At 47.9% G+C, this 133,805-nt stretch overlaps 1 protein-coding gene across 2 annotated transcripts; it reads left to right on the top strand.

Annotated features, from left to right (window-relative positions):
* The first annotated feature begins 39,807 nt into the window (after positions 1 to 39,807).
* Positions 39,808 to 120,736, top strand: LOC142063358 (gamma-aminobutyric acid receptor subunit alpha-3-like). Of its 2 annotated transcripts, XM_075107021.1 has the most exons (11): positions 39,808 to 39,887; positions 49,329 to 49,457; positions 53,801 to 53,922; positions 78,834 to 78,901; positions 82,709 to 82,929; positions 92,622 to 92,704; positions 96,734 to 96,877; positions 100,449 to 100,601; positions 103,196 to 103,407; positions 111,155 to 111,367; positions 120,663 to 120,736. In XM_075107021.1, the coding sequence occupies exons 2-11, from the start codon at positions 49,369 to 49,371 to the stop codon at positions 120,663 to 120,665; spliced, it is 1,308 nt and encodes a 435-aa protein (XP_074963122.1). In that variant the 5' UTR covers positions 39,808 to 39,887; positions 49,329 to 49,368; the 3' UTR covers positions 120,666 to 120,736. The 2 variants fall into 2 exon arrangements, with proteins under 2 accessions (XP_074963122.1, XP_074963121.1); XM_075107020.1 differs by lacking the exon at positions 120,663 to 120,736 and having other exon boundaries at positions 111,155 to 111,693.
* Positions 120,737 to 133,805: the final 13,069 nt, after the last annotated feature.

Genomic DNA, 133,805 nt, shown 5'->3' with positions numbered 1-133,805 from the left:
TTATCTTTAAAAAGTAGTATAACTAAGGAGTTCTACATCCCTACATCAGGCATGCAGAAATGTATTTCCATGGAGCATTTTCTCCTAGGAAAAAGAAGAGCTCTAGCAGCACTTTGAATACAGAGCAGAAGCTGTGGCTCCAGGAAGAAATGTGTGAGCTCTCATGCCAGGACTGTCCTGGATGCTGTACCTGCGGCAGCTCAGAGCAAGCCCTCCAAGAAGTCTCCCCTCCCCTGGTGCTGACTGACACCTGTACGTGGATGGTCAGCCCTCTGGGACAAGAGGGCAGAGCACATGTGTCACTGCAGCTTGGCAGAACAAAGTCCAAAATGCCTCTGAAGAAGCACAGGGCACTGCACAGTGGCCACCAGGCAGCACCCTCATCCTGCCCTTCCCTGCAGGGAGAACTGCCCCAGCCCTAGCTGGGCAGATCCTGGGCTCTGGGGTTCATAATGCTCCCTTCCCTCAAGCTTGGCATGGCTCTTCATGGTTTCCTCATCAAAGGCACATCACAGATCATGTACTCTGCATCCTCCTTGCCTTTGGATGAGCTGCCCCTGCTCCTCTTGGGTGCTGGCTGTTGTACAGGTATGGTATTTACCTCATCTTCTGCTGCCAGCACACAAGTCTCCTGGCAGCAGTGTGATTCTGAAGCACTTATTCTGAATTAAGTTGCTGGGTACCAGGGAGGAGCTCTTGGGGAGACGAGAAACATTTGCCTCTGCCAAGACTCAGGGCACCAGGGGCCCATTTACCCCTCCTAGGCCCTGCTGCTCCTCCCTTTTCTGGCCCTTTAGCACTGCTCTTTCCCACCAGCTGTGATTGCATGTTACTGGCAAAAAGGTAAGTTGAAAGCAAATGTCAGAGGCATACATGAAGAGGGAAAATTATGCTCACAAATGGTGACATTTGTGCTTGCAAGTTCACCCAGTCGGGAGCAGAAACCGTGTCACATGAATTATCTGACCACTCAGCCACAACGGGAAACTTTGGAAAGCCAATTGCTTAGCAGTGAATGCATTCAAAGAAGCTGTTGTCTGCTCTTGAATAATCTACCTGAAGCCATGTTCATGAATAAAGGACTGCTTTGGAATTAGTCACTCATCTCTGCTGAGTGTCATTAAAGCTGATGCACACTGATATGTGATGATGCTCACTGAGGTGTTTGTTTCTTGCCCTCCAGAAGATGGGCATCCTTGAGCCCCTCCCAGAATCCCAGATTCTGGGTGTCCCTCCCCTGCTGGGGGCTTTCTGCTTTCCAGAGAGAGCCCAGCAATGGTTTCTTCTGAAGTTCATATTCTGAGTGTGAAAAGAGCTGAGAGAGGCTGCTGGAGTTGAAATGCTGTGGTTGTAATCACCCTGAAGAGGCCATGGAGGATTGTGTTTGTGGCCATTTGCTGTCCTCCACTATTAAATAATTAATTTTCTCTCCCCTCTTACTTGTTGCTCTGCTGCAAGCTCCACCCTGACCTCCCTTCTTATTCTGTGTCTGCCACTGACTTCCAGTCATAATTAGCATGACAGTGTTGTGCCAATAGCCTCTACAGATCATGGCTTATGGTCTACAGCCACCAGACAGTGCAATTTTCTTTTAATTCTTTTTTCTTTTCCCTCTTTTTTTCTTTTTTTTTTTTTTCTCTCTCCATGGTGTCTTACAGTTGAGCACTTGCCTGGTCTTCATCTGTGTGCTATCTCCATCTTTGGGTTCATGGCATGGGAGAGAAGGATCAGTGCTGTCCTGAGGGGTTTGCATGAGTAAAACAGTGAGGCAGTGAATCAGATTGTCCCTATCTTTTAGCAAGAGCAGGGAAAGAGAGGAAGGCTGAGCTTTGCCAACACCAAGGCATGCTTTAAAACTCCTCTCCAAGCATGAAGATGCACTCAGCAAATGAATTCTGGGTAGATATTCAGTAGAAAGTATCCAGCATTAGGAAATACCATAATTAGGACTAGTGCTAGGGAGCATCCAAAATACAGGTCCACCAGTACCACTTAGCTGTGTCACCTCCTGCCCAGAGGAGGTGTCATACGTCCCTCTCGCAGCAGAAGGGAATAAGGAGCTTTTTCCCTTGCCATAACAATTATCACATAAGTTCTGCTTTTCCCACGGGCTTGCTACCAAGGTGGGAAATCTTCCTGGTCCCTTCTCCCCACTGGCAGGATGTAAAGCCAACAACTCACAGCAGAAGATGGTTATTCTTCTAAAGCAGAAAAAGGACAAGAGAAGAGAAAGAAAAACAAACCAGACACTAAACCAGAAGTTTAATAGACGCCCTGCAGGAAGGGAGAATATATTCAGCCCCAGAGCTGGCATTCCTGGGTGGAAGCTGGAAAACACCCTGAAAATACATGAAGTGTACCTCATGAGGCAGAAATAGAGGACAGAGACAAGAGAAGCTTTCCCACCTGATGCAGTGCACAGCCCCTGTTTCCCGCTGCATCCAAGACTGAACTCACCCAGCCAGAGACCCTTTGCACTTGCAGCTCCAGGTTCTGGCAGGAAAGGTCTTTCTTCAAGGTATCCTGCAGGACAAATGTTCCACAATTACAGGGCCACCTAATCACCCTCAGGCATTGGCAATAGAAGACCACAAGTCACTGCTCCCATGTACTAATGGGGCTGACAGCCACCAGCAACTGCTTGGACAGCTGGAACTGTAATTCCGGCAGCTCTGTGCCCTCTAACTCACAAATCGTTCCTAATGTGTTAGCCTAGGAGCCCCTCTGCTTGGACACACCATATGCTAGATGTTATATATTCCTGAGGAAATATCCCAAAGACAGCGTGTATATACAGGGTTCCCCATTTTTGCTGAGTGAAAGATCCTTCATCACTTTGCAAGATAGTACAGACTTCTCCAGAGTAAGTGGAAATATTCACTGTTTTTAGGAACTGTGAAGGGGTGAACTGGCGAGTAGAGCTCTGCATGCAGTCATGTATCTCCTCTGTGCTCAAATCTCTTTAACTAGAAGATGGAAAGTGTAGAGGGAAAGGAGAAAGGATTGTTCATGGAGATGGGTTCATGCACCAAGCTCCCACTCCAGCCTGCCTTTTAGCTTATGAGGCTGAAGACAGAGTCTAGTTTGGAATTTCCTTCACTTGAAAAATGATATGACCAAGTGAAGGTCCTTTGCTTATGAGAGTGCAGAAGTGCTGTGATAGCTGTGGTTGTTGAGGTTTATCTCCCATGCCTACAATGACAGAACAGCTCTGTGCATGCTAGTCTCCCCATGCAGAGGGACAATCTGCTCCAGCCATACCTGAAGACTGGTGATGCTCAGAGGTGGCTGAGTTGGGTCCTCAAGGCAGCCTTAGGGCTGACATGCAGCTGTAGTAGAGCTGTGGTGCCCTGGGATGCGTGCATTCATCCCTGCATGCATGTTGAGGGATGTAGAGCCTCAGTCATCTCGTGAATGCATGTCTGGCTGTATGTCCCCTGGCTACCGACTGCCGCAGAGATGGGGACCAGCTTCTCAGTGGTGTCAGCCTGCCTGGCCCTGCTTACTGCAGCGGTGTGTCATTGACTTATCCCACTTGCATATCTCACCTCAGGGCTGTAAACACAGACTCCTGATCTGTGGCAAAGGTCTGCTCAGGTTTAAGCTTAGCACATAAAAGGCCCCAAGTTTATTTTCTCTTCGCATTTCCATGATGGTGGTTATGAGTGGCAGCGATGTCCCTTGGGACTGGCATTTCTAGTTGTATTATGACTGGCAGTGTGAAGGGCCCAAGGCAAGGAAAAGGGCCTTCATCCCCTGCAGACAGTTAAGAAGTGCCAAAAAATGCCTCCCTGCTCATTATTGTTAACAATGGAGATCTGTTCTGACACAGAGTGTATCTGTTGCACCCATGTCTCCCATGAGGCATCCCCATTTCAGAAGGTGTAGCACCTCTCCCTGCCAGGGATGCTCCTTCCCATTTATGCCAGCAGAGGAGCCCCCTTATGAGTCAAAGCTCCTGATCTGAGTCATGGAGATCCAATAAAAAGTGCTGGAAGTAACAGTGAAATGGATTGCAAGGATCTAGGTAAAAACTCCAGTTCTGACCACCGCATGGAGGTATGGATGGTTTCAGCTCCTTTCTCCTTCTGTCCCCACAGCTCTCCTGCTCTGAGGAGGGCCAGGGCTCAACACAGTCACCGGGGAGGCAGGAGGAGCTGAGAAACCCAGTTGCTGGTCTCTGCTGGCCATGGGGACAATGTGTTCCCAGAGCAGGTGGCACCTGGAGCTGTCTCCTCCCAAAGCCCTGCAGCATCCACCACCTGCACTGAGGGGCCACAGCAGATGTGATAAAAGAGATCGCTCCTGCACACCACAGGGCACCGTGCTCAATTTCCCCTTTCACTTCAGGGAGGTCAAGCCCATGTCTCCTGCATCCCAGGAGCACAGGAGAGAGAGAGAGTCCTCATATTTATTTTATCCCATGACAAAGTTCATGGGGGTGTTTCTCCACAGGCGATGCCCTTGTGGATGGAGACAGCTGGGGCTCTCTCCCATGGCTTTCCTGTTCAGCAGGGACTGGTTGGGCTGCCAGCTCGGGGCTTTCTTACACAGGAGAGGCCATGCATAGGGGCTTGTAGAGGTCACCAAGGCAGAGTTACGCTCTGTGCAACGGCAGGGAAAGATGGCCAGTGATGTCATGGGTAGAGGGCAACATCAAGTAATGATGCCATGAGGAAACATAGAAGGTGCCTAAGTATATTGCTGAAGGCAGCATCCCAAAGACATGTGAGTTGCAGAGAGAGAGGCAAATGCATGAATGCTGTGACATCAGTGAAGGACACACACATCAAGGTGCCCATCTGGGCTTTCTACCCTGAGCAGAGCTGAAAGAGAGAACATAAAACTGCATTCAAATTTTCCAAGACTGAATGCAGAAGGAACAACCCTAGTTCTTTGTTCATCATAAATTCCTGTTTTTATTTTTCAGGTAGGAAACTGAGGCAGATAGTATCTTAATTACCCACCCACAATGCACAATTTCAGTCCTCTAAAACTCCTGCCTCCTTTTTAACTATAAGAGTATTATCTTCGTAGAAGACTTAAAAACCCTGGACCTTTGTAAGATGAGATTTGAGATTAACAGAGAAAAAAAGACAGTAAGAAAGAGAAGTTTTCCCTGAGTTGATGTTTTAAATTGAGATCTAGGAGGTTGTCTGTCCAGGGGCAGCTCTGTGAGGGACCAGGAACCCGGGAAAGCACAGCCAGAGCAATGCCACATTGCAAAAGCATCTCAGCCCCAAACACAATGGACTTGTGCAATCGAAAAGGCAAAGGTTAGTTCTCTGGGTCTTTCAGTCACCGGGAAATTTCAGTTCAGAGAGGTTTTTAATATGTAGTTCTGGTTCAAAATGAAAAGCTAGCACTTCTGGTGATCAAATGTACAAAATACTTCAGTAAGGAAGGAGAGGCAGGTGCCATGTCTGTGTCTTGGGGAAGGCTCTGATTTTGCTCTGAGTTACAGAGACTGGGTGATTATTCATGTAGGCAGTGCAAAACTGGGTGGAAAAACTCCCTTGGCGTCACGTGGTACCACTCCCAGTGAGCAAGGTTGTCCCCCTTGAGGGAAGGCAGTTATGTTCTGTGTCCCAGTGCCTGTGGAGCATTTAGCACAGTACAGCCCTATAGGCAGGGCCATGGACACTACAGCAGCAGAAAGCCCTGCACCACCGTGCTGTCAGCCTGCAGCTTTCCAGTGTCACACAATTCTGGGAAGCCACTCTGCTCAGTTGCTTCCCTGGAGCAGGCCAGGACCCCCTTGAATATGTGCTGGATCAAGAGGTCCCCACTGGTGGTACAAATGCCCCATTCCCTGTTGGGAGGTCTCTGACTTCCCAAATTTGGTTTCTCTCTGTTTTGACAGGGCACCTAAGATAACTAGCAGGATTTTTTCTGTAATGGAAACAGTATACTGAGTCCAGTTTTCAGTGTGGAAAGGCAGGACGACACATATGAAATGTACTTTCTGAAGGCATATGCTGCTTTGGGAAAGGTGTGCTTCCTCTAGGACTCCTCCTGCCTGGGATGGGGTATTTGCAATATGTTCTCACTGGGAACATGATGTGTGTGCCTCATTAATTCAGCATTTTATGTGAGATAATACTCGTGTGCTTTCCCATGGTGTTTAACCACTGCAGTGGTTGCAAAGGGCTTTGGCTGACAGCTCTAAAACAGGTGGCTGAGAGCTGAGTGACTTTTATGACCTGAAAAGGGTGATAATTGTGCCGAAATTTGCTCTCAGGAGTGTTATATGGCTGTCATGAAATGCAATTTGTACATTATAGGATGGAAGACAGAGACATGTGTCTTGCTCTCGAAATAGGTCTGACAGTCCATCAGCCTGCTGACAACAAGCAAGCTCATGTCATGCCTCAACTTCTGAAGTCATTTTAGCATTCACTCTGTAGATGTGAAAACAAAACTCCTGCGTAAGTGTGCAAAGCCCTAAATTAAATCCTGCAGACTGCTAGTCCTGTGCAGGCTGAAGGTGGGGCACATGTTAAACAAATCCCTGCAGGAGACTAGAATCATGCTAGTGTTTCCTACCACTCCCAGTTGTCTGGCTTCCAGCCACCTGTGGGGTTGTGTGCTGAGGGATCCACTGCTTTCAAACAAAATTCAGTGTGGGACTTCCCAGGTGAAAAACTGGCAAGTGGGAAGGTAAAGGGAGGAGCTGTTTGTTAAGTATGCCTCAGCCTTGGAAGAGAAATCAACTGAGATGAGCTCTGTGTTCCCTCTTACACTGGTAAGAAACTGCCTTGGTCTGAACCAGTGCAACAGAAAACACAGCGCTGGTCCCGCAGGTTGGCAGAAGTCGCGCTGCCCATCCCTTGTGACCGCAGTGTGGGAGGTAGATGTCAAGCGTGAGCAAGCTGCACAGGGGGGACAAGGAAACCATGGTTGGTCCCAGGAGGAGTTACAGGCGTCTCCTCTCTGCTTGGACCACCCTGCTCTGTCCCAGTGCTCCCGGCAAAGCAGCACGCCAGCAAAGCCAGGAGCCAACAGTGACTGCTGGAGGCTCCTCACCCTCTCAGCCCTGCCAGTCCCCATGTCTGTGAGGTCCCTCTTTGGAGGAACAGGAGGAAAATCCCCTGTATATATAGTTTATTTTGGAGTTTGGGAGTGAAATCCGTGTGAAGCTGTGTTGCCTGGCAACAGGCTGGGAGCGATGGAGCACAGGGCAAGTCTTCTCCAGGGCTGTGCTGAAGACGAGCATCTCCAACCACGGTGCCTGTGTGTCTGTGCACGTAACAGAGGGAAGGGGAGCACGCTCCAGCAGAGAGGGACATGTCTTGGAGCAAAGGCACAGGCACAAAAATGTGAGAAGAACCAAGAGGCACATGAAAGTCTAACTGAGGGTAGGGGAAAAGAGAGAAGTCAGAGACAGAGAGAGGGAAGGGGAACCCAGGGGAGACATCTGGGCACTCGCTGAGCTGCAGGGGCTCTCGGCTGTCACCTCCCAGGGACAGCTGCAGTTTCTCTTCAGATGTGTCCTAGCTTTGACCCAAGGAACTGCAGGAAAATGCAGTTTTCCTCAGAGCATCAGTAGTGTTTCTTCACCTCTAAAGGATTCACAACCTGCTGCCCTCACAACCCCCAGAGAATCCAGACAAGTTTTAAAGTTGATTGCACTGATTTGGGGTGAAGGACTTTTTTTCTGAGCAAGGAGCATCCACACAAGGCTTCATTGGGGATAACACCACCTTTCAGCCAAATCCCCACCCTCAGTTCAGCTGTCCGAGAAGGACCACACTCAGGCTGAGGGTCAGGCCTGGCCAGCACAGAGGGTGTGAGTCTAATCTTCATCTCCTTTACTTTTAACTGCTTGGGAATAAGGAAGGAAGGAAAGGAAGGAAAGGAAGGAAAGGAAGGAAAGGAAGGAAAGGAAGGAAGGAAGGAAAGGAAGGAAGGAAAGGAAGGAAAGGAAGGAAGGAAAGGAAGGAAGGAAAGGAAGGAAGGAAGGAAGGAAGGAAGGAAGGAAGGAAGGAAGGAAGGAAGGAAGGAAGGAAGGAAGGAAGGAAGGAAGGAAGGAAGGAGAGGAAAGGGGAGGAAAGGGGAGGAAAGGGGAGGAAAGGGGAGGAAAGGGGAGGAAAGGGAGCAAGGAAGGGGAGGAAAGGGAGGAAAAGGAGGAAAGGGAGGGAGGGGGTAAATGGTCAAGGAAAGGAATTGGTTTCCATCCATGCTAAATGCTTCTTGTGTGGTTAATCCCTCTCAAAGCCACAGGTCTTCCTGCACCTCTGTCCTCCCATTTGGATCCACAACAAATCTGGGGATCCCTTTCCCCTCATCAACATGCAGACTGGAGGAGACTCCCTCCTTGGAGCTGAGCTGTGGGTAAGGGAGGGATGTCAGGGAGGGGCTACAGCCAGTCCTCAGGGAAGATCGTGGCAACTGAAGGGACACTCTGTACTTTCCCACGGGGAAATCCCAGCCTGTTGATAGGCCATTCATTCCCACTACTGATCCCTCCCCAGGGGATGTCTGTAATCCCCCTTACCTGGAGCACGGCACCATGGGTCCTGGCTGCACACCTCTGCCTTAGACATGCCAAAGAAACTTTTTGGACTGCTGTTTTGTCCCATGCATGAGGTTTCCCGCCTCTCCCTGCTTGCATATCAGGTGGTTTTCAGCACTGAATCGGACAGGAGCCTGACAGCTCAGCCCTCCATATCAGTCCCCTGATGCTGCACAAGACTGCCCCTGTACAGAACACTTTGCAAAAAGGATGTCAGCCCTCCCTTTGGCCACCCTCTGGCTTTCATTTTTGCTTTTATAGAGTAACCACACTACCTTGCACAGTCCTCAGGAGGAAGCATTCATCCATGTTGCCTCTGGGACACATAAAACAAGGTATCTTCTTCATGCTCATACAGTGAGGGAGTAGTAGGGTTGCGATAGACTCTGGTTTCCCTGGGAGCAGGTCTAGAGCCTTAATAATTAAGATAAGCCTTTTAGCTTAGTTCTTTCCATCTTGATGCTTTTCCACCCTGCCTGACGGAAAACAATATTGTAGCAGGACTTTGACCTGGCAGGAAATCCCAAATCCAGTAGCTGATTTATCCCAATTTGGAAAGATGAGCAAAAATATTTTTTCTAAGTACAGGTGCTTCTGAGATGTACAGGATGAAGTTTTGTTTTAGCTGTACCTTTCTTGTAATTTCTAATATGAGGCAATACTAAATTTAAACTGATAAGGACTGCAACAGTTATCAGAACAAAGTCTGTTCCAATCTTCTATCATGATTATTGAGGAAAAAAAATCAGTCTCTCTCCAGAGAACGTTCCCATTTTGTACCATAAGTGTTTTCTGACAAAATTAATCTATTGCTTTCTGTTTAAAAATTAAGGTTCAGCACAGCACCTGAGAGTGTAAGCGGAGGCAGCGTTCCTTCAGCTGCTGCTGGCAGGGTGAAGGAGCTGCGAGACCAGGGCATGCACTGGTCACGCTGTTTGCCTGTGTCAGCTGTGTTGCTATGTCTGTCCTTGCCATAGCCTGAGCTTTGTAAGGAAAAGAACTTTTCTCTAAGAGTGATACGCATAAAACTTGACAGAGAGGAGGGTTACAGTATGTTCCCTGTGCAGGGTGAATAAGAGCTATGGAGGAGAGAAGAGGAACTATGAATCCTTTCTCAGCCATCCTTGTGTTGGGCTGCTATCCCCTTCACTCCACTGCCTTTTTCTCAGGCAGCAAAGTCTTTTCTCAGGAAAAGCTATCTATAATTGAAGCAATAGCTGAAACATCTGATTTTCCACCAGCCAGCACCTCCTGCTGCAGCTAGCACCAGCCTAAAGTGAGTGCAAAGACATATCACTTTAGTAGCATGTTACATTTGCTTTATGCTGGTGCCAGCTGCTGCAGAAGGTAGTAGAAAGTGAGTTGAAGCTAGCATAAAAGCTTTTGGAAAGCTATTGATATAAATTGAGGCCATACCTCATATATACTGTGAACCCAGGCATGGATCTAGGAGTGCAAGCTTTCTTAGTGCATGTCCATTCTTCTTCACTGAGGTGCTTAAAATTATTTCCATTTAGGTTCCAAACTGGTGTTTTCTGTGCTCACCAAATCCATTGAGGGGAAATTTCCCATCTAAAGAAAGTCCACAGGGAAAATTAACTTTTCCAAGGAAACTGCAGGGGTGCAAGACAAAGCAACCGGAAGGGGAAGTATAAAGTATTCCTGCAACATTGCTCAGTACAAACCTCCTCCAGTAGGGAAAGGAAGTTTCCTTTATTGGTGAGAAATAGGAATTGCCACAGCGCTCAGTGTTCTTGTGGGATGTGCAGGCAGGGGCTTGCAGGGAGGAGCAGCAGCACAGGTGAGCAGGACCTCTGCACTGTGCTGCCCTAGGACCCAGCAAACCCTGGCTGGGTCATTGGTGGGTGCCAACACTGGGGTCTCACTGGCCTCTGCCACACTCCCACAGGCTGCCATTTGACCCTGGACTCCCAGTTCCTGGAAACCTCATGCTTCTCTTTGCTTTCTTTGGAGCTTCTGGCCCTCATTTGCAAACCAGATGGCTATAGGAGGTGACCTGAGGCTAGGCTACAATATAGGCATAGTGTGGTCACACATTTGGCAGCTAGCCATATTGGGCTTGCAGATATCACTGATGCATTTTGGGTTTTTGAATTGTTTTTAAAAATTATTTTAGCCGAATAAAGCAAATCCCACCGATGCCTTTCCTGGGGGCCCCAGTGGCAGTATACTGCAAAGCCTAAATAACCCACAGCTCAAGGTAAATCCAGACCTTCACATCTTCTTGGGTCCTTTTCAAAGGAGGACACAGCACAACACTGCCCGTGCTGAAGTGAGGTGACCTGCATTTCTGTTATCTCCTTCCTCCAGTCTCTGTTACCCAGAGCAGGGGCCACTTCTCTTCCACAGCTGGAGAGGACCAAGAACTTTATAGATATAACCATAAAGGGCAGCCTCCAGAGACAAGCCCAGGAGCAAAGACAGAGCTGGATGCCTGTGTCCCCAGGGAACCTGCACCTAGGGTGTCTCAGCCATCAACCTCCCAGAAGCAGCAGCAGCTTCCCAGCCCACTGTCCCAGCTTCTGGCTGTGAAGTTCTGTTCCACACCACCGACATAACAATTCTTCCAGCAATGGCTGCCCAATTCTGCAGAGAAACTGAACCAACAAGTTGGAGATGCCCAGAGATTTAATCATAGAAACACTGGTTGCAAGCTCTGGAGATCATCTCTTCCAACCTCCCCCCATACTGCAAGCTATCCGCACCTTGTAACCAGAAGACAAAGCAAGGGACACTCCTGATCCAAGGGGATTCTTGTTCTCCCAGTCTCAAGTAAGTGCTGGTTGTCATGCCATCACTTTTTCTTCCAGCACAAGCCCTGAACCCCTTCCCCACACTGCCATGCTGACACTTCCCCCTGCCCAGGGACAGAAGGGAGGACAGCCTGGTGTGAGCTTGGCACCAGGCAGCAGATCTACTGCTTCCCTGTCCTTGGAGTCAACCAAAACCCTGGGGGAGGCTGTTCTCTGCTGGTGGTGGCACTTGCATTTACATCCACAACTCTTCTGCAAGCATCTTGACCACAGTGGAAAGAAGCAAAGCTCATCAAACTTTCTCTTCTTTGTTTCCTGACGAGCCCTGCAGGACATCTCCCTGGGAAGCTGTGCTTTAAACACGCTCTAAAAGAAACCATGCTGGCACCAGGCTGGGCAGCCTGGCTCTGCGGTGCCTCTGCTCGCTGCTCCCACAGAGGAGAGGAGAGCACAGAAATAAGTGGGCAGAGGCCCCACAGCCCGGCCCTATCCACGAGCTCCCTCCAGCCCTGCACTCTCCCATGCAGCCGCAGCGAGGGCAGGAAGGCGGTGAGGTGTTGCAGGGAGTGGAAGAACTGTTTGCTGTATTATATCTAATTTGCAGTGGAAGAGCAGGGGTCAGGAGACCCCTTGGTTTTCATGCCAAGATGTCCTGATTTAGTCAAGCACTGATGATGACATCTTAAAGGAGCTGATGAGGGGTAAATTGTCTCCCGGCACTGGGAGTTCTGGGGAAAAAGTACAAATAAATTCCCGGTTAGGGGTCAGCATCAGCCAGGCACATGCACATCCCTCTGTCGCAAGCCTGTGGCCCCCAGGAAAGCAGAGCGTTCCCTCACGACACAGGGGATGACAGCCTCTGTTGACATGGCAACGCAGGATGCTGCAGCGGGGACAGCCAGGCAGGAGTTTGCAACCAGCAGAACGGGGAAATGTTTGATAGATTGAAAAAATACCAACCACATGCACTCCCCCTCTCTCACTCACTCACTCCACCTTGTGCTGCCAGGTTGAATAACGATGTTATTGTGGTGGGAGAAAAACAACATAATCTGCACCCCTGCTGTCAGGGAAAGAGTTTAACCACTTTTCTTCTTTATATCCCCCATTTTCTTCCCAACATCTCTCCCTGGGGAGGCAGAGCCGGGCGGTGGACAGGGATCTGGGGTGCAAGCAGGAGACCCAGGCTCTGTTTGTGCCATGACATCCCATGAATCTCATCATCACTCTGGATTGCTTTACCCTCCCCATTACAGGACGGAGAGGGTGACTCTGAATTACATTTTTAAAAAAATGCTTCAAGATCCTGGGCTTTTCAAACATTAGGTAATTCTTGTTCACTATCACAAATCATGCAGAGTGTTCCCTAAGGAACAAAGACGAGTGAAGAGGTAGAGAGGTTAAAAAAGCAGGTCTGTCTGCATAGCCAAAACCTTCACTGCTTCCACACAAGCTCCCTGTGATGCTGGAGAAGACACTAGGACTCCCCACATAAATGGCAACTCCAGCAGTCCCTGTTCCTACCGTGGAGGTGACCTGCCAACCCAAAAGGGTTTGTCCATGCACCTGCAGCAGGTAGGCATGTGTTGCCCTCATGGACATGATTTGGGGCAGTGTGACACACCCCACAATTTTACACAGTTTTGGCTAATGCCAGACTAAGTGTTCTGCTGCTTTTTGTCTGGGTATGTCAAGAGGTCATTTCAATCTGGTTCTGGTTTCTCCCTGGCCAGGACTGCAGATTGGTCCAGGTTGCAATTCAGCTCTCTTGCAAGAGTTCACTGAGTTCTGAGCAGCATCCAGCTCTGCAATGGCTCTGTGAGACTTTTAATTTACACTGTGTGCTGCTCCTTCCCAAACCACAGACAACAGCATAAAGCAAGGTGTGGTGAGAAGAAGAGTCACCTGTGGACACCTAAACCCATGGAACCATCAGGACACCCACCCCTGGAGAGTTTTGCCTTATGATGCTGCAGCTGCGTCAGGGCCCTGGGTGCACCACCAAGCCCTGATTGCCCCAACCAGCCCCACCTGGGATGTCCACAACACACACCCACTCCCCCACCCATCAGGCCATGACCCCATTTAAACTCAGGCCCACAGAACTATCACTTTGGGTTGTGCTGTAGCTGTCTCTAGTTCTGTTTCTTAGAGGGCTGTTACATGTATTTTGTAGCCTTGTGTCTGACTGGACTCCCTAGATCTGATTTGTTGCATTGCCTTGTGTGGGAGACTGCCCTGCCATGTTCAGGAACAGTGGGGCTGCACCCTGGTTGGCAAGGGTGCTGCCTGTGCTGTGGTCACCTTTGGCTCTTGGTTTGCTCCTCCTCATAGAGCAGCCCTGCTCTTGCTGCTTCCCCAGCACTCAGTGGGAACAGCTCTCTGAGGACTCTTCTGTAGCTCATATCCAAGGAGGAAGGCAGATAGCAGATGTACTCCTGGAAAGAAGGTGCCAATGGAGTCCCCTACACTGCAATTTCAATTTCTCTTGCAATGCTTCCCAGCTGGGCAGAGCCTTCCCCTGGACTGGGCAGAGCAGGAGCCAGTGCCTCTTCCTAAGCAGCCCTTATGGTAAAAAGTGAAGATGATCTTTACATTGGAAAGTGGAACAAGAGGAGTGTCCCAAGGTCACCCAGGAGGTCTATGTCAGAGATTAGTGTTTTGTCACCAAAATACAACTTGAACTTAAGACAGGGTTTGGGGCTGTAACATTTTGCACTTGGATATGGTTGGGCATGATCCTGAACAGGTGGGTAGACAGCTGTGTCCCTTTTCCATAAGTGGGAAAAGGCAGAAGGATGGTCAGTAGGAAGCATGTAGCCCAGGTCTGACATCTTCTAGTCTGCCTTGCTTGCACCTTCTGCACGTGCAGGAGTGCAACATCTCTGCAAGACTAATTAGCGTCTATCTGCTTCTGTGTGCACAGACAGGACCCTAGCGTGGCTGGGGGGTGTCTCGTGCCAGCGGCAGTAGGAGATGTTTGGCTCTCACCAGGGATCGAGCTTTTTGAATCCCTTTTGTGGTGCTCTGCTGGCACAGCAACATTTACCCCTGCATCTTGCAGACAGCCTGAGCACAAACCCCGGTGGATTTCCTTGAAGACCGGTCATGTGGCTTTGTGTGAGTGCTCAGCCCTGGTGCAGAGCATCCAGAGATGGTAGAGAAAGGAATCTCGCTTCTCTGGAGGGGAGCAGAGGGGGATGGAGCTGTTGTTTTCTTATACCTCTGCCACATATGCAGGGAAGAGAAATCCACTCTAGCAGCTCGTCACTGCGCCAGGACCAATAGCGGGTGGCAGAGGGAATCCCTTTGCAGGGGAAAGCACTGCTGAGCCCAGCCAGCTCCTGACAGGGATCCTCTACAGAGCCCCAGCGAGCAGCGTGCTACCTCCCCCACGACATCCTCCCTGGAGGAGCCTTTTGAGTTTTCACTGTCCTCTGTTCTTTTGTCTCCCCCAGCACAGCCACCTCCCTCTCCTGCATTTTTTCTGCCTCGCCTCACACTGCTCTGCAGCTTGCTCTGCTCAAAATAATTTTTGCTCAGGGAATTCCTCTCCCTCTCTGCTCTCCTGCAGTATTTCTCCCTGGCCTTTGCCCTAGGAGATGTAGTTGAGCATTAGCCCAAACATCATCTCTCACTGGTGATTTGTAGCAGACTAGATGACTCTAAAGCACTCCTGCAAAAACATTTTGTTGCACAACCAGGGCATCAGAGGGGAAGGCTTTGCTCTCCAGGTGGCGTGTTTGCTGAGGAATTATTCTAAGTGTCTTTGCTAAGATAAAGTTTTGTGTGCGCCCAGACTGAGTAGGAGCAAAATCTGAGCCTGGGAGCAGCAGCCTTGGCACTGCTGCCGGTATCCTTGTCTTCTCCAGCCACAAGGAGGTGCCAGCTTCCAGTAGCAAACCATGCCCATCTGTGATACTCTAGGGAGACCCTGTATCCGCCCCACAGACTGCAGTAAAATCATCTGCAATTAATCACCTGTAGATCACAATCGACATATTTACTGATTAGTAGGTGCTGTGTTTCTGGGGAAGGTTTCACAGGTTGGACTTTGTTCATCCTTGCAGCAGAGTGCTCTGGACCTCGGTGAGGGACCCAATGTCAGCAGTGCAACCAGATGTCCTCAGAGGCAGGGGTCTAAGGCACTGCAGAGCCTGGGTGTTGCTTTTCTTTTATTATTTTTTGCTCCCTGCTCTAATTAGGTACTGTTTCTTTGTTTTGTCTTTTATTTTAGCCTTCTTCCTTCTGTTGTGAGTTGCTGAGTTTTGTGATTCCTCTGAAAAGTGTTAAGGGGACCTGAGCAATTACTGCCCTATAGCAAATGTGTTAGGTTTTGCCTATTGAGCTGGTCCTAGTACTTGAGGAGCCCTAAAGACAGAAGGGTTGCCAGAATGCTGTGCATGCTGTAAAGTGTCTGTTTATGTGCCTCAGCTGCTGATCAGAAATTTGGTGAGGTAAGAAAAGGAAGCTTTTCTTCTGTACGTATAACCTTTCTTTTAAAATACTATAGCAGTCTAACACAAGCTTGTGATGGGGTAGAGTAGCTATTTTTAGAAAATGCTTCAGGTAAGCTGAAACTTCCCCCTTTGTTGCCTGTGTCTTCAAAGCACTTTCAGTCTGAAGAAACAAGGCTAATAAGCCTCTGTTGCTCTTCAATTCTCCTGGCAGTGAGTTACGGTCTCTTAGATGCTGCTGCAAATTTGGGCATGGTGTTCCAGCTACAGCCCGCACCACTCTGTGTCAGGGCGCTAGGTAATAAAATGAGGTGATATAAAATTATCATGGGTATAAGAATGCTGGCAAACCCTGTATGTGGTTGTTCCTTAAAAATGGGCTGGGATATATTAGCAGCTACTCTTCAGGGTTTCTATGGAGAATGACCTGGATTAGCTTAACATATTGCAAAGGAAGGTGATGCTAAAGCTATAGCTGCCATGAAGATGTGGGCTGTGGCAGGGGAGTTAGGAGGGTGGTAGCCTTATGCCTTTTGTTGTGGTATGTACATACCCAGCTAGAGTAATGCACAGAGGGGGCTGTGGGTGCTATCCACCCAGCTGAGGAGGAAAACTGGGTTGGTAAAAGGCCATGACCTTAAATGTATTGGGTGACACTGGGGATTCTTTGTTTTTTCTCTAAAACGTATTTCTCCCCATGTGATTGGCAAAGCTGGCTCCCTAGGGAGAGCAGTCTTGTCTAACCCAGTTTTATACCATGCACTTAATGCAATGAATCTCCTCACTTTTTTCAAAGATCCTCACTTACAACAAGATCCCTTGGCACCCTTTTTAAAAAAGAAGCCTTGCTGACATGTCTTTATTGGGTTGCTCTTAAACCTGGCACAGATAAGCAGCACAGATAAGAGCTGTTATGCAGTTTGCATTCAGTTAGTAAATATGAATGCTGAATTTTTCAAGGTGAGTGGTGTGTTCCTATGTTGTTGGCAGTTAGGTAGTCTGGTATAAGAAATGGCTTATAGCGCTTCAACTTCTCGTAAGGGTTCAAGAAGGTTTGAGCTCTTGGAGTTTGAGGCCAGAAGGGGTAATTTGATAAGTTGTTCTATCTAGGGTGTCCTCGAATTTCAACTGGTTAACACTCCTCAGTTGATGAGCCTGATAACTTTAGCTGGATGAAGGCAAAATAAGTGTTTGGCAAGGCCAGCTTGTTAGAAGGGTTGTATTTTTATTTGCAGACCTCTTGTAAACAAAAGCTATGCAACCATATAGACAAGAGAATGCAATACTTGTTTACCCTTGCCATTGGAAATGTTTGGTTTGTGACTTTTTTCTCTGCTAATTTCAAACTCTGAAGGTCACTTATTTCTGACAGAACAATGGCAAGCAAGTCTTGTTTCTCACCCTCTTCCCCCCCTTCGCACGGCTAAACTAAATCACCTTTCTGCTGAACTTAGAGTGTGTTGTTTTTAATGATGGTGAGCACCTATGGTCTCCTAACATGGGTGCAAGGTGTGGGAGTTGCTTATCTGGGAGAGCAGGTCTATAACTTATAGGAGTGTTTATTGGGCATTTAAGTTCTCACTGGTAAGGATGTCCTGTGTTGGACTCAAGTCCAAGGGATTACAAATGATCCTGTGGAAGATCTAGGGTGAACGCCAAGTAGTCTGAGCTGTCAGTGTGGTGGGATATTACAAATGCAGTTTATCCTCACTCCAAGACTCTGTCTGGGCCTAATGGGTCAGGTAAGCACAAAGGGGCTGAGGAAATTTGTGGTTAAAGCTCTAACTGGAAGGCAGATGCTGACTCTCCAGGCTGCCACAGTATCGGGTCCTTACCAGTAGTAATCCTGTGCCCTGTTGCTGTGCCTCAGCTTGAGGGTGTCAGGGAGGTGTCAAAGGTTTCTTGGCCCCTTTTTGCAACACGCTGTCATTAAGTCCTGCATCTGCAGAAACCAGTGTTACTTGGACCCAACCAAAAACTTACTGAACCAAAAAAAAGCAGGGCTTGGCTTGTGAGACATTGAGTTGTGACACTTTCCAGGGAAATATATGTTATGAAGGCAATTTATGCACCTCTATCATACCTGGTAATGTATATACGCATTTAACACAGGAGAAATTGCCTGCTCCATAGGGATTGAGGGCTGTTTGGCAGAGTAAGCACTCTGCCATCAAATGAAGAGATCAGCTATGCTTCCTGGAGCTAGCAAGCCTCTGTTATATTTAACTCAGCAGTTTTCACACTGGGAGAGTAAGTACACTCTTTATATCTCATTTCAGTGCTGGGTGCCATGTTGCACTGCAATTGTGACAAAGGTGATATGTTCCCCATTAACACCTTTACAGGCTGTTTAGCACATCTGAGGCTCCTGGAGGGTGGGGGAGAGGAGAGGGAGGCAAAAGCAACTACAGAGCTTGGAGCCTCTGGTCCTGGCTTATAACCAAGCTCTCCTCCCTTCCCTGGCTGGCTTTCTGACCTCCTTTCAGCCCTGCAGGTAGTGGAGCAAGCAAAGAGTTGAGTTCGCTCTTGGATGTTAGGAGTAGATGAAGAGACAAAGCATATGGAGGAAGAGGTGCAACATCCCCATCTAAGAAGTTTGGGACAGCTCTGGAGGCTGAAGAAGTGCTGTCCTGCCCCTTGTAGGGCTTGGCTTTGACCACGGTGGTCACCACTTTCTCTCAGGCCACATCGTTCAGACTGGGAGTGATCCTGGTAAACAAAGACTGAACCAGAGCAAGGTGAGCAGGAAGCTCTAAGCTCTGTGGTTGCTCTCATGTCCTGCCTCTCCCTGACCCTCTGCTAAATGCTGTTCTACTGATGTGGTGCCCTGTGCTTAGCAGGGTTGAGGATAGCACTACTGTTCTAGAGGGAGTATTTGGGAGCTGCTTTCCCAAAGCAGAAAGACATGAGGGATGCAATGCCTCAACCTGGAAGAGGGGGTTTTCCAGGCCTGGGGCTGAGTGCTGGAGCAGGGAAGGGAGAGCAGTTAAGGCATGGGAATGCTGAATCCCCTTCTCACCCCAGAGGTGAGTTGTCCCCTCAGGCAGGGCATAGGCACACTGCTGTAACAGCACAGGCAAAGGGGACCTCAAATGTCACACTGCTCGTTATTTCTCTTTACCCTGGGGGAATTTGTAGCATCTGAAGTCTTCAGTTAACATTAATCAACACCCCTTCTCCTCACGGAGAGTGCCATGAGTGGAAGCTGACAGGGGAGCAGGAGCAGACCTGGAGTGTGCAGAGCAGCTGCTGTGGCTGCGCAAGGGGCACTGAGCAGTGTGGGGCAGGGGCCTCGCAGCCCACTCCACCATCCCTGGGGCAGGCAGACAGTGAGGAAGTTGTGACTGTTGCAAGATTTCTACTGAACTACTAACTCCGATTTCCATCCTTGGCAGACTGCAGAGTAGCCCTTGCAGCTACCTCCTGCCCTGTGGAGGGTCAAGGCTTCCCTGGCCCTCCTGCATGTCTCTGTCCCATGGGATATCTGGCATGAACAGCTGTGTTTACAGGTGTGCGTGGAGAGCTCAAAATGCTTTACAGGAGCAGGCTTATAGCACCAGGCCCTTTTAAAAAATAGGAGAAACTGAGGCATGCTGTTATAGCAACATGTTCAATATGGTAGCATTTCCCCATCCTAAGTAGTGTTAGGGGGCAGTAGTTTTATGAGCAGAGCATTCTTAGAGCAGGGTTGGGAGAATACGTGGGGGTTAATCTTGACCTTTATAGCAACAGCAGTATGTGTGCCTGCTAAGGCCTAGGAAGAGGTGCATATGAAGAGGTGCATATGCAGAGGTGAAGAAGCAAGACAGCGGGGTTTGGAAATAGCTGTAATTGGGAGGCTGGCCCGACGCATGTTGCAAAGGACAGCATGTATCCTGGCTGATAGAGAATAGCTGTCTGAGAAATGGAATTTGGGGCATAGGGTGGAAAAAGGGGGAATGCTGGCAGTTTCATTTCGGGTTAATGAAAATATGATTAACAGTTGTAATTAACTGATGAAATGGTGGCTAGTTCTCTGCCCCCTCCTGATGATTTATGAGGTGCAGAGACTGCCTGTGTCCATGGTTTCTGCTTACAGCAGCTCTCTGCAGCATCTCAAACTTTCTGCCTCTAACTCAGGCCTGGAGGGGGGTTTCTGTGGCTCTTGCTGCTAAGACTGGTATGTGGAGCTCCCCTGCACCCCAGGCTGGCTGACCCTGATGCCAGCCTTCCCTGGCTGGGAGGTTTAATAGCAGGGATGGGAATGCTGAGGCAGGAATTGAGAGGGAATGTTGATCTATGACAGAGTAGCTGCTCAACAGCAAGGCTGAGAGATGCAGCCTTGACCACAGCTCACAGGGGGCTGGGGGCTGAGTTGATCAGGCACCTGGGTGAGATGGCATTTCCTGATGTCAAGGGCTGCCTGTGGATCTTATTGTGTGCCCTAGAATTGTTACACATGCCAAGCCTTGGAGACCAGAGGGGCTTGGAGTATGCTCGCACGTTGGAGCTGATGTCCCAGGTTCACATCAGGCTGGGCTGGCTGAGCTTTTGCAAGTGATCGCTGCCACAGCAGGTCATCCAGTCTCTCTTCCTCATTCCCCCAGTGCTAAGGTTATATCACCTGAAAGGGAGTGTGAGCCAGCACACATGGATGGCATCTCACCAGCCACAAAGTGCTGAACTGATGCTGCATAATCTGCTGAATTAGTGCCCCTCTCCTTTTGGTGGCACGTTAGTGGCAAGGTCATTACTTCAGAGTACCAAGAGTGATCCTCCCTGTCTCTGTCTTGTCCAGGCAATGATTAATAGACTGTAGAAACAAGGAATTGAAGTACCTACGGAGCTGAACTTGACAATTTAAAAATCTAGGTAAACTTGTACGCATATGTAAGAACAATACTAGAGGAAGGCACTGTATGCATGAATGCCTAAAATGAGTAGGGTAACTGCATGGATGACAGGGAAGCAACTTTCTTCAGTTTATTCCAGTATGAGGGTAGCATTTGTCCCTACAATGAAGACAGATGGCACTTCTGGTGGATCTGCCCAAGGCGGATCAGAAACTGGTGCTCTGTCCCATCTGAATAGCTATTGCTTTCTCTGGAGCAATTGTTAAGGATGTGCTTTTTGCTGTAGAGGGGAAGAACAGGGCAGGTTAGCTATATTTTGTTTGTCTGATTGCATATGCATGATCTAAAAAAGTGACTATCCATTTCTCTAAGGATACCTGATGAGCATTAAAAATACAATTGCCAGAATAATCAGGTCAGACTTCAAACAAACGCAGGGAAGCAGATATGTTGAAGAAACAGATACTCTGTTATGTCACGCTTTGTCTGAACAGTTCATAAAAGCTGATCTTCCTCTTGGAGATCAGACCAAGGTTTTTCAACCCTCTTGCCCACAAGCTGTGAGTAGCCAGAGAGTTTTGATGGGGAAAAAAATGCAAAGCCCATGGTTTTATGGGGCCTTTCCAGCATTTCCAGCAGTGCATGGTAGGTGGAGGCTTTCAGAGAAGGCCTGTGCCTCTGTGGCCTATGCTGGGTGCAGACACAGGGTTCGGACTGCAGTGGGTTAATGCGGGGGACTACCCCGAGGGCAGGGAACTGACCTGCCTTCCAGTGGGGCCTGCTACCTGCATGGCAGGGAGAGTTTGAAGGAGAGGCATGAGCCTGTTGCAGTAAGCCTGTAGTATGTCTGCAGTAGCATAAGCTGGCAAATGTTTAGTGTAAGTTGCTGCTTGGGCATAGTTGAGAGCTGCAGGGATGAAGTTTGTTTGTGCAGAAGATCTTTCTTCCAGTAGAGCCAGGGTTAGAAGTGCTGCCAGCTTTCTGTGGGGGGGCTGAATTTCCCTATCCCTCAAAAACAAAGCTAATGATTTCTCAGATGTCTAGCTGGGACAGTTGCATAGGTAGGGAATCTCTGCAGATCTGCAGTTGCTGGGTAGGGGTTTAGAGCCCTGCCTTTGCTCCTTACCTTGCTGGGTATGTTTACAGGCTGGGGTCTGCCCTGTCTGGGGCAGTAGAGCCTGTAGCTCAAACCCTGACTCTACTGAGAAGCAGTCACTTGAAGAAGGAACTATCCATAGCTCAGCTTGTTTAAAGAAAAAAAAAGTCTAGATGGCACAAAAATGCCATTTTACTGTCACTTTACCTGCAGAGGGACACTTTCATGCATCATTGGGATGCAAATGCTTGAATAAGCTTCAGTTTAAAATGGGAGTTCATCTGGGAAAGCAGAGGTCTCCTGTGGACATGTCCGCTTACCAGAAATGCACTGGTTGACCTGAGCGACTATGGCACATGTCTGCAGATGACGCTATTATTGCTTTACAGCTTTTCTTAGCATGTGAGCAAGTGAGCCTAGCAAAGGCATTCTGGGATGTGTTAAGGGTGCTAGAAGTGTTGTGTAAATGAGGCACAGGGGGAAACTTCTCTGAGAAGACAGGACTATGTTGTTCTTACTGGAGACCTTGGATTTTGCTGGAGTCAAGAGAGTGGCTCTTGAATCAGTCTCTTGCCTTAGGAACCAGGTGCTGGTGTCGCACAAAATCCCCAGGGAGCTCCCTGCCTGCTGTTTGATCACTTCTCTGCAGGAATAAATATGCATCAGTAAAACAATCTTTGTACACCCAGATCGCTGCTGGCTCCGCAGTGCTCATCTGGCAATCTGCTGTCACCAGTGGAGCTGCAGAGGTTTCTGTCTAACAGGTGCTGTGGCCTGACAACCGGATGAGTGTTTTGTGGCCTGGCTGAGATGCGGTTCTCTGTAAGCTCCGGCACTTGCAGGACGGGCGGGGAGGACGGAGGTCTCCCTGCCGGGTGCTGCTTTGAGAGTCTGTCCTTGTTTACCGGCGGGATGTTTACTCCTGCCGGTGTGGGGCCGCGGCAGTCCCTGTGCAGGTGCCCCGGGAGCCCCGCGCCCGGCCCCGCCGCAGCAGCGGCGCTTCCCTCCCGCGGCTGGCAGGGGGCAGCAGAAGCCGCGGAACCGGCGGCGGAGCCCGGGCCGGGCCGGGGGCGCGGGGCGGCGCGTCCGGGCTCTGCCCCGCTGCCAGCCCGGGGCCGGGAGACCTTTTCCTGCAAGGGCGGTGGGGACTGATCGGAGCCGTGGCGATGGGCAGCGTCTGTGGGGGTTGGCCCGCCCTGTGTGAGCTCCTCCGCTGGATACAAACAGGCTCCCTCCAGGCTGCTGCTTTGGCAAGCTCGCAGGCAGACGCTGTTGCTGCCAGCAATACCTCTTGCCCTGATTTCTCTGCCTGCCGAGAGGGTCTGTCCTATCTGCTGTGGGCCTTCTGCTGGTACGTAGGCACAGAATGCAGCAGGATCTCAGGTGGAGCAAATGCATTTCTGCCCCTTGTTATGAATCAGCTGCAGTGCCATTCCCCAGCAGGACCGCGGCCTGGCTGACTCATCAAGCATAACCATTGCTGCCATGGCTCCTGTTACAGCTGAGATTTAGGGAGCTTTCCTTGTACTACAAGTAATTCCCTCTTCCAGCCTTGCCTGGGAAATAGGAGGGAAGCAGCTGGGTTTGGCAAAATCAACTTCCCAGACCCTGGTCCGTCTGTGCCTCAGTGCCCAGAAGGAGGTCTTGCTGCACCCTTGCAGGCAGCACTGTAGCCCGCCAGCCACAGGCTGTCCTGGGACCAAGGCACAGTTCTGCCCCAGGCATAGGGATGAGAGTGTGACCAGCAGGGCTCTGGGTAGAGCCTGAGAAAATAAAGAGGAAGTGCAGAAGGGAGGTAAGCAGGAGGAGAAAAACCTCAGTGCTGTAGTGAAGGGAAGCTCTTGGAAACTGGTGCAAACCCCTGGGCTCCCCTTGGTGTGTTGCTCCCTCACCACAAACTAAGCAGGGGCCTGTGACACTGCTTTTTGGCCCCAGGGTAGCACAAAAAGATGGCTTGGCTCTGGATGGAGCTTTTTCTCTCCAGAGTAGTTGACTCCAGCCTCGCATTGATTTCCATTTGAGTCAGACACTTCTTAAAAGCCCCAGAGGGAGCTTGCACAGCATCTGTATCTCTGCAGTTTCCAGAGAGAGCATCTTGCCAATTATCTCGCTGTGTCAATAGCTGAGGGAATCCCTTAGTAACCTCCTTTTTATGGATGCCTCTTTCTAGGTCTCCTGCAACAGGGTATTCTGGTGCTAGTCACTGCCAAAGGACAACAGCCCCTTTTGGAAAGAGGTCCTGATCTGCACAGACCGGTGCTATCCCAGATGGTGGCTTTCCTTCCCTCAGTGTTTTAGGGAAAATGTGCAGCTATTTTCACCCAGGCTATAATCTCCCAATATGTGAGTAACTTTCACAGGTATTTAATCCTGCTGTAAAACACCTCTTGTGGATTGTGGTGGTGTTCCTTGGCTGTGTCTTCACGGCCAGGACCAGGTCTGGGTCTGTTCCTCGCAGTGCAGTGGTCAGTACACAGCGCTGCCTGGCTCTGGATGCTCTGAGGTTTGCGTGTGAAGGGGCGAAGGCAGCTTACTGTTTCCCTCTTATCACAGGGCTTTGTTTTGCAGACTGGTTGACCAGATCAAGTTAAAAAAAAGTACCTTTAGCAGTAAGTATTAACCCCACCCCCTTTTTTTTAGAGGAGTGTCCTAGCATAAGAGTTCAAGTTGGTCCAAATTGGTGGTTTCTTGGTGAGAAATAGCCTTCTCTTTCTTTGAATTTTCTCATCCATTTTCACCTGGCAAAGCTTTTTTGATGTGGTTTATTTTTTTTATTTTATTTTCTAATAGAAAGACCTATCAGGCTGTCGTGGTTTAGCCGGCAGCTCAGCCCCACACAGCCGCTCGCTCACTCCCCCACCGGTAGATGGGGGAGAGAATCAGAAGGGTAACGCTCGTGGGTCGGGATAAGAACAGTTTAATAATGAAAATTAAAAGAAACAACAGTAGAAATGCAATGTAAAGGAGAACAACGAGAGGCGCAAAGCCCCGGGGGAAGGGGGGGAAGGGAGGGGAGAGGGGAAACAAACCGCCAAAACGAACCGCACGCACCGCGGCCGCCCGACGCCGCGCGCTCCCGCGCTGCAACCTGCCCTCCCCCCCGCCCCCCCCATATACTGCTCATGGTGTCACGTGGTACGGAATGAACATGCCATTGGCCAGCCGGGGTCAGCCGCCCCCGCCATGGCCCCGCCCCTCCCAGCCCCCCCCCCCGCCACGCGGCAGAGCGCGGGAAGCTGGAAAGGCAGCCGCCCCCACAGTGAGGAGAATTCACCCCTTCTCAGCCAAAACCAGCACACAGGCCTCTCCACCTTCCTCAAAGTGATGGAAACCCCTCATTGCTTTTCTAGTTGATAAAATGGGAGTGAAGAAAGTAACTAAGGCAAGTAGCTACTTGCTCAAATATTCTGACTGCTTTGTTGCTCAAGTGAAGATAGAAGGACAAAAAGGAGAAAAGGACTGAAAGATATTTTTCTGTTTCCTCTGAAAAATTCATTTTTCTGACTGTTGTTCTGGATGGTAGAGAGACTTAAGTGGAAATGTAAGACGTTGAAGAAAGATGTAGGTTTCAAAGTTTCATTTTAGGTTTTTTACGTGAAATTTGTTTTTTCTACTTTTTTGAAGAAAAGAAAACCACGGCAGCAGAAACTATTTTAAAATTAAAAAGCTGCCAGCATCATGTCCTTGTAACTCTGGTTCTTACTAGCAGGGCAGTGCTGAAGCCTGGTGCAGCTGGTGTGCAGTGAGGTCTGTTCAGTCCTTGGCAGGGGCTCCTCGGCTCCATTGTGCCTTTGCACTGGGTCTCTTCCTCCTAATTCCCCTCTATCTCATTCAAAGGGATTTGGAGCACCCTCACCTGCTGGCCTTGCGTGCGTGCCCCAAAAGCAACAGGGGAGCTGACCACCTGCTTGAGTGCTCTGCCCCATGGAGGTGCTTTGGAGATGGAGTCAAGGCAAAATGAAAACTACCCCCAAAGAAATCACTAAGCTTTGGTGTGGAAACTCAGTGTGGGGGCAGGGGGGAAATAGGTCATTTGTACCTTCTGTCATGCCCGGCACAAAAAAAGGCCTCAGACAATCCTATTTCTAAATGTGTTAACCAGCATCCTGAGGTCAAGCTTGAGTTCCCTCATGCTAATGGACAGCAGGTGAAACTGAGGCAAAGAGCTTTTGCTGGAGACAGCTGTAGGTTGTGCTGTCATTTTACAAATGTGAATGAGAACAAGGCTGCTATCAGTTTCCATGGGATGAACTTTATATAGGAGACAAAATACTGGAAAAGAAAGTGGAGTCATGGGCAAGTTCCTCTGAAGCTGGGGCATAGTCAAAGAGCCTTGGCCTGCATCAAACCAAACCACCTGACAAGCTATTAGGATGGAAGGCAGTCTGGCTCTGCCTGAAGAAGACTCAGATGGGAAAGACTAAATTCACTGAAGAAACCAAGAGCTGCAAGTGGACCAGCCGAGCCTGTTGCAGTGGTTCAAGGGCTCCCAGGTACAGAAATGCCATGTCCAGAGCAGAGCCCAACCAGCTGCCTGCATAGGTGACCACAAGTGTGGCTGTCTTACACTTCCAATTAAAAATATCACATGGAAGGCAGTAAAATAAATCCACATGATGAATCCTTGGCCAATAGCAGTTTGCCATCCACAGCTATTCCAGATGTGTTTGCTGTGGGCTGGAGACCAAGGACAGCTGGCTGTTGATCTATGAGGCTCAAGCCACAACAGCAAAATGCAAGCCAGGAAAAGGCATCAGACAGCTGAAAATTACTCCCCAGAGTCTGTGGTGAGACCTCATGGGTGTTGCAATCATAGCAGGGGTTAGCAGTGCTTGCTGAGTGTGCTTTGCATGGTTTTTAGGGTGCCTGGAGTCACTCTGGTAGTCCTGCTTTCACGTGTGCCTTCCCACCAAGAGAGGCAAACCTTTCTACTTGCCCACCTTCCCTTTCTCCTGGTGTCTACACTCTATATCTTCTATAGCTATGGGTTTTAGAGTAAATGGAGTACTGGCTCTTAGATGAGCCTTTTCAGGAAGTCATGCTTCCTTGTAAGCAATCAAGCTTTTTTGCAGACTTCTACCTTGATTTCATTAGTCTTTTTCCCCAACTTTTTATCCTGCGGTTTGGTTTTTGTTTGATTTTGTTGTTGTGTTGTTTTTGTGGTTTGGTTTTTTTTTTATTTCCCTAGCTTCATTTTTAACCTTCTGGTCTTTTCCAAGCTTCTCTGTACTACGTATGCTGATGTTGCTGAAATGTTCAGGCAGTGAAACCTGGTGCTCAGGAGTTGGGACATGAAAATTGAATCTGCCTCTTTTACCTTACCCCATGCTGTGTATATGCATCAATACAGCCCAATTACCTGACCCCCAAGGATCTTCTCTGAAGTACCTTTGCCTCGTTGAGCGCACAAGGTACCTGGTGCTTGCATTCAGTGTGACTCTTAGGTTTTTCCTTTTGCCTATTTTAGTATCTGCTTCTTTGCTCATGGTAGTACTCATCACTATTGTATCACACTGCTTCACACATGGTAATGAATTTATTTTCACACCACCACTACTGGAAGACAGGTTATTTTTATCTTCTCTTCAAATCTGTGAGAATTGTCATGCAAAGCTTAAAGCAGAAAAGCAGTGAATGCTTTTGGCTGTCAAGCTGAAGATATCTAGGGTCATGATTTTGGAATACTTAACCCCAGAAGGCTCTCTACAGTGCAGCTGCTCCTGAGTAACAGTAGTGGGTGCCTGGCACATCTGTAAGGCAGACCCAGGCGATCTCATGTACCTCCAGGAACCAAAGTAAGTGGCTTCCTATGAAAACTTGGGTTTGAGTGGTTCTGTCGGTACTCTGTAAGAGCCAAAGGCAGCACCTGCTCCCACAGTGTGCTCTCTCAAGATGAACATCCTCTATCTTCCTGCTGCTTTATGGATATCTGCTGTTGGTCCTTCATTATTTGCAACAAATAGCAGTTCCCTGTAAACAGGAACTGCTGCTACTTTCAGTCTGGGATAGATGGATCTGGCTGGCTGAAAGAGCTGGAAGTCCTGTAGTGAAGTAATAGGAAAATATAATTAAACAGTATCAAAATTTGCTACTCTTATATTTGTGTGTAAGGGTATCAGGGCTCCTCTGAATTCTGGCACTCCTGATTTGAGTTGCTTGACTCTACAGCCTTGTTTGTTTGCTTCTGGAGAGGCTTCTTAGACTGTTGGCAGCAAAGTTGTGGCCAGAGCAGTGTTGGTGGACTTTGGTCCCCTCCCCACGTGCTTTGGCTGCTGTTTATGGTACAGGGTCTTCTCTTCAGCCCAGCATTTGACCAATGTGGCATTGTCCTAGTTGTTCCTACCTCCCCGGCCAGTCCCAACATCCCTGACTTGACAGGTAGAGCTGTCAGCCACTGAACTCCCTCTTGTCCCTTTTAATCTGGAATTCCTACTGTGCCTGCTCAGTATGTGCTTATGCCATTGCTTTTTGAAAGGCATTCAGAAAGGTTGCTCGGGAGCTGTGTGGAGTCCAGCTCTAGGCAGCAGTATGGGAAATACTTGTTTCTTTGTCCTTTGGATTTCTCCTTCTATTAATACTAATGTTGGCCAACACTCTCCTATCAGGGATGGTAATGAGCAAGGCAAATATGGACTTTACGCAATACATGTGATAATTTTCCTTGTGGATAGATGCTTGTGTTGGCTCAGCAACACAGCTACAGAGCATGTGTGTGAGCAAGAAATGGGAGAGGAATGCAAGAGAAAAGTGGCAATTCCTGCTGGAGTATGTGACTAATTGCTGTGCTTTGAATTCAGGGGATTTGTGAAATGCCCAGGACAGAAGCTGATTTATTAGTGGTGATGTCGTTCTGTTAGCAATTCCAGGGCAGGCCAGCTGGAACATCACCTTTGGATGTAGATATGATCTTCAAGAAAATAATCTGCATTAAAGAAGTTTGTAGTGTGTAGCAACTTTAAGACAGCGATAACAAAGCTGGAAATGCCACCACTGTCAGGGCAGGGAAAGGGAGTTTGTCCATTGGTTTTGCATCTTGATAGAGGGGTATGTGACTGTGCCTCTCTGAGGATTCTCACTCGAGCTGTCTGAGTATATCTCTGTCCTGGAGTGGTTGCAGCTTCACCCAGATATCCTGCTGCTCAGCAAAAGCTTTTCTGCAGCATGCCACTCCCTGGCTTCCTTGGCACCTGAAGACTGCTTGACTAAAAGCTGTTTGTAGCTTTTGAGCTTCTTAAAGAAACTGCCCCAAAAAAAACCTGAAAGCCCCCCATACTCATCCTTAGGAAGGGGTGAAGTTTTGAAAGTATCTTGTGTCGGTCTGTGTGCAAGGCTGCAACGCTGTGCCTTATTGCCATGTCCTGCAGCAAGAGCCTTGAATTCGGATGAATCTTTGCAGGTTCCCAAAATGGTCCTTCGCTAGAAGTGGGTGAAATCTTCCTGTCTTCTCTGGGGCCAAAGCTTCCATCATTCCTTCCTAACAGTGCTGAATTAAAAACCTTGGAGGACTTCTCTTCCTACAAGGACAAAGCCAATTCTGCCCGAGGACTGCTTTGGCTTTGTGGAAAAACATAGAGATGAGCAAGGGGCTTCTGGGGCTCTTGGGGTGAGGTAGGGTTGAACCTCCTCCTCCGCCCCCAGTGGACGTTCTGCTCCTTTCATGCCTTTTCCTTTGCTGATGGGTTCTGCTTTCTCCTCACCTGATTTTTTTTTCCTCCTTTATATGCTTTTTTCAGTTTTGTTATTGACAGCTCATCTGTTTCAGATCCTCTTCAAACTTAATTAATGTGCTGCTTATTCCATCTTCCAGATTGGTAATTATTATATTAAATAAGACCAGATCTAGTCCTGATCTGTGCATTACCTCCTGCTCTCTCAACACTTTTCAGTTTGCCATGATTTACAGCTTACAGTAATGCAATAGCACATCAGTCTATGCAAAAAGGTCCCTCCCAGTCTGGCCAGAATTTTTCAAGTAAAGAACAAAAATATATCAGACCTAAGAAAATGGACCTCTGCCTGTGCTGTTAAACAGAAGGTGGAAACAGAGCTGCTGTAATGGTACTTTTCCTGCCGCAGCTCCTGGCACCTTAGATGGCTCCAGATCTGCAATCCATGGAGCAAGGTCTGCTCTGCTGCTCCTGGCAAAATGTGTGAGCTCTGTGAAAGCTGATTCTGGGCTCCCGGAATTTAGCAAAGCTCTTTCTTTTCTTTCTGCCTTTCTAATTATCATCTCTGCATCTGCAAATTGTCAGGTTTTCATCAAAATCTTGGGGATTTGTATATGGAGAAATTTCCACTTATGAAAGAAAAAAAATGTACTATTGAAAATATCTGGCTGGGGACCTTTCAGATTTGCTCCAGAATATGTGCCCTACTAAACACCACCTCCACAGCCTCCCTCCAGACAAGGGAAGCTGTCTGGGGGTTGCAGATATAATGCCTAATGCTTCCCACTGATCGTTTACCCTTTTGTGTAAGAAATGTAACAAAGTAGCCTGATTAACTGGGATTGAAGGAATTAAGCCTATGTTTGTGGAGATAATGATCAATGAGGTCTCTCTTAACACACTTGTTACTCTGGGCTTCCTTTGATTGGCATATCAGCAGCTACACACCATAAATTACCTTGATGGATTCTCCTGTGCATCTGAATTTAAAAGAGATGAGGCAGAGGGTTATTTTAGTTAATATTCCAGTGTGTGATTTTCCAGGTGCTGTGCAGCTTCTGTTTCAACTCGTAACCTCTGTTCTCTCACTTCTAAAGTCCTGTCCATGGAAATAGCACTGGAGCTGTCTTGAACTTGCCTCTGGGCTTTCTGTAGCTCCCATATTCCTTGACCTGAGAGTGTTTCCTGCCTGGACCATTCCTTAAACAGTATATGCTCGTGATGCCTGGAGGAGGGAGCAAGTGCTGTGAGACTGAGGCAGTTTACTGACAAACTTTTGTCATGACCTAGCAGGTTTTCCCAGGTGACTGGCTAGGGCTGCTGGCATGGATCCTGGCGAGAATTAGCTAAAGAAATGTTCCTGGATGCATGTTGGGTCCACAGCAGAAATTTTGGTGCCTCCCAACCGCAGCCTGTTAGCAGTGAAGGGAGAGGTTGCCTTCCTTGGATTAGAAAGCACTTGAGGTTGTCATTTACTCAGGCAGATTTCCCAGCTGACTGAGCATTCTTATTCCACTAATTACAAATCAAGAGGGTGAGGGTGGCATGTGCAGTGGCTCCCAGACAGGAGGAGCTCTCCTCCCTAATAGTGGGGCTGGCTGGACTAGGAAAAGCAGAATGGATCCTGCTAATTATCCTTTCCAGTCCTATCAGTTGGAACAAAGTAAAGCTTGCTTTGGTAAATCCTGCAGAGTTTGATCAGTTGCTGCATCTGCTGCCTTCTAACAGCTGGGGCCCAAGTCCAGCCCTACAGGTGAAGTACGCTTGGGGTAACTCTGAGCCAGGACCCTGGCTCAGACTAGGTGCTGCTTTGGAGCCACCTGAATAGCCCAGGATCTGGGACTAGGGAGGCATATAAATAACTAACCTGAACCTTTGGTAGGTGTTTGACCAAGCCATTGTAAGGCCATCTTGTTCTGACTGTTTTCAGCTGGTGTGGGAGGGAGAAGACTTAGGAAAAGTTGTTGTTTCAAATTTCCCAGTATTAAAGGCTGGTGTACTTTGGGATATGGGGTTGAGTGGAAGCAGTGATGCTCATCACAGTCCAACCAGACTCAGGGCTTCCCTCCGTGTAGGACTGTTCTGGGTCATGCAACTTGGCCCATTATGAGTATTGCTGGTTTGGGGGCAGTTACAGCATCTCTTTTCTCATCTTGAGTGTCCTTTGATTCCCTGGGCCTGTTTCCTGTTTTCCTATTTGGCTGAGGATGACTGCATTTCCAGAGGCTCCATGTCCCATTGCCAGGCAGCTGATAGCAGCAGCAGAACATCTGCCTGTCTCTGTGCCCTGTAGCTCTTCCTCCCATTCATAGCTGCTTTGCTCTGCTCTGTGCCTTCCTACCATCAAACGCACAACTTCTCTTGCTGCTTGTCTCTGATCTGTTTACACCAAAAAAAAAAAACCCAAAACCAAAAATGCTGAAGCAGACAGGCCCTGGGAGAGCATTGACTATTGGTGGTACATTTGTACTCCAAAATGCTGTGCAAGAAAGGAGTCCCAGCTGCCTGCCCTGGGACCCATAGTCTAATATATGTCTGTCTCAGTGTTGGTCCAATTCTGACAGGAAACTGGTGTAGTGGTTTCCAATGCATGTGTCTGAAGGTGTTTCTGCGAGTGGGAGTCACCATCAGTCCATGAAGGTGTTTCTGTGAGTGGGAGTCGCCATCAATCCTAATGAATTTAGGGATGGAGGGGACATGGACTGATGGATAAGCCAGTCCTCCAGCATGCTTCCACCCTGGCACCAGCTGTGCGGACAGTGTATGCACGAGAAGCTCTGTGAGTGACAGGGAGACAACTCTTGGGCTTTGAACTGTCCCTTTTTTTTGTGCTTCACCACATGCCAGGGCTAGCCTAACTCGTGAACTGTTTATGAGCAGTTCCTCCTTTCATTAGCTACTGAGCTTCTGCCTCAGTCTCAGCTTCCCACGTGGGTGCCTCCAGGAGCCAGCAGTTGGAGTGTCCTGCCTCCTGCAGCCACCACTCACCTTAACATCATGAAGAGCTCTTATTACTTGGGTCTCTGCTGTTTTGTTTCAGGTAATTAAAGCTGATGAGATCCACTAAGTGTTGGGCAGTTGCATGTCCCTCAGCTTCCTGTGGTCCTTGTAAAGTTTACCAAACATGGCAAGATATTAATCCCTTCAGAAACTATGGTACAGGCAATGTGGTGACATTTGGAGCTCTTGTTAAAGTAGCAGGTTCAGCTGAAGTCTTTAGGAAACTTCCGCTCTCCTGCTGACAGGCTCTATCCACAACCATATTGTGTGGATAACTATCCTGCTTGATGGAGAGGATCCCAAAATTGCCATTTTGATGAAAGTACAGTCAGTCTCCAGATGTGGCAGGTTCCTGAGTGCACTAGAGTTTATACTTCCCTTGGGATTTATCCTCCTAATGGCCTTTGCTCCTGAAGCTCAGCAATGTATTTATGCCAGGAGGCTCACTGCGGTTTGGTGTACAGCTGTAAACTGAGCTCAGTTTATCAAGCTATGATGAGGCCAGGGTCTCCTTTGACTTGACAAAGAAAGCTGAGGAAGGTATTTGGAGGGGAGGGAAGACCTGGAATAACATATTCCATGTAATATGAGCATAGGACATTTTCCAAACACTTCAGCTAGTGTTGTCAACTCCTGCATTTTTTAGCATGAACCCCCTCATATTTGGCTCTGTTTCAAGTTCCAGGTTTCAGCTTCATGGCACTCTCCACTTCCTTTTGAAATAAACAAATGAGTTCACAGTTTTGGGTGCAGAGATAAATCTAGAAGGACCCTGGATCAGAAAAGCAAACAAGCAGGACTCTTAAAGCCATCCTTCCAAAGCACTTGATTTAGATGAGCATTAGGCAACTAAATTGCTTAAACATATTTGGACTTGACAAGCATGTGCAATGTTAGAAATAGAAATGCTGAGGCATCTAAAACCTTAATACTCCACAGGGGGATTTTTGAACTGATGCAGCTATTGTAACTGCAGAAGAGAAAAGAAAGAGTATGTGAACAGGTCTTTCTCTCCAGGTTCATTTTCCCCCTGCCAAGTGACTGGAGGACAAATACAGTCTCCTTCAGCCCCATTAGCTTTTATGGATTTGTTCCACTGCCAGCATATAGTTTTTGAAATTTGAGGGAACTGTTCCTGCTAAAAGAGGTCTGGTACTTCTCCATAGAGTTGGACCTGGCTTTTAGAGATTTGGATGGACATGTTTTGTCATAGAAACAAGGCTCCAGCTCTTCACTTTGCCAGGATCTGCTGAGGCACAGACCTCAAGCTCTGCAGTGTCCTGCAAGAAGAGCTTTTTAGCTCTTTGGTTGCATGGGTATGGGTAAAACCCCAGATATACTGAAGCCCTTATCTAAAGCAGCAAGGATTATGTGATCTTGTATAGAAACACTGCACTGTGCCTCAAGCATCCCTTGATTATACATGTAGATCAGTACTTCTTGGAGAATGTGGAAAGGTGAGCAAAAATCATCATCTTTTCAACTAGTGCATGTTAGACCTGCCTGTTTTGTCATGATTGTGTCTGTGACCTTAAGTGAGCCATTTAATGACTCCGCCTTAGCCCATTACCTTCCTCTGCCCACCAGCACAGCCCTGCAATGACCCAACAGCTTCTAAAGATGATGCTTCCTTTCTCACTTACTTTGCTAGGCTTCTGTAGACCAAACTTCTGGTGGTGGGAGCCACCTTTGCATTTGTGTTGCCGAGATTTAGCCCCAACACTATCAGGTTCTTGAAAAATGTATGAATGAAGTGACAAACTGCATAACATATGGGATACAAAGAAAAAGCTCTCTCCATTTTCTAAGTCTAAGGTTTAGAGGTGGAGAGCTTCAGCAGCAAGAATACATTTTAGCTGTGTGTTTGCGAGGGCAAAAAGAGCAGCATGCCCTGCAGCCCCTTCCCAGTGCCACGGGGGAAAAGTGTGTGGAAATGTTTGCTTTTGTGGTGACCAGCAGATTCTTACCAGTCACCTACTTTTAACTTGCCAGCACATGCGAGATAACAGCCAGTGGTTTTACTGGTAAGGTGGTGCCCAAAGGACAGTCTTGATGAGGGAACGCTTTGAAGGGGAGCCTTGCCTTTAAATTGTGCTAGGGGAAAGTTTGCTTTTCAGCTGTTTCTGGAGACAAGGGACAGTAGCGCATTTTAGGTGGCCCTTTGTTTCCTCCTGGCAGGCTTTAGGGCTTTACCACGGACAAGGAGGGGAAGGAGCTCCCTTACCATGGGGGAAGGAGGTGCTCCCTTTCTGCTTCACCCAGTGCTATGCCTGTTTGCTGGGGGCTGGCCTAGGACTGCTCCCTGCCCAAAGGAGGAAGCACCAGCTCATTGCTGGTTTGTATGGGTGGCTCTAGTTTGCCTGCAAACTGGGAAAACCACCAGTTTTTTGATACCATTTCTTTGGATGACAATTAGACTTTGCTTGAGGAGTGCAAACGCGGTGCCACAGAGGGCAAACAGCAGCTCTGCCGTGCCTGCTGCCTGCATGGGACAGCCCCAGCTGAGAGGCTGGGACGGTAGCAGCAAGGCTCCCAGCAGCATGCGGGATGAGCGGTGACCCCTGTCTCTGACTGAGGATGCAGGCGGGTGGCTGATTTATGGCCGAGGCGAGGTGGGGTCTCTGAGTTAAGCTGTAGGTGAGTTGCCATGGAGATGGGCTAATAAAGCACCAGGCAGCTGCCACAGCTCTGACGCTGCTACAGTTGCAAAGGAGCATGTGGGTGGGGAGAAGGGGCAGCTGTCGTGGTGGTGGTGGAGAGTGAGAACAGGGTAGCACCAGGAGGGCGGGGCAGGAGTTGGGACTGCAGGGCTGAGGTGGCTCTGAGTGCTTTGAGGAAGGGGTGATGGAAGAAGAGATCCCTCTTCTCTCAGCTCTTTGTGAGGGGGGTGTCAGCATGGTGCTCCTTAGTGGTGAGTGGGACCAGCAGCTTTCAGGGAAGAAGCTGGACACTTATGCAGCCAGAGCGTGTTTTGTTCTGGTCACCTGTCTGCTTAGTGACTGTGGGCTGTTTCCCTCCTCCAGCAACATGAGAGGGCCTCAAAGTGGATGTGGATGTCAGCTTGCAGAGGCCACCTCACACAATGCTGGTGTAAAGGACTCTGCTGTGCTCAGGGTTAGCTTCTGTGGGGGTGTAAAACAGGACCCACTCCATGCCACAGCAGGTGCCCGCACACAAGGTGGTCAGGGCCTTTCTAACTGCTGTGCCCTCCCTGTGCTGATGAGCCTTTAGCCTTGGAGCAAGTCTGCACCACCCAGTGCCCCCGGGGAGCTGTGTGTCACTGGGGCATGTCTCCCCTGGCACACTGCCCTTCTGCCTTTCAGCACTGGGGAAGGTCATCTATTCCCTGGCTCAGTCCTCCTTCCCAGCCATTGCAACATAACTGCAGCCAGCTGCCTTGGATCCTGAGTATGGGTGTTAGTGGAATGAATGTGGATGGCATGGACTTGCTTCCAAAGAGGTGGGTGTGCTGGAGCTGTGCTAAGCTCTTGCTCCAGCCTGCACCTTCAGAAATGACCCTCCTGCTTTGTTATAGTAGGGGTTAAGTCTGCAATTCCGTTCAGTTCAAAGGCACTGTAGCAAGGACCTAAAACTAAGCACACTTTTATTCTGGCTAGTTGAGCAGCGTGATGGGAAGAAAAGGCTTAGCTAACTATTAGAAAGATGTTCCCAGGCTGCTGTACTTCCATTTTGAGAGATTTCTCTTCAGTAATATGGTGACAGCCAGATTTTAACCTTGATCACAATAAGAAAGGTTTTGCCTCAAAGCCATCTCCTGGACTGTGTCAGAGTTCAGGTAGATGTGTTCCAACAGGTAAAGGAGAGCGGGGTGGGGGTGAGGCAGGCTATATATTTTAAGAAGAAAATGAAAAGCTTTATGGAGCAGTGCATTAAAAGATAATTGCTTACAGGTTTCACAAGATGTTTTTATGCCTCCTAAATTGACGGATGTATCCACAGAGACTGATGCTCTTAGTGGAGGGTTACCTTTCCTTCTAAACAGAGCAGAGATCAAGACAAGTCCAGCTAGCTAATTCCAACTATTGATAACACTACCCCTACCGCCCCAAAGAAAAGGTTGTCTAAAGCTGGACTTCTTGAGCTAGTTAATGCCTTCTTCCCTGCCCAAAGCCTTTTCCCCTGACAGCATCCCCTGTTGTTCAAAGGCATCCTGTGCTACTGCTGAATGGCCCTTGTGTCTTAACTCTGTCATCATGGGCTAGCCAGACGGTAGGATTACTCCTCTCCCGTAGGGGTCAGTTGGCTTTTGGCTCTGGCTGGGCTGAAGGAGGAGTTCCACTGCTCCTATTGTTAACAGGACCTCCCTTGATGCCTGTGGAGGGCTAGCTGGTGGGGTGAGGCAGCCACCCCTTATTGTTGCAGTCAAACCATAAGAGGCACAGATCAGGCAAAACTTTGGAGTCTATCTGGTGTGGCCTCTGTAATCCAGGAAGGATTTGGCTGGTGGAGATTTTAATTATTGCTACTTGGCAGTCAGAAGCAGGCCTTGCTGTGGTTCACAGGTGCCGCTCTGCTAAGGATTTGCATGAGCTGGTATGGTGTGGATCAGCACATCTGGAGGGACGGAGAAAGTTGCAATGTGCATGTCCACTGACCTCCTCATTTAGGGTGCTTCTTAGATGCTGTATCTCTTGCTCTGCTCTTAGCAACTCCCTTGTAATTTCTAACCTTGTGCTTTCTTTCCTGTCTGACCCCAATTATGGCCACTTCCCCTATCTCTGTATGGAGAACTTGGTGTGTGGTATGGCTACAAGGGGAGGGTTTTAATTTTATTTTTAGATTCTTGGAAAAACTCATCTGATAAAGGGCCTCATGCCCAGGATTATTTCAGGCTGCTGCCAGTGTCAGAGGAGACCTTTGAGCAGAGGAGGCAGTCTTTGGAGAAGGCGTATCAGAGAGGAGTGAGATATGTTGCTCCTGGGGAAGTCTGTATGGCTGTTGCTCATGGATGGACAGGCCTCAAGAGAAGCACGGTTTTTGTTGCCTGTGACTATTGTTAGCACTACTTAAATTTGTAAATCTTGGAATGTTCTTCAGTATGAGCCATTTAAAATCCTGAGTCAGTTCTGTCTCCAGATATGCTTGTCTCGCTGATTCTGTTTCATGCCTGTTATATCCAAGGTAGTTCATGCCAGCAGCTGAGTCAGTTTAGAAAGGAGGAGGAAACAAGTATTAGGGCCTCTTCTCTCACCTTCCAGGCAACCAATGTTCTTGAGTTAGCCAGGCCCTGTGCCTGGTCCCACCTCTGGGCATGATCATCTTAGTGATATTCTCCAACGGAGTGTCACCTTCCAGTGGGAAGATGGTGAACTAGATCCTTGGGGCTTTCAGCCAAGGGAATGGCTGTGCCTTGGGACTCCACTCTGAGCTCTTCGCTGTTCCCTTGCTAACACTCTTGGGTTCACAGTCATATAAATCAGGAACAGATGATGTGCCTTGGGGGAAACTTAGATGTAAGCAGAAATTCAGTGTGAATAAGTATGTCCAACTTGTGTTGCTCACAGGCCTCTTCCTTCGCTGACAGTGCTTTGAGTGGGAGGTTGGACTGGATGATGTAGTGAAATCTCTTCCAATATGAATTTTCCTATGATCCTATGATTTGCCCCAGTTGTGGAGACTAGAGAAAAGCTCCTCTGCTGGCATGCACGCACAGGTCTCTTCCTGAGTGATGCTTTAGATTATGGCGGGAGGAATTCAATGCAGAAACAGGTTTTTTTTTTTTTTTAATGGGAACAGCCCATTACTGGTTGCTGTCATTCATGTATGAGCAGTCTAAGGACAATTAAAATGTTAGCTGACCATACAAGATCTCAATAAGTTCCTGCAGATCAGGCAAAATAGCTCTCAGAGATCAGAAATAATAACTTGAAGGCCTGGTTGCTGATGTTTCAGAATTGTCCTGTGTGTATTTAATCTCCGTTGGTGAGGGTTGGATGTGGTGTTGAGGGGAGGAGAAACTTATCTTGATTACATACTCTTCATGGTAGTCACACAGTCCCTGTAAGAGATCAGAGTGTTGCGGTAACACTAAGGACTCTTCCTCCTCTGGTCTAAGAGATGTCAGATTTGATTGTAGGGGAACTGTGTTGGACTACTCTTAGTTTTTGCTTGAGACATTGGTCTTCAGATCTTGTGAGGCTCATTGGATCTTGCCTACGGCCCCTATCCAGCAGAGGAATGCAGAACTTCACTGGCATTTGAACTACTGGTAGCAGATACAGGTCTGGATACCTGGATTAATAAAGACCATGCTCAATCATAGAGAGATGAAGTTTTGCTTTGAAAGAGACCCTATGTTCTCTTCCTGCTGTCCAGAAACAAGTCATGATGAATGCTCCTATCTCACTGAAGTCAGGATGGCTGTGGTTTGTAGGGATAAGGTAGAACAGTGATTGCCTCTAACTTTCTCCTGGAAGCAAGAACTGGGTCATTTTCTGATGCAAAAATGCAGAGAACTGACAGTTAAACTGGATTTAATTGCTCATGCCTTGATGGCCCTTGCTCTTAAGTATGTGTTATTTTAAGTATTTAAACCCAAGAGTATGTTAGAGATATTTCGGAGTGGTCAGTAATGCCTGCGGTGATGATACTTTGTCTCATCCCGCATCCTCAGTGATGGAGGAATGGTTATGTACCTTGGAGTCACAGCTGCGGCTGAGTCTTGCAGTGCGTGTTTAACAAGGCGAGCTCTGCAGGGACAATATATTTTGAGCGCACCTTACTGTCAGCTTTTGCCTTCCCAGCTTCACTGTTGTGTGGCTCTGCAAAAGCTCCAAAGCCCAGCCAGCTCTGTCCAGCACATCTCGCATCACCTTCCTCTGGGATCCTGGCACTGCCATGCTGAATCAGTCCTTGTTTTTGCTGCCTACTCCTTGCTGCATTTTACCCTCTCTTCCTCCTCCCCCCTTCTCTGCATTTGTTTTCCTCTGCGTGCTGTTTTATTGCAATATAAATCTCAACAATTCCAAGTTGAGGGCCAAATTCCCCTGCCCTGCCAGCAGACCAGGATTCAGCCAGGCCTTGCAGTGAGGAGACGGGTTGACAGGAGCTGGGGTGCTGGCCACCTCCTTGCAGAGCGCCAGCGCCTTGGGGATCTCCCCCCTTCAACAGGTAGACGTTGGGAGCAGCCAGCCTTACTCTGCTCATCCTCCTGCGCGGAAAGGATGGCAGGGGCTGGGCGGAGGGCCCCGGGGCATCGCTTGGGGTGGTGGCCCCAAGCCGGGTCAGGGAGAGCGGCAGCGCCCCGTCCCCGCCGCCCCGTGCTGCGGGGAGGGCAGCTCCGCACAACGCGGGTGGGTAAACCCTCCTCCGGGGCGCGGGAGGAGGAGGAGAAGGAGGAAGGCGGGGGGATGCTGCTTCCCTCCCTCTCTCCCTCCCTCGCCGCGGCTGGAGGAGCGCGCAGGCGGTGGCTGGCAGCCCCGGCCGGGCGGCACGGCGGCCTCGGGGGCGCGCAGCCCGGCGGTGCGGAGCGGTGCGGTGCAGAGCAGGCTCCGGCTGCCCCCCCGCTGGGGCAGGCGGCGTGGCGGTGAGTGCGTGCGGGGCGCGGCGGCGGTTCGCGTCCCCCGCTCCCCCCCGGTCCCCTCCGCTCCGCGCGTCCCCGGCGGCCGCACCGAGTAGCGAGTAACTGCCCCGCTGGGGCTGGCGGGGGTGACGGGGGGCAGCGCGGACCCCCCGGCCGGGGACGGGGCTCCCGGGTGCTACGCCATCCCCCGGCTATTGTCTACGGGCCGGTGAACAATAGGGGGAGCAGCGGCCCCGCGGGGGAATGGGGGCTCTGCTCCGCCTGCATCCCCCGGGCAGGGGGCTCGGGAGGGTGGCCGCGGGGTCGGAGCATCTCCACTCCCGCAGCAACTCCGGAGCGTGCCGCTCCGGAGCAGAGCGGCCGCCCGAGCTGTGCCGGGGTCCTCCCCGCTGGGGACCCCCGGGGCTCCAGCCCGCCCGCCTCGCACTGCCGGCTGCAGAGCGGGGAGAGGTGTGAGCGGCTGCGATGGAAAACCTCTGGGCGAGGACGATCCTGAGCCCCTTTCGTGGAGCTGGACGGTGAATGCAGGGGAAGGGGTGAGCGGGGAGAGAGGTATAGTAAAGCAAAGTCAAATTTCCCCCTGAATCCAGCAGCCAGGCCTAATGGGCACTGATGCTGTGTCGGGGTGGGGAGGAAGGGGGGAGAAAAAGGAGTTTTGGGGGCTGCAGTCTCTGAGGCTGGTATGGGAGGAAAGGAAAAAGAGCTCCATATCTTTCGTCCTCCCCCCAGAGTTACTACGACTGAGATATGGATCATTAAAAAGGAGTAGCATAATGCAATTAAGCGTTAGACAGTCCCCACTGCAACACTTATCCATTGTTCCTTGCTCTGCCTTCTGCCAGAATGATTCTCTTCTGGACAAGAGAAGTATAATTGTGCAAATAGTTCATTTCCGTGGCCAATTGCATCTGTAGTCTCTCCCCTGAACCTGCTGCTGCCTGGCCACAAATGCAGCAGTGTCCTCAGACAGAAAGAGAGAAGCGGGACCCTCTGATGAGATCCTGCTGAGGTGGGCTAGCTGGCAAGAGCAGCTCTGAATGGCATCTCACCTGAGTTGTTCTGACCGCAGCAGCAGAGCAGGTTTGCTCCTGCACCTCTTGGTCCTCTTAGCTTCCTTGTGGGAAGCGTAAAGAAGAAAAATAACAGGTGGTGAGGCAGGTCCAGCCTACAACTAGAAGATGCTATGTGCGGTTCAGGCAAGTCATCTCCTTTCTGTAGTCTGCCTCTTCACTTTTTCTTTACCCTGGAGGATAAAGGATTTCAGGCTGTTTTGAGGTGATGCTGTTTTGGTGGAGTTTGCCAGCCTACCCTTCAGCCAGTGCCTGCGGTGGCTGGGTGCCCTGCAGTGCGCGCACACGTGCACAGAGGCAGGAGCGCGCGAGACTGACACTCCTGCTCTTTTCTGAGAGAACTCCCAGCAACTGGAGGGGTTGTGGCTGCACCTGGGCCCCATGGCACATGCTTGGCTGGAGGCTGTGTCCTTTCTCCTGGAGCCTCCTCCTGGTTCGTAGTGCACAGCAGAGCTCAGCACGCGGGTATGCACAGATGCATTCTCTGCACCGCTGCGCGACACGCTTGGTACTGGGAGGCTGCTGCCTTTCCTAGCTTCTGGAGCTTCTTATCACAAGTCTGCATTATGCAGCTTTCCTCCTTCTGTTCTTTCTCCTTTCCTCTTTCTTTGTCTGTAGGCTGCTGCCTGTCCCGCTTCACTCTCAGCTTCTCGTTCGTCTTTCCTGCTTAATCCATTCCTTCACCTGTTTCTTTTTCCCTACATAGACCTTGTCCTTTTCAGCCTGCTCCTCTCAACACTGGAGAAGCAGCCCAGCCCCTCATCTCAGTAGGAGTATTCCTGCCAACTGTTTACAAAAAGTAGCACAATACCCAGGCTGAACACTGACATAATTACATACCCAGCCAGAGAGTGTAGTAAATAATCCTGCCTTTCAAGCTTTTGCCCAGTGGTGAGTCTTTTGCCATCTCCTTTGCCCGTAGGCTAAATGTATTATACTTGCTTGCATTTATTTCTATTCTGGAAACCCTAAGTCAGTGCAGTCAGTGCACTGATACATGGTATCAAAGAGGATGCACATTGATGTCTTGCACCATATACATGTACTGTGCCTGTATGCATGGAGTGTCTGAATATGCATCATACGGCTCTGCTCCTGGGTTGTTCAGGCTTTGACAGTTGCGCTTGGCAAGTGTGAGGGCTGTCAGGGAAGGAACAATTGCTGAGGTGTGTATATTGTTCATCAGTGAAGGAAAGATGGCTGTGGGGTGAAGGTCAAGGGTGCCGGCAAAAAGCGCAGGGCTTGGCTAGCCTTGTTTGCATTTGTTAGGGTGCCAGCTAGTTTCCCAAGGTTTTGTGTGTACATATGGTTGCAGACTGTGGGTATTGTCAGCATGGTTGTATTTCCAGTTGTGCTTGTGAGCCTTGGGTCTGTCTGCAGTTGCTTTGATTGTGAGTCAGTCTGTCTGCAGTTGCAGTAGCTGTGAATCAGTGTCTGCCTGTAATTATGTGGGTGAATCAGTGTTGGCTTGTTACACTTCGAGTGCAAACGGTTTCCTGTAGCGGTTGTGGGTGTGAATCGCTCTACAGTCCCTCTGGATATGTTTTTGAGTAGAGAGATGCAATACTGGGATTAATTTTGTTTTGATGAGGAAAAACTGTCAAGCAGCTTCTTGTTTTGAAAATTTAAAGCTGGGTTGGGAGTTGGGCATAGAGCTTGTTTCTCTATTACCAGCTTTCTACAGAAGACATTCACTGTAAGGTTTGGTCCAAAGATTTCCATGTTGATGTGAACCTTTTAATTTTTTTGCCTTGTTCCTCTGGTTCTGAGTGTCCTCTTCTGCTGGCATCTTTTGCAGAGATGTAGACAACGTGTTTGGTAACCATCACGTGAGCCTCATACCTTACGTGTGCGGTAGATTCATGGGAAGGTTGTTTGTGGCTTGTGCAGCGTGTGTGTTTGTGGGGACAAGCCAATGTTGCCTCTCGAGTAGGGAAGCACAAACATTTTAATGCCTGTGAGTCGAAGACTGTGTGGTTCCTCGCCATGTGCCTCTTGCTGTGAGCCAGTGCTTTTTCTCTAAGTAGAGGTAAACAGCAAGTTTGATTCAGATAGGCAGAGGTACCGCTGCCTGTTTCTTGTTCTCTGATTCCTATAAAATGCTGTAGTAGCTTCTGGCCTTCAGTAGCATCTGTATATCACAAAGCAGCACTAAACTGAGAGGCAAGTTGGAAAAATCTGGGCTATCTCAGATAATGGAAGCAGAGCACTCCCCTCAGTCCAGAATAACAAACCAAGACTTCCCCTGCGCTGGCTGGTGCAGGTAGAGCATGATGCTGGCAGGGTTGGACTGCTTCCAGTATGGACTAGCTGCTGGTTTGGGTGTCCCTGCCTGTGTTGTGCAGTGTACGTGTGATCCCAGTTAGCTCATTTCAGAACAAAGGGATGCAAACAACCAGTAGGACAAGGGTCTTGTGAAACACCACAGTGTCTTTTTCCATCATTTCTAGGCTTCTAGATGAACTATGTCTGCTCATTGCTGCCCCAGCCATCAAATAAAAAGATAATTTTATTCCAAGGGATCCTCCTTCTTAGCTGAAGTGATTGAGAACTGAAGCAAAACCTCCCCAACAGGGACACAGGGCAGCATGCACGTTGCCTGCGTTTATTGTGCTGCTGCTGCACTGAGCACTTGCTGACTGCCCATCTCTGCAGAGAGTGCTTGGAGCTTTACCTGGAGAAATGCTAAAGCAGCACAGCAGCGATCACCACAAGGCTGGTGTGCTCACAGAGGATCATGGACAGTTGGGCAGAGCACAGCCCATGCAGTTATGATTTTGGAATCCTTGAGAGGTGTTGAAGGACCCCTCCTGATGCCTGAGACCATTTTGCAGATGCGCTGGTGCAATGAGGAAGAGCTTTAAGGAGCTTCTTGTGCTGTGCAGGTGCACCTGACTTTGGGGGTAAATACACAGGTGTTGTGAGGTCACCTATAATGCTGTGCTTGGCTGTGTTATAGTGCAGGTGGGTGGATGCGCTTGGCACCCACTGGGTCTAGATCACTCTCTTCTCCCTCTGTGGAAGTGCTTGTATCTTGGCTTTTGGACTGCGGCTGCCTCTACTTCCCAGTCTGTTTCCAGCTGGCTTCCCAGCATCAGGTCCTCATTGCACACCCGTCCCTGAGATACCTGACTGGTCAATGATGTGGAGCAGCTGCTGGTCCTGGGGGCTGTGGGTTGAGTGGGAGCTGTAAGTACTCAGCACTCCTTCAGCTGATGCCACTGGTGTAGGTGTATGGCACGTGTGCGTGCTGACCTAAGTACACTGTACTGCAGGTACACGGCATCTCTGGGTGTAGTGATGGGGCAAATATGTCCTTTGGGCTGCTTCATGAACACCACCTGCATGATGAGACTATTGCTAAGAGAATCAGATTGTTCCCTTGGCTGTGCATGTTCCAAGGAGGCAGTATTTTGTGAGAGATGCCGACGTGATTCTCACAAATGTATCCAGGTGGGTTTAGGGGCCCCTCCTGTCTTCATTCCCCTTCTGATGTTTGCAGTCTCCCCCTCGCTGGGCTGTTCCCCCAGATTTTTTTTGCAAGCTTTACCTTTCTGTCTCCACCTCCAGAGCTGTATCTGTCTTTCCCTTGTCAGCAGTAAGCCTGTGCTAATCACTCTTTCCTAGGAAGGCATTTCAGAATATTTAAAGGATTTCTGAAAATACAAGGCTTGGTATGCCAAGTCAGGAGACACCAAATGTTAACACAGTTACTAGGGTACCTTGCTGGTCTAGAAGGTATCAGCACTTCTTTGGTTCCCAAATGCACCTCAGTCGGGGCAGGGGTTGGAGCAGGTTGCTGTCTTGGGGAGAAGGAAGCTTTTCCAATTACTCGTTCCAAGACTGCAGATCCAACAGGAAGGCTGTATTTCTCAGGAGTGTTGTTATACTGTGATGCTCTGGAGATTGGACAGACTGCATGTGTTGGAGAGGAGTGGGTATGTTTACGATGCCTTTAGGTATGTGGTTATAAAGAGACCTGCCAAAATCTGGAGTGCACAGAATTGCAAACTTCAAGTAGTGCTGGATTCCAGCTGCAAAGTGTTAGCAGGGCTCCTTAGCAAATCTGCATTTGATTCAGCTGTGGAGGTTACCAGCAACTGCAGAATTAGTGATGAATGCATTTGCTAACTGTGCCATTAAGAAATGAGCAATGGACAGATGGAGGAAGGAAGTGCAGAGCTGCTTTGAACACATACCATCCCTATAGGCTCCATCTTGCATAGGCATAGATGTGAACCAGAAGCTTTAGGATGATGATCTGTAACTTATGTGAAAGGGGGGGGGTCAGTCTAAGGAAATGTACCACTCTTTTCTGAGCTTAGAAATCTCTGCATTCTGCTTTTTTTCTTCATTGATACTGTGCAGTTTCCTTTCAATGAGATATGGTAAGTGATTTGGTTGGGTGGTTTTTTCCTTTTGAGGCTATTACTATATTACATTCCATTTAACATTCCTAAACCCTCACTTGGATACATGCAGTAAAATACATGTTGTCTGGATCCTCCCTCCCCTTCCCAGAGGATCGGGGATCCCTGCAGGTGTTCACATCAAGATGTTGACTGTTTTAAAGCTGTCCTGAGTGGAAATTGACAGCTGAATAGCATTTTATTTAAGCACTTTCTGCAAGGACAGCACCAGTTTGGGCTGGAGGATCCCTAGTGTTCTCTTCCTGAGGCACACTTGTGGGTGTTTCCATTCCTTTCCTTTGCTCGAGATGGTGCTGCACACTGAGGGACCACTTCCTGCCTGCTCTGCCTCGAGCAGTAACTGCTATGGTGCTTGCAGTCCTCCAAGAGAAACTCTTTTGTGTTAAAATCTGAGAAGCTCAGTTAATGGGCTGTTGAAGCCAGGACTGGTTTTACAAACCTGCCAGGTCAGAAACCTTGTTATTAGAGAGGCAGTGTGGCTAGTAGCTATTGGGCTTATAAAGCACTTGCACCAGCTGAGATTCTGTGTGTCCCTGTGGTTGGTACTGGGCCCGGACTAGAAAAGCCCCAGGAAAGGGGAGAGGTGATACTGAGGGCTGCTGTGCTGTTGGGACCACACTAAGCTCAGGCTATGGGGAGATTTGGAAGCTCCCTTAAACTGTATGAAGGGTGAAAACTCCTCCTCTGCAAAAGCTTCCTTGCAGACTCCAGAGACATGTTTCCTGCCTGCCAATAGGGTGACGAGCACTGGAAGGGAGTGGTTCCTTCTGCTGCTCCCCCAGCAGGGCCTGGACAGTTCTGGCTCAATGTCACAAGACTATAGGGGTTCATCACCAACAGTTTAAGCCCCTGTGTTAATTGCAAATGTCAACCACAATCCTCAGGACTGGGTCTGCTTCTCAATCCATCTCTAAGTGTAAAGGAGTCAAAGAATGAGGAAAATGTCACACAGCCTTTTCTGTCCAGCTACCCAGAAAAATATGATACAAGAACCAAACAAAAGTGGTAGAAAACAGTGCCAAGCTATTTTCCATGCTGCGTTGTCCTTCCTGAGTCTATAAATGCAGCCATAGCAAACCAGCTATCCAGGTACTCTTGCACCCCATTTTGGGGGCATTCTCTGTGCCAGCAAACTGAGCCATTGCTGGCAAAGCAATCACTTGGGCAAGTAGTGAAAATAGATTTTTCTTCCAGTGCAGGTATATAGAATTGGTTCTGTTGCTTAAAATGAGACGTAAGCATGTATTTACCTTTATTGAAGCAGCCCTGTTATCCTTGGCTGACACCTTCCTCAACAGAACTATCAAAAGTAGAAAATTAGCCCATCATCTCCATATAATATTGAAGGAAAACTCTATGAACAAGGTTTGGTGGAAATGCAGTTGTTTAGAGCTTCCTGGCACAGACAGTCGTGTCTTACACACGCCTACCTGGCAGGTGTAAGTATTTCTGTCTTTTGTCGCTGTTCCTGACCCTATCTCTTTCTGAAATACCTTGCTGCCTTGTTTTCTGGTTATGTTTTCTTTAGTTGCTCTGTAACACCTTTGGTGTGCAATCTCCCCAGTCCATGGCCTCATCAAATCTAACCGTTTCTGCAGAGCCAGGAGGCACTTGCTGCAAAACCAGAGGGTCCTTATTTGTGTGGTTAAAAACTGCTGGCAGTGCAAATTCTGCCAAAACAAACCATTTATTGAAATCAACAGTTGAATAGAAAAAAGTGTTGATTGCAATGGAATTTTTCAATGGTGGTGCGGGGAGGGATGAGGGAAGCTGGCAATGTTGTTTTTGCTTTTGGCTAGTGTTTGAAATTGCCTTAGGAAAAAAAATAATTTAAATCTTATTGTATAATATGCAAGTTTAAGTGAAATGAAAGGGAAAAGTTGAAAGGAAATCTGTTGAGGAGCTGCTAATTGAAGGAGTTTTGAATTTGCCTTGTAAGAAACATCAACATTTTAGCTGTCCTTGTTGTGATTTGGAGCTAGTCTCCCCTGCTGGAATTTCCCACAGAACAGATGTTCAGCCTCTTAATTTGTGCTTCATCAGCAAATACTTGAATTTCCAAGACTGAATGTCCCTTCTCAGCTGGAGTGTGGCAGGAGCCAGAGGAGCCATCCTGAATCAGGGCTTCTATCGCCAGAGGTGTAGGCATGCCCATGCCAGAAGGTTCCTGCAGCTTCCAGTAAGCGCATGCTCCTTTGGTGTGAAGGCTGTGCTTCCCTAAGTAGCATCCTGATTAAATAAGACCCAAGCACACTGGCAAATGCTCACATGCACAAAATTAATCCATGCACAGATGTTTACAAGGATTTTAAGCGAGTGATGGGGAGGAAGGTAAAGGTAACACGTGTCGGAAGAATGCTCTGTGCAAGGTGATGCTAGGGCCCAATGCTATCTTTTTTTTTTTCTTCTGTGTCTGCCATTAGTGAATATCTTGCTAGAAGAAAAGCTGAGGTAGGTGGATGAGGACTTGTAGTGTCTGGCTTTTACCTTCTGCCTGTGTGGCAGCTCATGTCCTCCTAGAGCTGTACTGAGATGAAAACCAAAGATCAGGCACAGCATCCAGGAAGACTGTAGGGCGACCAAGGGTAGCTAAATGCAGAATTGTGGTGTAACACATGACCCAGCCTGGCCTTGTGCCCCTTCTCTTCCAGTCATCTGTGGCAGAGGTAGCCTTATACACACTGCTGCACATAAATTATATATATGAACTCCAGGTGTTTCCATCCTGCTCGGCTATCTGCCTGCTCTGTCGGCATGCGATTTCTGCTGGGGGTTCCTGTCTCCCATGTCTGTGTGCAAAAACCCCTGCTCCTCAGTAGCACTTGCATAGCTCACCTGCCCCCTTCTCCCTGGGGCACCCTCTGCTAGCTGAGAAATGCCGTCCAGGTGGTGGGGTTTGGCTTTCAGCCCAACATCTCCTTCATCCCAGGAAGGAGCTGCCTGAGGCTCTGCAATGTTGGTGCCTACTGAGTGGGGAAATCCAGAGGTCAGATCTGGCTGGGAACAACATCTTGCACTGGTTTCTGCAGGCAGTAACTGAAGAGAGCCTTTATTTACAGCTTTGGGGACTCACACTGGCCCGTCATCCCTGGCTGTTGCAGTGCTGAGCCTCTGCTGGGCTGAATCCCATGTGTGCCAGACACGGTGTCGTGTTGGGGAGATGTCACGACAAGCTGTATTTATATAGGCTGTTGCTTGGCAGTGCTGTTCCAAGGTGCATCAACATAATGAGACACATAAAAGGGGAAGGCAGTTAAATGTGCAATAACATCACAATAAAAGTAAATCTGAGCATTAATGAAAAATCTGAGCATGCTAAGTGCAGTACAATCGAACACTCCCACTACCTTGGGCTCCCATGTCCAAATTTAATAATAATTTCTGGCACTGTCATTACCAGAGTTAAATGAGGGCCTAACTGTCCAGGAGATGATGTTTGGTAAAAATGGGTCTCAAGACTTCGCAAGTGCTTCTGCTGTGTGGGTGTCCCCACGGCAGCACAGGTAGCGGCGGGAGCTGGAAGCTGTTGCAAGGGGAGGGTGGTGCCTGAGAGTACAGGGTGAGGAGGAGGATGTGACGGGTGGAAGAAGCACCAGTGCTGTCATTTTGGAAGTGGAGCTATGCAGTTGCTGTTAGGTGCTGAAGCACCTGGGGAGCTGCTGGATGTGCTGTGAAGAATGGGTGAGGGTTTGTATGTGTATGTACATGCTTGGCTCTGACCCCATGCTGCAACTTCTCCAGGGTCTGCAGCTCTGCAGGGGATGCTGCTGCCTTTGGTCCCTGGCAGGGGGTCTCTGGGACTTCAATACAGGACCCCAGAAAAACTGACTGTTGGCTAACATGGATGAACTGCTGGGAAAAGCTGAACTAAGTGGATTGTTTTCCTCCTAGTAAACAAAATCTCTTTTCCCTTCTCTCCTTCCCCTCTGTACCTCCCCTGGCAGGTTTTGGAGGCTTGCTTGCCGGTTACCACGTGCTGACGCCATGGCACTGAGGCTCCTGGGAACAGGGTCATGCTCTCTCATTAACCTTGGAGTCCTAGTCCTGGTTTTGATTCTCCCTGCTGATGCTGGGTAAGGTGGTGAACACTGAGGCTGTTGGCCAAGGCTGCAGTCCTTTTGCTGTGCTTAAATATCCCAAGGCTGGTACCTGCATGAAGTAGTCCTGGGCAAAGCACTAAGAAGTGTCTCTGCTGTGTTTGACCCTCCCCTTTTCTCTGTCCCCATGCCTTTCACCCAGGGACTGATCAGTCCCTTGTGGCTGAGCTGACTGATTACATTAGCATTATTTGAGGTGCTCTCACTGAAGACAGTTGTCAGCATCTTTTGCAACGAAACCAATTTTCAGATTTGGCCTCTGCACAATTCACTCTGGGCAAGGACCTGGCTTGGATGAGTTTTAACCTGGAATAGAGCTTCCCCCCACTTTAATTTTTCAATAATCTTTTAAAGAAAAGAAAATGAAACTACTTCAGCTGTTTGGCTGTTTATGGTGTAATGGCCCATGAGCAGCACACCTGATCTGCTGTAGCACGGGTGGGAAAGGGGGGTCTCTGGCCAGCCCTGGCTGGGCACGCTGCTCGCCCTCTGCCTTGGCTTGCAGGCTCTGGCTGTCCCGGCATGGAGAGCGCTGCCACTAGCCTTGCCTTCCCAGCCTCTGGGAGCCGTCGGAAGAACACAGAAGCACGTTAGTACGTGACACGCTCTGCAGCCCTCCTCGGCATCCTGCCGGAGCCTCTGCTGAGGCTTGGTGAGCTCGGAGAGCCCTTCAAGGAGGAAGGCAGAGACACCCCCAGCACAGCCTCCCAGCCATGGGGAGGGAGGAGCTCTGTGCAGAGGGAGAGAAATGCAAATAATACATGACTTCTACAAAAAATTTAGAAAAGCCTTTAGAGTGCCAGGTACGGACACTGAAATGCTGTCTGCTAAGTTACAAGTCCAGTACTGATCAAGGATTTTCATGCATGAAAAAATGTCAGTGCTGCCACTCCTACTTCGCCCACATACCGCTCTGCGTGTAGCCGTTTGCACAGCTGCACTGCTCCTACCCTGTCCTGCCCACATTGCTTCGCTTGCTTGGATCTACCTTTGCATGAGCAAATACATCCCAAGCACACCTTGACATGTAGATGCTGATCCTTCTATCAATATAGGTCTGGCTGCCCATGACTCATAGGCACAGGTGGCCCTGGGCACTGGCCTCTGACCGTCCGGGGGTGGAGGAGTGTCAGCAGTCCCTGTGCCTGCAGCCCTGCCTCTGCCTTCCCCACTGCTGCCCTTTTGCTCCCCATCACATATTCACTGATGCTGATGCTCCCTTGCCGCCTGCCATGTAGGTATCGCTCTCGTCCACAGGAGGACTTTTTTCCTAAATTGTGTACAAGGGGACCCTTGTTTGGAGGTTAGCTTGCTGATGTGGAACCAGCTCTCTGGAGAGCATGTGCATAGGGATGGGTGGCGAGGTAATGACTTTTCCTCAAGCCTATCCTAATTAAATTTGCTGTAAACCTCTGTCTTCCCTGCCTAAAGGCTTTTAATTATTTTAAAACCATGATCCCATACCTCTTTGCAGTTTCTTAGAGTTCTTCACTGGGGCTTTGAGAAAGATAAATTAGACCTGTTTTTACGCCTTGCTAAAGGGCAGCTTTAGCTTTATGTTAAGGTTAGGTGAGCCAACCCAGACCTTGGCTGGACTGGGGAATTAGCCCAAATCAGGTGCCAGGCAGAGGTGCTGCTGGCTCTCCCCTGCCTGTACCTTTCCCTCGCCCTGCCTGTGCTGCTCTTTTCCCAGCACCTACTGAGTGAATCCCACGCTGCTCACATTGAAGTTGAAACCTCAGATGTCAGGCTAACTAAAATGGCTTTGAAATTTGTAAACTCATTTTTCCCATCACTGCTGAGCCTCCGCCAGGAGTCCCTTCACAAAAATCTCTCCTCTTGCTCTTTATATTACGGGTAATTTTTAAAGATAGCTTATAAAACATTAATGAATGAGCTTTCATGAGCATGCTAGCTATTCGTAAGTTATGGTTATATACCCATCAGCAGATACTGGTACAGGTTGCTTTTAACCATGACATCTATTGAAAGCTGGTACAATTGAAACTTCACTAATTACAGTAGGCATTTGTTAAATTCCTCAGAATTCTACTTACCTGCAGGGAGTTCAGCTATTTCAAATATTTCAAGTCCAGATGAAAAGCCAAAACCAGTGTTTTGGTTTGAATGGGAAGTCTTGAAGCTTGTGATGCAGTTTGTAGTATCAGCCATGTTTTGATGTTTCAGATCTGACAGGTTGCATTAGGGCTGGGATGAGTGTTTTCCCAACCATGCCTCACCCCCCATGCTCTACAGGAACTGCAGTTTAAGCACTTTATTAACTTCATTGGGCTCTTGTCGGTTGAGCTTCCTAGCTTGGCCACTTCTCCCATGATAGCAGGTATTGATTTGTTAAAAACCAGAGGTCACATGACCTTGTGAGAAGTGAGCCTCAAGCGCTTGAAATGCAATTTCCCAGAGTCTTTGGTCATTGATGCTGATGCAAATTAATGTCAAAATTGCCCAAAATGGAATATTTCAATTAGCTGCAGCATGCTGAATAGTATTGATTCAGCCTGACTAAAAATACCCATACCCTGCTCCCAATTTTTTCTCTTTTGCTAGAAAATACTTTTTGCTCCTCTTTTATCTTACAGAAGCTGAGTTTTCTGTTGGGAGAACATTTTGATAGAAAACTCCAAGCCAGCTCTGTTACTTGTCATCCTACTGACCCTCCACAGAATATTTACAAATGGACTAGTAGTGTCAGGGGTAACTAGTCTGACCAGATGGGATGCAGCAGGATTGAGCTTTGACTCCTTAAATGATTCCTCTTAATGTTTTGGTTTGTGTTTTTGTCCCCCAGTTGCTTCCTGACACATGCTTGAACCAGTCACTGCACACATCAACTGGAGCAAGAGAAAATGAGGCTAGGGAGGAGAAAGAAAGGGGCAGAAGTATTAAAAATCAACAATTTAGGGCTTCTCTTCCTCTAGCTGTGGGGAGTGGGACCCTGCTTCAGAGGCTCATAGGTGCCCTCCCTGGTAATTGCAACCTGTCTTGCACCAGCAGTGTCTCTCTAGTTTGCTGCATTTGTGGTCTTCATCTGGGCAGTGCTCCCCAGTCACTTATCTCTCTGGTTAGTGGCACGGGGCTGATTTGCCAGTTGGGGCTGCCCCAGTCTTGAGGGGCTCCTGGTGTCGCTGCTGAGGATCTCTCCACTCCAGCAGCCTTTCTTCCCCCTGCTTGGCTGGGCTTCCTCAGGCATCCCGCTGTCTGTCTGCACCTCTTAATCTTTTTTTTGGTCTCATTGGTGTCTCTTTTATTTCCTCTTCCATCTTCCTTGCAATCTCTGCATCTCTATAGATTTTTCTTTTGGTTTTCTGTTACTTAATCTTCTGCCTTTCCATTTGTTTTTGGTCCTAACAGCTTTTTCTGCCGGGGAAAGCTGTGCTTGGAGCTACAGCACTGGTACTCTGTGTTGTCTGAAATCTCTTAGAGACAGCCAGTTTCAGAAGGGTTCACAGGCTCCTTTTCTGTTGATCGAAAGTGAGACGCAAGATGCAAATATATTATTTGAGCCCCTTGGGCTTGCAAAACAGCATTGAAGATTTTGTTTGGTGAGATGAGCTTTGTTTGAGAAATTTATTACTTATTTTATTCCACCTGGGGCAGAAAATTCCTGGAGGAAATCACCTTACTTGGGGGCTTCCAGGCTTCTTGCGTTGAGCAGAGATAGGAACATGAGGACTCATTTGGTTTTATAAACAGGGAAAGTTCAACAAATCACAGAAATGGTTCAGAAAGAGTTTTAATGATGGACTCAGGCTTCAAGCCTGCTTTACTGAATCCCTACTTTTCTGCCTCCCTTCCGTCTTCCCAGGAGCAGAGAACTTGGAAATGGCTCGATATGGTAAATAACTGGCATAACTTCTTCTGTGCTGCCTATAAGGAGATACTGGCCATTGAGTAACTGAGGTTCCTACAGCCTCTGTTCATAAAATACCCTTTCTTAGGGGCAGGCAAGGGATGCTAGGGCAGGGGAAGGCTTCCTGAAAAAAACAGGACTCCTAAACTGCTACCCATGGGCCCTGAGCATGGGGAGGTGGAGAGGAGGCAGCAGGGATGCCTTGGCTTCCATGGTGAGGGCTGTGATGACAGAGGCCAAAGGGGACTTGAGTTGAGATGGCCTGTGGGGAGTCCTGCAAGCACATTGCCTTATCAACAGGCTTGTCCCATCCTGCAGTTCAGGGGCCACTGTAGCACTAGCTGGAGCATGAACCAGCATCCCTTCGTGTCCAGTAACTGTTCAGAGCATGTAAAAAGTAGATTTCTCTTCTGATTATGTGTTTTCTTCTTTTTTTCCCCCTGCATGCCAGGCTTTCTCAGAAGCATGTTTCAGACGTCGTCGATGACAGCAAAGATAACATCACCATTTTCACCCGCATCCTGGACAGGCTGTTGGATGGATATGACAACCGCCTGAGACCTGGACTGGGAGGTCAGTTGGGTGGAGAGATGATATTTTCCAAAGCTTTAGAAATGAGAGGCTGCACAGATGACTTCTGAATAAGTCTGGTGCTGTTGGGAGGAGAGGCTGGTTCAGTGCCAGAGTCAGTCTGTTGCTGGTTTTCCCATTTTGAGTGCTATCTTGTTGTTTGATATTTTGTGAGATGAGAGGTGCAAGTCTGACTGCTGCAGTTTTCTGTGGCATTACATTGATAGGCCTGTAGATGGAGCAAATATGATTAAACTTATTTCTGCTACTTTTACAGACATTACCATTTCAGAAGTTATGATACTACCAGTTTGCAGGACTTTCAGCTTGTGTTGGTGTTGCTTTTTAGTTAGTGGGCATTGTTACCGAGCCGCTATCTTGACATCATCTCTGTTATTTCCTACGTAGCTGTTGCTGGGCAAACTCTTCTCTGTGTGCTGGTCTGGGCATCAGGCAGTCAGCTGGGCTCTGCTGTCTCCTGAGTTGCTTTTAACACCACTGCCATTATAGCTACTCTCCCTGAGTTTCTCTCCAAGTACCTACAGATGTTTGAGATGCTTTAGAAAGCAAACCTATGGTAGTCGCCTTTCCTCCCAGTGCTTACGGCATACATTTAGTGTGCTGTGAGGAGGCAGAAGCAATGGGGAGATGTGTGGGGAAGACAGATGTGAGCTTTCTTGGTGAGATGAGGGGAGACATGGGCCTGTGTAGTTTCTTGGTGCATTGCTGCCAAGGGGCATTGCTGTGGTAGAAAGATGACCCCTCTCAGGTGCCAGCAATGGTGTCTCTGTGCTGCTCTGAGCTCTCCTGCTCAGCTGCTAAAGGTGTGCTGCTGGACCACAATTCCCACCCGAAGCTGGAGTCACCATGTGCTCCCCTGTTCCCTGAAGGTCCCACTGCCAAGAGAGGTTGGGAACAAGCTTTCCTGAGCTCTTGCATGCTGATGGGTCTCCAGTGATATAGTGCTAGCCTAGAATTGCACCCTCCATTCCTCAGAGCAGCCTTGTTGCCTCCTCCCAGTCCCATGTCCACCTCTGTACCATGGCCTACTGCCCTGCACCTGTCCAGGAGTACTTTGATCCCAAGCAGAGACCGTGCAAAATCTGGGGAAGAAGGGTTTCTCCAGTGACCATCCTCACCTCCAATGGGCTGCTGTTCTGCAGGACCTGGACAGGAAAGGGTGTCTGCATAAGCCATCCATCAGTTTTATTGCTTTTGTTGCTTGTTTCTTTCCCCTAGAATTAACTATGGTCCCACTAATAGCTTTGCTTCCTCAAGTCTCCCCAATGACTGTATTGATTTAACTGAAATGAATTCTGAAAGGGGACTGAGGGGGCATTTATGTTCACTGTAGGCTCAGTTGCAGACAACCCCGTGTAAAGTATTAACAAGAGGACTCCCAGGAGCCCCTTGCTGGGAAAGTTAAAACCTTTCTTGGAACATCTCTGCTCTGTTGCTTTAGATCCTTTTATAATGTGCTTAACATAATAAATGGTTCTGGCAAAGGCAAAACATTGCATGTTTAAAGACTGCTTTCACTTCTGATTTCCCCTCATGGAGCACTGTTGTGGACCCAGATGGGAGGTTTTGACAAGAGCTACAGGTTTTGGGGGCTCTTGGCTGGCAATGAGTTGACCTCAGTGTGTGTGTATGGGGCAGCCTGGAGAGTGAGGATTTCCCCACTTTCAGCTGGACCTATTTTCCCCAAGTCTGGGCTTTTATTCCTTGGAGATTTGTCAGGGCTGCTACCAGGAAGAGCATTAGAGGGAAGGACCTTTCCCACTGCCACTGGTGGCCAAAGAAGCAGAAATGGTCCTGCTGCAGACTCCAGACTTAGGGGTTAATCAAATAGCCTGGGGTGACAGTCAGCAAGAGATGGGCTCCTGCTGTCCAAGGTTATGTGAGATCTGTGAAAGGGGTTGCTTTGCTTCAAATTAGCAGCGGTGCTGCCAGGTGATTTAGTGACTTACAAGGTACATCAGTTTTCCTGTGAGACAGCACTGGGCAGTCCTTGTAGACCCAGCACTGACTCTCCCTGTTTCCCTCAGGAATATCTTCCACTTGCTTTTCAGAAGATGTCAGGCAAAAGCATCCATTGGCATCACACAGTCCTGCTTTGGTGTCTGTGGAAAGGGCAGACATGGTGGTATTGTGCCCCACACAGGCTAATAGAAAGATGGACTGGCCTAAATTGTGGGTAACCAGGAAGCAGGACATGCAGGCTCCCTTCTTGGTCTTGGTTTCCCTGCTCTGTATGAGACAGATGCCCCTGAAACACTGGGTAGGGATATACAGGGCAGAGCGCGGTGCAGCACCTCTTGGAGGTGTGTGGTGCTGTGTGTGCCCAGACGCCTGTCCCCTGTGTTCAGCAGAGCCGTTTCCTTGTGCGCCAGGAACCGAGCAATGTTTGTTTAGGCTTCGGGAGAAGAGACTGTGTAAGCAACAGAGTGTTGATGTGGCGACTTCTCCCCTCAAGATAGCCTCTTTGTATTTATTTTCGTATCCCCTCTGTTTTCACCATCTGCTGCCACCCACTCTAATAGCTCCCATGCCAGAGCTCCTCTTCCTACCAGGATGCTGCAGACACAAACTGAAGCAAACCAGTGCTGAGGCTGCTCCGGAGTGCCTGGCGCTGCAGAACCAGGCTCCAAGTGAGGGTGGTCCCGTGCCTTGCTGCTGCTCCTGCCCCCAGGAGGTGGCTCAGGACATCTTCTCCAGTGAGGGGTCCTTGCAGTCTTGATGGGAAGTTTGTAGGTTTGTGAGCATACTCCAGGCCAGCTTAGAAGAGGAAAGGTGCTGGCAGAAGGTGGCTATCAGACCCCTCCTTCTGCAGGAATGCGCCATAGCACTGGGGACATGACCGTTGTCACAAAGAAGCCTTCTGTGACTGGTAGGAGGTTTCTCCCAGTCTGTGCCAGGTGAGCTGGGGCTGGCTTCCTCTTAGGGACAGAGGTGAGTCTTGTGTTTGGCGCTATGAGAGCTGAAATACAGTCTGGGCTTGGGGAAGGGGTAGCTGCATGAATAGATCGTGTTATAGGACTCGGAGTCGGGGAGGAGAGGAAGGAACTCTCAGCAGATAACCTGTGTTTCCCCTGGGAAAATACAGGGCAGATTGGTTATTAAGTCAGGAGAGGAACAGAAATGGACCTCGAGGGGATGGAGACATCTGTTGTCATGGCCAACCTTGCAGGATAAGAAAATCTCCCACTGAGAGAGTTTCTGTGGACAGCACTGGCCTCCAGTCCTGGTCTGGAGCTGTGCAATCATGCAGATCCTCTGCCCAGCCCCATGGGGGCTGTCATGAGGGGCATCTATTTATAGCTCTCAGATTGTCTTTGTGGCTCCCTGCAGAGCTGGCACACAGAGAGGCCTCGGTTTTGAACCTGGAGCTTACCTTGCTTGCAAGAGTAGGAAAGAAGAGATGGGGCCAGGAGAAAGAGGTAGAACTGGCTGACAAAGGGAGAGATATCGTATACCCAAAAAGAAGAGATGCTCAAGGAGTAGGATGTAAGCGATGGGACCAGAAGCGATCCTCTGATAATGACTGATGCAGAAAAATACCCTGTGTATCCTTGTGCTGCTTACTGTGAAGAGTGAGTGAGGTTCTGTAGTCCTTAAATGGCCAATGTGATGCCCAGCACAGTTTCCATGAGAGGGCATGTGGTAGTTGTGTTGTTTGAGGCTCCGTAATGGTCCCAGGGCAGCTGTATCTCCTGCAGCCTTATTTCCTAACCAATGAAGTTTGGGTCCATTGGGCTGCAACACAACCATCTTGTGAATGCCTAGGGAGAGACAAGAAGGAAGGTTTCCAGAATTGCCCCAGCCTTTTCCTTCCTTGCAGCCTTGAGAATCCTTTTAATATGCTTTGGCAATAGAAAGCTATTGGGCAGCACCTTAATGCTCAGGGAGGAGGCATGTGGGGCCTTTCCATAGCTGTTTGCAAAACAGGGTAGGGATTTCTTCCAGCTCAGCCAGAGACTGCTTCACAGGGGCCAGGGGTATGTCTGAGGTGCTATTTGGTATAAGGATGAGGAACCCGGAGGGTATCTGGAGTAGTGTTTGACAAAGTCACTTTATCAGGTGGTCAGGGGAAGCCTGTGCTCCAGAAAACTGTTGGCCTTTTTCAGCGGATACCAAGGAGGAAAAGATTTTGCCCGAAGGGAAGAAGAGAGTAGGCTGTCAGTTTTCAAAAAGACAAGCTGTAAACTTTCTAGATAAGCCAGTTTCTCCAATTGCAATTAAAAAGTAATTTGTACCATGTTAAGCAGCTAGGCTAGGATCGATTGGTGTTCTCCCTCCTGGATGCAGCATCACTTACAAGGTAATTCACAGTATTTCCTTGAAGCTTGTACCACATGTCTCTGGAGTCCCTAAATGGCTGACTGGGCCCAGCTGAGGGAGTGGTGGCTGGTGAGCATCCTACCAGCCTGTGTCTGCATGGTGTGCTCCTGGACAGTTGAGGGTTAGGAGCCTACTGAAGTTTTCAGAGCATGGGGTTTACTAGGACCAGCAAACACTTCCAACCGGATTAAAGCAATGCAATTCCCTGGGCAGAACAAGGCACTTGGCCCCTTTGGTTTCTTCCCTGGGGACGGAGCATGGCACCCATTCCTTGTCCTGAGGATTGGCAGCAAGTGGGTCCCATCCAGACAGAGCGGAAGCCTCATTTTGTACCTTCACAACTGGGTATATCCAAAGAGTGAAATCAGCCAAGGCTCGTGGCTACCTCCTCTTCTTCATCTCCACTGAGTTGTTCTTTGTGGCTTGGTGTCAGCATTTCCCTGTCCACGTTTGCCTTGGTGCACACACCTTTGGGCTCAAGCAGGTTTTGGTGCAGTCAGGCTCTGCTGCTCACAATAGGACTCAAATCAGGGCTGCCTGACACGGGCCTACAGCGCCTTTTATCTGGCCTTACTGTGTCAGCTCTGCCCTGCTAATGGTTTTTATCTGTAGCCACCTGTTAATATTTATCCTTCTAATGTATTCCTTTTATCTTTTGTAAGTGAAGCACACCTCGGTTGGAGTTTTTCTTGTCTCTTCTTTCTGCGGTGAGGTGTGTTTTCCTGCTTTTTCAATGATGGTGTGGTTTGGCAGGATGGCTTCTGAGCAAGCGAGAAGCATCTGTATCCCTGTCTTGCCACCTGTATTTCACTGATTCAAGTGCTGACGGCCAAGAGGTTTTGGGCTTAGGTTCGGAGCAGCTCCATTTAGGTTGAGACATTCCTGTGAGGTGCTTGGTGTTACACCTCAGTGCATCTGTCGTTTTGTCCTGACCTCTTGCAGGTAAGGGCTTGTCTGTTATTATGTGAGCATTAAGGCAGAGGGGCTGAAATAGTCAGAATAATTAAATTATAAAACTTGGAAGTACAGTGCTCTTCAAGCTGAAACAGTGAGGGCTTATCTGCCTGGCAAGATCCAAGAAGAAATTTGTTTGCAGTGAGAGTAACCTATAATAGTAGTAGAAATTGATAAATTGTCCAGATTGAAGTTTAGAGAATGTTTATTTCCTAAAATCTGTATGAAATGTTGAAATTGTCCTTTTCTTCTGCAGATAGGTTGCAAAGCCCTGGGGAAGGGGCCCTTACAAACTCTTTGGGTGCATGTAAAGTGACAGTATGCAGCGGGTGCTTGGTGGTGGGCAGAGGGGTGGAGGCAGGGCTGTCCTTGGCCCCTTGGCAGAAGTATCAGGCACTGCCTGTTGCTGTGGAGACACCTGAGCAGTGGTGGCAGAGCTGGTCCCCAGGTGTCCAGGGAGGCTGGACTCAGTGTGGCCTCGAGCTTTCCTGCAGTTTTTTCACCTGTGCATGATGAAGCCGCCTTTAGTTTGTCATAAACATTATTTAGAGCTAGTGTTTGTGCAAGAGAAACATTAGATGACAAATCCAGTGGTGCTTTGTGGTTTGTTATATTTTCCAGGGTTTCAGGACTGTGTTTAATCTGTTTTTCTGTCTTAATGTTCTACCTCTCCCAACTTCTCATCTCTTCTCTCTGATCTGACTTCATGCCTTGTATTGATTACTCCAGGGAGGAATTTGATCCTTTCTTAGAAAAAAATCCATGTCTAACCTCAGATTTTTGTCTTTGTCTGAGAAGCCTTGATGAGTTTTAATTTGAAGCTGAGGCATTGCCTGAACAGCGTTTTCTTCTATTTACCTTTCTGGGCAATGGGGACCCTGCTCTGTCTTGTCAAACTTGTGAAGTTAAGATCTATGAACAAATTAAAAAAAGGTTGCCTTCCCCTTGGGTGCAGCTCTCCAAAGGCAGCTTTGCCATGGATTTGCACAGCCCTGATGCTCTCCTCTCATGCAGAAATCCCAGTTGTGCTGCTGTTTAAACCCACGGTGTACAGGGAGAGGGAGCTCAGTGTGAAAAGGCATGCACATTTCAGAAGGCAAGTGAAGAATACGGGCTTGACAGCTATGCCTAAGGGTGAAAGTCTCCTCTTAAATAAGTTATGAATTTGCTTAGGGCAACAAGCCTGTATCAAAGCTTCAGGGATATCACAAACACTCCAGAGGGGTCAGAAACTCATTGTGAAATGAGATTCATAGCTTTTGGTGTGATATGGCACATGGGCTTTAGGTCAGCACTGCATCCTTTGGGGGCATCTCACAGCTGCCTGTGCCCCTGCAGTGCCATGGGAGGGAGTGGACCACCACGGCGGGTCCCTGGCCAGCCACCCTCTCCATGGGGCACTTGTGTGGCCAAAGTCGATCACCATTGACAAGGCTGTCCTTGGGCTCATGTGCTCCTGGGCTCTCCAGAGAGTCCACAACTGAGCCCCCAGGCTGCCAGCATTGTGGAGGGGAAGGTGTTTCTCATGCTACTTTGGACACCTTTTTGTAGATGGTACCTTCATTTGCTGTGTGTGCTTCCAATGAGGACTCTGCCCCAAGCTGCTATCCCTCCATATATCCCCACATGTTGGCAAGAAGATTTTTCCCAAAGGGTGAGAAATTTCTCTAGGAAAGTGAATCCACTTAGAGGAATTTTTACCCCAGTAATTTGTACTGGAGTAACACCTCATTTCAGAGCTCCAGTGCTAGATCAGACACCTGCAGTGAACCAGGGTGAATGTTAGGCAGCTGATCCCAGCCCGAGGGGAAGCTCGTGATGCGTGTTGGAGATGGGATGACGCTATTTCTTTATAATGAATTTGGAAGGGGGGAGCTGATGTTTAAGCATGTTGAACATATGTTAAATGGTTTTAAGAACATTAGTAGATGATGTTATAGATGGCTATAAACTGCTTGCAAGGATGTCTTTATTGATCTGTTGGACTATGGCAGCTACTCATTTATTAGAATTTCCATTCGTTTAGTCCCAGGTAAAGGATTTATAATGTGTCTTTGATACAGATTGTGAGATAAGACTTCTTATTAGCTGTTACGGAGTTTAAAAACAACTTTAATTTGTTTATTCTGGGAAGCTGGTGGTGAAACAACTGGTCAAATATTGAGAAAAACCACAGTTATTCGTTGAGCTAAAGGGTAAAATGTTTGCAGCAGTTTGTGTACCTATACGGAGGCACTGATTATGTCTGATGAGGCAAAGTCATTGATCGTGTTGGTGGTGAATTTCAGCCTGGTTCCATCTGGAAGAAGCAATCAAATCACATCTACCTGGGCCCCTGTGGTGGGGGGATTAATGATTCTGATTCAGACCAGTTAGCTTGTTAACGCTGTTTCATTTATTTAAAGGTTATTGTTTGATTAAATAAAAATATTGGAGTGTTCATGAGGCTCTGGAAGATGCATGGGGGTTTGGGGAATGAGTTGCTGCAAGACTATGAGGCTAAACTGTGCAGGGTCCCTTAACCAAATAGTATTAAAAGTCAGAGTGAAATTCTCACCCTGTTGTAGTAAATGGTAAAGCTCTCAGTGAGCCTAGTGGGGCAGGAATTTCGTGTAATGATTTCTTTGGCTATGTGTACTAACCTATAGCTTGATTTAAAAATCTGCCTCTGAAGGACTTACAGCTAATGTTTATTTTAAAAAAAAAGTCTTTGTGGAGTACTAGCAATTGTAAGCATAGAATATAGCCTAGAGATAGTTTTTAATCTGCAATTTGCATTGTGAGAAAAGGACACCCCACTCACTTTGCCTTCTGGAAGAACATAATTCAAACCAAAGTGATGAGAACAACAGGCATGGAAAAAGCATATGATTCCTGCCTTCACACACACACACACACACCCTCCCCAAAACCTGCTGGAAAATCCTATTGATGACAAAGTTCAGACTGAATCAGTGGATGGGATGAGTCATGACTGGAGCGAAATAAATTGTGCCTGAAAACTCAAGACACTAGTTCAACCTTGCAAAAATCATTTGAAATGCCTCTTTTTGGAAGGATCAGTTCTGATACAAGAAACTTCGCAAGGAAAGAGGATCTGATGACCATATTAAAACAAACAAACATACAAACAAAAACCCAGCAATTTGCAAAGGGGAAGGTGGCAGAGGCTGTGAACAAAGTTTACTGCACCTATCTGAATTCTTGTCAAGGTAGTTGCATCCATACGGGCCAGATCAGATTTTTGCAGTCCTGCATTCCTACTTACTCCCCTGAAGCCGTCTCCTGAAGAGCTGTGAATGTCACTTTAGCCAGTTAAGGCCACTGTCCTGCAAAAAATGAAGGTGCAAACTCTTCTTTCCACAAGTTGTGTTTTCTGTAAAGGGTCTGTGCCCATGTGGGAATTGAATTACAGGCTTTAGTGCTTGAAAGATTAGAGCTTTTCCCTTTGGAGAGATGCACCTGGTCTTGCCTGACTATTTGAAAAAGCCTTTTCCTAGAAAAGGGCCCTGTCTGCTTGCATGAGGAAGGGTTAAAGAACAAAAGCAAGAAATCTCCTTTCTTCTCTCCTGATCAATCTAGCCATCATTATGAAAGAAGCTTTCTCATAGCTTCTCTTTGTCATGTAACGTTAATACCATTAAGTCCACTTTGGCAAGGAAAGCAACGCATAATTAATTTGCAAATCGGGAAAGTGAATGTGATTTTTATACAAAAGAGAAGCTCTTTAACTGCAGAAGGCATTGTGTGGGTATGGCCGTGCTGCAGATAGGACCTCTCCTCTCTGGCTGGGCAGGAGTCCCTCCTCAAGCATCCCCCTCCCAGCAGTGGTGTTGGGACCCCGAGGTCCCAGGCTGGGCTGGTTCCCTGCCATGTGCCCCCCTCTGTGCGCACACCTTCAGCGGGTCCCAGTTTGCTGCCAGCCAGAAAAGGGACTGAATCTAACAAATAAAACAGGAACGAGGTGGGGCAGGGGTGAGGTTAGGAGTGTATGCAAGTGCCTCTGAATACCTGCAGAGCAAGTTGTTGAGCCAGGTGAAAGTATCTTTAAGCATTTGTTTCCATCCACTGTCCTTTTTTTTTAAGCCTTAGCTCTATTAGAATTATTACTATTTTGATGCAGAATGCATTAAAAGGGGAAAAAAACCCTATCTGGACTGACTTGTTCTCAGAAAGATGTTTAATTTTATATATATAATTGAAAGGGGCTAAATATAGCTGTATTAATATTTATGGACCTTATGTTGGACTCAATACAAGAGTTGCTGTTCAGGGCAATTAAGCTTTACCTTTTCACATCTAGGATTCCAGTGTTTGGAGATGACATTAGTTGTGTGACCTGCATCCAAGAGGCAAAAAACTAAAAGCATGCCATTATCTGTCGTACATGATACCCTGTATTCAATGCTGTTTGCTGACAGGCAGTTTGTCTCCAGCAAGGGAGATCCCTCAGAAGCGGGACTACTGTCTTAACAGAGGTGAAATTGGAGAAATTAGTAGGCTCAGAGGCTTGCAGGAGAACTGTCCCTGCAGCTGATGCTGTGTTTTAGGAGGAACTGAGTGACTAGACCATCTCATGGGATCAGAAAGTGGGTATTGCCCACCCTTTCTGCACCAGTAGCTGCTGGGGTAGAGTGGAAAATTATTGTGGTAGCACTTCATGGACTCCATTTGTCTTCATACCATCTCCACCCTGGAGCCGGGGCATGGGAAGTCTGACCCTCAGTAGGTTGTGTGCGGTGGCACACAGGGCAGAGGGGGCTGTTTGTACCCTATTCCTGGGCTCGGGCTATCTGTGCATGTCTGCAGGGCTAGTCACAACCTTCATGTCATTAAAGCACAGGGAAAGCAAATCCTGTCCAGAGATCTGAGCTGCTGTAGGGAACGTGTGTGCGGGGAATTAGGTCGAGGCTGTAACGATGAAAACAAGTCAGTTTGCGTTAATAACAAAGGCAAAATTATGATGCGCTTGATTTCTAAAGCACTGCCTTTCAAGAGAAGGGTATCACTAGGATAACATGACAAGAGTCCTGGCAGTGGTTGAATTGCCCTGCATTGCCGCTTTTTGGAAGCTGCAGCTCCTCACTGCTCCAGTTAGCAAAGAAGCTGTTAGATGCTGTAAAATCTGTCACTGATAAGGACTGTCTGAATCCTGCCTTTCTACTAAATTTGATCAGTGTGTCAGATTTTTCCTTTCTTCCATCTGGACTCTAATAACTGCCTTTGAGAAGGAGGACTGCAGCAAGGAGCCTCCTCAGGGAGCGAGGGGTTAACCTGCCCTCCCCAGGGCAGGTGCTCACAGCCATGGCTGCAGATGGAGGTTTTTGGAGGGTGAGCCTGGTACCCATCCCTTCTCCTACGATTCACGCACCTCACAAATTGTGAAGCTTTGTGTGGGCGTTTCAGTTCTTTCACTGGTGCGTTGTATATTTTGGTAGCTGGAAGCCTTTTTAACCCCCTTCAATAAGCATCAGGCGAATGCGTTTTCCAATGGCTTTCATTAGCTTTTGCTTTTGGAGCACAATAGCTGCTTAAACAGGAAGGGAAACGTGGAAATCAAATGGCACACACGCGGAGGTAGAAATGGTGGCCACGCTTTTAGTGGTTGGAAATGAGTTTTCAACTCCAAATTGCTCTTCCAAATTCAGCCTTGGCTCTGGGGATTCACACCAAGTGACCCTGACCCCAGTAGTCCCATATTAGCAATTACGGGTGACAACATCCTTGCCAAAAGGTGTTGGCTTGATAGCAAAGGATTGTTCCTTGGTGTGCCTGAGAGCGAGCCAGCACAGGGCTGAGTCCCACCTCATCTCTATTCCTGAACAAGGGCAAGCCAAGCTATATATTAAGGAGCAAGGAAATTGCACCAGTTAAATTTAAAAAACTCATTTAGCTAAAGCAGCACAAGCCCCCATGAATATTTATCTGATTTTATGGAAGCATGTGGACTCCCACCTACTTTATTAAATTGATTTTCAATAAAAATGCCAGTGGAAGACGTTTGATTAATGGCTGGTGGGGCGGTACAATTAATGTGGAGTCTGGTCTGGAGTCAGCAAGAAGTGTCGCCTGAGCACATGTGTCCCTGCTGGAGGTTGGGCTAAGAAAATGTTTCTAAACTTGTCTGAGGGAGAACAGTGATGTTTATCCTTGTGGTTTCCATGATAGGGTGAACAGGAGCTGCTGTTTGGCTGGTGCCTGGTTTTGCTGAGGGCCAGAGTCCTGACCTTGAAGCTGGCGTGTGGCTTTTGCTCTCAGTGCTCTGCCTTTTGCTCTGCTTTTCACGCCCCTCCAAGCAGGCTGCACCTGAGAATTAAGCACAGCAGTGAGCTTCAGAGATCATGTTGGGTTTGAGCTGAGGCTCCCTGGGCCTTTGCATTTAAACATGCTCCATCAGCCTCTGGACCTGCTCAGCTCCTACCAATTTACCTGCTTGGATTTGTCTCCTGAAGGAAGGCAATTTGAGTCTGTAATGTTACAGCTCTATTAGAGAGCTCTAGCGCGGTTTCCCGCTGGGACCCCTGCCAGGGCTGGCGCCGCCTCTTTTTGATGAGCTGTCGGGTGGGAGATGCTGAGTGTGATGAAAGTGGGGGTCACAGGCATTGCAGTACCCAGGGCCCTGCTGAGCCAGGGCGCCTGGAAATCCCTGTGGGGTGAGGGGGCCTCCCTGCCCCTGGCGGGCAGTGGGGCTGGGGGCTGCCTGCACAGCCTGAAATAGAAACTGTCACTGGGAGAGTTGCAAAAAATCTTTGGAAGCTGCTGTAGGTGGGATTTGCATCTTATTTTCTCTGCAGGGGGTTTCTGAGTCAGAGGTGTAGGTTTTTTGGGTGTGATGGTTAGGTGAGGACTGCGTGGGAGTGGAGGCAGGTGGCAGGGGAGGTGGGTCTGTCTCAGGATCCACCGGCTCCACACCCGTGGAGGCCAGAGAGGTACCTCAAGGCTGTGGAGCGCTGCAACAGGGGTGCCTGAGTCACACCAGATAACCAAGACCTGGGGGCATGAATCCTTCCCCCGCCAGTGTGGGAGCCACATGCACAGGCTCCTGTTCTGGGAAGCAGGATCAGTGCTCTGCTGCACTCACCCCTTCCCGGAGGGCACGTGGTGCCCAGTGGGCTGCGGCCAGGTGGCACAGGGAGAGCAGCTGGGGGCAGAGATGGTGCAGATGCTCCTGATGCTGGCCTCTGGGGCCGAGAGGCTCTTGTAGTGGTCTGTATTTTGCAGTACTTTGGGTTCTTCTCTGCATGCAAATGTATAATGAGGCCCACGATGGTGCCCTGCCTGCAGGAGAGGAGGGGGTCCCTGACCAGCACCTGCACCAGCAAGCAGTGGATCAGTGCAGGTTCTTTCAGCGTGTGCTGAATTGGTTGGGCGCTCCCCTGCCGCACTTGCATTACTGGGGAGCTGGGCTGAGACTGGGCATGGGGAGAGTGATGGGAACAGAAAGGAATGAAAAAACAAAAAGCGAGCAGGTGCTGGGGAGTTCTGGTTGAAAACAGAAGCTGCGAAAAGGCAGATTGGCAGCCAGCATATTTCTGGGGACAGCTTTCTCCTCTGTAGGCTGTGAGTTGCCTACGAAACATGTCAATAAAGCACACTCGCAAGCACTGTCTCTAATAAATATATATTTAAGAGAGACATTTCTTAAAAACTTCTGCTAGGAGATGTCTAATTCTGAAGGGATGACACAAAAACGGTATCTCCAGTGGAAGCAGAGAGTTGCCATGGGAACTGGAATGCTTTGAATGCACGTCGCTAAAACAAGAAAACATTATCGGCAGCAAAGGAAATTAAAAACTACATCTGGAGGCACCTGCCCTCTGCTTGTCTCTGATGGGAGTATCAGAGTATTATGCAGTATATCATAATTCATGTAGTGGGCAGAACTGAAATTAGGTATTTGTTGCCAAATTTTTGTAACTAAACTTAATTATATCAAATATAATTTAAAAATTTAATAAAAATATTTTAATAAAATATAAACTTATAATTTATAATAAATTTAGAAATTAATAAAAATAATAAAAAATTAAAGAATAAAAAGCGTTCCTGTCCATGGGACAGACAATGCTGGTGTCTGCGCAGTGCAGGGGAGGGAGACATTTAGAGGTGTAATGGAATTTCCTCTAAAAGAGTCTTGCTCACCTGGGGATAAAACAACAGCCTGAGTGCACAAATAAGCCTGTCTTGCCATGTGTGGGTCACCCTGCTGCTTCTGGGGTCTGCCAGCCCCGTTTGCTGGCCATGGGCTTTCCTGTTCCAGGGAGGCAGCGGGGAGCTGTGCGAGAAGGGGTGTGATGGAGAGGCACGGTGCATGTCTGGGATTTATCTTGCACTTCAGAGACCCTCCGTTTATCCTTGCAAGTCTGGGACAGCAAACACAGGAGGAGTTATTGCCATGTGGCAGAGACGGACTTGCAGTCCGTGCTGTCTAATGCATTTCTTGGTGCATTGGCAGCAGCATGCACAGGGGTAACATGGGGTGCTAGGAGAGCTTGCTGTGCGACAGACTCCAGCGTCAGAGGAAATGCTAAATTGACCAGTGCAAGGCAATGTGAGTTAAATAAATTTATTTGTACAATGTATTGGCATTGCTGCAAACTAAATGAGCAGTGACCATACAGCCCAGTGACCCGTGCATGATGGGGGAGAGACAGCGCGGTGGAGACCATGGCTCTGCCCCACAGCTCAGCAGCCACAGAAGCAAAGACAGCATTGGGGTGCCTACAGAAGAGAAAGGATGGCTCTGTGTTGCCCTGGGGTGGTGGTGAAGAATGCCAGAAGTGTCACTGGAGGCACACTACCACAGGAGCTGATTAAGTTCTCCCGCTGAAGGAAATGCCAGCTGAGAGAGAGCGAATGGAGGAGATAAGAGAACCAGAGTGCAAATTATTGTGTTGCTCCCTGCTATGTTTTTTTTGTGTCTTTGTCTCAGTACCTGGTGTTGGCCCAAGGGGACAGGCTTGAGAATTAAATGGACTCTTCCTCTCAGCTATACAGGAAGTCCCAGGAGCCTCTTCTTAAATTTTTTTTTTTATTATATAGTCCATCGTGTGGTCTGGCAATCCTGAGCCTGCAGAGCAACCTGGAAGAAGATATAGCCAGAGGCATGGGAAGGCAGTGCTGAAGCTAGAAGGCATATGGGGAAACTGAGGCACAGCGGAACTGCATTGCATGCTCAGCGCCATAGTGCAAATTAGCACCACTGGTGGCGTTGGAGCTCCGAGCTCAGCCTGCAAACCCCACGCACTTGACTGAGACATCTTGTTTGTTCTTTCTCCCTCTGCAATGACATAAAATTAACGCAATGCAGTGTGTTTCTCATTTGATTTTTCTTGCATTTCCCTGCTTGCCTCCTGATTTTCCAATCTTTTCAGGTGTTTTCTATGCATCAGTGATTATCAGGTTAGGAATAGCGGTTTTGTATTGCACCCTTGTGTTTATCTTTCTCCTGTGGATCTACCTTGAGGTCTGCTGAATTACAGAACTCAGTGATTGCTTTACAAACACAAAGGATTTTACTGGCACTGACCTGAAGTTTTTGCAGCTCTTCTTCAAGCAGGTGAGTGGCCTGTTGAGAGGTGAGGATTTCTGGTAAAGACAGACATGCTGAGAATGTGTTAAAAAAAGGTTCAATGTTTTCAGGAAAGGGAATAAGTGATAACTTGCTGGGGCCAGTCTGCAAGCTCCCTGATGGAGAAGCTTCGGAAGTGCACCATGCCCATTGCAGGTTCTGGGTAAGTCTGGTCTAATAACTGACTCTCCCAGCAGAGTTATACGTGTGAAGGGATACAGCAAAGGCTGCAGCCCAGTGGCTGCTTTGTTCTGGTGCCTTCTCTCTCCTGTGCATGTGCAACTTCAGCCACAGTACCGGGGCACCGGACCTGCTGCAGTCTTTCCCTGAGGGTGCTGTTCACCAAGATCCCTTGATGTGGTCAACAAGAACATCGTTACTGACCCCAGAGAGGGAAATTAACTGAAGATGAGGTCAGGAAGGCAGACCCAAAATGAAACGCAGGTGTTTTGCAGGTAACATGGAGAGTTTTGCCTAATGCTGAGGTACCAGTCTGGCATTTTTACCCTCATCTCATTGCTCCCTCCAGTGCGCACACCCATGCAGACACCCTGCAGGACTGTGGTCAGCAAAATTCTCCTGGCTTTGGTTTTGTTAGGGCCACAGCCACATGTACCAGCTGGCAGCACAGCACTGTCTGAATGCTCTTCCCCTGTCCGCTGGGACCAGCAGGGATTCCCTTCTCTGAGTGCTACTGGCTTAGCCATCAAGGACAGACTTTAATACTGAATATGTTAAATTATGCATGCTAATTTATATTCACACATTTTCTCATTGTATTTATAATATATAACAAACATGTTTATGTAGCATTTCTCTTCTGTTACCACAGGGTCTCAAAGCACTGTAGAACCTCTAAAAGCATGCTCATACATATATATTCCTCCTCTGTCCTCATAGCATCTGAGGGTGTCCTAAGTTCTTAAAATAGTAACTACAGTAGCTTTGTTCATTCTGTCTTTTCTGTCTGTAGCAAAAATAGCTCAACGAATTTGTAGTCTCTGTTTGTAGTCTGTATGTGTGAGAGTGGGGGGTGTGTGTAAAGCCTCCATGACTGCACATCCTCTAAGAGTTGCTGCTTCTGACTCTCTTCTATCTGACTCTCTCTTCTATTCCACCTGGACTTTATCAATAACTTGCACCATGTCCTGATTCTAACCTGTGGATGTGTATTTTATGTCACATAATGCAGTAATAATAATAATTCTTATTACATATTACATACATTATTGCCTCATGCAGGTGTGTGCCTGCCTGCACGGGGCAATGAGGGAAAGCTAAATTAAACTACATGAACCAAATACATAGTTCTGTTGAGTCTTGCACTAGTTTTTGGCCTGGGCTCCTAATGGAGTGAGGCTTATCACATCTTTCTTTCTGCCTTTTGTCTTCCAAAAGCTTTTTGAGCCTGTTGGCTGATCTGAACAAATCCTGACAGAAAGGTAGATATCTCAGAGATTTTAAGTCCTTGCAAGATTTGTGGAATTATGCAGCTGAGTGGAAAAAGATCCAAAGTAGAGAGAGGTTACTGGATGGGATCAGCTGGTGTAAGGCATCTGAAAAACAGACAGGAAAAGCTGATCTGCAAGAAAGCAGGGTTTGTTGGCTCTGCTACTGGTAGAGCAGCATCTCTCCTAGTCTGTTCTGCTGGATAGAGCTCTAACCTGGATCCCCTACTCTTGGTAAATGTGATAAAATGCCTTTTTCCAGCATGGGAGGGTGTGAAATCCCTATAGCACCTTCTACAGCAACACGTGGACTTACCCGCTACATCAGGTATGCCTAGAGCCCCCTTACACATTGCGTGTTGAGACAAAGGGACAGTGTATAATGCTCTGTACAGGGAGTTCAGATCAGAAAACTGGGCAATATTGTGCTGTTGTTCACATGGAATTGCTAGGGCAGCAGTGCAGTTTCTCACCCAACAGGGACAAGCAGATGTCCTGTGTGTCTTTCAGTGCTGTGCTGTGGGATGCTGTCTCCCTGCTCGCTTGGAAGCAAGGAGGAGCAAGGTATGTCTGACCTCTCTTCTTTCAGCAGTAGTTATGCCTTGATCCAAACGCCGTAGGCATGGAGAGAGCTTAGACCTTGGTCAGAGCCATGAGCCCATGTATAGCACATTTGGAGACTTAGGGATTTATCTTCCAAGAGCTGAGCTGATCTTCCCTATGTAACCCAAGGAGTTTGTGCCCCAGATGGCTTGTTCCCCAGGGATTACCTGGGAATTAGACATACATCTAGGCATTATGGTGTGCCATAAATCATAGACAAGCCATGCTCAAGTGGTAACTGGGTCACTTAATGGTCCTGCATCTTGGTCCTGCATCTTGGTCCTGCAGAGAACACTGGATGCAGCCATGTTAGAAAGCTGCATATACAGCCTGCTGTGTGAGACAGAGAATAAATCTCTTCATTGCATCAATTCTCCCCTGGCCCTGCTAAGAAAGGGCCAGGGCAGCAGGCTGTCTCTTTGAGGGATTTGACAGGCATCACCTCATCACCTTGTGTGAGTGGTTTCGTTATCAGCTGTCCCTTGAGGAAGCCCCTGAAATTCTTTTGAACTTCTTGCTCCCCCTATGCTGAAATATCCAAGTTGGGGGGAGAAAGGAGAGAGACCACAGCTGGAAGTGATACCACGTGTGTATCTGTGCTTACAGATTTGATGACTTCCCTCTAGCCTAGCTGGAGGACATGCAGTTGTAGACACTGATGTGCCATCACACCAGAAAGAAGGTAGTGATTCATCACCACAGCTCACAGAGCAGCTCCTTCAGAACTGGCTGTACTGGCCATCCCGGGGGATTTGAGCAGCAGCAGTGGGTGATAAGCAAACCCCTGTGAAAAGATGCCTCAGCACCCTAGGACAGGGTTGATGCTTTCATGGACAGCAGCAGATAGCCTTGTTTCCTGTATAGATGTGACGTCTTTTTGATCATAGCTCTGCAGACATCACTGAGAGTGTAACTGAGGGGGTCAGATCTGTTACACAGACTGAGTTATTTCAGCTTTGAAAGTGAGACAGGGGGACCGCTTCTGTAAGCAAGCACATAGCCGAGCAAAACTGCATTAGACAAATAGTTCATGACACATCTGCAGAGCTAGATACGGATCTGATCCAAAGGTCTTGTTGGCAATCCACTGCAGGCTTTTACTCACCCCTGCTTTTGCTGAGATAAGACATTTGTTTCAGACATTTATACTGTTTCTTTCCTTGCTGTGTGGTTCGTTCTGCAGAGTACAAATTTCCCAGTGCTCAGTCCTTGGCTGACCCCACTTTGCAGTGACAAGCATCCCATCAATTTTAACCATGTTGTCGCAGGTGGGAGCCTGAGGCTAAGGCCAGCCTTCACCCATGGAACTCTGGTCATCCTCGTCTCCATGTTCACTAGAGAGAGGCAGATCCCATCAGAGGGTGTCAGGTCTGGGTGGGCTGACCTACCTCTGGGATGACATCCTCACCCCCCTCACCACCACCTCACCACCACTCTCCACTCCCCCGCCCACCCACCACCCCCCCCCACCCCGAACAAAATGGGGCTAATGGTGTCTCTATAGTGTCTTAATGCTTCTGCCCAAGTGAGTTTTCCTGTAGATGTGTTGGTGCTTTAGGTAGTTCAGGGAATTAAGCCTGATGGCGCTGTTAGCTCTGTCTGGCCTGTGGAGGATTGGGCCAGCTGCCAGCCCTCCTGGTGACACTCTTGGCTATGATTGCTGCTGTTCAGCATTGACTTCTGTGGGCTGCATGGTGTGCTACCTAAAGCCTTTGCTTCTTACTGGTTTCAACTGTTTTAATTCTATATAATTCTATCTATGGAGGCGGCGGTTACAGTTTATTCCTATGTAAGGAAGGCTGCTGACAGGACCGAGATGCCATATGTACGTTCTGGGTGGTTCTTCTAAGAACAACATGTGCACTCTGCTGTCCACTTTTGGGAAAGATGCCCAGGCTGAACTTGTCAAGCCTGGGTGTATGTCTGTGATACGAGACTTGGCTTTTGTATCTGAACAAGTAATTTTGTATTCAAGGATGCCGAGGCACTAAACCAGCAAAGCAACATCTGAAAATATGTATTTTGACTTTGGGACTGGGAGTTTGAAGAGGTTGACTGTGACCTCTCTATGTGTTCTCCAAGATCCCCAAGTGAAAACCAATTGAGAGAGAAGAAGCTGCCCAGATCTGTCTGCACTCCAGCTCTGCTCTCGCTTTTGCAAATGCTGGAGGAAACGCCAGTACCTTCTCAGTTTTTTGCTGTGTCTGTTCCCCAGCCTTCCTATCCTGACCCATGCACAGCCTCTACTCCTAGGATACTTTGTGTGAAAGCATGTTTGTGGTCCTGACATTAGCAATAGCTCGTGTTGCTTTGTGGCCTTTGGGTGGGAGGAGTTCTGTCAGTCTGTGTCCTTGGAGTCTTTATCCCCTGGCTGGGCTGGACAAGCCTTGGAGGCATTAACAGCACTGCAGTGATGTTCACTGAAATGTTTGTTTCTGTGCTGCTGAGCTCCCTAGCAAAAAATGCAAGAAAAGCAACTCTAAGATGCATCCCACATATAGGAAGAGTCTCGCTAGCCCTGCAGCACGAGAGCAGCAGTGAAGGCTATGTCAGGGGTTTCTTGTGTGTGGTTGGTGATCTAGAAGATGTCATATCTCCATTTCTGCAGCTCTGGCAAGGGCAGCTGTGGAGGGAGGCAAGGTTACCCTCTCTCCTCAGGCACCTACCCCTCTGCCTGTGCCTCCCTGTCTTCTAGCTCTGGCGTGGCAGTCCCAAGGGCAAAGTCACATCCAGAGGAGTGCCCTACCTTCTTTAATGCCTCTCTTACTGAAAGGAGACATCACTCAGCTCCTACTTCCCAAAACAAAGCAGCACCATGGGTTAAAAGGCCATCGGAAAAACCAAGGTAGGAACTGGCAAAGGTAGCAGCCCTGGTGCAATGGGACTGAAGCTGTCAGAGTGAGAGAAGGGACCCAAGGGTGGAGTTTCTGACTGGGGGCTGCAGTGTGCCTCATCTGAAGGCAAGCGCTGCCTTGACTTGTGGTGTGGCTTGGCTCCAGCAGGCTCATGGGTATTGTAGCAAAGGTCATGGAAGCTTCTTTTGTTCCAGAGGCTAAAATTGGAAGGAAAATTAAATCCCCCCACTGAGAGACTGAGAAAATGAAGAATGAAACACCCAAAAAGCTTCTGTGTGCAGCTGCAAAAATTACCTTCTGCTGCTTATTAATTAGCATGGCAAGGATTTGGGAGAAGGCATGAAATGGAAGTTGGTAGTACAAACCAACTCGTATTTCCCTTCCTGGAGATGCTGGGTTAGCTGTAAAGCACTGTCCTGTCCAATGTGCTCACTTTGGGTTACATGATATGGGAAAGAGCTATGTAGCATACCCTTTCTCTTCATGGTGACACTTCCCTCACTGCAGGCTGGTAGGAGTCCTTCCCAAAGGATTTTATGTATTTGAGGGAACACTGGACAGGTCCTTGGGAGAGGGTTACTGAATAAGGAGACCTTATCACGCTGAGAAACAAGAGCACTGCTCCACACTAGGAGCATGTTAAGGGGCATTACCAGCTTGTCACTGCACTTTTTAGGTTGTGACCACAGTTGGAGATGGGATATAGGGCTGGCTGGAGTCCAGAGCAATTCCTAGGGAGCCCAGTGCAGGAACATCTATCTCCAGGAGCTGGCCTGGAGCCTACTAAGGGTTTGTACCACTGAGTGCAGGAATATCCTCATTTCTAGTCTCAGCCATGCCATCACGCACAGAAACACCAGTACAGACAGGCTTGTCACCTGTGAGCTCCCTCAGGTCCCAGCACAGCCCTGGGGCAGAGCTGGAGCACTGTCACGTGGAGCACATCCTTAAGGAGGTCCCCATGCCCTCGCTTATCCAGTTTATCTCTGAGGTAAGGCTGTGCAGCCTCTTTGACGTCAGTGCAGCAGCCAGGAATCCCCTGCACAAAGCCACAGTGGCTTCACCTCTGTTTTAATAGTGCACATCGTTTGGGAGCCTCCAGTGCTCAGATGCAGGCACATCATTTCTGCTAGCTTGTGGCATAGCCTCTGGGAACCCCTGCCTGGGAAACGTGTCTGTGTTCAGCACATCCACAAACCTCAAGAGCTGAAACACAACTGGCTGAGTCAATTATATTACAGCTGAGATTCTTAAATAAACAGCACTTGATGAGTGCAGCAGGATGTTTAATAAGAGCCTCCTCAGCCCCTGTGTCCCCCACCTCCCATAATCACTTGTAGAGGCAGCCCTACAATCTACAGCTGGTGAGGGGAGAGGCAGAGAGGCAGTGTAATTTGTATTCCAGCTCTGCTACTGCTCCTAGTGCTTCCAAGAAGCAAGTAAAAATAGCACTCTGTCATTTTGTAAATAATAGCTATCTCGTCACAGGCCCAGGGAGTCACGAGCACTTAAAAGGTAGACTGTGGAAAGGGTGGGATGTCTCCCTTGAGCCAGAGCCAGGAAGATGGGGCATGGGGACTCAGAGAGGGGAACAGAGGAGGACTGATAAAATGGAAACCCTGAAGCACCTCATCAGCGGCAGCTGCTGCTGTTTTACACCTTCTGCACGTACAAGGCAAGCCAGTGACCCTGCTGGTGTGAGGCTTGGGGTGGCAGGACTGGCCCTCCACATGGTGCCAATAGGGATGTTTATCTTCTGCACAAGCAGCTAGATCTGGTGTAGCAAAGTCACGGAGGAGAGGGGTAGCTTCTAAAGAGCAGGCAGGTATAGGGAGTGCCATGGTAACACTGTGGGAAGGGATGTTACAGCTTTTGTTTTACATTTGCATTGCAGATCTGCCCAGCTGTGGGGGATTTCTGCAGGCAGAAGCAAGGTAGAATTGTCTGGCAGGCAGGGACTTGGCTTTGTACCATGTGGGAGAAGGGGCAGCTCTGACTGACCCGCAGTACCTTGATCCTGCTCACACACTTGCTCCAGATGGCTTTAGAAGTGCAGGTGTGATCAAGTTTGGGAATAAGCTGAGCCTATAAATGGGAAAAGCCCCCAGACAAGGGAATCGGCCTCAAACAAGTGCTTGGGAACTTGCCACTTGGGCCTCTAAATTCTGCTCATATTCAAATGTTGAACCTGAAAATCTCTTCTAGTTTTGTGACTGCTACAGGGTCCTTTTTTGCTCTCCAGTCCCCAGATGGCAGCAGTTTGGGCATGGTGAGGCTCAGCACCTTGTGTTGATGGTGGTGCATGTGCGGCATGCCAAGAACAATACCAAGCCCTCTGCTAGGCACCAGTGCACCAGCCCACTCCGTTCCCTAGGGCAGCTGGAGCTGAGTCTGGTCCTTGCTCCACTCCAGCTTCCTACCTGAACTAAGCCTCCTTTTTTTTGTCTCCCCAACTATTAAACAGGACTGGCAGCATCCACCTGCCACCCCAGAAGGCTTGAAGGCTCAACTTGTGCACGTAGAAAAAGGTTGAGTCACAGGGAAGGGTGGTACTAGGAAAGGAAAAATGCCATTTAATTCTGCAACAGGTCTCGGGAAAGTCCCTAACCCTCTACAGTACAGTCCTTAATTATTAAATCTTTGGTGAGAGCTGGGCGAGACAGCCAAGATGCAGTGTGGGTGTGTCTGTGGATTGAGAAAAAGGTAGGGACTTCCCTGCCATGTCTCTGAGCAGAAGCAGGAGATGCTCAGCTTTCTCTTGCTGCAAAAGTGGATGCAGTTTTTTCTTGTTCAGGCTCAAGGTGGGTAGGTGTGAGGGTAAGGAGGGAGGAGGCTGCTGAATAGCTCCTAATTTCTCTGGAGGAGAAGGTATCACCGTCACAGACCTGATGAGCCTGGGTAGGGCTGTAAGCAGTGCAGGTGCTCTTGGGCTGTAGGATCGTGAAGCAAACGAATCTCTGAGGCTGGAGCTTGCTCTGTTATGCTGTATTTTACTTATCTCTGGATTTCCCAGCTCTGCTGAAATCCCTGCTTGCATAGCAATGTTTTAATATTAGAAACCCCTCCAGATCCCAGCCAAATCCTGCCCTTAGGAGCACATATTAACAGGGAAAGTTCAGTCTGGCTTTTGCCATGAAAGGTGCAGGGAGTGCATTTTTCTAAGTGCTGGGAGACATCAATAAGCCAGCAACCAAGCCAGGCCCCACAGCTTGTCCTTACACCAGGTGCTGCCTTGCAGGCACAAAAGACATAAAGGCTCATGTAAATATAGCAGGATTGTATCAAAAGGTGTTCAAAATTATTTCTGTCTTTCTACCTCCTCATCACTTCCTGAACCCCTTCCCTCATGCTTGGACCCCAAGGATCACATTGTAAAGTAGGAGTCCTTTCATGAACCCCAGTCCCTCTGCCCCTCAGGTGTAAGGGGCAATTCATTCTGCACCTCACCAGGAATGACTTCACTGGCTGTGGATCTTGATCTGATAACCACAACTGTAAATTATTTGTCTTGGGCAAAGTGAATGCCAAGAAGGGAGGAGGGGAAGGGAGAGAGAGTTTGTGTTTTCTCTAAAACATAATTAGCTTTCTCTTGCCGCATGTGTTAGTGGAAAGAGCCTTGCTTCACTAAATGTTCTACTCTGCTTTGTATCTTATTTGGGAACTTCTTTGGAGGGAGACAGAGAAATACCCTGAGTGTTTAAGTCTAACAGAAGTAATTCATTTTGTTCAGGATGCTGTCTTGTTGGTTTCTGGGTGTTTTAGAAAATGTACCGCAAACATATTTCTCTTTAACCTTCTTTTTATTGCATCAAGACAAGATCAAGGGTTACTTATATAGCACAATAACATCAGCCACGGGCTGCGTCAGAAGCTTTCCAGCCATAATAACTAAAGACATGTATACGTATGTTTGAGCCATTAAGGAGAAAACCCTGCCAGAATGTATTATCTTATTTTTGGATACAAAACTTTGAAGCACAAGACTAAGCTTCATAGTACTGTAAAATAACTGTCAGGGGACAGAAGGATTTCCGTAACTGAATTGAGCAATGGGCCATCCCGGCTACTTGCAAAACTGCTGCGGTGGCCAATATGGGATACTATACACATAGCATGAACTCTTCTTTGGGGATCTAAATTGGTTCCTTCATAGGGAAAGTAACTCTGAGCCAGCTAATGCCATGCCCTAAAGTGTTGAGGATTTATGGTAATGTAGTGCTAAGCTCAAGGCACCTCACTGATCATTTTTTTAGTACAACCCAGTGGGCAGGGCATAGGACCATGAATCTGGCAAATTACTCTGCCTTGATTTCCCTGCAAAATGAGACAGCAGCAGAGATTTCAATTAGGAAACACGCCGAAATCAGAATGAAGTCAAGAACGAGAGCTGTATGTGCCATTCAGCATCAATAATGCATATCTTTACCTGAAGGCAAGTGATTAAGATTGCCCCTGGGTTTTAGCGCTCGGGGCAGGAAGTGGGGCTTTGTTGTTTTGCTGGGGCAGCAAGGCTGCTGTTCAGCATCCAGGAGGGCGGCGCAGCCTGGGGTGCAGGGAAGCGTGTGATGCAAGCAAGCAGCAGCTTTGCAAGAGCAGCTGCTCACCAGGAGCGAGGCACCTAGGAGAACAACAAACACGACAGCAGTAAAAGGCAATTGGAATAGTGATTCTTTTTACATACAGATAAGCCTGAAGCTGTAACAAAACCAGGGTTTCCTAAAACTGGTGGAATATTGCTAGGCTATTTATCAGGCTGGGAGACACAAAGGGATTTCAGATTAAAAGGAGTTTCAAAACATCAGGACTTACCTCTGTATTGAAAACATGTGGATCTGTAACACATTATGTATTGTTTAGCCGCGTACATTTTGTAAATATGAATTGTCTGGCTGTGCAGGACATATTCGTCCTTGGTGTAAGCATGGAAAGCAACAGAGCTACATCAGAGATGAATTTGCCCAATTACAAGTGATAAAATCGGCTGTTGTTCAGGGCACAGCAGACAGCACAATGACAGCTTGCTGAGGGCTCGCCAGGGAGGCCCCTGGCAGGAAAAAACACCACGTAACAAAACCCAAACCCTTCCCTGTACAAGCAAATTCAGTTCTTTAATTGCTTTTTTCCCTTTTTTTTCTGCCCCAGACAGTGTAACTGAAGTCAAGACAGACATTTACGTGACGAGTTTCGGCCCTGTCTCGGACACAGATATGGTAGGTGCCACTGGCTGGTCGCCTCACGAGGAGGGATGGCTTCTCCTGCAGCTGACATGCCCTTCCCATGTCCCTGGGCAATCTGGGCAAAAGGAGGATTTTCCCAAATGACAAGAACATGAGCAAGCATCCCAGCTGCCGGTGTGGGCATGAACGTGCTCATCAGCTTCTCCAAGTCCAAGGGAAGCTCAGGGTGAGGTAGACAGGGATTGTTTCTCAGGTGCATTTGGGCTTTTAGAAACAAATTGATAATGGCAAATACAACCTTGGAGGGTCGATGTCTTTGCACCACTCAAGCACACTGCAGGCTTTAGGATCTTTTTCTGTCTTGCAAGTGCAACCTAATGAAATGGGAACATCTGCCCCTGTGACCAAGACCCGTACGTAGCATGCTGCACCTATTTCGTGACTTGATAAACACCTTACTGTAGCCAGCTTTCTTTGACTTGTGTGTGGAGGAAGGAGGGGTGCTCTCTGGGAAGAGGGGAGGATGCCAGAAGCCGGCCTGTTTTGGTGGCAGTGCCAGAAGAGAACGGTTCACCATCAAACCGTCCTCAGTGCTTGAACCAGAAGGGTGGCAAAAGAGAAAAAAAGAAAAAGAATGAACTGATTGCAATATTTTGACATGTTCGGGGAAAATTATTAATGAAAAGGCCTGAGGTCTGAATTTAGGCTTGTATTCCCACAACAGTTTGTCTTCTAATTAAAACAGGACTGTGGAGCATAATTAATTGTGAGTTTTCTCAACAGCATTTCTTGCAGCTCGTATCCCACATGCGCCCAGGCACATAGGGAGGAGTTGGCTGTCGATGGTTGCTCAGTGTTTCAGGGAGCCACATGAGGACAGTCATGCATTCGGGACTCAGACCATTCTGCGCATCCAGTCCCAGAGGTGACCTGGTGCTGGCATAGCCCAGGCCAGTGGTGGGCAGTCCTGGCCTTGGAGGGAACCCACTTTGGGAGAAGAAGCAGGCATTGCTCTCACCAGCTGTGTCAGGCAGGAGCTATGTCCTGCAGCTCTTGCGGCCCCTCCAGAGCTGAGAGGGTTTCCTTTTCTGTGCTCACGTGGCCATGAACATCTCTTCAGCTGCCCCACTGACAGACCTGTGCTAGCAAGCAGAGGAGCTGGGGGAGAATAAAATCTCATTGAGGTGCTAGCCCCATCATGCAACCCCATGTTGCTTTGGAAAGACCACTCCAGGGTTAGAAGTTAACTTGATGTCAGCGTAGCCAAGAGTATTAATCTCATCTGAGTTCTCTTTCTATCTTGCTTGCTTTCCTACCGCAGCGGAGACCCATAATATATTCAGCAATCTTAGCCCTTGGGGAGTATCTGATAATTACTTCCAAGGTGGAGCATATTTGATTAAGGGAGCATGTATAATGAACTGTGAAGAAGAAATATGAGGTATTGGAAAGAGAAAGGTATTTTCTGCAATGTGATTTGACACAATGAATTTAAAATTAGGAGGACAGTTAAAGAACAATAAATTACTTCCCCTTTGCATGCTTTAGTTCCATGTATTTTACAAATGCATAGCAAATGTGTTTTAGCGTGCCATTCTGGTGCTAAATAAACTCAGAAATGTGAGAGAGAGAAACCCCATCTCCTCAGGAAGCGTGGGGAGAACCTGCTCTTCTGCAGTGGTTCCTTTCATCTTGGGAGTGGGGAAGTTCCTCCTTCCCTCCTTCCCCACTCGCATCCACCTGGTGATCCCGCTCCTGTCCCTCCCCCAGCCATTACTCATTGCAGTGGAAAGCCGCTCCTGCGCATCTTGATGCAGATGGAGACTGTAATTATGATGACGGAGAAGAGGCAGGTAAAGCTGCTGTGGAGAGCAGAGGAGAGCATCTGTTTATGAAGCATGGAAGAGGACATGCAGACCTTTTCCCTGAGATGCTTTAAGGGACTTCTAATATCTCTTTCAGTTTAGCTTGGAAAGTAGAGCCTGATAGGACCTGACATGTGCCTGAGTCTTTGCTAGTGAGCTCTTGCAGCTTTGCTTCAGTCCCCAGGAAATTTAAAAAAAAAAAAAAGTTCAAGGGAGTTTTGTGCTTTGGTGGATGGACTCTGGAGACAGGCTCAGTCTTGATGTTTTCAGTTACTTCTGTAAGGTGGTGAAGAGCATAATGTAGAACTAAATGTGCTCCTTGGAAGGGTTGACTTGGGAATGATGCTCTTGTGGAAAGAAGTATAGAAAAGAGGAGAAGCATCTGAACATGATTTCTCTTTTCTTTGGGAATGATTCCTTAGCATAAAAGAAGAAAAACAGGGCCTGGGAAATTGTTATAAAAGTTTTGCTGCTTTGTTTGTTTTTTTAATAGGAACAGGGAGTTCTGAATAAGATGCCTCTTCTCCTGATAAGGACGTTTCCCAAACCTACCTCCTGGGACTGCACACAGACCGATTCCCTTGGTTTTATCCCTTTACTGAGCTTAAAACCACAAAGTGAAGATCACTTCCATGAAGGGGCAGAATATCTTGTAAAGGGCAGAGCCTGTGGGAATGTAGGATCTTCTTTTTCCTTCCCCCAGCCAGGTTCCAGAAACTTCACATTCAAGCAGGAGTGACTCTGGCCGGAGAGCAGGGATGAATTTCTTTTACCAAGATGCTTTCATTCAGCTGCCATCTGCTGCAAAACCTGTAGGAATTTCTATGATCTATAGGAAACTGATGCGCAGCAGCTTTTTAAATGCTGCTGAGAAGAGCTGCAGGAAATAAATCACTCACAGTGATAAGTTTAGTTGGTCCTGCAGCCTCCAGGAACCCGTAAATAAAGACTATGAATCTGCAACAGCAGTGGAAGAACAGCTGGGACAGACAGGTTTTCCAAAGCCCCTATCTCTCTCTGAAAGCCTTGTGAGCTAATGGGCTCCTTCAGTAGGAGGAGGAGGTGTGAGTTGTAGAGGTGAGCAGTAGGCAGCTTATGCTGATGGGCTAAAGACTTTCCCTCAAGTGACATGGACCCTCAGAGGATACAGGGTGGCTCAGGTCACAGGGAACAGCAATCCCTTATGCCAAGCAGAGGGCAGATCGATTTAATTTTGCCTCAGGGTGGCTGTGGAGCATAGCACCTTTCCTGCTTGGTCGACTGGTTTCTGAGGCTGCATGCAATAAGTGAGGAGCTGGCCCTGGCTCCAGGGTTTCAGAGAGGTGACTTCTAATTTCCCCAGCTGGAATTTGGCCTAGGAAATGGGTTTTACACTAGCTAAAGGGAAAATAGAAAAAGGAAAAATAGGAAAAAGAAAGTCACAGGATTTTGTAATGCATGTTTGTGAGGTCCTTGATTCAGTGCATTTCTAGAGGTGGCTTGGGGAACAAAATAACGTAAAGACAATGCCATTAAACTTTTTTATTATTATTATCGGGGGTATAATTATTAGTATCCTGGCCAAATTCTAACCCCAGGAACTTTATTTTTGCCTTTTTAAATTCCCATGTAGCTGCACACAATGGTTCCATCCCCTGAAACATCTGGGTAAAGGTGGTGGTGCAGCAGGGCTACCCTAGTACTGGCCACTGTAGGCTGTATTGCAGCTTGTCTGCAGTGGTCAGAAACACTGAATGCAAATTTTGGCATCATATGTAAGGCATTATACAAAATGTGGTAAATGCCCTCTATCCTCCACATATTTCTCCACTGCTGTTAATCCCCACTTCCTGTTGCATCACACTTCATGTCAGCTAAGGTGTGCCAAAACACAATGTGCTCAGTGACCAAAGATATTTACCATTTCTTGAAGTGCTTGTTTGCAATGAAGAGCTGAATGAAACAAGACTTATTTTTGTCTCCTTTCTACACAAAGGAATACACTATTGATGTCTTTTTCCGTCAGTCCTGGAGAGATGAAAGGCTGAAGTTTGATGGTCCCATGAAAATACTTCCCCTGAACAACCTGCTGGCAAGTAAGATCTGGACTCCTGATACTTTCTTCCACAATGGAAAAAAATCTGTTGCCCATAATATGACAACACCCAACAAGCTGCTGCGCCTGGTGGACAATGGCACCCTCCTGTACACCATGAGGTAAGTTTGTGTCTCCTGGGCCAGGGTCTTCCCAGTCCCTATACACTTGCAGACAAGGATGGGACCTCAGGGTACATTACAGCAGGACTTGTGCAGGCTTCCACTGACTCTGTCAGCGCACTTGAGTCTTACCCTGCTGCTTTCCCTGCTATCCTTGTGTCCTACCTATGTAGCATCACTGATCCTCAACTTAAGCACATTTTTACAGGTAGCTTTTTTCTCATGATTCATGTTGATTTTTTTCTTTTATGTGATGAGGTAGAAGTGTTGGGATCTGTAGTTTGTGGAGTTGGTGTGCCACCAACTTATTTTTGTTCCTGACCTCTGATGGGATATGAAGATGGGTTTCCAGAATTGGTAGGGTAACATTAGGATGGGAGAACTTGTTGTTCTCCAGCAGCTTGAGAACAGATCTAAATTTCCTCAGCATGTTACATTTAATGAACTGGAGCTGTTTGAAACATTTAATGAACCCAAGCTTGCTTTTGAGAACAACGTTGGTTTTTTTTTCCTGTTTTATGGAATCAAAAATCCAAATCTGTGTAATCAATGCACATCATAAGGGAAAAAATCACCAGCTTATTAACACCCGTGCTTTGGAGGTGCCAGGTCTGGAGAGGCCATTGGAAGTTCTCAGTTTAACCCAGCCCATGTTATCCCCAGCTGAGCTCTCAGTGGGAGCCCTGAACCATGAACCAGGGAGCCTTGCAGCATGAGAACCTACAGCCTGTGCAACCCCACTGTGAGCTCCAGCAAAAGGAGCCTTCCTTCTAAAACATGAGCTGCTGGTGGTGAACCGTGCTTGGGCAGTCATCTTTTCTGGATTTCTCAAGAACTGCCCTGGTATATACTTTTATCACTAAGCTGCAACAGGTGGAGAGGATGAAGAGAAGCACCTTTGGGTTAATTGTACATTTGTTCCAGAACTATTCAGATATTCCTGTATGCTTGTAAGCTATTCACTCATGTAAATAATGTTTCCACCTGGGGCTGATGTACTAATTTGCCTTCTGAGGTAAATGGGCTTATAAATGAAACAATAAGCTACTTACAGATGCACAAGAAAGGTACTGAGTTGGTTTTAGAAAGGTGTAAATCTTTGTTTTCAAAAATTATTTTCTCTGCTTCCATCTTAAAGCCAATCCTAACTAATAACAGGCTTCATTGTAGATTCTGTGTGTTGAGATGCTGTACTTTCACCTCTGTTTTTTGAGAATCAGACAGAATTTCATCTCTTCATAGTTAAGCTGGCTGTGAATCTACATAGTGTCAGCAAGTTTTACAGCCTACATTGATAAACAGTGCTCTGCTTTTGTGCAGCACTTCCCAAATATGAGCTAATCCTGCCACTGCCTGGGGGTTTAGGTCTCCACACATCAGTGATCTCACGTTACTGAGGCAGATGGGGTAAATGAAGGGAGAAGCCCAGCTTGACTTAAGGGCTCAGTTCTGCTCCCGGCTCACTGACCTGCATGTGGATGACTAACACTCCCCCAGCTTGTATCATTGGCTGACTATAAAGTATTACTGGAGCTACTGGCATAAGACAGCAAAAAAAGGACTCAATTTCAGGGCTTTTATATCATTTCATTTCTTCTTTATTCAGCAAACAGCCATTAGCTTCAGCAAGTTTTGTGTGACTGAGAAAGCATTGGTTTTACTTTTCCATATAGGGCTGGGCAAGTGCCAGGATGGCGGCATCATGAAGCTCTTGGGAATGAGCTTCTTGAAGAAAATGGAGTCATGGGATTTTTAAAATAAATTCAACACATCCTCCAGTTTAGCTGTCTCCCAAAGAAGGGGGGGATGAAAAGGAGTCTGGACCTCCCTTTGCATCTGCTCCTGCCCCCCTTAAATGTACCCCCTAGGCTTTGTAAGAGGTGAAGAACCCACTCAGAGATACCGAAAGGTTGAGGGTTGGGTAACAGGCCTTTTGTCACATGTTATATTGCACAGTACAAGGAACTGTGGTGCATGGAGATCTTTTCCTTATCCAGCACAGATTGCTGCTATGCAGATGTGAGGTGCTGAAGTGTGTCCAGAGAAGGTTAACAAAGCTGGAGAAGGGTCTGGAGAACAAGTCTGATGAGGAGAGGTTGAGAGAATTGGGCTTGTTTAGTCTGGAGAAGAGGAGGCTGAGGGGAGACCTTATCGCCCTCTACAACTACCCAAGAAGAGGTTGTACTGAGGTGGGGGTTGGTCTCTTCTCCCAAGTTACTAGTGATAGAATGAGAGGAAGTAGCCTCAGTCTGCACCAGGGCAGGTTTATATAGGATATTAGGAAAAATGTTTTTGCTGAAAGAGTGGTCAGGCATTGGAACAGGCTTCCCAGAGAGGTGGTTGAGTCACCATTCCTGGAAGTATTTAAAACACGTGTAGACATGGCACTTGGGGACATGGTTTAGGAAGCATGGTAGTGTTGGGTTGACAGCTGGACTTGATGATTCTAGAGGTCTTTGCCAACCTTAATGATTCTATGATTCTCAAAGGAAAGAGCAGGATCATGAAGCCAATCTCAGCCCCACACAGCTGACATCCAGCAAAGTGCAAATCTCAGAGAAGAATGCTCTGTCTTGCTGACTAGGGAGTGAGTTTGGACCTCTACCAGATTTTCCCTGGACTGGCAGGATGGCTCAGGTGATCTCTCGCAGGCTCAGTCTAGACTGGTACCCTGCCATGCAGTTTGACTCCTGAGGCATCCTACTCCTTTACCTTGTACCAGCCAATATCCTCGAGGGATCAGATCTGCTGATGTGCAATTAAGAGGCATGTCTCTTGCTATTTATCCTGCTGTGAAAGCCAACTTCTCTTAGTCAAGGCTTACATTTATAGATGAAATTGCTCTGGTGGAACAGCAACTCTGACACATGCATCCAGCAAAATTACCCCTGTGTGACAATATTGATAGCTCCTGGAGGGAGACTCTTTATCACTGACCTGGGCTTCAAGGAGTCGCACACCAGCTGTAGCTGAGTGTCCAGAGATTCCTTTTAGTCATGGCACAGCCTCCTCACAGATCAGTGCAATGTCACAGTGGAAACCTCTCATACTGACTCAGGCCTTGGCACCTGGGTGACAAGATGGCTTTTGCAACTGCAGCACAAAATTTCATTTCTCTATTCCCCTCCTTCTGGCTGCTGAGGAAGGGACAGGATTACTGATCCCTCTGCCTCTTCTCTGCTACTCCAGCTACCTTAGAGGGCATGGGGAACATGGTTTTATTACGTAGTCCAGCCTCTGCAGTCTGGTTTGTGGAGCTCCTGCAAAATCCAAGTAGTTCAGAAAAGCCCAGCTAGGGTCTCAAAGCTCTGGTGCCAGACCTGAGTACAACAAACTGGGAATTGTGCATGGATTTACATAAGGTACAGACGAAAACTCAGGTGCTGCAGCAATCTCTGGATGTACTCTCTGGCTCGAATTCTGTGGGGCATGTAGATAATGTTCTGGTTCTTCCTGGCCTTGAAGCATATGAAAATAGTGAAAGCTTAATGCTGTGCCAATGGGAATTCAACTTCGTGAATCCAGGCTTTAAAGAGCTCTACTGCTCTTCACAGGAACTGTCAGAGTGGCATGTTGAGGCTTTGTGGTTATTGTCATAGTGATTCCCAGACAATATGTGCTCAAGTTATGCATTTAAAGGATGTTTAACTGCCAGGCTGATGCATTCAGCTGCATGCCCAAAGACTTTGCCTCAAGAACCTGTATTGCTAAAGACAAAGTGAAGTCCTTGGTGGCAGTGCACGAGCACTTGGGAAGGAGAATTGGTGAATTCCTGGCTGAGGCAGAACAGGAGGGAAAGCTGAGTACAAAGGCACGCAGTGTACATGCAGTCCTACCAGAGCTGTTGAACCCCAGATAACAAGTCCTGTACCTACTGCAGCATGCTAAGGGGTTTGAGTTTCCCAGGCTGTGATTTTTGAAATCAAAGATCTTCACGGTGTCTCTCCCAGCAAAGGGTTTGGGTTGTCTTTACTGCTTGGATTTTTAACCCCCAGGCAACTTGTGAGACCTGTAGGCTGGAGCTTGCAGAACCCTTCCATGTGATGGAGGTTCAACCATCATTCTCCTTTCTGCAAGAGCAGAACCAGCTCCTCTGGGTAGTATGAACTGGCAACTATTTGGCTGCATCCCATATCAGGGCTGATCCAAGACAACAGCATAAACAGACCTGAGCAGACCAAAGCTATAGTGCTAAACACACAGGCAGATGAACAGACAAGATGAGATTTGCACAGTCTGCATTTCCCTGCCTTACAGATCCCACAGTGGATCCAAAGGCAGAAATGGTCTATTTTCCAGGCTTGGTTTTGTGGAGGTAGACTTCGGAAAGGAAGCTGTCCCAGGAGCAAGAAATCTTCAGAGATCACCTTATCTCACTGCCATCTGAAATCTGAAATCTCCAGGGGCTGGGGGAGGACACAAAGTGAATTCTGTGCTTTCAGATCCAGCACAAGGATCCTAGAAGCAATTTGGCTTTCAAGCTCAAACTTCAGCAATTAAACCTAACCTAGATTCTCACACAGCCTAAACCGTAAACACTCTTCAGCCTGACTGTGGTTATTAATGAATCTCCTGGAGGAGAAATCAGGACAAAACTCAAGCGATATCCCTGGCATAAACAAAGTCGGTTCTGCTGTGCAGGGTGCTGTCATGTTTTTGTACCACACATACACCAAGGGATTATTACATTTGCGTCCCAGAAATTGGTCTGAGACTCTCGCTCATCCTGCAGCACGACGCAGGTGCTCTAATGACACATCAAAGGCTTTGCTAAGCTCCTGGTAACCATGAGAACGAAGCTGAAGTGGTTTGTTGTACCGTCAGCCCTGGAAGAGGTATGTTTAGCCTGATTCACGCTTCCTGCCATTGTGTTGAGCAGTTCAAAGGACTTCCCATGACTTTAAAGAGAAGAACATGGTTTCTCTCCTGGATGTTCCACTTTTAGTGCCATTGTGCCAGCAAAGAAAAGAGAAAACGTGAGAAATTTGGGTTTGATTTCAAGACAGTTCTGCATAAGTTATTGCTAGTCTCTGGGACAGATGAGCCAAAGGATACAAACAACAGCTGGATTATGTGATTGCTGGCAGCTTGGCTATTTTTCACATGCTGTTTAGGCTTTATAATGACATTTCAGGGCTCGAATATCTGGACCTGAACAGGGCCTGAGAGCAATGAAGCAAACCTCTGTGGTTAGCTGGCCATAAGCTCCCTTGCACAGGGTAAGGGGCAAAGAATTTCTGCAACACGTTCTTCTACCCAAATGCTGCAGAGGCAGTGGTAATTGTCTGGGAAACAAGATACATTCCTCATAATCTGACATTTGACGTTTCATTAGGCAAAGCATATGGTGCTGAGGAGTTTCCCACCAACAAAAGGAGGTGGCGGGAAATGCCAGTGGGAGGGGAGAGCGGAAAGGGAATGTGGCCACTTTCCTGAGCAGTGACTGATTCCACAGCTCATTTAAATATCTCTGCTAACTAGAGCTCTGAAAGATGAGTGTGTGCAAGAGAGGCTGCAGGAAGGGGGTGAAAGATGGCCGAGGGATGCGGGGTCAGAGGGGTGAGCAGGAGTGAGCAGCAGTGCATGCGCTCTGGTCATGGGGAGAGATTTTGGGAAGCCAGCACACCCTGGCTTGTGCGGGGACAAAGTGAAGATGTTTCAGGCAAGGGAGAACACCTGTGTGAGGGAATGCCTGTATTGCTCCCCCTTCGGCTGGGAAACTGACTCCCTTCACATGTTATCTGCGAACGTGCTGACTTCTGGTTGGCTGAAGTTGCTGAACGAGGCTCATCTCACTGGAACAATATAGAATTTTCTTTTTTATTTAATTTCAGGACACTTAAAAGCTCCTTCAGTTGTAGGTGGAGAAGTGGCAGACTAGGTTGCTTTTTCAGTAGTTTGTTGATGGATTTCTTGTGTTGTTGTTTACTGGCTCAGGTAATAAAAGACACTTTAGATTTAAAATGTGACTGCTGCATTCCCACACACCTATGGAGTCATTCAGCATCCGTATAAAGTTGTTTCCTTCCCTTGACAACACTTGCTTTTGCTGGCCATGGCCTGGAGAGGGCAGGAGGGTATGGCCAAGGCCAGCTTGTGCCCAGCTGGCCTCTGCTGCCATGCTGGCCCCCTCTGAAGCTCCTTCTGTCTGCTTTAAATGGCACTCAACCACTGGACCTACAATCTGTGGTACTTTGAGTCATTCAGCCTTATTCATAGTGGCTGTTGATCACAACCAAGACTTGCAAACAGTACACTGTATGAAAAAGGCCTTTCTGGTTTCTGTGGAGTTCAGGATACATCAGAGGGAAAGCACTGATCAAAAGAGAGGTCCTCTGGAAAAACGACTTTGGGAATACCCAGCTAAGAGCCTTTTGAAATAATAAAGTAATTAGTGGAGGCAGCACAGGAATAGGAAGATAAAAAGGAAAAGTCTTGTGTGGCCTGCTGAGGGAGATGGGAAATGCAAAAGCATTTCCTTTATACAAGTGACAGTGACAAATATTAGAAGCAAAAGGTACATTGCAGTTGGAAAGGACACAGTAAGAATTGAATTGTAGGATTTGTGAGGGCATGTTTGACAAGCTTGCCAACCATGAAGCTCCTCAAGTGAATTTCGAGCTGACAGAATAAAGCATCACAAAAGAAGCAGAACAGGAGGAGCAAGGCTGTCAAGTCCATGTCTTGCTGCGAGGTTTTCATACCTGCTTCTCGAAATCCCAATCTTCATACAGATTATGAAAGAGAGGCATCAGAGCAAATGAGCGATTTATTCCTGGTGGCCTTTGAGCGTTCAGAAGAAAATAATTCCAACAATGTGCTTGTAGGCTTGTCAAAATCACTGTCAGTATTTTCATTGACTTCAGTGAATTTTGGTTGAAGTCCAAGTTGGATCAGGTCATCTTCTCTGTCATGTAAAACTGGTACATTCACTCGAGAGATGAAGAAGATATCAGCAAGTCAGAAACAGTGATTTGTTTCCAAGGAAGTTACATTGACCACACAGTTGTTCTTGGACTGGCTGAGGAAGCCAAGCTGGGGCCAGACATAATGCAAGCAGGACAGTCATCATCACTTCTTTGTCAGTAGAATGATTACTACAGGACATAGCGATCACTATCCATGTACATGGATTCAGAAAGGATTGGCAGGACCAGAGTAGAAAAGGTCCTTGGTCTCTGGTGTATTCGGTTGCCAGAATACAGCCTCTGAATCATGGAAGCTGTAAGCCACTGGCTGCTGGGAGGTGACAGCAAGGTGTGGTTTGCTCTGAATTCACTCATGTTTCATACTTCTCTAAGTATTTACTGACTGCCTCTACCTGAGGTGGAGTCAGCCTGCATAGACCAAATAAACCCTCTGCGATTAACCTGGCCGGAGTATGGGTCATTGCATCAGCCATGGCTGGGCTGTGAGCCCTTGGGACCCAACAGTGTATGGTGACTCAACAGCCAGCCCCTCAGGCAGTACAAGTAGTCCCCATGGGACATATGGGGACCATGTCTTACTGATGCTTAATAGCTAAGAGCTGTTTATCAGAACCAAACCTGTCCTGATTGAGGGAGTTGCATTTACAGGCTTTTTTTGCCCCTGTGGGGCAACTTCTGGGGCAGAGTGGGGCCAGAGTGGGGCAGATGTGCCCAGTGGAGACAGGAGAGTGGTACCTAGCACTGAAAACCAGTAGAAATTAATATGTGCTGCTGTTGCATCAAGGAGTGGGGGGCACCACTGAAAGGTCCGAAGGAAACTCACAGATATCCTTTGCCAGCTCATACAAGAATGAGATGTAGACTTCCCCATGGTGCGATCTGCTCTATGGCACTGTCACCCCACTGAGTGCTGCAAAGGGGTTGCATGCCTCACCTCCCAGACGTTCCCAAAGGCTGGGTTTACTGGGATTTAAACCCCTGCTGTGGGTGCTGCAGGGACTCAGGGTCATGCAGGAGTGTTTTGGCCACCAGCCCTGCTCCATCAAAGTTATGGCAGCTTCCAGCTCTGCTCCTTCACTTCTTGATTTAATACCTCTGCCTGTCTCTCGTGGGGATGCTAGCTTTCCCAGACCAGAAGCAGATGAGGCTGGATGTGGGTCTGAAATCATGACGTTCATTTCCTCACCTGGCAGAGCAAAATTCACAGCCAGTAGAGTTTCCAGCGCAGCCTGGCCTGCTCTTGCAGCCAACAAGGAGCAGCTGTGCAGGAATTTGCTGCTGCTCCGTCCCTTGCTTGTGGCGGTGTCTGACTGTCACAGCACCATCTGCCGCCTGCAGCCACCATCGCTGCAGCTTCAGAGATCCCCTGCCACCTCCAAGCCATGGTGATTCTGCTTTGTTTCCCCACAGGGGATTTTAGAGCAATTTGTGAAGTACTTGGTTTTGTCTACCAAATCTTTTTATGCCAAGTTTTTTGTTTTGTTTGGGTTTTTCTTTTTTTTTTCAGAATCATTTAAGGTTTGTCCGCCTGAAATAACTAACTTTTAATTTTCTTCTCATTCCTTTCTTTTTTTCTTCTTTGCTTTTAGCAAACAAAATCTGAATGTTTTGCATTTGACTAAGCCTCAATATCTTCTATGAAGAATAACTTACCTGAACATTTTTCCAGCTGAAGGAAAATATCTCAGTAGAAGCTTTTCCTGTGCTCTTGACCTGAGTTTTCCACAAGCCACTTTCAGCCTTAGGTCTGTGCGCTTGCCCTTTGCATCCATCTGTTGCTCCTGTCACAGTTTATTTATTATTTTGCCAAGCCATCAGAAGTGGGTCCTTTTTTTCTGCAAATGGTTCCTTCAGAGAAGATCGTATTAGACGTCATCTAAGAAGCTGTCTGTCCTGGCTCCCCCCTGAGGCTGCAGGCTTTGCAGTACTTCAGAAAGGAACACGAGCTAAGAGTTACCTTTTTTAGAGCCTTTTATAATGGATTCTTTTATGCCTGACCCCATGTTCTGCAGCACACTGCTTTTATGGTGTGCCTCCCTCACAAAACCACTTCCTGATGAGGTATCCTACCGGGATTTGGTGGATGTATAAAGCGCACAAGTTGTCCTGCTCCCCTCCAGACAGCCCCAGGACATGCAGCTCTGTGCCTGCCCACAGCATCCTCTGCAGTGCCACCATTGAGGGAAGAGCCAGGGGAGGTGGGATGAGGTGCCCCACAGGCACAGGGGTATGATGTACCCTGGTGCAACACTTGCGACTTCATGTCTGCAACCAACTTTGTTCAGCAAGCCCAGTGGTGCTGTGGCTTTCTGACTGAACAATCTGCCAGCCCTCGGCTCCTTCCAGACCACCAGGAAGAACTGGCCATGTTCCCTGGAAGCCCCTTCCCTCTGATTTCCAGCATGGTCCATGATGTGGTCCATAAGATGTCCCCTGGCCCCAGGTGTTAATGAACTTTTTGTGCATGGTGCATAAGCAAACAGAAGACCTTGGCTTTGGCAGATTTTCTGATTGCACTAAGTGGATAAAGATGAACTCAGTCAATAGGGTTGAGTTTATACAATGGAAAAGGTGGCCAGATCTGTGTGCCTGCTGTTATCTCTACAGCTGATGGCCTTCTGCCCAGAGACCCACAGGTTAGCGACTGCATTGAGGCCTTTGTTGCCATTGATGGATGCAGGGCAAAGATGCTGTGGCAGAAGGGCCAGGTGGAAACCTACGCAGCCCTGTGTTTCTGGTCATGCCCTGTGTTTTGTCTTGTAGGCTAACGATTCATGCAGAGTGCCCCATGCACCTGGAGGACTTCCCAATGGATGTGCACGCTTGCCCGCTGAAATTTGGGAGCTGTAAGTACCCTGATCAGCCTCTGCAAGGAGGTGCGTACAGAGCTAAAGAACAGTCCTTTGTGTGGCTAGTGTTTTCCAGTATTTCAGTAACAGTGTTGTTAATTATTGTTAATGATAATATGACCAAAATTTATTTCTTGTATCTCATATATGCAATTCCTACTGTGGTCAGAAATGGGCAGCAAGAAAATCTGTGGTCAAATCAGGCTCACAGGATGGTTTAGACAGCCATAAGTTTACTAGGGAAGTGGGAAGAACAGCTTCCCTTTGCCCTCCCTGCCTTTGGTGGGTAGTGCTGCCTCTTCAGCACTGCCTCAGCAGGACCAGCACTGGGGGAAAACTCAGAGATGCTTTTCCTTCATCCCAGGTGATCCTGGGGGCATGGATTTGGGAAGATAGCAGTGGTGTCTGCTGCCAGGTCCTGTCCAGCTTCCCTACATCACTCCTGCCTGAAATCTCTGGTACCTCTGACTCCATACCTCAATGGAACTTACAAAACCCTTGCTCCTTTTCAGTCTGTCAAGCAGGCTGCTATCAAGTAAGGGACTTAGAAACTCTGGGAATCACAGTCCCAATACCCAAGGGTCCCGGTTTAGGGAAGACCTGCAGGCTGCTGGTGGGTTGAAAGCTGCTCCCAGCCTCCCAGACTTGCAGCTGCTCATCTGCCTGGGCTTCCTGTACCCTGCCTAGGAAAAAGTTTCCTCTTCTCTCCTCTATGAACATTAAAATTATTTTGGTTTTTTCCTAAGGTGAGTGGGAACCAAATTCCAAGCCACTGCTTCACCATAATATGGAAATAAATTTCCTAGTCCTGTTCTGCCTGGAGTCTCCTCCAGGTCCAGCAAACTGAGCACCACTCTCAGTATATATTTGCATTAAATGGAAGAGATACCCACCTCCAACTAAAGAATGAGCTCCCACCAGTCATCTCCCTTTTGAACTCAAAGAAAAGAGAGAAATCACAACCTTTCTAAACTGGTACTTCCTTCCTGTAGCCATTTGGGAGTTAACTAAGGAGAAAGTTGAAAAGTTTGATTGACACTAGAAAAAATCATGTTTATCATGTGCATCTGCTCCTCTGCTTCATGACAAAATGCATCCATGAAACTGGATTATTCAAAACTACTAGAATAAAGTTATTTCTTAGGCAGCACCTAATTAAATGTAGAATTCATTGCCACAAGACATTACTAAGGCCAGTAAAATAGCAAGCCTTAGAGAAAGATGAATTATTAATGTTAAATGACCTTGTGAGGATGGATATAAAATCTCATACCTCAGGCCTAAACTCTGGGATTATTACAGGATTTGCAGGAAGGCAAATTACTCCACACCTAATTGCTTATAATGTTTCTTGGTGAGGAAAAGAGATTAATGTGCATATTTCTGCAGAAACACCCTTTGGGTTCTTCTGGGTATTTTTACTGATTTGGCCTCTGAATGATGAGAGTTTTGACACAAGCAGCTCAGAAAGCTGCCCTTGATTAACATTAGTATGGCTTTTTCTATAGCACCCATCCACATACCATCTGAGCTCACCCCTCCCATGTGGGAGTAGGATTAAACCAGTGTTTGCACCAAAAAGCCATTGACAGCTGGAAGCTGCTCATTTTTGAGAAGCTTTGAGTGGGTCAGATTTGTAAGTAGAAGGACAATGCCAGGGCCAGACATGTGCTGTTCAAAGGTCAGCTGAATTTGCCTCAGTGACCACCTTCTAGCGTTCCCCACAACCTGCGCAGCTCATCAGGGGCCTCCTGTCCCTGTGCCACCATGGCAGCCACTCAAAGAGGGATGGCAGAGAGCTCGCAGGTGTAGTAAGGACATTTCAGACAGCTTCAGCTGCCCACCTGCATCATTCTTTGGACAAAGTGAAGTGAAGGTGATGGCTTTACCTATCCCCGTGCTCCCTAGAAGATGGATGCACACAGCAGAGAACAACTGTTTCTAAGCCAGTCATAGGACATTTCTACAGCAGCTGTCTGAGACTAGGCTAGCAGAAGATGTTGCTGAAGTTACCAGCTCCACTAAATGTCAAAGAGCTGTCCTTGTCCGGATTGGGCTAGACTGCATTGCAAGCGAGGCATTGAGCAGAACCAAAACAGCTTCATGGCATTAAATATGTTCCAAGCATCCATGCCATGCATATGTAACACCAGATACGTTTCTGTCCCAGGCAACCAGGTGTGTAGACAATGGCGTTTTCAGGGATGATGGTAACGAAACTGTGGGCAAGTTTCCTTTGTAGACAGAGTGACAATGGGTGAACCGTGACTGCTAGAGCAGAAGGTGCTGCCCATCAAGGCAGAAGAGCATTGGCAGAGCTGTACAAAGCTCTGAAGGAAGATGGAGGTCTCCAGAAGCATGTTGAGAGCTGGAAGGAGGGGTTGGAAAAGCAGTGTGTTGCGCATTGGATCAGAGGTGCCAGCCTGCATCAGAAGTGCTTAGGCAGCACACCGGTGTGCTGTGGCTGATCATCAAAATCACTCCCCCCACTCTGCACAGCACCTGTTTAGTATTTAACAGGTTTGCCAAAACCTACAGGGCAGGGATAACAGTGGTTGTTTTAAAAAGATCGGAGAAATCTGGTTGTCTCAGGACACAATCTTCCACAAAGCAGAGGCTGAGACATTTCTATAGTAGACCCGGCCCCAGCCAAAGAATTCCTTAATGTCTTAATAGGAGAAGCTGGTCATAAAAATTAATTAAGGCTTGTTTTATTGAACTTTGTTCTTGCCTAAGAAACTGGTGCAGAGTGAGTATGGGCAGGAAGCTTGGGCGTTATGGGGAGAAATATCTCCTAGTAGAGTCTGGAGAGACTCAGTTTCTGGATACCATAGGACTGATAAAACCAAGAGCATGTGAGTACTTTTGGGAAAGGGAGTGGCAATGAGGACAAGCAGGGGTTTGGTCACAAAGGCTTGTGAGGGTGATGGTGACCATGTGTGTTAGAGAGAGGTATTGCATATGGGTATTTGGGCAGGTGGGATAGAGAGGGGAACTTGCAAGCCCCTGGAAGGATGCCCTGGCCCTGAGGCCAGTGCTACCCCATGCAGCAGTACAACAGCACTTGCCTGCTGTTCCTTGTGCGATGTGTGGCAGACTTTTCTCAGTACTGCCCTCCCTCGCTGACTGGTGGATTGCCTGGACGAAAGGCCAAGATACCTGGGTTTGTTTAGCCTGGAGAAGGCTGAGGGGGGATCTTACCAATGTTTACAAATATCTAAAGGGTGGGTGGCAAGAGGATGGGGCCAGACTCTCTTCAATGGTGCCCAATGGGAGGACAAGGGGCAATGGGCACAAATTGGAACAGAGGAAGTTCCACCTGAATATGAAGAAAAACTCCTTTCCTGTGAGGGTGCCAGGGCAGTGGAACAGGCTGCCCAGAGAGGCTGTGGAGTCTCCTTCCCTGGAATTATTCAAAACCTACCTAGGCACAGTCCTGTGCCCCTGCTTTGGGTGTGCCTGCTCAAGCAGGGGTGGGGTTGGATGAGATAATCTCCAGAAGTCCCTTCCAACCCCTACCATTCTGTGATTCTGTGGGAGGGCACACCCCCTCCAAATCTGAAAGCCTTGCTTCTGAGTGAGGGTGAAGTTTTTTAACTTTTTCTCCTTAATCTAAAATTCAACCCTGTTTGCATTTAGCCTTTCCCACCAGATGCTGCCAGCATGGCTCTCCCAGTCCCTGGCATGGCAGGGCTGTGGCCATCCTGCTGCCCCAGCAGCCTGATGGTCTGGATGCCTTCCTGTCTTGTCTCTGCTTGCAGCCCTTGCAGAATCAGCACGTCAAGGGCACAGTGTGTCTCTCAACAGTGCTCTGCTGCCTCTTCCAGCTCCCTTCCAGAAACTCCAGTTGCCTTTTGCTCATTTGATTTAACAGTTACTGAACTGCCTTAGTCTCTGCCGTGCTTGGCTGTGCTCAGCCGTGTGGCTCTGAGTTTGCACAGCAGGCATTAATTTGGCTACAGGCTTATTTTGATATATTTTAGGTCAGGCAGAAGCATAAACCACATTCTTCTTTCTCTTCTGCAGATGCCTACACAAAGACAGAGGTGATCTACACCTGGACACTGGGGAAGGATAAGTCAGTGGAAGTAGCGAAGGGTGGATCTCGCCTGAACCAGTATGACCTGCTGGGCCATGTTGTTGGGACAGAGATGGTTAGATCCAGCACAGGTACTTGTGGGACCACGATGCAGTGCATGGGTTGACCCCACTGTCAGACAAGGTGGTCCCATGGGCTTTGAATTCCATGATTTGGCATAATGATAGAGGCAGTACCTGTGGGCAGTGAGCACCACAGTACTTCTCAAGCCATGTGCTGTAGGACAATATGGCTGGGGGAGGGGCTTAATATCAGACTTGCCCGAGACAAGCTGAGGGACGACACTCCAAGGTTAGAGGGATAGAGTGCTAGTGAGAGCACTCAGCCTATGTCTCTGAGACAAAGCCCAGCTTGAGGTTAATCTGGCTACTGCCATAAAAGACAATAAAAAACACTTCTATAAATACATAGAAAGAGGAGGGCTAAGGAGAATCTTCAGCCTTTAATAGATGTGGGATGAAATATAGTGACAAAGGATGAGGAAAAGGCTGAGGAACTTAACGCCTTCTTTGCCTCAGTCTTTAATATTAAGACCAGTTGTTCTCAGAGAACCAAGCTCCCTGAGCTGGAAGACAAAGACAGGGAGCAGAGTGGAGTCCCCATAATCCAAGGGGAAATGGTTAGAGACCTGCTACACCACCTAGACACACACAGGTATATGGGGCCAGATGAGATCTACCCAAGAGTACTGAAGGAACTGGCAGAAGTGCTCACCAAGCAACTTTCCATCATTTATCAGCAGTCCTGGCTAATAGATTAGTGGATGTGACACCCACCTACAAGAAGGGCTGGAAGGAGGATGCGGGGAACTACAGGTCTGTCAGCCTGACCTCAGTGCCAGGGAAGGTTATGGAGCAGATCATCTGAGTGGCATCACATGGCATGGACAGGATAACCAAATGATCGGGCCCAGTCAGCATGGGTTTAGGAAAGGCAGGTCCTGCTTGACTAACCTCATCTCTTTCTATGACAAGGTGACCAGCTTAGTGGATGAGGGAAAGGCTGTGGATATTATCTACCTGGACTTTAGTAAAGCCTTTGACACTGTTTCCCACAGCATCCTCCTGGACAAACTGGCTGCTCATGCCTTGGATGGGTGTACTCTTTGTTGGGTAAAAAACTGGCTGGATGGCTGGGCCCAAACAGTTGTGATAAATGGAGTTAAATCCAGTTGGCAGCTGGTCACAAGTGGTGTTCCCCAGGCTTCAGTGCTGGGCCCGGTTCTGTTTAATATCTTCAATGACCTGGATGAGAGGACTGAGTGCACCCTCAGTGGGTTTGCAGATGACACCGAGTTTGGCAGGAGTGTTGATCTCCTTGAGGGTAGAAGATTCTGCAGAGGGATCTGGACAGGCTGAATAGATGGGCTGAGGCCAACTGGATGAGGTTCAACAAGGCCAAGTGCTGGGTGCTGCACTTGGGCCACAACAACCCCATGCAATGCTGTGGGCTTGAGGATGAATGGCTGGAAAGCTGCCTGGTGGAAGAGGACCTGGGTGTGTTGGTCAACATCCAGCTGAACATGAGCCAGCAGTGTGCCCAGGTGGCCAAGGAGGCCAATGGCATCCTGGCTTGTCTCAGGAATAGTGTGGCTGACAGGACTGAGGAAGTGATTGTTCCCCTGTGCTTGGCAGTGGTGAAGCTGCACCTTGAATCCTGTGCTGAGTTTTGCGCCCCTCAGGACAAGAAAGACATTGAGGTGCTGGAGCATGTCCGGAGAAGGGCAATGAAGCTGGTGAAGGGTCTGGAGAACAGGTCTTATAAGGAGCGGCTGAGGGAGCTGGGGATGTTTAGTCTGGAGAAGAGGAGACTGAGAGGAGACAGTATCACTCTCTACAATTACCTGAAAGGAGGCTGTAGTGAGGTGGGGGTTGGTATCTTCTTCCAAGTAACGAGTGATAGGATGAAAGGAAATGGCTTCAAGCTGCACCAGGGCAGGTTTAGATTGGATATTAGGAAAAATTTCTTCACCGAAAGGGTTGTCAGGGATTGGAGCAGGTGGTTGAGTCACCATTCCTGGAGGTATTTAAAAGACATTTGGGTGTGATGCTTAGGGACATGGTTTGGTAGTGAACTGGCGGTGTTAGGTTTATGGTTGGACTCAATGATCTTAAAGGTCTTTTCCAACCTATATGATTCTGTGTGTTCTGTGACATCTGGAGCAGTCACCAAGAGGCAGTAATGGGATTAGCTTTTAGTGGTTTCCGCTGAAAGAGCCCTATCGCCCATACCCTCTAGAAAACTGATTTCAGGCATCTAAAAATGGTCTGTTGTGTAGAAAGTTTGCCCCACCTTGCCCTGCTGATTCTTGGTACTATGGGTTCATTTGTCTTGGATCCCTCTCCAGTCCCTCAGGAAAGCATTGTGGGCAGGGGAGGCCAATACAACATAATGTTCAGTGTGATTTTCACTGCATCTGCTTACACAAATATTATCACAGCTAATAGAAGATTATCCCAAACAAATGTTTCCTCTGATTAATGACCAATATTAATCATCTTTCTCTCCCATCTGCTGCTCTTCCCTTCCCCTCTGAATCCAGGTACTGATAGCTTCTGTTATCTCGTGTGTGTCTCATCTTTCTTTTTCTATTTTCCTTTTTTTTCTTTTTTTTTTTCCTTCTGTATGCACCGGTAGTTCTCTCATTTGAGGATATTTCCTCTCTGGTGCACTTGATTTTAATAGTGTCTGTCTGTAACAACTCATATCACCTCCCTTGGGGAAATGTGGGGAGTCCAGGGAACTAAATGTCATAATATCTGGCCCATCTCTCTACTTAAGCTGTAGTAAAATGTACAGCTGAATAACCTGAAGTGGCAAGAAAGCTGCTAAAGGCTCCTGTGTGTAATGATTTAGCGGAGCCACATTCAAAACAAAAAGGCACAATAATCCAACAAAATATCCAGACCTTTGAGTGGAGGAATAGGGCATTGAGGGAAAATAGGGACAGCTGCTTTGGTTTACAGCCCAGACCTTTAACGACAGAACTTGCCCTGATTTTTGAGAACGGTTACAGTGAGGAAACGTGGAATATTTTCAGGATTTTCAAAGAAAATAATGTCCTGAAATCCTGCTGAAGCACTGTTAGGGTCTCTCAGGGTTTAAGGATCCTTACTCACAATGTAGCTGCCTGGGCTGGAGCAGAATAGGGATGGGAGCTGGATCAGGAGAGAACCGCAGAGGCATCTAGTGCCTGGGGTGAAACAGGGAAAGCCTGTTGCCCAGTTGTTAACTGGCATTGATTTGCCTTTGTCCCACAACCATTTTGTAGTGAATTAAAGAAGCCTCCAGAGATGTGTCTGAAAGGACAAACAGTATGTGGAAGTCATGCAGGCTACACTGGGGCACACACCTGGCGTGGCACAGCAGTTGTGTGCGCATGCAAGGCATGCAAAGTCAGTTCCAACAGTGTGCTGCAGCATGCATCCCTCCTTTGCACAGCTGTGAGGGTGGCCTGCAGCACTGTAAGACACCAGGGCATGCCAGCCAGTAACAATGTGACACATGCACTGCAATTTCATCTAAGAACTTGAAAGTTTGTTCAGGACAGATCTTAAGTGGTTTAGAGATGGATTGGTGGTCAGCTGGCCCCATCCTGGAAAGCACTGGTGGCTCAGCATCTCTAACCGGCTGTCTCTGCAGGGGAGTATGTCGTCATGACCACACACTTCCACCTCAAGAGGAAGATCGGGTACTTTGTGATCCAGACCTACCTACCCTGCATTATGACGGTCATCCTGTCCCAGGTCTCCTTCTGGCTTAACAGGGAGTCTGTTCCTGCCCGAACGGTGTTTGGTGAGTCTGGGAGCATGGGGGCATCCTCTCAGGTCGGGGGAGAAAGGCACCACAAATAACAGGAAATAGACTGAGTGTCAGAGCTGGTCTTCTCTAGGCCTTGACCAGCATCACTGAAGCTGCTAGCCATTTCCCAGAATAGCTCTCAGTGTCTTCCCAGTGCCCCTGCTCCCACAGAATCACTCCCAAAATAGTCCTGTCTGTGTTTCCTCTACAAGCCAAGCCATAAATATTAACAGTAATCAAAGTATTGATCATCTAAATATATGCATTTGGCTGTGTCTGCTTATCTATTTTGGTTTTTGAGTTGAGGACAGGATAGGTACATGGGGAGGCATTTAAAGCTCTACCTTTGAAATTGCTGATATGCCCCTGGTCAGAGCTCCACATAACACGTTCCTGGGATGAGGCAGTATTACTGCATGGTAAATATATTGTTATTATTTACTTCAGCTGGTTTCAGATCCTCTCTCCAAGGCAAAGTGTCAGGCTAGCATTGCATATATATTAATAACAGAATTGCTTTGTGCTTTCCTGAGAAGACATTCAGTTCAGGATCTACACACACACGCTGACAGACCAGGTGTGCTGCTGCAGGACTGTATTTCCTGGAAGTAACAGTGCCCAGCAGATACCGCGTAACAGAGAGTATATTGGACAAAAGTCACCAAGCAGACGGGATATATGGTACCACCTGCTCGTGTTTTTGAATGACAGAAAGTGGTGTGGTTTCAAAGATCATGAAGCATTTTCTCTGTAGCAAGAGTCGTCATAGAAATACTCCCACAAACCCACAAGGCTGTTGTCCTCCTTTCTGGACCCTCTCCTCAGGCTTGGACCTTGTTCCTATGCTGTGGACTGGAATGGGATGCAGGGAGGGTCACAGGTGGTGTTGCACCCTCCTAAATGAACTACAAGGGAATCATACGGTTTTTGTGTTCACTGGGGCTTGTGAAATGTAGGTCATGAGCAAGTTTTAAAACTTACAGTTGACCCCAGCTTCTCCCAAATAGCACTGGGTTGCCTTCCCTTCCCTCGTGATGCATATCATACAGCGATCCCTGGGGTCGAGTGCAGCTGCAGGGAGCTGGGCGGTTAGTATGACCAAACTGGTTTGCACAATCCAGACTGCAAGATCTGCAACAGTAATAGCAGTGAAGAAGAGGGTATATGCCCCTTAACACCCACTTTTTGGTGTCTTCATCCAGCACAATGGAAAAGGGGGGGCTCAGACAGAAATCATGTAGAAAACAGGACCAGCTCAGGCATATAGAGTGTCTTTAATGAACTTTCCTCACTCATCTACCTGTGAATCATTTGCAACTAAACCCCACAGAGTGCACACCTGGACCCCATATCTGTCCATGCCCCCCAGGTGGGCTTTTACATCTGCATTGGTTCTGGAGTGTCTCTGCACTCCTGACACCAGGGGTGAGCCCTTCTCTGAGGATATTTGATTTCCTCCTATGTTATCCTGACATTTGCAATTAGACAGGTGTCCTCAAGTAACAGCTCAGATTGAGCAGGAAAGAGCTGACTGAAAAATAAAAACCTACCTTTGTGAAAAATGTCTTTGCTCCCAAATTGCCTTGCTTTCTTATTAAGAAAATAATGAGAACTCCAATTGTTTATTCCTTTTTTTTTTGCCCCTCAGAAAATATTGTCAACAATATCATTGAAACTCTTCAATTACCAGGAGTATGGCTTAAGGGAAGTGAAAATTAATCAATATTTTTGTAATGTTTTTAATGCATTTTTAACTGAAAAGCATATTATAGGGGAAAATTGATAGCAATGGTTGCTTTCTTTAATGAAAAAAGCTTTAAAAGGCATTTTGCAAGAGATAATTTTTTTAAGATTAAATCGCAATGACACTCATTCTGGTAGCTTGGGCCACTGATGGGTGCGTGGCCACGCTGGCAGGACCCAGGATCCCAGGTGTCCATCCATGCATGTCACAAGACACTATTTCCAAAAGGTTGAGAAAACCACATTGGATGAGTGGCCAGTTTCTGGTCCTCCATGAAGTTCCCAACCATCTAGCTGTCCTTTTTATTGGTATTTCATTATTTTTATTTAATTGCAAAAGCAACTAGAGGCTTCTCCATGGCATAGTCTACGTGAGGGAGCTGGGTCTAGCATCACCCAAATTACCCTACTAGCAGATGAGGATTGAATGTGGGTGCCTACCTATGAGCTAGGACTCTTACAGTGAGCAGAGATCTAGTCAATGGAGTTTGGGGAAGATTAATCTCATCGTAATGCAGATGTTTGCCATTGGCTATATGAATTGGAGAAATTCAAAACTGAACCAGAGAAGGCCCTAAGCAACCTGAAGTTGTCCCTGATTCAAGCAGGGGTTGGACAAGCTGACTGCCCTTCCAACCTGGACTGTTCTGTTATTCTATGGATTGCACCATGGACTTGTGCTGGGTAAGACTCCCTTAATTACAGCAGGGATGTGGGACACGTAGCTTAGAGGATGGCTCCTAAATTTACATGATGGAAGTGCCAACTGTGTGGTTTGAGGAGAAATTGGGTGGGTACAAGTGTATGGTCTCACACCATCCTTGTCTCCTGCTGTGTTTCCACAGGTGTCACCACTGTCCTCACCATGACCACACTAAGCATCAGCGCAAGAAACTCGTTACCTAAAGTGGCGTACGCGACGGCCATGGACTGGTTCATAGCCGTCTGTTACGCCTTTGTGTTTTCTGCGCTGATCGAATTTGCCACCGTCAACTACTTCACCAAGCGCAGCTGGGCTTGGGATGGCAAGAAGGTGCTGGAGGCCCAAGAGATGAAGGTCAGACGTGTGGCCAAGGCCAGGGAGGAGGGGATGGTGAAGAAACACTGCACGAGAGAGTTGTGCTGGGGCCAGGAGTAGGTAACATGCAGCCCTATAGCACTCTGAGAGGCTGGATGCTATTTACTGGGGTCCCCAGCTCAGGTCTCAACTGGAGTGGTTCTTGAGGGTCGAGGGAGGAGGGGGTTGGAGGGGCTGGTTGCTGTGCTTAGCTGGAGAAAAACACCCAGGCATGACTGCTCACTTTTCCCTCTGACCTTCTGCATGACTATTTGCTGGTTGAAATGTGAATGCATGCATTTTTTGATCTTGATCTACCATTGGTCTCCTCTCTCCTTTCTTCTCCCTCCAACCCATAAATGCCCCGCTTCATGTTGCTAGCATCCCACACAAACCCAAATATGCCACAGGATGCCAGCTTCGCCAATGGAGATGGTCCCACTCTGCTGTGTCCCCTGTGGCTGGTGTCTCCAACTGTACGTGTCCCCTGGCACAGGCAAGCATGGTGCAGCGGTGGGGGGGTCTAACGCTCACGCTGTTGCCCACAGCTGCTGGCAGCTGCTGCTTTGTAAGCTTGAGCCAAGAGGGTGGGTGGGAAGCAAGCAATCAGAAATGGCAGTTGTCAGTAAATTAGTACCTGGCATCATCCACATTTTCCCTTCTCGCTTGGGATCAGCCTCTCTGGCAGCTTCCTTCCTGACAGCCACCGCTACCACTGCTCGTGCCCTCTCCCTACTAACTGATTTAATCTTGGCTGTGCAAAGAAATCGCTTACAGTTTGTATTTATTGAATCAATTTGAAAATCAGCTTTGTCCTTGGTTTTCGTTCTGGAGCCTTTATATTTTACTCCTTTGCATTTTAATGTGTTGTTTAAAATTGTTGTGGAGCTGTATGCAAATACCCGGCAGAATTGCAGTAACTTTTGGGAAGACAACAGCCAGTCATCTCTCTGGTATGGAAGTCAAAGCAGGAGAACAGAGGCCTTATGGAGAATTACAGCCATCACTGGGTGTTGCATGCCTCTCTTGTGTCTCTTGGACTCTCTCTCTGTTTGGTTTTACAGCTGTGGTCTAAGCAACAGACTCATGGCAGAAAGGCTCCAGAGGAGGCCAATTGATGGTCTTGCACTTCCATCGTGGATGAGAATGCTAATCTGGCCTCTAGAGATGACAGAACCCTTTCCCAGGTCATTGGCATGAGCAAAGGATCAGAACAGGTCCTCAAAGCAACCATGTCCCTTTTGGGGATGGGCAAATCAACACAAAGTCAGGATTCACACAGCCTTGGGCAGTTATGTGAACTGGGCACAGCCAAAAAAGCAGCAAAATCTCAAAAGCTTCAGTCATGAAAGAAGCATACTCCTTAATTTATTCATTGACCCAGCACTGCAAGACTAACAGTGCTGAAACAATAGGATAAGAGCATGCAGAATGTTTGCGCACATGGTAATCAAGCAAGAAAACAAAGCAGGACCAGGAATGTTTCACAGGGAGTGCTTTCTGTGAGTTTGCTGCAATTGGTATCAGGCTGGAGAATCACGAAGGACTCCAAATTTCTGGGTACATTTTCAAGCCAACCCTGATCTTTATCTTAGAAGGCTAACCCATTCCCGGTCTCTACAGCTCAGAGAGCTCCCTGAAGAGTGGTGGTCTTTCAGGGAGGTCGGGAATATGATGTGTCACCATATTTGCTTTTTGTTTTTATTCATTTGAATATTTCCAAGCAGTGAATTTGCTACACAGTGAAGGTGCCTCATTGGCTCAGTTTCAGCCTTTAATTATCTCTTCTTGAAACAATTGACAAGCCAGGTGGTTGAAACCACAAAAGAAAGAAGAGGCAGAAGAATAACTATTGGCATTTTAAAGTGTTTGTACCAGCAGTAAAACTACCAGTGACAAGCCCAGGCTGAGCCCTGGTCTCCAGAGAGCCTTCCTCCCCAGCCAAAAAGAGTGCTCTTTATTGATATGATGGCAAGGACCCTCATTCCAGGTTTGATTGTTTCCTTGCATGAACATGAAACAAGTATCAATGTGCATCAGCCCTTCCTTCACCTCAAATGCAGGCAGCAGCAATTCTTCCCATCCCATCTGAAAGAAATCACTACCTTGCAAAAGCTGCTGGTTGCTGACAGGCACTCCCAAAGTGTTCACTCTCTCAGGGCTGGTTCTGTTCTTTCTTTCTCCCTCTCAGCAAACCCAATGGTTTAGATGGGAACAGAGCACTTCTTCAGGTAGAATCTGATATCATGGTCTGATCTTTGTGAATCGCTGATCTCTGCATCATAAATGATCATGATGATGTTCTGGCTATAGCCACAGCTGGGTTCTGGTTCTAGATGGGAGCTACTCTGCACATTCTCTGCAGTTCTCCTCTAATGAAAGGCAGGCAGATATCTCCATAGATGTCACCAAAAATTCTCTTTAGCGTACACTCTGATAAGATTTGATCAATGCTTCTTGGACCCAAAGATTTTTCCAAGCCTTTCCTGCCTGCCACCACTAATCGCTAATTGTGGATGAAACATTTCCTCCCTTTTTGTATGGCAGAGTGGCTGCAACCAACCTTGAGGTGCAGATCGAATTGGTGAGAGGTATCTGGAGCCAATGTGGAAAACTTGTTAGGAAAGACAATTTTTTAAAACAAAACACCATCAGGAGGAAGGTGAGAGATGGCAGTAGTTGGGGAGGAATGAGAGGCCAAAGAGATAGAAAGACAAGTGGTTTCAGTAGCCAGCAAAGCTCTCTATCTCCAGCATCCTCAAAATATATTGTTAAGAGGATCCAATTCAGGACAGAAGGGCTGTGTCTGAATAGAATGAGATCCCTTACATCCCATCCATCCAAACCATAGGGATGGCCATCTCCAGAGCTAACAAGGTTGCTTCCTGAGCAGCTGTTACAGTGGCGATCCAGAGAGACAACTATTAATGGTGACTTGACCATCGGGAAACTCATGAAGTCTGCAAGGATGACATTCACCAGGAAGCTCCCTGCAAAAAAGTCTTGTCTGTTCCTCAGGATGGAAGATGCTTTCGATCTTTGGAAGATACTTACTTAAACCCACTTCCACCTGCAACACAATATCTATGCATAAAATCTGATTTAGCACTGAACCTGTGTATGACATTGCCCTGAAATCCTGGGTGGCAAGAAGCAACAAAACCAATACAAGTAGATGCAGTTAGACACACGAGAACAAGGAATAACACACTTTGGATAGAGGAATAGTCCTGGATCTTTATCCTTTTCATCCTTATGACAATAATCCCGTAGTGCATGGTGAGAAGGCTGGGTCCAGGCTTTTTATGTACTTTTCGCATGTCTTTTCACTAAAAGAAAGCCACCAAAAAGCATCCTCCGAACCTCTCTGTTGATATGATCATCATTGTTTTCTTTCTTGTAGTTTGGGAGTGATAGGCATGCTCACCATTTGCACTAGGTGCCTTTTCTACCAAGTGAGGAAAGCCTAGCTTTTTTTCCAGCCTACTCTTCAGCAATTCTGAAGTTTGCCCCTTGATCCAGGTCACTTTGGGAATCATTCTTCTTTCTCCTTTGTTTTTTTCCATTTGTGGCATCTTTGTTTCAATCCCCTACTTGCCATCAGAGAGGACCTAGAATCAACCTTGACCTTCAACCAGTTTGAAGTCTTACAGACTCATGGGGTGGTTCAGACCCATCTCTCTTTCTTCTGCCTCACTATGGTAAATAATGTTTTTGCTGGGACTTTCCCTTGCTGACCATGCTTTGCAGCCTATGAGTCCTTTATCTTACTGCACTTGCAATCGCCTGTAACTCTCATAGCACTGCAAGTGATTTATGTTCTCAGCATCTTCACTAGAGTCTATATGTGATTCTTTGACAACATTTTGCCCTCTTTCTCTCAACACTATCTGTGTGGTGTGTTGGGCTGATTATTGACTCCATCCAACCTCTGAGTCTTTCTCTGGTGATGCAGGGTGCATAAGATGATTGGGCTCAGTCCCACATAACCCGAATGAAGAGATGGGAGGGATGACTGATGCCAAAAGCTACACCAGCAGCTGACAGTAATGTGGCATTGATGTAGCCTGCTTGTTAATGCAAGATTGCATTGTTCAGAGCCTTTGGCTCTGCTCAGGGTGCAGGCATCTCAGTGTAAAACACACTGCTGCTATTCTCTGATAGCATGAAGTCCTCTGGCACACTGCAGATGGGAACTTTGGCTGGCATGAGGAAGGAGTGGTATTTTGCTGGAAGAGCAACTGCAGTTGCTGGGCTTTGAATTATAGGATACAAGTATGTCAGAAACTAGAGCTGCTTGGAGGTCATTAAAGTGACTTTTCTCTAGAAAGGCAAGTGGCAAATATCTTTAATTTCTCAAGTACTGCAGATATTAGTGATGGTAGTCTGTCAGAGGGATAGTGCTTCCAACCCAAATTTCTAGCCAAGGAGCAGGTGCAGAGAACTTAGTCTCCAGCACATCATAGACAGAACCAGCAGTTCCCATAATTTAGAGGTTCAGCCGTTAGCTGCTCTGCAGGGAGGCTTGAAGATAAGAATATTTAACAAACATGCTATTATTTTCCAGTATGTGTGTTGTGGAAGAACTTGTCAGACTGCAATATCCAGAGAACATATTTATCTCTAGACCAGCTTTCACAGCCTTTCCCTCAGGAGAGCAGTGCAGGGACAGCTTTGTGCAGCGGTTCAGTCTCTGTGCCCAATCTGGGCCATAAACGCAGGAATTGCTTTGCCATATAGATGTTTTTAATAGGACAAGATTTCAAAGCAAATACGGGTTTTTCTCCTGTTTTTCCACTCTTTCCTTCTGTTTCAGTAGGATGTGGAACTCCTCATAGATAAAGGGGGGAAGGCTGGGGGCTACTTTGCAGGTGACAGCAATAAGCACATTTTGCTTTCCTTGATTGTCAAAATCATGCCTGAAACATTTATAATGTGCAGCCCGATAAACTTCAGGCTGAACCATTTCTCCTGACATTTCAGGAGAAGAGCACATCCAGGGCACGCACATGCACTCTGGTGTAGGCAGTGTGCGCTCTGGGTGCTTCCCAAAGGCTACCAAGGCTCCCAGCTCTGACCAGGGCAGAAGACTCCACAGGCAGCCGGAAAAAGGCCTTGGCTGCAGCCTCCCAAGCCTCTGCACTACATGAACAGCCTGATCTGAGGTCCAGAGAGGCCCAAGTGGATGCCTGGGGGCTCTGGATCACACTAATAGGAGCAGTAGCTTGCTATCACTACCCACAGCATTCGTATTTGCCTGACTTTCCTCTGTTTCAGCCTGCTGTTTTCAGATGCCTTAGGCCAGGAAAGACGCATCCACTTTCCAAGCTCTGGGGCAGAAAACCTAGACAGGTTGAAGGTGTCAAGTCACCTGTAGTCATCTTATTTCTGTAACAAATAACATGACTGATTAATACTAAAATAATCACAGTGCACTTCAAATTACATTCTGCGAACAACAATCTGTTTTTCATTTCATTACTGATTATTAATTATTTTATTACCTCCTGCGGCTGTGTTAATAAGTAATCATACTTACGCATATTTAAATGTTTCAGAAGGTGAAACATCTTTAGTCCTTTATTTGCTTCTTGTTAGGTCTTTCACAGGAAAAGTTTACCTCCTCTGCAAGGGGACATGGCAGAAATCACTAGCTCCGTTAATTGTTAAAGATCATAACAACCCTTCCCATAAAAGACTATCAATATGGTCTGATCAGTGGTTGAGTCTGATCTGATCTGGAGTCTGAAGACATTTAGACCTCCTCCTAACAGCAAGTTAATTTCTGTAATTGCTGACATTATTACAAGGCTGCAGGCCTGGCTATGATGTTACTGGAGAGGGGTTTAAAGATTGCATAGAAGTCTGCTTTTAGTGTCCCTCTGAAAATCACTGCGGAAAATTCATTTCCTAAGGTAACCAGAAATATCCATGGTGATAGTGGAGACATTTAAAATGGAAGCACAGCATGAAAGCTAAAGCCCTTGGAGTATCTCTGCAGAGCAGGCTGGGCAAATCTGTCCTTTCCAGCTCTGGGTGCTATCTAGCGATGCTGCCTGCTACCAATTCCCAGTGTAGGGTGGGGAGATGAAGAGGTCCTGCTGGCTGCATTCTCTCCCCTTCTCCTGATGGTCACTTTGTACATGGTTCTCTCACACGTACATGGCAAGACTATGCCAAGCACCCCTGGGAAATGCCCAGATGAGCCTTACCTTGTGTTTCAGTGGCTTTTGAATAGAAAATGAGATCCTAAGTTGCACCTTGTGTAACTTCCACCGTGAGTCACTGCTGTGTCTAATGCTGGCTCTTGGTGTAATTACAGTGGACACTGCATGGAGTACATGAGTGTCCCAACACATGTAGGGAGCCTGACGTCTGCATATGAATAGATCTCATTCAGTGGGCTTCTTCTGGTAGACCTGGATTGCTTTATATGATATGGTCTATGGTGCAGCTGGTCTCACGTCCCTGACAGCAACGGGACGATCTCCAGAGTGGAGGCAACACTTACCGTGACTTCCTAGCTCCTTCTTCCTGTCCACTCATCTTTGTCAACATCTGAACTGTCTGGCATCAGCATCTTCCATCATTCTTCAGTACATCATGTCTGACACATGTACCTATTTTTCCATTTGCTATGCAAGCTCTCCTCCCTTCAGTCTGGACAGCATGGCTGTCCCTGGAGCCTTGTGGGAAGGGTGCACTTATCTCCCTTGATTTGCAGCAACCTATAGCTATGAAAGCAAGATGAAAGGCTTCCCTCTGCCCTGTAGTGTTGTGTTGAGCAACCCTGAAATCCAGGACTAGTGCAAATGCCTTCCATCTGTTCTGTATCTTACCTGAGTAGGTCATGAGGTACTCTAAGGGGTCCCAGAGATATTTTGGACATCATTATGTTAAATTGTGAGGTATTCTGGGCACTGAGGCAGCGTATGATATGGCCTTGTAATATGGTACAAAAATACTGCAATGCTGTCACCCACATTCTTAAAGCTACTGGCTTTCTGTTCCAAAAATAAAATAGAACTATAATCCTCTGTGAGTCTCCTCCTCTCACCTGACCCAGGAAACAGACCAGCAAAACAGAAAACCCAGTTCTTCCCCCACGGTGACCACACAGGGTGTCATTCTTTTCTGAGGACTACATTCCTGCACCATATCTTCCTGGCTGAACCTTACGTGGAACAGATAACACTGCCCAGTTGAGAGAGAAGACAAGCAGTCTGTATAGTTTGAGCCCACATTCACTTATACTGACCTGGCAATGCACAACATAGACCTGGCAGCACTCAGCCAATCAAGGAGTCACCCATTTGGGGCAGTTAGTGCTCGAATGCAGCCGCACACAGCTTTTTATACCACTACTCTGAAATAAGGGGCTGCAAGGAGGCTACAAACCCAGGTATGTGGCTTCAGTTATTTGACTTGCAGCAGGACCTAGCTGCCAGGTCAAGACCTCTTTGTGCTACGTGCTGCATGTCAGACTTACACAAAGTAACTGATCCATCCTAGACCAGCACGTCCTTACGCCCCAGCAGTCCTCAAGTGGCAGATGTCATGAGTTCTGGCCATCTTCTCACCACATCTTCCTTCCCTTCCACAATGCCACCTTGTTGGTCTTTTGTTCCTTGCACCTTTTTCCATCTTCTCACCCAAGCAAGCAGGTAAACTCAGAGGACAAAATGTTCTCCATGCAATTCTACAGTCACTTCATCTCTATTATGTTTTTTCCTTCCACCTTCCTTAGAAAAAAGAGCCAGTGGCACTAGCGAAGAAAACCAACAACACCTACAACATTGTTGGCACCACATATGCCCTCAACATTGCCAAGGACCCTGGCCTGCCCACCATCTCCAAGAGTGCTGCTGCCACTGCTACTGCCACCAACGTACCCCACAAGATGCCCCGCATAGAGGAGAAGCTCCCAGAGAGCAAGAAGACATACAACAGCGTCAGTAAGGTAGACAAGATGTCCCGCATCGTCTTTCCAGTCCTCTTTGCCATTTTCAACTTAGTCTACTGGGCTACATATGTAAACCGGGAGTCAGCTATCAAGGGAATGATCCCCAAACAATAAAATTGGTCACACAAACCTTCCATCAGTGAGCACCATCCAGGCAGGAATTCTCCAGGGCTTTCTTCTTTCCTGTTTTGTTTAACTATTATTGTTCATTTGATATTACTATTATTACTATTGGATCATTCTTTTATAACGTAAACAAAACTGTGATTTTAATTTAATCCCATATACTTTAGGTTTTTTTACTTGTCTCTGATGATGAAAGGAAAAAAAAAAAGGATCATAACAAGTTGTGCCTCTAACATTGTGAGTCTGATGTCACCCATCTGTCCAAGTCACCCTGTGCTTCCATCTCTCCTCTGCCACCTCCTACCATTCCCATGGTCTGCATGCCACTGCCATTCCACGCTTCATTCTGCTGGGGGCTGCTGCTGTGGTCCACCCCCCTCCTCCTCTTCTGTGATGGACTGCCCTAGCATGGTGGAAGCTCCTGGTGGCCTGGGCTCAAGGATGTGGAGGCCTCTGGAGTCAGTCAGTTTATCAGGCTGTTTTTCAGTGCCTGGTGCTTTGTGCTAGGTGGTACTCCCCAGGCTGTGGATGCAGGTGAGGGGGTCTGTTGAGGGAGCAGTGCGGCATGGGCCAGCTTGTAGCCCAATGTCTGCTGGGGGCAAACCCACCACTGCTGTGGTAAATGGAGCCATTGCAGGGGTAGAACAGGGTGGCAGCATCTTGTAGGTACCTACAGGGCTTCTTCCTCTCTGTCTTCAGCAAACCCAGCTGTTAATTTCCTCTCTGTCTCTCCCCAGACAGGAAGGGGTCTTGTCTGTCTGCCATCCTGCATTCTTCGGCAATTCATGTTAGAAGTTGGGGTGGTTCCTACCAGAGAAATAATTTTTCTCAGGGTCAGTCAAGAAGTCAAGACAGGAGCTTTATAATGCCTTGGAGGAGATAGTAGCTGTGAGGCCACATACATTCAGCATCAGGACTGGAAGCCATATAGTTCATGCTCATATGGGTGCTTTATCACTTTATCTTGGCCCTATCAACTTATCCTTTTTGGCATCTCCTCTCTGTCCCAGCCCTTTCTTCCAGCTCCCCATTCATCTTTCTTTGGCTACTCAGCAGCCGTCAGTAGTATCTCACTGCTCACAGGTGGACTTAGGCAGAGAAGCCCCTACCTCTCAGGTAAGCCACAGTGACGGGAGGAAGCACAGCCCAGGGAAGCTCAGGTCATGGCGCATCTCTGCTCTGGCTCACCAGAGCAGCAGTGGTGTTGGTTCAGGCCAGCTCAGGTGCAGGCTGTTTCCCATGGGACACACCAGGGACCACTCTGCCACCTGTGGGAGTGAGTCAGGGGACAGTCAGTCCCCAGGTACCTCCCTGCCCTTGGTGAGCAGATGCAGCTAAGCATCCTCAGCACCATGGGAGAACAGCAGAAGGTGCTTTTTAAAGCAGAAGGGTGATACCACTGTCCCAGAGAGCCATGTGAGCCATGTGCCATCCCACAGAGCCATTAGGATAAGACCCAACTCTAACACCTACACACTCTTCCAAGGAAACTTCTCCAGTGCCTTGGAGAGAGGCTTTTTCTCCCTTCCTAGCCACCAGTCAAGGGCCCAAATCAGTGGTTGTCCCATTCCAAGCAGCAGCACAAGATGGTGGCGTCCAAGCCATCTGTCCCCTCTCCCTGGTGCCTGGAGCCATGGACACATTGTCCTGCCACAGGAAGGGCATCCTGTGCCTGGTGAGTTCCTATCCCCAGCCCATGGGCAGCACTGATCCTGCCAGCAGCCCTGCTCCCAGGGAGCCAGATGCACCTACTCTTTTCTGGGCCTCCCTTTGACCCTCCGGCTGCCCCCCCGAGCTGCCTGCAGCACGTTTCCAGTGCATGCAGCCAGGCCAAGGCCCCAGCACCCCCAAGGTGATGTCTTCAGCATTGCTTTGAGCCACTGTGCTGAGTTCAGTTTCCTCCTGCCCATGCAGGAGCTAGGCTGAGCACAAAGCACAGGATTTGCCCCACCTGGAATATCCATGGGGACACCAGGACAGAGCGGAGAAGACGTGGGCACTTTGTCCTGCAGTGTGGGTGGCATTGGTGCGTGTCTTGCCTGTCCCTTACCAATCTTGCTGGCTCAACAGCAGTGCAGGTGCTCCCTCTGCCTACAGCTGCAGTGAGGAGAGGTGCTGGGAGACATTTAGCTCAGCCCCCACTGCGTTCAGTCCACGAGCGCATCCACACCAGCGCGCAGCATCAAGCATGAGATAGCAATGCTCCCCTGCCCCAAGCTGATGCTAAGGAAACCAGCTCTCTCCCCATCCTCCCTCCCAGCATCTGCACCCAAACCACCCATGACATTTCTACAGTGCCTTTCATCCCAGAGGGCTCCCTGCTGGGTGGCAAGGAGGGGAAAGCCTGGGAGGTCTCCCCCTTTGCACCCAGCATCAGGTTGGAGAAGCAGAGGGAGGGGACACCATCCTTAGCCCTTCTGCCAGGAAGGGGGAACATCCTGGCTGGTTTTGCACCTGGGGCACCCGGTTCCTCCCGGCACTGGCTGGCTGCTGCTGCTGCAGCCACCCCACACCAACAACCTGGCTGCCCCAGCACTGCCCCACTGCACCCCTCACCACCAAGGTCCCCTATTCTTCCTCCACGCCAGCACTGTCCCCTCCAGCAGCGAGTGCCATTACTGCTGCCCTTCTGCTCCCCAGGCTTTCCAGAGAAAAGTGCTATGCTAACTGGTTGTGAGGCTGTTTGTTTTGGAAACTACTTGGATGTCATTTTCTTAAATAAGCTAGATGAAGTGTATCTCATAAAACATTCATGTCACTATAATACTCAGGCCTAAGTGAATGGAATAGAAACCCTGTAAAAAGCAAAACAAACACAATAAAATGGTAACAACAAGTATATTTTGTTTACTAACGGAATTACACAGACTTACAGAATGGTAGGAGTTGGAAGGGACCTCTGGAGATCATCTTGTCTAATCCCCCTGCTTGAGCAGGCACACCCAGAGCAGGGGGCACAGGACCGTGTCAAGGTGGGGTTCGAATATCTCCAGAGAAGCAGGCTCCACAGCCAGCCTGGGCAGCCTGTTCCACTGCTCTGGCACCCGCACAGGAAAGGAGTTTTTCTTCATATTCAGGTGGAACTTCCTCTGTTCCAGTTTGTGCCCATTGTCCCTTGTCCTCTCATTGGGCACCACTGAAAGAAGTCTGGCCCCATCCTCTTGCCACCCACCCTTTAGATATTTGTAAGTATTGATGAGATCCCCCCTCATTCTTCTCTTCTCCAGGCTGAACAATCCCAGGTATCTCAGCCTTTCCTCATAAGAGAGGTGCTCCAGTCACCTGATCACCTTCGTAGCTCTCTGCTGGACTTGCTCAAGCAGTTCCCTGTCTTTCTTGAACTGGGGAGCCCAAAACTAGACACAGCACTCCAGATCTGGCCTTACTAGGGCAGAGTAGATGGGGAGGATAACCTCTCTCGACCTGCTGCCACACTCCTTTTAATGCACCCCAGGACACCTTCTTAACCACAAGGGCACAGTGCTGGCTCAGGGTCACCTGCTGCCCATCAACACTCCCTGGTCCTTCTTAGCAGAGCTGCTTTCCAGCAGGTCAGCCCCCAGCCTACCCTGGTGCATGGGATTGTTCGTCCCCAGGTGCGGGACCTTACACTTGCTTTTGTTGAATTTCATCAGGTTCCCCTGGGCCCAGCTCTCCAGCCTGTCCAGGTCTTGCTGGATGGCAGCACAGCTGCTGGTGTATCAGCCACTCCTCCCAGCTTTGTATCGTCAGCAAACTCGCTGAGGTTACACTCTGTGCCCTCACCCAGGTCATTGATGACTATGTTGAACAGGACTGGACCCATCCCAGACCCCTGGGGAGCACTGCTAGTGACAGGCCTCCAACCAGACTCTGTGCCGTTGATCACAACTCTCTGAGTTCTATTGTTGAGCCAGTTCTCAATCCACTTAACTATCTACTCATCTAAACCACACTTCCTAAGCTTACCTATGAGGATGTTATGGGAGACAGTGTCCAAAGCCTTGCTGAAGCTTCATCTATCCAGCCACTCATGCCATCATAGAAGGCTATCATATTGGTCAAGCATGATCTCCCCTGAATTACATTAAAGGCAAGTTTAAATATGGGATTCAGTGACGTAGCTGACTTGAGCTGGCCCCAGCACAGAGGTGGTCTCCTCTGCTAGCCTGGGCATTCCCCAAAATCCCCTCTACCCTGAGGGCCATGTCCTACCACACATTGCCTCACTACATGTTCCTGTGTCTGCTCGTGCCTGCTTCACAGAGCTCACCATAAATTGTCAGGTCTTACCATTGGCTTCTCAGCAGCCCGAGCACCTGTAGGCGCTGCCTCTGCTGCCCACCCTGGGCCTCACATGCTCAGTGTGGCAGGGTGATGCTCAAGGTGCCAGGCCTGAGCCTCTCTGGAGTGCTGGGCACAGCATCAGGGCAGCATCTGAGCCTCCTCCCTTCCTGCGGGTGATCCGATGTCTTGCTGAACTGTCAGAGTGAATCTCCTGCCTGTCTCTTCCCCCAGTCCTTCCGTCCCTGCGACACCGAGACTCTTGTCCTTCCCCAGGACACAGCCCACCAATCTGGCTTGCTGGTGACACCCGTCTGCCGGATTATCTTTGCTCTTCCTGACTTCAAAAACTTTGCTCTCTGCCTGATAAAAGGCTGCCTTCCTGGATCTGTGTTAGCACGCCTTGAAAGCCAAGTCTATTCCCACCAAAGCCTGGCACTGGCTTTGAGTCTTTTTGCCAGCTGGAAGCAGAAATACCTGCATCCTTTGGTTAAAAACAAACCAAACAGGATTTGTAGTTTGGTTTCCAAGCAGGGAAGCATTTTGGGAAGATAGTTATAAATAAGTGGTTTAACATCTCCTGCCAGCAGACATGACAGAGAAGATAATGTTCTTTTTTTTTTAAAATCTGCCAGTGGCTCAAATTGGGACATTTCCTTCCCGACTAACAGGAGGCTGCTGATGGGGGCTTCTTCTAAGGGCACGCCAGGCCAGAGCTAACCTAGCATCAGTTACTGGGGTTTACTGCTTTCTGTGATAGTATCTAAGGGCTCCTTTTTATAATTGATCCTGTATATGAATAGATCTGTACATGGCCATTGATAGTCTAATCCAAGCTGTGCAGAGAGTGGTCACTCCAGTTCTCTGTGAACCTCAATACTGCAATATTTCTTTTCTTCTGGCAAGGCCCAAAGCCTCCCTGACTTGATGAGAGTCTTCCAGGCAGGAATTAGAAGTCTTCAAGGATAATAAAAATGATCTGTTCAGTCCATGCTCCTGTTTTGCCACTTGCACCACTGCAACACACAAAATGCAGTCCAAGCCTACAGCCGCATTTCTCCTGAAGATGTCAGAGGGACATTTTAGCACTGGCAGCTTGCTTCTTCCCCCCTCTGAAACCACACATGGGCAAAAGCAGTGCAGCTTTTGGGAGCTCTGCACCCCAGGGAGGTGGGGGACAGTTTGGCTGAGGTTCTCCAACCGGGCAGGGAAGGAAGCGCGTGGTGGCTGCAAGTGCTGTATTAGCGCTGTGATGTTTCCACGGGGTGACATGAGAGGGATGGGGGAGAAGTGGTCCCTTGGTGCCACCCATTCTTCTAAAGGGCTGATGGAGTTACCCCCATACGATGTCTCAAAAGTTTCTTGAACATCACCAAGCAAGACTGTGACACCCGAGACAGAGCTTCCCGGTTCTCCTCTGTACACCGAGCTCAACATAAGCAAAGCTGGCTTTGCCACTCCCTAGGTTTTACAGACAAGTGCTGTGGCCAACACAGCTCACCGCCATCCTGATCCCCACCAGCTCGGTGGCACTGGCAGGGTCCTAGTTCATTTGCTGCAGGACATCCCCTGTGCAAACAGATCCCATGTTTGCTGTTCCCAGACACAAGCCATGCATGCAAACAAGATTATGACCAGTCTGTTACTACAACCCTGTCGTATGGACACAAGGTGCATTCATTTCTCATCTGCTGCCTTGATTTTTCCTGTCCATATCTTGGATTCCTTTCTGCCATCCCTTGGGGAGGATTATAGGGCTGCATCACATAGCAGGAAGGGGTTTCTCTTGCTCCAGATCACCTCGCACAGGAAGACTCTCTCTTCTGCTGAGAACCTCTCTGAGACGTTCAGAAACCTGGTCCTGATACCTCTGCGAAAGGGTGCTGTAGAAATCACCTCTTTGAAGTGTTCTTTGCAGCTGCTAGAAGAACAGAGCAGTTAAACACACTGTTGTTAAAGGAAGGCTCACAGACAAAGGCGAGTGGCTACTGAGGACAGTTACCGTGCTATCCCAGGGCGTGCCATGAGCAGGAGAGGACCAGGTAGCTCCCCATGGCTCACTTGGGGAACAGTTTGGCAGGGACATACTGTTGCCCCACTTCCATGTGCCTGGTCCTGGGGGTGCTGGAGAGCCAGCATGGGACCATGGGACTGGACCATTGCAGCATGCAGCATCAGGCCAGCCCTTGCTCCAGGCCCTCTTCCCCACATTGTATGCCTCTCTGGGGCCACACTTTAACCCACCCAATCAAATATCTGTGTGGTTTTTGTAGACTGCCTCCTTGGTGGCTGTTGGAGGTGGGAGGGCTCAGCAAGGGCGAGGGACACATTCATGGAAATATAAATGGCCTATCAATGTCAAAGTACAGAGAAAAAAAACAAACAATTCACCAATCATCTCTTCATATCAAGCTAAACTACTCCTGAAGGCATTTTTGGCAAGAGGCCACAACACAGATGAGATTGATGGCTTCCAGGTATAAATATTTACTGTTTGACCTTGTTATTGTTCAGTCAGCCAAAGGTTTTTACATATATATGTGAGTGCGCATATCTATATTTATGCTCACAAACTTTTTATATCTAAAAGTCAAACCTCTTTCTCTTTGAAAGAGAAAATGGCTACTTTCAATTATTTTACTTCCTGCTCATTCTCTTTGCTAAATCTTCTGGAAGGTGGTACTTCCCTTCCACTGGTCCTCAGATGGCTTTGGGAGGTCAGGGAACAAAGGGAGCAAGGGAGAAGAGCCTCTCTCCACACTGGGGTCTCAGTGCAGGCTTGCTGCCCAGACCAAGGTCACCTCTGCCAGCCCTACTCAGTACCTTTCAGGAAAACCTAGTCCCAGATGTCACAACTTCTCTAACACAGCTCTTAACCTCCCCCAGACACTAGGATCTTCCCAGGAAGGCAGCATGGCTTTTCAACAGCTGAATGCCATAAGCAATCAGTCCTCACGCCGTAGCACAGCCAGGGAATGCGTAGCTGAGCATTGCAAAGGGGGGCGAGGCCTCCATCCTAAGCCTGCTTCAGGAGGGAGCACAAAACTTGGTGGGATCCATTGGCCAGAGGAACAGCACAGGTAGGGGCTGCACTTAAGCTTAAGCTCTTCTGCAAAGCAAAGGGAAGCACTGGCACTTGGTCACTGCTTGTTGCTCATCTAGGTGGGATGTTTTGATAGGTGACTCTGTGCAAATTATGGAAGGGGTCAGCAAAAGCATAGGCCTTTGCTGCCACTGTGTCCTGGACCCAAACCTGATCCACCTCAGCACGAGCAGGACCAAAGTCAGATGCTGGGTGGGCCATGCGCAGTGGCACCATGGTAAGTGAGCAGTGTGCAACTCCTAGCAATGGTACTACAGACAGAGCGTCAGCTCCCTTAATGTCACCCCTTCATCTTGCCCTGTCTTAGGAGGAATGTTTAGGCAGTCATCCTGCAACTGTGCTCGTGGCTCCTATATTCCCTCCTCTGCTGCTGGAGAAAGGCTCTTGGGGTCAGCAGTGACTGCTGCATGTACCTTGTGGTGTCCCAGCTATAAGAATGAAGGATGTCACCACCCATAAGCAAACAAAACCAATTCTCTTTCTGGATCTATGCCTGCCTCAAACCACAGGAATCTGAGCTGCTTTAAACAGCAGAGAGCCTTAGGCTTGGATTAGTCCTAATGTCTGACCTCTCATCCTTCACCACAAGCGGGGTTATGCTGGTTTTTGCTCATGAAGCTCTAGGACAAAATACGATGTTCTAGCTACTCTTTCCTATTCCTCACTGTCACAGTCCCCACCAGTGCAGACCTATTCTGTACAGAGCTTTAATGGTCCCATCTGCCTAGAGAGGAAAGCCTGGTCCCAGGTTTTCTACATGAGCCAGGATGCTCCCAGTCTTTGAAAGCTCTTTGCTCTTCTCTTTACTGCTGCTTGAAGGTCCTGTCAACTTGATAAGTCCATTGGCTCATGTTACACTGCTAGCAGCACTCTGTTTCCCCTGAAAAGTCTGTCAATTTTTCCTGCCTTTTTGCTTTTGCAGGGAACCCAGCAAACATAATGGCAATCATACATTGAACAGTTTGATTTTTGCAACCACAAAAAAGTAGGGGCAGAGTTGGGAAACCTGAGTCATTGCTTTTGCAAGGCTGTATTTAGAGTTGAAGGGCTCCTCTCCATTGTCATTAGGGAATTTCTCAGCCCACCAAATATAGTCAGGTGGCCACAAGTATCCTTTCATCAACTAGATTTTCACTGCCCAGTGACTTGGGGATAGCCGCAGGCGAATGTCCCATCTGATGGTGAGGACACCTGCTGCTTCTTTATCTACTGCCCTGGTGCCCAGGGTAGGGAAAGTTGCATTAGCTTCACACTAGGGCAGCCCATCATGGGAAAGAGCACACCGCAACAAATTGCCAGAGGATACTCTCATTTTCACTGCCTGAGGTTCAATCTGTGCCCCGGTACATATTCTGCTTTGTTTTCCATCTTGTGAGACTCTCTTTACTCCACTATGAGAAAGAATCTAGCTGGCAGCAGTATAATGCATGACAATCCTGTTATTACAGCTGTAAATAATTAACAACTAGGGAAAAAAATGCATTTTTAAATTTTTTGTTGACTTTATTTTCTCTATTGACTAGCTAGTAGCCACTTTCTTAAGGGATTTCTCACGGAAACTGTGATCTTTCTTCTCTCTATTTCTCTCTCTCTCTTCCTTTCTCTTTCTGAGATTTGTGTTTCAAATGCTTTTTAGTGCAATGTTCAATGCCTGTTTGTATTTTTGAATCGTATTTTTCAACCTTTGCCAGAAAAAAAAATGCCCATTCTAATTGGCAGGATTTTGAGTCCTGCAATTTTTTTCAGCTTTTAGCTTTTTCAGTAAGTTAAAGCAACAGAAAAATGTCTCAAAAATTACAGTGAAGTTCTGAAGAGAGATTAGAAAACATCTGAAACAAGAACTACGTGAATAAGATCAGCAAGCTGAGTGAAGGAGGAGGACTCTCCTGATCACTTACTAAACTCCTGATCTAACACACAAGGCGAGACTAGACCTCTTCACTGAATTAAATCACTCCGCTTATCCACTCTACCCACTCTCTCGAACTCCAATCAAAACAAATAAAAATTCATATTTTAAAAAAACCAACCCTGTGTCATTGTTTTTTCCATGATCTGTTTCTCAAAACCAAATGATGTTGATGTCCAGAAGGACAGGGAGCCCGGGGAGCCAGTCCTCTGGGCTTCAGGTTACCTGAATATCTGGGGAGTTTGGCCCAGTAACGAGCAGACAAGCTACCCACAAAAAAAGAAATATTCTGGGCAAAAATAAAAGAGCTTGAAAATATTCCATGGTTCCCATCACGTCGTGTTTAAAATGCTTTCCCTTCCAATGGCAGGGGAGTAGAGGGCACAAGGTATCTTCAAGGCAGATTGGCTGGGCAGCTTGGGAACCAACTCAAAGATGGGAGAGTGGTGGTGAGATGGGTGGACAAGAAGGAGACCCCGAGGTGTGCTCTTTCCCTGCAGCATGTGACCCATGGCTAGACTTTGTTTTTCCAGTTGAGCTCTTTGGCATTTCTCTATGTATAACATGAATTGAGCTTTCTGCTGCTCTAGGGGCATCCTTAAGAAGCCTTGGCCAAGATACTGGTTTATTCAACCCACCACATACACTTCTCCAGCTGAATCATGCCTTGAAGAGACCCTGGTGGGAAGAAGGACGTGGAAGCCCTTAACCCAAATGTCTTTGGCCATGTGGTAAATTGTATATGTGCCAAGGAAAGGCTGTGGGCAGTTCAACCCACTCTGCTGTGCTGTTCAGCTGTTACAACAACCTCCACTGCCACTTCGGTTCACCCAAAGAGCTTCCAGGCATGACTTGGGATTTACCATCGTCCAGAGGCTTTTGCTGCAGGACATTTTGATTGTGGTTCCCTGGTTTTGGAGATTTAGTAACACATATCTGGCCATGCCACGTCACTTGGACAGTGTGATGTGTCCAGGTGACTGTGTGGTCTGCTGGCAAGGAACTTCAATGTGTAGGGGATTCATTTGGACACTTCATTGCACCTCCTTGGATGCAAAATTTAGCAACTTTCTATTTAGCAACTAATAGAAAGAAGGATTTTTCTCACTGCATAGGAAGATCCGAAATGAAGTACATCTCTTCAAATGCAGAAGCAAAATCACCTGCAAGAAATGCTGATGTTCTTTCTATTGCACTAAGTTTGAAACATCCTATATTCTCCTGTGATTGATTTTTCTGCATTTTTGGCTACTTTTTATTTAAAATTATTGATGGTTTACCCAAATCCCACATATTCAATGAGGACTTTCCCCCCCCCCAATTACCACTGGGAAAGAGCATGAGAATCAAATAACTCCAGTGACATCGTCAGTTGTTTTCCGTGCCTGAAGAAGAAATGAAACACCCTCCGCCTTTCCCTGGATTCCCTGAGCACCATCTGGATGCCTCACTAGGGACTTGCTAGTGGGACAATATCTCCAAATATATTGCAACCCTGAATAAAAAAGTTACACATTTGAATTTGCTGCTTTCAGCTGAATCCTCCTTCTTGCTCAGAGACTCAGATGACAGAAGAGGCTTGGGAGCACTGGGGCTCACAGCTGCTGTGGCAGATGGATAGTTACCATGGGTCTTAGCAGTACAGGCTGCATACTTATGTCTTCCTGAGGAAGGAGGAGAGCTTGTGCCCTCAGCAAGAGCAGGCAAGGAAGGACCCCACCACTGTTTTAAACCATAAAAGCTGAAACCTGAAGTTTTCGACCCTTTCCCTGCCACCCTCCCTGCCCAAGTCCTTCCTTAATCAAAACTGCACAGGGTTGTTCCCAGCCTGAAAAGATCTTCCCAACTCAAAGACAAAAATAAACAGTGATGTGAAAAGCTTCCATGCACTATCACTTCTCTATTTGAACCTGGAACAAGGGCCCTGAAGAGGAACAGAGTGTAATTGCAGTGTCCACAGAAAAGAAATACTAATGAAAACAGGCAGAGACAGGAGAACTGGCAGAGAAGAGACATAGCTGAGCTAGTATTTATTACCCCAACACCTAGTGCTCAGGCTGACAAGTGTCTTAGGAACGCAATAACCGGGTTTTATGTTGGAGGAGCAGATAAATGTGTCCCCTGTGCCAGGCTGTAACATGGCTGGTGGGGATGGCTCAGCCCCACAGCCCTGTGAAAGAAAGGGTCCCCTGGGGCGCAGTAGTCATCTTCTGCCTTCAAAGGGTGGCTGTTCCAGAAACGTCCAGAAACCACCTCCTAATGAGTGCCCCAAAACCAGCCCTAAGCTAGCCTTCATGCATTTGGGTGGTGTGATCAGAAACCCAGTATAAAGGTAGGGTTCCCTCTGTGGAAGGAACACTGTTCTTTTGTTCCTTCACCCTGCGAGATGAGTAGGTCCAAGACTCCACAACTCCCATTTGCAGGGCTTTTCCTAGGACCACTTCCATGCTGACTGCCCTGTAAGCAAACAGTGCTTTTCTCTGCAAAGCCCAGTTCCTCCTGACAAAACCCATCCACCAGCAGCTTGTCAGCAGGAACATGGTTTGAGAATTTGCGGTCACCCCACTCCATGGAGAACACCTTTGCTTGGCAGATTTGTGGCTTGTTGGGATTTATTCTCCTTTACACTTTCACACGTTGGCAGGCTGTGGGCTGCAGGGACCTCGTGGGGGATCCCAGGGTTCTCTGCCACAAGCACAGATTCACTGCAGTTGGAGGTGGGAAAAAGTGGCTGTGACTTTCCTCCAGGCCCCACCACCTTCCCTTTTCACACTCAGCGGACAGGTGTTGTGTTACCAGCAGCCAGAGCAGCAAGGGGGGCTACTTCCCAGCATGGACACACTCAGCTCCTTCTGCAGATCCTCAGCGTCCTTCATGGGGGATGAAGATGTCCTCCTCCACCTCTAAGCAGGCAGCAAGTGGTGGGCCATGGAGGTGACTGGGTGATGTACCTGGAGTTGTGGGTGTGGGTGTCAAGCACAGCAAAGCTCCTTCACCCCACAGCAGCAGGGAATGCCTCCCTGAGTCCCCTGGTCAGGGGAAGCAGAAGAAAGAGCCTGCTCCAGCCCTGCTCTGACCCCTGGGCAGGGGAGACATCTGGTTTGGGAACCACAGCGCTCCTTGGGTCTCGTTCTTGGACAACCCTACAGCATTACCAACAGAGCAGGTATCTACCCTCTGTACTGCCATGGTCAAAGCTCCAGGGGAGGAGTACCTCAGGTCTCCCCGACACCCCACCCCAGGGCTATGATAGGTGTTTTGCAGTGGGGGGTGTGGAAGACACAGCCGTAGGGCAGTCAGGTGGGACAGGGGAGTCAGCCAGCCTGGGGATGGCAGCCGCCCCCATCCCCACAGCCACTCTTTTGTCTAGCAGAGACAAAATGTCTCTGAAAAGCAACAACGAGTTATTTTCTGCAGAAGGGGAGAGATGTAGGAGCTAGCTGAGCATTAGGCATTTTATAAAAGCACTTTGGGATCCCTGGTAAATAGCAATCTAGGAATTGACAGCAGTGGTTTCAGCAAAGGCAGTATTGCAGCTGTGATAGTCTAACAATATAAGTGAGGCAAGGCTGGTAGAAAAAAGCAATAGTTTTTCATTACACAGACAGCACAGCTGGGAAAAAGAAGCCAAGCTTTCAGGCCTACAAACTCTCTTTCAGATGTGGTGCTGTAAACTTCAAGCACTGGCCTGGGAAGGACTGGTCTGGGCTAGCTTCATTAATGAGGCAATCAGAAAGCAAAGACTCCTAGCTCCTATGCAGAGTCGCAAGTTGCTTATAAGGGAAAAGGTACTCCTTGGGCTTTTGTGAAGAATGGGGGAGGAGGCAAAATAATATTGCTGAGTTTATTCAAGGGAAGGAAGGAAGGGAAGGAAGCAATGATCTGGATTAAAAAAATATAAAAATGTATATAATACAGACAAAAACCTTCTCTAAAGTCAATGCACAATTTTTTCAGCACATGCAGGTTTTACACTTGCTCAAGAAGCCTGGGAGCAGTAAGTCTCTGGTCTGACCTCAGCTATACGTCAGCCCAGACTTGTGCTGGAAATGACCATAACTTATCAGCCCATCTCCCAGCATTTGAGGGAAGCTGTTTAGGCTCCTCTTACAGTTTCTCTTTGCTGTTGTGAATCTTTAAATATCTGTACCAGACTGTAATCCCCAATTTGACTTAAAGCTAGCCTTTACCTTTATACTGCCTTATTACACCCAGCTTAAATTATGAAGGATAATGAGACAGAGTTAATAAGAAGAATTTATTATGCTTGAATGACCATCTATAGCAACTCATTGCTCAGTGACTCGCTTTCCCTCCTCTAGAGAACAGCTCCTGCCAGAATACACTCATTTTCAATTGTGAACTGTCAGTCAGCTATGATTGGAGGACCTCACTCACATCCTCATTGCGAGTAGAGGATTAGGGTCACCTGACCATGATTATAAAAGGAAGCATCTCTAAGCATCTTGCTTTTGAGGACCCTGGCCTAGAAGAGATGTAGAAGCTGATCTGCAGGTCATCCTGGTTAGAGGAAGCCCTGAAGTGGGGGGTCTGTCCTGGGTAAGGAGCAGAGATGTGCAGAGTTCCTTACCTTGGCGTAAGGATGCTCCAGGTGCTGCGGGATGGAGCCCTGGGTGCCTCATACAATGGCCATGGAGAGCTCAAGGTGGCAAGAAGTTGTGTTTCACTTAAGGCAGAAACTCCTCTCCCTCTTTGGGGTTTCCATGCAGACAGCATAATGTAAACCAGTTTCCTGGGAGCATGCTGGGACTCAGCATCTCCACTGGGACCACTGGTGGCTGTCTGCTAGGAAGTGGAGGTAACTGTGCCACCTACCAGCATGGATATCAAGTCCAACTTGTAACAGGGCAGAGCTGGTCTACTTCTGTAGCACTGCAGGGGTACTGGCAGGAGGTCAGCCTTTTTGGTATGCTTTTTTAAAGAATTAGTGTTGGGGGGTTGGGTGACACTTCCTTCCTTTGCTAAGTTTAGAGTGTAATTTTTATGATGCTTGTTTGGGCTTTTTGCAGCCCTACTGTCTGGGGATCTCATTTGTGTAATTTTTTTGAGTCCTGGCTAATAATGATGTCACGTAAAAACAATTCATTCTGCTGGACCGAGAGTGGGCTTTGTTGTCATGGTAACCTTTGATTTGGAGACTTGTGAGAAGGAGACAAGCAAGTGCTTGAAATTGCTGTATTTCAGCATGGTTTCAAATGCCTTGGAAGTCTAAGGCCCATTTTCCATAAATGAAATTTCAAGTCTTGTTGAGTACTTTGTAAACAAAATTCATTTAATGTCTGAAGAAAGTGGAGTGGAATTTAGTTGAAGAAGATACTTTTAATAAAACTAAGACTTCATGAAGCACTCTACAAAATAATGGGAGTTAAACACAATCAGGTTGTGCTAATGCTGCTTTGTTCCCCAAAACTCAGCCCTGGAGAAGAGACCCTTTCCTTGTGAGGGAAGATAGTTCAGTGGCCCTCAGGGCTGGCCTAGCAAGGACACCTTACTGGGGGGGTATGAAGTGGGACAGAAGCAGGTCTGATGGGACCCATCTTTAATTAATTTCAAATGCGTTCCCCACAAGTGTGCTGTGTGTTACTCGGTCTGAATCAATGTGCCTCTCTCTTCCCAAAATTTGGGTAAATGTGTACTACATTAGTCAAAATACTCTGGAAGCCAAGATATTCACTCAGAGCTAGATATCTACATGCTTATTTGGAAATATGGTTATGAATGTTTGTGTCTTCTCTGAAAACCAAACCGGGATGATGTTAGCCCCTCTGGATATGAGTTAGTCTGAACTGGGGCTGTAGGGAGACATTTCCAGCTGGAAAGCCCTGGGCTTTCAAAGGGAGAGTCCAAGTTTGGATATGCTCTGTAAAATCAGCAATAGCTCTATAGTGCTGACTTCCTTTCAAAGCGAAAATCAGCCTGAACCCAAAGGTATGCCACAAAAGGCAAAGGCCAACATCTGGCATCTGGTTCCAGCCAATGCTTTGGTTGGGTCTTTGATTCTGTAGCCCCCTAAATATTCTTCAAAGGAAGGATCTGTGAGTGAAGTCGTTTGGCCACACCATAGTGTAAAGGGAGAACCTGGTGCATTGCTGTTACCACAATCTGGGTTGCAGCATTTATCCAAACACTCTTTGGCATAACTTATACTGCATGCCCCCCTCCCTGCCCCTGAAATGCTGTCCCCTCCTTTCTCTGGAATAGGGTCACCATTCTGGGGAGCTTTCCTCCAAAACTGAAAGAATACCTTGGTACTTAACTCTTGCCTTGAAAATGTCACTTTCTTCAAGGCACATGGGAAAGGAAGCTGTTTCAGCTCAGCTGCAACTGGTGGTTTGTGGAGGGAGGGGGATTATGAGAGGAAACCCAGGTGGGCCTGTAGAAATCAAGAGCTGAGGTGCCAGCTTGTTGAGCCTCACAACTACTGCAGGAAGCAGAGACACCATGTGCAGACTATTTAGGATGTGGCTCAAGTAATGGGGTCTCTGGGCCCTGGAGTGCAGGCTGAAGAGGCCTGCAGCCAGCGCAGGGACTGTGGCAGTGCTGGAAAGACACGTCTTGTGCCTGTTCAGGGTCCTGCTCCAGCCCAATGGATGTTCAGAGCAGCTTCTGTGAATTGCACCAGCCCTGGCAGGATGAGAACAGGTTCCCATGGCAGGATGGAGCACTGTGAGGAGGGAGCTCTTGGGGGATGTAACACCAGGTGACAGTAGCAAATTGGGTCTGTGATTCTTGGGCTCACAGGCAGATATCCCTGGTGTATATGGGAAGTGCCTGAAATAGAAGCATATTGGAAATAGCAAAAAAAAAGTGTTTCTGAAGGACTCCAACCCTTCCCCATGTGATTTGCTCAGCCCTTCAGAGCGTTTGTTGCTTTTTTTGGGGCATAAGCTATTCAGAGAATTTGACCTGATTTTTGCCTCACTTTGGATGCCTAGAAATGCATTTATTTAAAGCAAATAAGTCATTTTCTGAAAAAATGTTGCCCAGCTATGTGCAGGAGAAAGGGCAGGTATTACTAAAATTAACCCAACATTAGTGCAAGTGTTTGCTGGGCTCACGGTCTGCAGGCACAGAAGCGCTCCTATACTGGGAGAGCCCAAAGCCTTGTCTAAACAGTGTCTGATTTCTGATAGCAGTCAAATAGCAGATGCTTCCTATAATCTGAGGCTCTCTTTCACTCCCATGCATCTTGCAGAGCTTGACTGTGGTGCTGTCCCAGCCTCCAGCAATCTGTGTCTCAGGGACTTGCCTGTAAAAGCCACAGCCTTATGTTTAATTTTGCTATGTTATCTTTATGTTAAGGAGGCTGAGGGGTGACCTCATTGCTCTCTACCACTTCCTGAGGAGGGGAAGTGGAGAGGGAGGTGCTGATCTTTCTGGTACCCAGTAACAAGATGTATGGGAATGGTTCAAAGCTGCATCACGGGAGGTTTAGGCTGGAAATTAGGAAGCATTTCTATACCAAGAGGGCGGTCAAATACTGGAACAGGATTCCCAGAGAGGTGGCCAATGCCTCAAGCCTGTCAGTGTTTGAGGCATTTGGACAATGCCCTTAACTTGCTTTAACTTTCAGCCCCGAAGCAGTCAGACTAGATGGTCATTGTAGGTACCTTCCAACTGAAAATATTATGTTCTAGTAACTCTTGATGGATTATTGTTGTTGTTTTGTGAGCTGGTCCAGCTGCTCCTTGAACTCCTAGCAACTGTGTTCACAACATCCTGCAGAAAGGAGTTTCCTGGCTTAACTGTGATATAAAGAACCACTACATTTAGATTTGGGGGCTATGATTTTCCCCTTCCATTTGATGTCTCCTTGTGTGCCTTCAGCAGAAGAGAAGATGAACCCTTGATCCCTGTCCATCCTCTGCCTGCATCACCTAATTATACACTTGAACTATACGCACTTTATTCCATCTTAAGTATCTCAGTCATGGCTCTGGGGGGCTGAGGGATTCAAGGGGTCTGCACGGCCAGTGATCTGGCTGGCACAAGCTGCGCTGACCATGGCAGACAAAGGTGCAGTGTGTTTCCCTCTGCTTATGCCTCTGAGTACAGCAGTTCCTGAGCAAAATCTGAGAGCTGCAGCATGGTGTACACATGGCAAGTGCCCAAAAAGGTATGGTGTATATGAGGCCCAGTGCTATTCAGCCGTGCGCCTGCTGCTCAGTACCTCACTCAGGGTTTTTTGGAGTGCCTTTGGTGATGTTTTCTTCAAGCAGAGCCCACAAAGTCCCTGTGCCAATGTGCCAGGATCTCCCTGTGGCCTGTGGGAAGTACAGTGCTCCTGCAGCAGCATACCGGAGAATGGATTCTAGGACAGCATTTCAAAAAATGGGTTCACATGAGCCTGGGAAACCCCAGAACATACTAGGACTTCTCATGTGGCATACAGGCTCTGTCCCCTTGCTCCATTGCTCTCCCACTGGCTGACAGGGCTGCAGCTCTCTAGTAGTCTTGCCCATGTTTTGGTATTTACACTGGTTGCACAAAGTGGCTTCCCAGCCGAAATTTCAGTAGCAGGAGTTGACTGTAGTCCTCCCCTTTGGGGAGTGGTCACTTCTCCCCCTGGTCTCATAGGCTGCAGTCGCAACCTGTTGCACTTCAGGGCTCCCCGCCTCCTAGAAGGAGTTACGGAAGAGCAGAGCATGTTTTGCAAAATGCTGCATTTTGCAGGAGCCGACTGAATGAGTATTGTCACTCTGCAGCTCTTTCCTCTGTAGCATTTAAGGTAAATGAAGCTTATGGGAATGGGAAACAGATGAGCTACATGGGGGCAGCGGCATTGTGTGGAGATGCTGTCTCCAAGCCTCCCTCTGCAGTGCTGGTGGTGGCGGTCCTCTGCCCTGACCCCAGCTTCCCTGCTATTCTGGCTTGGGCTGCTAATGACGTTGTCACAGTTCTGACGAGGCACCTCTGTCCCCATTGACACCCCCAAGCTACTCTGACCCTCTCTTTGCCCTTCTTCTGCTCAGCAGGGGCACTTCAAGCTCAGGCTGAAGGGCTTCTATAGTTTTGCTCCTGGCTGCTGACTGCCAGTCATGCCCAAGAATAGCAGGGAGTTTTAATGATGTAGATAAATATTTCTTGAGAGCACGAAGTTCACTTTATTAGTGATCAGGAGAGCTTTTCAGGGACAAAACATGGATTTAGAGCTTAATCTCTGGCTCCTGCTGTGTTGCCAGCACTCTTTAAAACCTTTGTGGACACCAAGGCCATTTTGGATTTCAAAGTTAAACAATCCCTCTCTCCCCCTCCTTGTAAACACCAGGGGGATTGGAGAATCAAAGCCTTAGTTGTGAATATATTCTGCTTCTTAGGTGTCTCCCTGACTTGAACCTGCTTGTGTGGCATGACTCCAAATCTTCCTAGCTTATTTCCTGTGCTCAGGGCTAGAGCCAGTCAGAGAAGTTCAAAACAATCACCCTGATGCACAGATATGCTGCAGACAAAAGTGATAGTGAATTTTAGCATAAATAAATATTAATTTGTTTTTTTGAAACTTTTTATTTATTTGCCATCTGTGATTCTTCTGATTAAAAAATCATTCCATCATCCAGTCAAAGACAAGAAAGGACTAGCTGGGGCTTTGCTGGCTGACCCTGCGGCACAGAGATCACCTTGCAGACAGATGAACCCAACGGTTAGTCTGTGCCTGACAAGGGCTTATCAAAAGTACTGGGCCAAGAGCTAAAAATTTGCCATGGTGAATTCAACTGACGCAGTCAGACTCCAGTGCAGAGTTAATGCCCCATTTAGAAGTGGGGGTTCAGATCAGTGAAGCCCCTTGCTTTGAATTACACTTCCCTGGCCACCCCTAAACTTCCAGAAATGTCCTCCAAATGGAGTAATAAGACACTTGTGAAGAGAGAGGGGAAACACAAGGCAACTAATAAAGTAATCTGCAAGGAAAAAAAAATCAGTGGACAAAAGGCTTTGCTTTGCCAGCAGTCAAACCATTCAGCCAGCCACAATAGCGTGCTCTCTTCCCATTCTTTGCACCCTAGCCCTGTGCATTTGTGGTTATTATCTTGCCTGGACCAGATTGGTGTTGACAAACAAAAACCCAGGTAGCTTTGATTTTTTTTCCCTGTGTGCACAGTCAAAGGGAAGGCGTCATCTGCCCCTCAGTGTCTGATTTTTCATTGTCCTCACTCTGCTATATTCCTTCCACACCATGGCATGGAACAAAGGCTTGGATTATGGCAGAAGATGAATTAAATCTTTGAAAAGCTATTAGAACAATTAGTGCTAAGGCATGGTGCAGGGGGAGAACAAAATGGTCACCACTTTGAGGGCTTGAGTGCTCTGAGTTTTGGGAAGGTTTGGACTGGCTGTGAAGCTGGTCCTCTGGAGGGGAAGCAGAAGGAGAGAAATGCAGAGAAAAGCTAGGAGTGCTGGCAGCTGCTGCCATCAGCTATCCTGTGACCGGCTATCTAGAAAAAGCAGCCTGACAGCAGTCAATGTCCTTTCTGGCTTCACCTCTCCATCCTGAGCCGGTGTGGGAAGAAATTCTGAGCCCTGCCAAGAGAGTGAGAGCCTGGGAAAGCAAGGACACAACAGGACAATGGCAACTCATGAGAGATGACTTGCTGAAACATGGAGGGCCCTCTTGGAAAGGGAGTAACTCTCTGTATGCCTGTCCCTTAACATCACTGAGCAGCCATTGGGAGATGGGACAAGAAACAAAGGACTTGGCTTTACCTACTGTGGCCTCTTCTAAAATGTGCTATTACTGTGCAGATCTCCCATATGTACTTGGAGAGAAATCTTCTAACAAGGACAGCGGTCGATAACAGCAGTGCAGTGTTCCTCAGTGCTAAGGGCACATGCTAAAGATAAGGATTATTTCTTCCCTTACACAGCTGTGGAGACGAGCACTAAGAATTCCCCTGCAGGCTCCAACCAAGACAGCTTCAGAGCTGCAAACATCCCTAGACAATGATATTTTTCAATGGACAATCCTTTGGATGGTAGGAGAAGAGTCTGGCAATCTCTAGGGCACTTAGATGGTGAGCAATAGCAGTGTGGATGGGGGAGCAGAAACAAATTGCAGCAGAGTCAAACTGCTGCTGGAAAAAAATGCAGAGGGTGCAAGTTAGAAAAGGGGATAACTCTATCTTAGCACTGCCATTAATGTTCATCAGATATGATGGGAGGTGGGGTGCTGTATAGGTTTCCCTTCTGTGCTAGTTTTCCCAGAACACTGTTTATCCTTTAGTCCAGACTTGGAAGAAAGCTTTTACTCCCCCAAAACAAGACTTTGTGGCAATAGAAAACGAGATCATGACTCTCTCGGTGGCAGAGAGGTGTGAAACAATGGTGATTAAAAAAAATAGTAATCTCTTTAGGAAGGAAAGTCCTGGTCTCACTTGACAGATGTTATTTATTCTTCCTAGCAAAGGGAGCAAGAAACTGCAGCTGGAATCTCCAGTTGGCTTCCCAAGGTACTACTGTGACATTTTAATGATCTCATTCCCCTCAAAGGTGGCATTTTCACTTGTTCCCCTAACCTATCGCCATACATTTGCTTTGAAACAAACTATCTGCTATCAACCCTGAAAGCTCAGGCTCAGAGGGAAAAAAAAAAAGCTGTGATAGTAATTCAATGAATGGACTCTTCACCCTGTTAGTCCTTATGAGGATGTAGCTAGCCATCTCGTCTACGTACTCTAGGCCATGGGCTCTTTGGGAGCATGTCAGTGTAATGCCATTCACCTTTGCAGCTCCCATTGGCAGAGGTGCTGACTCAGACTGCACCTGTGTGATGTGTCCTGGCCCATTTACACTCTCTTCCTGCATGGCCAAAGGTGATGTTCATGCTGGTGAGACCCTTTTCTCACTCTGTAGTGTGGCTCTGCCCTGTTCGGAGGAGTCGCACCAGACTGAAATGTTGTTTGTGATCGGCATGGCTTGGACAAGATGACCTGCAGATGGTGTGGCTTGCAGGATGCCCTGCCCCAAAGCGAGGCTCAGGTTTCCGCTCTCTGGAGATAAAATAGTTCACAGTGGTGTAAAATGTGTGCAATGAATAACACAACTACAGAAAAATACTTTATGTAAAGCACTGATGTGGGAGAAGTTTCATAAGAGGTTTCATACCTCAGAAAGGCCTTTTGTCAAAAATAGAAACATTTCCTCTAAGAAAAGAAAATCAAGTTTCTTGCACAGTCTTACTGTCATGCTAGTGCTGTTCCTAGCTGCCATGGAGACCCTCTTTTCTCCCAGAGTAAGATGCTGTTACAGTCCTTTTCTGAGCAGGACAGAAAGCAGAAGCAGCCCTTTCAGGAGTGCCTGGGCTGGGGACACTGGCTGCCACCCACTGGGGCAACCAGCCCCACAGCAATGCCCACCGGGGGCTGAGCTCTTTGTCTGATCGGTTTTGCAGGGCAGGCTGGTTAGGGGGCAAGAATGGGGGCTGCCAAGTGAGCCAGTCTGGTAGGGAACAGGGGACAGGTGAGCCGCTGACATGAACTGCGAGGCAGCAGAGATGGGAAAGCTGGCTGGGGAACGGGTGTGTGGGGAAACAGTCGCCTCTGCCTTGAGGCTGGGTCAAGCAAAAGAAGCAGCTCAGTGTGTGCACTCCAAAACCTTCAGGTAAACACTGGTGTCCAGCACTAATATTTTGTTTCCTTCCTCTGGGAATGAAACAGGGATACAGCAAAACCCCAAACAGGCAAGACACTGGTGCTCCCACTCCGAAGGGGCAGGGCAGCTACAGGGATGGGGAGAATCCGGGCAGAGAAACCAGGCCATGGAAATCAATGCAAATGACTTTGCGGAGTTTCAAGCCCATTTGCTCTGTAGGAAGCATGGCTGTCAGCAGGGATAGGCAGCGAGAGGGGTGGGATCTCACAGTTTGCACGAAGAAATGGAGGATGTGGCAGATGCTTTTTTTTTTTTTTTCCTAGCTTAGGGCCCTTTACATGAAGCCCTTAGCATCACTTTAATGGACCAAAGGGGGATGACTTCAGATTCCAGCCCCATACCCCTACATTTCTGTTGGTGTAAGTGAC

This window comes from Phalacrocorax aristotelis, chromosome 11 (assembly GCF_949628215.1).
Source record: "Phalacrocorax aristotelis chromosome 11, bGulAri2.1, whole genome shotgun sequence".
Taxonomy (NCBI): Eukaryota; Metazoa; Chordata; class Aves; order Suliformes; family Phalacrocoracidae; genus Phalacrocorax; species Phalacrocorax aristotelis.
The sequence above is the reverse complement of the archived record's forward strand: the minus strand, read 5'-3'. Positions and strand labels throughout refer to the sequence as shown.

Coding starts and splice junctions, on each gene's coding strand:
- LOC142063358 (XM_075107020.1), top strand. CDS start 49,369: ATGGCACTGAGGCTCCTGGGAACAGGGTCATGCTCTCTCATTAACCTT. Junction 53,923..78,833: donor CCTGAGACCTGGACTGGGAG/GTCAGTTGGGTG, acceptor TTTCTGCCCCAG/ACAGTGTAACTGAAGTCAAG. Junction 82,930..92,621: donor ACCCTCCTGTACACCATGAG/GTAAGTTTGTGT, acceptor TTTGTCTTGTAG/GCTAACGATTCATGCAGAGT.